Here is a 140853-nt window from a genome sequence, read left to right on the forward strand (position 1 = left end):
GACCCCAGATGCACTGAAGTCAACATGAATCTTTACATTGCTGGACCAGGCCCCAGGGGGAGGGAGGGAGAAGAAATAAGGAGTATGGGGCGGCCGGGATACCTTCTGAGCATGGGCCCGGCACCATGGGACCATTGGCTGCTTTGTAAACCCGGTACGAGGCACAAGGAAGAGTTAGGCCCCCTAGACCAACTCGCCTGCTTGGCCGGGGGCAGGATCACCAAAGGGAATCATCGACGGGACACAGTGGAGTTTAGGGTGACATGCGGGATCCTGTTTTCCAGATGGATTCCGATCGGGCAGCTAGGCGCCGACACCTGGCCAAGAGAGGGGGAAGAAAGGGTAGCAGTGAAGGAGGAGGTAGTGGGACAAGAGAGGGGCCTGCAGGGGCTTCTCATGGATGGGGAGCCAGAATGGTCCCCAAATGTGCAGAGGGCAGTAAATGGGGAGGAGAGAGCTGTACAGGGCCCCAGCGAGGTTAGAAAGCCGAGCCGGAAAGAACAATGTGGGATTTGCCTGGGAAAGCGCAGGGAAAGCCCTGCTCTTCGCTGGCAGGGAGAGAGCGGAGAGCTAGGCAGGGGCTGGTACTGATGTGTTCTCACCCCACCCATCTGGGCACCTTCCAGTGGCACAGTGCGTGGCGTGACTGACATCTGTCAGGGTGTGGTTCATCCAGTCCCCGCGGGGAGGGTCGGGCGTGCAAGGGACTGGTTTGTTCTGGCAGGATTTGGTTGTTTTCATGCTCATGTCGCGCTGCATTTCTGGCTGAGGAGGCCAGGGGGAGAATGGACCACCTGACATGTGGAGTGGGGCTGGAATGGTCCTTGGTTCCATGGGGAGCTCGTTCCGCAGTCTGGGACTGGCCCCCAAGGGCCCTCGATCTTCTGCCCAGATGGCAGAACGTCCCACGGGACGAGGCGCAAAGCTGTCGTCCATTGTCCCCATCTGGTGCCAGGTGCCCAGCCCCACAAGATATAATGCTCAACCTCTCCATCCTCCACATAGTGTGCACCCTGCCCCTTCCCCGGCTAGGAGCCCACCCCCTGTGCCCCGGTTCCCCAGCCCCCGGGGTGCCCAGCTCCCGAGTGCTCCATGGTGCTGGGAGAGTGGAGCTGTCAACAGTGGGCTGGGTTTGATCCTGGGAGTCCTGGCCACTGAGTGCTTGAAGATAAGGACCAAGACCTTGACCTTGTTCTGGCAGCAAAAAAGTCTACACTCCCTGGAGCAGAGATACAGCTCGGGCTCTGCACCACTCCGGCGGTTCCCAGGGTGAGCTCTGGCCAGGACTTGGACAAGCAGCTCACTTCACTTCACTTCACTTCAGCTCAGTGGGTTTGCAACCCAGGGCCCTCCGAAGATGGGGCTGCACCCCCATTCGAAATTTTTGAGGGACCCACAAATGAAAAAAGGTTGAAACCCCTGGTTCAGTTTAAACCTGGTCTGAAACTAAACTGAAGTCTGAGCGTCCACACAGCCTGGTGCACTGCACTGTATCCTTTTAAAATCACGCCCACATTAAATGGGCCCAACTCTGTGAGGGAGATCTGGGGCATCATCCTGGACTGGGCTGTCTCCCCGCTGGGTCCCCTCCACACCTGAGATGGGATCGGCTCATACCTGGAAATTCCCTGGGCTTTCCCAACAAGGAGCCTGCCCCCTCCCCATTCACCCCCTGCCCGTCCTCTACTCCAGTCCCTTTGCCTTTCTTCCTCGTGCTCTCGCTTTTCCCCACCTCCCTCTCTTTTCCCTCCTTTCCCGTTCTACCCCTCCCCCCAAAGCAGCTGGGGGGGGGGCTCCAGGGATATCCCACTGGGAGGGGGAGCAGGGACGCTGGGAGCCAGGAAAATCTCTTGTCAGTGTCTTGGAGGATGGGGGCACTTAGGGGGCAGATCATCTCTGAAGCACCCTGGGGGCTGGCCAGCAGCTCAGGACACAAGGGCGGGTTTGGCCCTGAAGCCTTCACCTGGCCATGTTATCAATGGTTTGGGCAGACTTGGCTCTGCTGGGCTGGGTCCCTGGGGCCTGGCACTGCTCTGCTGGGCTGGGTGCTCCTGGTGCCGGGCACCCTCTGCTGGGCTGGGTCCGGAGGTCCGGGCACCGCTCTGCCAGTCTGGGTCCATGGGCTGGGCACCCTCTGCCAGGCTGGGGTTGGGGGCCGGACACCCTCTGCCAGGCCGGGTCCCTGGAACTGGGCACCCCTCCCTGGGCTGGGTCCCTGGGGCTGGGCACCGCTCTGCTGGGCTGGGTCTCTGGGGCTGGGCACCACTCTGCCAGGCTGGGCATCACTCCCTGGGCTGGGTCCCTGGGGCTGGGCACCATTCTGCTGGGCTGGGTCCCTGGAGCTGGGCACCGCTCTGCTGGGCTGGGTCTCTGGGGCTGGGCACCACTCTGCCAGGCTGGGCATCACTCCCTGGGCTGGGTCCCTGGGGCTGGGCACCATTCTGCTGGGCTGGGTCCCTGGGGCCGGGCAGCACTCTGCCAGGCTGGGCGCTCCCAGTGTCAGGCACCACTCTGCTGGGCTGGGTCTGGGGGGCCAGGCATCACTCCCTGGGCTGGGTCCCTGGGGCTGGGCACCATTCTGCTGGGCTAGGTCCCTGGGGCTGGGAACCACTCTGCTGGGCTGGGTCCCTGGGGCTGGGCACCGCTCTGCCAGGTTGGGTGCTCCCAGTGCCGGGCACCACTCTGCTGGACTGGGGCTGGGGGGCCGGGCACCGCTCTGCCAGTCTGGGCATTCCCAGGGCTGGGCACTCTCTGCCGGGCTGGGTCCAGGGGGCTGGGTACCGCTCTGCCGGGCTGGATCCCAGGGCCGGGCACCCTCTGCCGGGCTGGGTCCATGAGGCCAGGCACCGCTCTGCCAGGCTGGGTCCAGGGGCTGGGCACTGCTCTGCTGGGCTGGGTCCCTGGGGCCAGGCACTGCTCTGCCGGGCTGGGTCTGGGGGCCCGGCACCACTCTGCTGGACTGGGTCCCTGGGGCCGGGCACCGCTCTGCTGGGCTGGGTGCTCTTTGTGCCGGGCACCCTCTGCCAGGCTGGGTCCATGAGGCCGGGCACTGCTCTGCTAGACTGGGCTCTCCTGGAGCTGGGCACCCTCTGCCGGGCTGGGTCCGGGGGGGCCAGCACCGCTCTGCCAGGCTGGGTGCTCCTGGGGCCGGGCACCCTCTGCCGGGCTGGGCGCTCCCGGGGCCGGGCACCCTCTGCCGGGCTGGGTGCTCCTGGGGCCGGGCACCCTCTGCCAGGCTGGGTGCTCCTGGGGCCGGGCACCCTCTGCCGGGCTGGGTGCTCCTGGGGCCGGGCACCCTCTGCCAGGCTGGGTGCTCCTGGAGCTGGGCACCCTCTGCCGGGCTGGGTCCGGGGGGGCCAGCACCGCTCTGCCAGGCTGGGCGCTCCTGGGGCCGGGCACCCTCTGCCGGGCTGGGCGCTCCCGGGGCCGGGCACCCTCTGCCGGGCTGGGCGCTCCCGGGGCCGGGCTGCGCCCTCCGCCCGGCGCGGCTCGGTGCCCCGGGGCTCTGGCTGTCGGCGGCCGATCCCAATCGCTGCGCACCCGGAATTGGCGCTCGCCATCCCGCCCCCCCCGCCCCGTCCCCTCGGGCTCCGGTTTCCTTGGCGGAGGCAGATGTTTTCGCAGCCCGGTCCCTCCCCCTCCGGAGCCGCCTGCGAGCCTGCCCCAGCCCCTGGCTCCGCGCCGCCCGCCCGCCCCAGCCCCGGACCAGGCAGCGGGGACCGCGGGTGGCACCTCGCTGCGCTCTACCTGCGCCCCGCCGGCCCAGGATGCTGCCCCCGTCCCGCACCCAGCTGGGGCTGTTCTTCATCCTGCTCTGCCCCGCCAACATCATCGGGCTCTGGTGGTGAGTAGCCGGGCTCCGGGGGGGCGGCAGCGCGGGCCCCCTCGCCCCAGCCCCGCGGCCAAGGAGCTCTCACCTCCGGGGCGCGGGGAGCGGAGACTCCCAGCCCAGGACCGCGCCGGGGTCATTCCGGAGTCAGACCCGCGCGGCAGGACCCGGGGAGCTAGGCGCGGCTCACCCCGCGACGGGTCGGCGGAGGTTACACACGGGGGCATCGGGTCAGGGACATTTTTCGGGAGGGGAGGGGGAAAGTGGTGTCAGCACATGCAGCTTTACAGCGGATTAAATCGTATCCTGCAAAATCGGAAGCGGAGGGGGGAGTGGAGCATATAAATCTGTGAAAAGACGGGGAGGGGGGATTGCCTCGCTTGCCCCATAGCCCCCGCAGGCACAGCTGCTGGGGAATTACTAGGGTGCTGGGGCGCTACAGGGATATGAGTGGAGTTTCTCAGGGTTTATCCAGCGGCTGGGAGAATTATTCATGGGTGTCGGGCAGGTACTCGGGTGTTGGGGGAGTTACTCGGGCATTGAGGGAGTTACTCTGGTGTTGGGGGAGTTGCTCAGGGTTCACACAGCTGGTAGGGGAGTTACTCGGGCATTAGGGGAGTTACTCTGGTGTTGAGGGAGTTGCTCAGGGTTCACACAGCTGGTAGGGGAGTTACTCGGGCATTAAGGGAGTTACTCTGGCATGGGGGGGTTGCTCAGGGTTCACTCAGCTGGTGGGGGAGTTACTAGGGCATTGAGGGAGTTACTTTGGTGTTGGGGCAGTTACTGGGGCATTGAGGGAGTTACTCTGGTGTTGGGACAGTTACTGGGGCATTGAGGAAGTTACTCTGGTGTTGGGGGAGTTACTTGGGGTTCACACAGCTGGTGGGGGAGTTACTCAGGCATTGAGGGAGTTGGTTGGGTGTTGTGGGAGTTGCTCAGGGTTCACACAGCTGGTAGGGGAGTTACTCGGGCATTAGGGGAGTTACTCAGATGTTAGGGGAGTTATTTGGGTGTTGGTGGTGTTACTCAGGGTTCACACAGCTGGTGGGGGAGTTACTCTGGTGTTGGAGTTGCTCAGGGTTCACACAGCTGGTAGGGGAGTTACTCAGGCATTAGGGGAGTTACTCAGATGTTAGGGGAGTTATTTGGGTGTTGGTGGTGTTACTCAGGGTTCACACAGCTGGTGGGGGAGTTACTCTGGTGTTGGAGTTGCTCAGGGTTCACACAGCTGGTGGGAGAGTTACTCGGGCATTGAGGGAATTACTCTGGTGTTGGGGAGGTTACTCAGGTATTGGAGTTATTCTAGTGTTGAAGGAGTTACTCGAGCATTAGGGGAGTTACTTGGGCATTGAGGGAGTTACTCGAGTGTTAGAGGAGTTACTCGGGTGTTGGGGGGTTGCTCAAGGTTCACACAGCTGGTGGGGGAGTTACTCTAGAGTTGAGGGAGTTACTCAGGCATTGAGGGAGTTACTCTGGTGTTGGGGCAGTTACTCGGGCATTGAGGGAGTTACTCTGGTGCTGGAGCAGTTACTCAGGCATTAGGGGAGTTACTCGGGCATGGGGGGGTGCTCAGGGTTCACTCAGCTGGTGGGGAAGTTACTCGGGCATTGAGGGAGTTACTCTGGTGTTGGGGCAGTTACTCAGGCATTGAGGGAGTTACTCTGGTGTTGGGGGAGTTACTCAGGCGTTGAGGGAGTTACTCTGGCGTTGGGGCATTTACTCAGTCATTGAGGGAGTTACTCTGGTGCTGGGGCAGTTACTCGGGCATTGAGGGAGTTACTCTGGTGTTGGGGCAGTTACCCGGGCCTTGAGGCAGTTACTTTGGTGCTGGGGCAGTTACTCAGGCATTGAGGGAGTTACGCTGGTGCTAGGGCGGTTACTTGGGCATTGAGGGAGTTACTCGAGTGTTAGAGGAGTTACTCGGGTGTTGGGGGGTTGCTCAAGGTTCACACAGTTGGTGGGGGAGTTACTCTAGTGTTGAGGGAGTTACTCAGGCATTGAGGGAGTTACTCTGGTGTTGGGGCAGTTACTCGGGCATTGAGGGAGTTACTCTGGTGCTGGAGCAGTTACTCAGCCATTAGGGGAGTTACTCGGGCATGGGGGGGTGCTCAGGGTTCACTCAGCTGGTGGGGAAGTTACTCGGGCATTGAGGGAGTTACTCTGGTGTTGGGGCAGTTACTCAGTCATTGAGGGAGTTACTCTGGTGCTGGGGCAGTTACTCGGGCATTGAGGGAGTTACTCTGGTGTTGGGGCAGTTACCCGGGCCTTGAGGCAGTTACTTTGGTGCTGGGGCAGTTACTCGGGCATTGAGGGAGTTACGCTGATGCTAGGGCGGTTACTTGGGCATTGAGGGAGTTACTCTGGTGCTTGGGCAGTTACTCGGGCAGTAGGGGAGTTACTCGGGCATTGGGGGGGTGTTCAGGGTTCACTCAGCTGGTGGGAGAGTTACTCAGGCATTGAGGGAGTTACTCTGGTTTTGGGGAGGTTACTCAGGTGTTGAGGGAGTTACTCTGGTGTTGGGGCAGTTACTCGGGCATTGAGGGAGTTACTCTGGTGCTGGGGCTGTTACTCAGGCATTGAGGGAGTTACTCTGGTGTTGGGGCAGTTACTCGGGTGTTGCTGGAGTTACTTGGGCATTGAGGGGGTTGCTCAGGGTTCACTCAGCTGGTGGGGGACCTCCTCAGGGTTCACTCAGCTGGTGGGGGACCTCCTCAGGGTTTATACCGGTGGAGCTGGGGTCAGTCCACGGGCAGTTGGAGGCAGTGGCCTGAGCAGGATGTGAGTAACAACTGTGCAAGGATTTCAGGGTTTGCCCCCCTGGATCGGTGCCTTTGCAAGCCTGGGGCCGTCACAAAGTCCCCTCCCCTCCCTGCTGCTCCTGTCTTCCCTCCAATAAGTCCACTTTAATTAAAAGGCGGGGACTAGCATGAGGCGACCGCCCCCCCCCCCCCGAGACTGCCCTGGGCCGAAGCAGCAGGGACACCCCTCCATTTGTAATGTTGCCTGCATCAAAGGCGCAGCCTGCGAGGCAGGATCCTGGCGGGGGTGGGGGATTCGTGACAGGAGCTGCAGCCGGGACCCAGCCTTGGAAAGCCCAGGGATCTGTCGAAACATGAACTAGTTCAATCCAGGAAGAATTTTGCCGAGCCCGTCTTTATCCACTTTCAAGTGCTTGGATTCCAGCCCCCACCGTGCAGCCCGGGCTATAATTCATGCTCGGAGGCGATTCATCTCCACATTGTCACACTCCCCTGACCCCAAACATAAAGTTTGCCTCCCTGTCTCCCTGCCCTTGCCCTCCTGGCCCACCGCTGGGTCCCCTTCGCCAGGAAAGGGCAGGGTGCAGCCCAGACAGTGGCAGGAAAGTTTGGGAGAAACAGATCCTGGTTTAAAGCAGCAGAGCAGCACTGAAGGATCTGGCCCTTTACTCTGTAGCATTTCAGTAGGACTTACTGTATTTGTCTACTGGGGAAGGAGGCGCTCAAGGGACACATTGGAATTTTGCTGCAGGAGATGGTGTATGGGGCATATAGGTATCGGTGACCATTTACAAGGGCAGGGTGCACGCAGATCCCAGGTATGTAATGGCAAACATTCATTTTCCTGGAGGCAGCCTCTCATGGTGACTGACAGATTTACCTTTTTTCCTCCTGGCTATTTCGCAGTCTGTTGCTTAACGCATTACTCTATCACTTGATCTCAGCTTACCCTTATCATTCTAAGCCTAGCAATGCTAGGCTTCAGCAGAGCCCCTTGAGCTAGCAATGGCAAATGCAAAGCACGCTGGTGCAGCCAGCTCTGGGGAGGAGCACAGCAGCGTGGAACAGTATTCCCAGGCAGAGTATTTCAGATGGCAAGTGATAAGAAATCCTTCATGCCATCGAAACGGCATGAGGGATAAAGTAGACAGAGGGTGAACCAGTGGCCCCATTTAAATCAATGGGCGTTTACCCAGAAGATGACTCCAGTTGGAATTTGGCCAGGAGATCAGACTTAGCACCCACTCTACAAGGGCTCGGATGGTAGCAGGCTGTGGATTTTGTGTCTCATCTAAAAGATGGCTCGTATCATTGCAAGGGGTCATGTTGTGTGTGTTGGCAGTGACGGCGCAGGGAGATTAGGGGAGATTGTAGATCAGGGCGAAGGGTCAGCCAATGTTGTTTTTTCACTGCTTTAAAAAAGAAAAAAGATTTTAATTTAAAAAAATAATCTAATGGCAAACAATGTGCCCAAACAAAACCCCTCAGCATAGAGCCACAAATCGAATTGAGACCGATACACAGCCCATCCTGGGTACTCACTCAGCACTGCAAGGGGAATTTAGTCTGCAGCGAACAGCAGCTGTATGTGAGACTGGATGCTAGAATATAACAATCCTCAGCGAGTGTACGTCAGTCTGGCCCTCCAGGGAAGAACCTGCCCCCCCATCGACACTCTGCCCATGCTTAGATGAAGCTCAGGCTGAGGGGAGCTTTTCCTGCGACTTGTCCCACCACGATCACCCTCTCAGCCCCCAGGGCCCAAGACCACTGCTGCGGCGTCCCAGCTAAAACGTCCTTACTCCCCCCGCCAACCGGGAGACGGTCGCGGTTCCTGCTGTGGATCTCAGCCTGGACGCTCAGAGGAACACCTGGGTTCTCCTCCTCAAATGGTTGTTGAGTTTCAAAGGGCCAGGTCTGTGCTGGGATGTTCCCCGCAGGAGTGATCCCCCCTGCCCCGGCAGTCAGGTGATTAGTGCCCCGAGGGGCAGGTTCAGGCTTTGACAGCACATGTGCCAGGTGCGTGGCCACGGTGGTGTTCCCGGGGCTGAGTTTTATCCTCTGGACGGATTGATAGCGCTTTGTGGGAAGGCAGCGTGGTCCAGTGGATGGAGCACTGAACTAGCCAGTGGCCTATTTCTGCTTCTGTCCCAGACCTGCGCAAGCCCCCACCCCACTCTGGGTCTCTGTTTCTCCTCCCATCATTTCTCTGCCTGGTGTATTTACACTAGAATCCCTTCAGGGCGGTGACTGTCTGTCCAGCCCCTAGCACAGGGGCACTGATCTTGGCTGGCTACTGTGACTGTGGACAATGGTTTAGCTAGGCCAGAAAATGAAGGCCCCAGGGCTTTTCTCCCACTGCCAGGTGGCCTGCCCCACTCCCCCCTGGCTGATTCCGTTGGCTGATGAAACACAGGGGGAAATGGGAGCATGTTTTTTTAAAAAGTGTCCCGCCCCCGCCCCCCCCAACATGCAGTTTGCTTTCAAGACAGTGGGAGAGGCCACCCAATGAAATCAACATGGGCTGAGCCAGTTGTCAGACAGGTGCTGTCTGTCTCGCTGCCTCCTACTGTCACAATCCCTCGGTGCAGCGCACCCCCTGGATTGAAGCGGTTTGTGGTTTGCTTCGGCAGCTCTCAGCACCCCCACTGTACAAAGTGAGCCAGCAGCCCTGATTTGCAGCGGGATTTTACCAGGGCCAGCGAGCAGGCATGGAATTGCATGCTGAGCGACAGCAGAGACTGGTCCCACCTTCTTTGAAAGAGGGTTTTTACCTCCAGTACCCATCCCGCTCCGGGGCTTGTTCGCGGGGAGGCTGTGGGGCCGTCCCAGGGCTGTGCAGGAGACGAGCGGTCGGGGCAGGTTTCTCCTGACAAAATGAAGCAAATCACTCTGAGTAACTCAGACTAACTAGAACAGGTCCCTCGGTGAGGGGGAAAAGTTCCCCTTGTTCTCCGGCTTACTTCCCCCTCCTTCCCTTCAATGGCGAGTTCTTCTGGTCCTGCTCTCCAGCTCCCTGAACTCTGCAGGTCACAGAGAGGTCAGTCATGATGGGGTTAATTATAGGTGCTCCCAGGTGTGGGACTCGGACTGCTCCGAATGATCTCATGTACTGGGTGTGCTGGGTGCTGGGTGTCCCCCTCTCATAGTGCTGGGTGTTGGGGGTCCCCCTCCCCTGGCTGAACCCTCTCCTGAAAACCAGCCCTTTCATCTCTCGTCCCCGCCCCCCTCGGTTCTCTTCAGTCTGCTCCTTTACTTGCTGCACCTCACACTGGACTGAATTCCCCCCCAGGTGTAAACCCAAAGGCGCAAGCGACTTCAATCAGCGCGGGAGCTGCAGATCAGTGACCCCCCCGGAACATCCCGACTCCATCGCTGGGTCACCTGGACCATCGCACACGTGTGCGGCTGTACTGGGGTCTGGAGATGACTAGGAAGGGCAGGGCGGGGGCCATGGGGAAAGTCACAAGACACGGACACGCAAACTTGGTTTTTCAGTAGCTCAGAAAAGGTTCAATTTGGGCTTAGGGCAAGATTCAGATCAGTTCTTATTTTATCCAAGCCCCTTTGCCTGGCCTGTAATGTACATGTCAAATACCTGTGTTCATGTACACGCCTTCTACACGCCAACAGTCACCTGTCTCAGATAAGCATCGATCCATTTGTTTCACCTGAACACGTTCCCCCAGCTCCCATCTTTCTTCTCTCTCACACACAGATTCTCCATTTCTGACCCTTGCAGACAGACAAACACAGGTGTACACATAAGAGCTGCAACCCTCAAGTTAAAGCTGCCCCAAGTGTGCTTGGTCCAAATTCGGCTCTCGTTTACCTGAGGACAAATCAGGAGCAGGTCCACTGGAGTGAATTCTGATCTGGATCTAGAGCAATGCAGCACCATCTGCACCCAGTTTAGAGTCATGCGTAACTTTACAGCACTTTCAACCTCAGGCTGAGATTTTCCAGGCCTGCTCTTACCCTGGGGGTGAAGTTTTGGGGAAATGTTGATTCTGTGAAAGAAACACACTTCCCATTGGATCTGAAAATCCTGGTGATCTGTTTTTAAACAGCTCAGCTCTTCGGAGTATTGTGTTTGGGCCTTCACTGTGCTGGGTGCTGCACCACCCCGGAATAACAGCCGGGGCTCACAGCAGGTTGGCTGGGGCTGAAATTAGTCCTGGGAAAAGCTTTGGAGTATTGTGGTTCACTTGGGTTGTGATGTACAAACGTGTGTTGAGAACTAGGCAAACAGTGCTTTTGCTGCTCCAAAAGAGGGCAGAGTTAAGGTTATACTCAGCAAGGTCAGCATTTCTTATCTTCCATGCTACTTGATGTTGTCCCAGCATAGCGTCGGTGCGTGCTGCCTACCTGTGGCCATGACATAGCTATGAGAACCAACAGGGCCATGTGACAGGGTTTACTACATCCTTTCCCAGGGTGTCATGCCCTGGGACTCACCAACACTTTGCCCCTCATCTGTCTCAGCTGGGTTTCAACACAACAGAGCTCCGTCCAGCGGAGGATCTCGCCCTCACTACTTGGTGATCCCGCTGGGCTTCAGACCACTGGGAGAAGGACGTTCCTGGCTTTGCAGTGGGATGCAGTGTGCTTGTTTCTAGCCCTGCAAGTCCCAAGCAAGAAGGCCCAGCAGTCTAGAAAAGTGACTACTGGCCCCTTCTAGAGGCACTGATGGCTCTGCGAAGCCCTGCACAGCTGGACTCAGGGCAGCTAAGGCATCATATTGATTATCTGCATTCCAGTAGAACCTGGAGCCCCCAACCCAGGCCACGCTGCCATTGTGCTGGGTGCTGCACGTACCTGGGCCCAGAGAGCGGCCAGGCGAGACAGGCAAAGGGCGTGAGGAGAAAGGAAGGACTTCTCCCCATTTCACAGGTTGGGAACCAAGGAGCAGGGTCCATGACATCTACAGGGCCACGGGCAGAATGAGGACTGGCGTGCCAGTCCACTGCCTAAGCTGTGAGCCGAGCCGTCCTCTCTCCTGCCTGTACAATGGAGGGGCACAGACAAAAGAGCCCCGCTAACCTTTGCAGATGTCGGCGCCATTGTACATGGGCCTCCCTGTGAGTGGCACAGCCAGGCACCTCTCACACGGCGTGGGAAGGGTCCGTGCGGAGCCGCTCGCCTGACCTCCTGCACAGACACCCCCCATCCCCACTGGAGGTGTGCTAGTGTCATGGGGGATGGGGGGCTGGTAGATACAGACTCTCACTTGCTCCAGCAGGTCCAGTTAAGAACGCCGCCATCATCAAACCCACAGACCCGATACCACGGTGAGGGGCAACTTAATACAACCCCTAGATGGAGACAGGCCACCTGGCTACACACCCTTTCCCGAGGCAGGGCACAGTGGAGGAGGCGATCCCAGGCTGGCAGTCCCAGTTGGTGAACTCCACCTTGGCCGCACTAGCTAAGGGTTGAGACGGTTGTCACCGGGTCCTGGTGTCCAGCCGTTCTCCACACACAGTCCTGCTGGCAGCACCTGGATCCTAGAGGCACCCAGCCCTGAGTATCCATCCTGCTGCGGGCTGCTGAGCTCGCAGGTTAGCATGCAGGGTGGCAGAGCTGGACAGGGCAGATCAGCGCCGGAAGGAGGAGGATTCTAACAGGGACAGACGCAGAGTGATGCCCAGGGGGCAGGAGGGCGTGTTGTCCCTTTTCTTGGGTCCAGCCCATGACAAACCCCGTGCCCTGTGCCCCCTGGACTAACACTGCTACCAGCTTGTGCCAAGCTTCTGCATACGGAGCATAACCATCACCTTCGCCCTCTCCTCTGGACACGGCCCATCGGAGGCACGAGATGTGTGTTGGCCAACCTGAGTCACCGGGTGACTCCTGGCCTCCGCTTCCTCACCCCCTGCTCCTTCTTAGTCTCTTACCCTCCGCCTGGCATTGTCTCTCCTGTTCCCACACACGCTCATCAGGGCGGGGCTGCTGGCCTGGCACCTGGGCTGTAGTGTGCCCAGCACACGGGGAGGTGCTGAATAAATACCCAGTGGAATTGCTCAGAAAGGGACCAGCCCCCTGGCCATCGTGCAGCCGAGCTCCCCGGACTCAGCTCCTTTCACATCTCCTCCGGAGGCAGCCTCTCCAAGCCCTAAGGAGCTCTGGGGTGACGGAGTGCCGAGTGGGGAGGATTGGGCACCAGCCAGAGACCCCGCAGAGCCCTGTACAGAGCGGCTCTGCACCCTCCTGTATCCACCTGAAAGGACGGGGCAGATGGGAACCTGGCCAATCTGGGGCCAGCTAAGGACCCCAACTCTTGAGGAAAGTGGAGCCCCACAACCCCATTCATCTAGGAGGAGAGGAAGATTATGATTATTGGCACATGGTTTGGGGAAGAGCCTTGGGAGGATGGACTGTCACCGTCACCATGGGCTTCAGTATCCCTGTTGGCCAGCTGGACAGGAGGCAGGCATCTCTATGTCCTGTTACTCACTTGCACGTGTCCTCCTGGTTTGCACGAGCAGCCAGGGTCCACGTGCACCATGCTTTCACGGTGGCGTTTTGTGAGCGTGACTCAGCACTCAGAACGCGGCGGAGAGAAGGAAAACAGACGGGATCAGAGAAGGGTCCATCCAGCTTAGTGCCCAGCCCCAGCCTCTTCAGAGCAACAGGCCCTCTACTGCCCCTTTCTGGGACAAACTGCCTGGGGGGGCAGGTTCCTCCTAAGCCCATAAAATGAGAGACTCACGACTGACGCTGGAGGGACTGTCCCACTGGTCATCGGTCTTATCTTATCCGCGTTTGGATCTGCTCTTGAATCCTGCTAAGCCCTTGGCTTCCATGATAACCTGTGGAACTCACTGCCACTAGGTAAGCACCAGTGTGAGAATATCAACCCTTTTATCCACTTTTAATTTGGTGCCTCTCGCATTCATTGCATGTTCCCTTGTTCTCTCAGGAGAGAGAATGAATAGCCACCCCGATCTACCTTTTCTAGCTTCTAGAAGATGCATGTTCTAGTGGGTTTGAGCGGGTGAGCCTGTGATCCAGGACTCTGAGTTGTACCCCTTGCTTAGGGTAAAGGTATTCTTCCCAGGGTGCTTAATCCATAGGATTAGGAGCCCCCGATTTGCTGCATGATTTTATTTAAATCACTAAAATTGCCCCATGCCTCAGTTTCCCCCTCCATAAAATGGGGGCAATAATACTCAAGCCACAGGGCTTAAGTGATGACTATTTGTGAAGAGCTTCAAGCATCTCAGACGGAAGGCGCTATTGGCAGGAGCTGCTGGATTTTAGTCCAAGTGATGATTTGCCAGTAGGATGAGTCACCAGCCACGTGACTTTTCAGCCAGTTGTGTAAGTGCACGCACGTGACCTGCAGTGAGACATATTCCAGTTAGCTCCTTCCTCACAACTGCCTTGCGTGTAAAGAAATGCAGCTGGCAGAGCGGTCCCTAGATTAAGGAGCACATGGGAGCGAGCCAGTCATTCCAGAGGGCTCCTTGCAGGCCGACGGGGCTTCTGAACCGCCGGACGCAGCCCAGGGGACGATCAAGCCAACCCAGCCTGCTGTGATGCCAGTTCGGGCAACAGTGTCGAGGGTGCATTGGGCTCCCCAGGCTCCTCCCACATCTCATGCAATTAGACACGTCGGCCACGTGTCCCTCTCCCGCCTCGTCCGGCGCTATGACCAGAGGGGGCTAGGAGACCCAGCAGGGGTCTGTGATGCCGGGCGCTGGCTGGAGTCTCGGTGCTGCCGGGATGGAGGGTTCTCCAGGGAGCTGGGGCGGCAGGAGCAGAGGAGCCACCTTCAAGGGAGGAGGGCACAGCGGAAGCCATCAGAACCCCCTATGTGATGGGAGGGGACCCGACTGTCCCGTGTGGGCCCAGCTCCACCAGCGTCCCCATCACTCTGGCCTGGAACTCCAGGGACCTGTCTTTGGCACATCCCGGCCTGACTAGGCCTCGCTGCTGCTTCTCCATAAGATGAGACTGTGCACTCCAGCCCCAGCCGTCTTTGGGTCCCACCTTGGCTCCCTAGGAACTGCACCTGGTAGGGGCACGGATCGTCTCCCTCCCCCAGCACTGCAGCCACATAGCCTTCCCCTTCAAACCCCTACCCCGGCTCCCCCATCTCACAGTCACGTATTCCCGCCCCCCCTGCCTCGCTCCGATATTCATCCGCTTCTCCACCACCACCCCAGGCCTTGTCCCCGGTGGCCTCTCTCGCCAGACGCCCTGCCTGAATATGGCACCTCTCGCCTCGCCTAGACTCACGTCTGCCACGTGTCCACCAGCCATTAGCCAGCTGCTCTTGCCATGGTCGATTGTCCGCAGACCTGGCAGCAGCACCGACAGCGCCAGTTGCCTGCCACTTGCATTTTCAGACCCTGCCATCAGTTGCTTATCACTCTGCCAGATTTTACCAAGTCTGGCTGGAAGTTCTCCATGCTGGGCCTCTGCTTCCGGCTGAAATTCTGGGGAATGTTTTAGCAAGAAATGACTCAGCCGGTGCCAAGCACAAGATCAGAGGGTTAGACTAAGATTGCCCCGTTTCACAGACAATTCTTGGAGCTGTTTGGTTGGAGATGCGCTAACACCTCCATGCTTTGGAGCAGGGGCTTGCAATTTGGTGTTGGGGGAGGAGAGAATGTGCCTTGGTGTCAGAGATCTGCCTTTTGCTATCGTAGTGAAAATCCACTAAAATTTGGTCCAGACTTTGGAAAGAAACCTGTTTGCATATGCTCAGTAGAGACTTGTTAGCATTTGACAGCTAAATTCTCCGAAGCGTCCGTCTGCACTGAGCATGCTCCAGCCCCACGGCTCCTACACCAGACCAGAGAGCCCAGGCAACCTCCCCACAGCGCGCCTGAGAACGCTCCAGCCCAGGCTGTAGGGCTGAGCAAGACTTTCCCTGCAATTGCTCCTCTCGGTGCTGGGTCTCAGAGGCGGTGCCAGCTGTGCAGAGCGGCGAGGGGCAGAGACAGGCTGCAGTGTGGTGCTGGGTGGGGCCCAGGGGTATGGGGGAGGGATAGCTCAGAGGGTCGAGCATTGGCCTGCTAAACCTAGGGTTATAAATTCAATCCCTGAGGGGGCCATTTAGGGATCTGGAGCAAAAATCTGTCTGGGGATTGATCCTGCTTTGAGCAGGGGGGTTGGACTAGATACCTCCTGAGGTCCCCTTCCAACCCTGCTAGTCTATGAGTCTATGCTGGAGAAGGAGGCAGCCCCACTCAAACGCAGCAGGGACTGGGATTGGGGTAAAGGGTTGATTGGGCCAGGTAGCCTGGACTGGGGAGAAACTGGGCGTGATGGGGCTGAGCTGGCTGGGGCAGGTTCCTGGGGCCGGTCACCTAGAATTCCCAGCTCATGGCCTGTCTCCTCCCTCAGACGCACCAGCAGCCTTTGCTCTGCCCTGCCCTAGCTTTGGGCTTTGCAGCCTCGACACCGTTCTTCTCCTGTCGGTTGTGTCGTGCAGTACGGTGAACCTGGCTAAGCAGATTGCAGGCCCCTCTCCTACTCTCTCTGCTGGTTCGTGAGCTGGCTGGGGCAGGGACCATGTCTTCCCAGGCCGCCTACGGCGCTGCTGGGCAATGAATAAATATTTCTGTGTGTGCTTGTCAGGAGTCTGCCCCCCCCCCCCCAGAGATCTGGCTGGATTGGGGGAATTTAGCATTCACGAGAGACGTACCACTCCCCACACAGCTCTGCCAATGCCCCTCAATCCCGACCTGCAGCCCCTGCTAGCCCAGCCCCCTCCCCCCCACGCCTGATAATGTACCAACTTCCTGACCTGTAGCAGCAATAGCATCCAACACTCGGGAGTCCCTGAGCAGATATGGGGAAATAGTGCCCAGCTGGTGGGCAATTTCTGCTGGGGATGAGGCTGGGACTCTCTGGCGCCAATTGTGACCAAAGTCACGGTGGGAAGCCTGCATCCGAGCCGCAGGGCTAGTTCCTGAGTCACAGGGCTAGCCCCCAAGCCGCAGGGCTAGCCCCCTAACCTCCGGCAGCCCCTCAGCCCTTGATGGCCGAGATCCCCAGGTGCTGAGCACAGCAGGGGCCTAGGAGCAGGAAGGATTAGTCTGTGTTTTGCAGGTCAGCCTGGAGAGGCGACCCCATCAGAACTCCCCAAGTGCCCGAAAGCTTCCCATTGGCTTCAGCGGGCCCCTCGCTGGGCTGCCTCAGCAGCAGGATAAGAACCAGGAGGCTGCTTGGGTTAGCAGACAGATGTGCCTCAGTTTCCCCCTCTGTTCCAGGGATGACAATGCTTTCAGTGCCTTGGGTCATTGGCACAAGTTACCAGGAGGTCTGGGGGATTCTCTGGCCCTTTATAACCCCAACGGGATGTGTGTCCAAGGGATCTGCTCCAGGAATGACTTTGGGGCAGTTCTGTGGCTGGTGTCGTACAGCAGGTCAGTCTAGATGATCACCAGGGTCCCTCTGGCCTGGGAATCTAGGGCTCTGTGCTGAACCAGTGACGGGGCCCAGGAATGGCAGGGAGTGGGGTCAGTCCTTAAAAGGGAAAAACGGGCCAATGACCACGTGTGGTGCAACACCAACATCCCCTGCTGCTTCCTGACAGAGCCAAAACCCCAGGCAAAAAGCAGCCGAGTTGCCGGATTTTGTTCCCCTCAATGCCCCCTGCAGGGCACGAGATCCACTTTCACGTCCCAGCCTGTGTTTGCGTTGCTGTGAGCTGTGACGCAGCTGCTGCCTTCTGCCCCAGAGGTAGCTGCATCTCCACAGTGAGCGGAGGGGCTCCAGTGGTGATCAGTGCTCGGTAAACGCCCAGGACTGAGAGATCGCTCGGCAGCCTGTGTACAGCGATACGAGCTAATGCTGGCAGTTCTGGTGAGTGAAGCAGCCGGGCAGGGCCCAAGCCAAGAACAGAAGCTGCAGCGGCGGGGCTCGGCAGGGCCTGGCGGGGCTCGGCAGGGCCTGGTGGGGCTGTTTCCCTGCTCCCGGGGCATCATCCCAACCCTGCTCATTCCTGAGCGGGTTCCCTCACCGGGGCAGGGGGAGGAGTGGCCGAGAGGCGGGGGCAGGACGCAGTAATTACAGATCCCCCCGGGTTCGGAGGGGAGCAAGCTCAGGCAGACCAGGCTGCAGCGGAGGAGCCCTCGCCAAAGCAGTAGCAGTTTGGCAGCATTTTTCTCGCCCTCCCGCACGCCCCCCCCCCTTAAAAGGAAAACAACTCGCTGGAGCCCAGCGAGGTCCCCTTGCGAGAGGCAGGAGCCCAGCGGAAATGAATACTGCAGCACGGCTTATGCCGGGGCCGTCTGGGCAGCGGGAGGGAGGGCACGGCCTGAGGAGGGGGGAGAAGGCAGGCAGTGGGGCAGCTGAGCAGAAGGGGGGCAGTCCTGGGCTCTGCACCAAGGGCCGGGGGGTAGGCACGCCAGGGGCCCGAAGCCCCCAGTGCTTGCTGGGCTGTGCATTTCCCGCCCCTCCGGCCCAGCAGGCCGGGGTGAGCTGCAGTTCGGCATTTGATCCAACGGCCCTCAGGCTTGTTCATCATTTTTCGCTGAGTACAAAGAGTCCTCACTTAATGAAAGTCCGGGCCCCACCGGCTCCGCCAGCCACGCCTCAGAGAGACCCTGCCAATCGCCAGAGTACCTCGTCCCCTGGCACTCTCTGGAGCGGTGCAGCTCTGGGGATGTGAAGCCCAGAGAGACCACGGCCCAGAGAGGAACGGGAAGGAGCAGCTTGTGGGTCTAGTGCAGAGTCAGGGGACGGGGTCCTAGTCCGGGCTCAGAAGCCACAGACTGAGGGTGGTACGCGATAGGGCAGGCTTGAGGGCCTCACTCCCCCTCTGTGTGCCTCAGTTTCCCCATCTGGAAGCCCTGGGCTGTGATACCCTTGCCCCGTGTTGGGGAGGTGGGTCACTGTGAGAGAGGCTGGGAGAGGGCAGGGTACCGCAAGTGGGTCTGTCCGCACACTGCTGCCCTCTGCTGGATGGAATCAGAATGGCGCCGCCGCGGATCATGGGCCCTGCACACGGGGAGTCGCTAATGCAGGAGAGATGCTTATACAAGACACTAGCCCTCTTCCTGCCCGGGCATCCCGTGGAGGAGTCGGGGTCAACCACGTTGCCCTCCCACAGGCCTGTACAGCACTGGTGAGAGGCAGCGGCCACACTCCACCTCAGAGGTGGCTGCATTTTACTGAGCACAGGAGTGATGGTTAGTTTGTGAAGCATGTTGGGGGTCTTTGGATCCCTAGCGAGGGAAGAGCAGCCCTGCTTTTGGGAGTTAAAGGAGCTAGAGATGTATATACATTGGCCAGACCCCCCGGGGGACTCAGCAGGTTCTTATGTCTCCGGTGCTGGGTGGGGCAATGTCTCAGTTTCCCTGCTGGGCCCCTGGTCTGCAGTCTCATAGTTGGGCAAGTTTGTGCCTGAGTCCTCCAGCCAGAGGGCCACTGCTCCCCTTCCAGGGCAAGGAGAGACCCAGCCACAAGCCCTCTTTGACTGTCCCCACCCACAGCATTCACCTCACTGAGGCAGGCATCCAGCAAACATCCCCTCCCGGCCCCATCCCCAGCACTTGTACAGGAGCCTGGGGCCTCCCTCTGCACCAGCCCTCGCCCACCATGTCATGGCCACAGCTGCCCCACAGCCAGTGCTACCCACCAGTGCAGGTCTAAACCTGCCCCCTGCCTCAGGGGTGCCCCAGGGCTCCCTGACCCACCCAAGCTGGCCCTGGGCCAGGCCATACTCCCAGTCTCAGCTTGGGCCTGCTCTTGCCTGGGCAGACCAAGGAAGTTGCATTAGGCAGCTCTGCAGTCACCTGCTCCCCTGGACCCTGCCGCCCATCAGTCCCTGCAGACTACATCCCCCAGATGCCCTTGTTCTAGGCCCTGCTGGGACCTGGCCTCTGGGCTCCCTTAAAGGGGCCCTGTAGACCGGGGCGGCTCCAGGCACCAGCACGCCAAGCGCGTGCCAGGGGCGGCAAGCCACGAGGGGTGCTCTGCTGGTCGCCGCGAGGGCGGCAGGCAGGTTGCCTTCGGCGGCATGCCTGTGGAGGATCTGCTAGTCCTGTGGCTTTGGTGGACCTCCCGCAGGCATGCCGCCGAATCCGCGGGACCGGGGACCTCCCGCAGGCAAGCCGCTGAAGGCTGCCTTCCTGCCATGCTTGGGGCCGCAAAATACCTAGAGCCGCCTCTACCTATAGACCTGGCTGGAGGGGTCGAACTGACAGTAGAGGGGTGGCGGGAGGGCTAACGAGCAGGAGCAGATGCAAGGACAAATGCAGCCTGAGAATGCAAGAGCCCGAACCTGTGCCATTGTCTTCCCCAGGTATGGGGCAGGAGCCGTCAGCCTAGGACTGGCCATAGCCCTGGGGAGGGCCAGCCCAGCCCTGGCTCTGGGGACCCCCACTGGCCTTTTCTCTCTGCCAGGCCGAGGGATCATTCCGTGCACTGGTCCCTGCCGGGGGGGTGGGGGCTGAGATGGCTCAGGACTCCAAGCCCAGCCTGCTGAGGTAAGAGAAGGGGGCAACTGTGGGGGCTGTGAAGCCAGAGCCCACCAGACCACAGTGTGATGCTTATGGGACATTGGCTTGGCCACAGGCGGGCACAGTGTCCTGGAGGAGGCAGAGAGATGGGAGGTGGAATCCTGGGTCGTCTATAGCTGGGCGTCCTAGTCTTCTCCACCCTGCGGCCTCTCGCCTGGCTGGGTCATGAGTGAGGATTGAACCTGGGACTTCTCCAGCTAAGAGCAGGAGTTTCTAGTGCCTGCACTGAAAGGATAGCGAGAGTAGGAACACAGACCAGCCATGGGGTGGGGGTATGAATGAGGGTTACCCCTCCCCTCCCCACTGACCCCCGGCCCTCCTGGGATAGATACAGGCTGGGCAGAGCTTGGTTTTTATTTCTGCAATTTCAATGGGTGATATCGATATTTGTTTTGAATTGATTCAAACTGGCACAGCTGCAGGATGTTACGGAGGGTCAGACACCGCCAGGGGGGCGGGGGGGGGGAATACCAGAATTAGTTAATGGCAGTAGATGTTGAAGCCTTGTTCTGGTGAATTTCAAGTGCTACCGACAGGTTGTGTGAAATTGATGTTAATCGACATTCACCCCTAAAAATCGAATCCTTCCCAACCCGGTTATACTGTTGGCAGAGTCTCCCGCTCTGCTCTCTGGACACAGAGCAGGGAGGCCTGGACTGATTTGCGGGGCCGCGCTCAGGGCCTGGGAAGAAGCGGAGAGCAGAGGGCTGGGGCAGGCAGTCGGGGGTCCCCCCATGCCCGTTTCCATGTTGGACCCCAGGCTGCTGCTTGGTGTGGAACAGGCACCATGATTCCAAGCTGCCACACCTGGCTTATTCCACCCATCCCCATCCTGAAGAGCCTCCTGTCCTGACCCTCAGAGGAGGCGAATCAATAATAAATGGTCCCTGAGCCCTCCCCCTTGGGCAGCCGTGGTACCAGGAGCCGGAAGGCCGGGCTGATCCCTCCCGCTCACACACACTCGGGCTGCAGCATCCCTTGACCTTGTCGCTGGAGGCGATGCTGGGGCATCGGAAGGCTAACCTGGGAGTGGGGAGGAACTTGGAGAGCAGCCAGAGGGCTTCCCGGGGGGGGGCTTTATCGTCGGGCAAGGTCGTTCAGCTCTTCTCCCACAAGGTAAACAGAGAACAGCCCCTGCTGCAAAAGCGCCTCCCTCCCCCAGGGAGGAGACATTCCAAGAATGTGCGGCACGCTGCAGCCCGCCCCGGGCACTGCCACCCTGGGCCGGGGCTGAGACGCCGTGGAATCAAGGGCTGGGCCTGCTCTGCTGGGAGGTAGAAGTGCCCGCCCCTGGCACATTGTATTAGCACCTTGGTGCCCGTGCACACCCAGTGAGACACAGCCCCTGCCCTGAAGAGCTCATGAGCTAAAAAAAACCAGACAGGCAGAGAGTGGGAGGGGAAACTGAGGCACAGAGTGGGGCTAGGACTTGCCACAGGCAGAATGGGGACTTTTGCTGATACTCAGCCTGGTACAGTAGCCATTGAGCCAGGCTGCCATGTAGCATGCCCTGCTTGCTGCTTTGCTCTGGCAAAGGGCCTGGCAGGCAGCGTGTCTGAGCACGTGGCCTGGCACAGCTCTGCCAAGAGAGGCGGGGCCAGATGTGGATCTCAGCAATGCTGGGGTAAATCCAGGGCACTGCTATGAACGAGTCTTGATCCGTGATCCAGTCACAGACCAGCGTGCCAGGTGCTGTTTGGACCCAGAACAAGGAGAACTGCACTGCAGTGACTCTGGAGTGTCACAGTGAGAACAGAATCAGCCCCTCGCAGGCTGCTTTCCTCTTTGGATCATGGGGGAAGCCGAGGCAGAGTCATTCCTGGTGTAAAGTGGTGTGACCTGGGAGGTTTGAATCATAGACTCATAGACTTTAAGGTCAGAAGGGACCATTATGATCATCTCAGTCTGACCTGCTGCACAACGCAGGCCGCAGAATCTCACCCACCCACTCCTGGAACAAACCCCTAACCTGTGTCTGAGCCACTGAAGTCCTCAAATCGTGGTTTAAAGACCTCAAGGTGCAGAGAATCCTCCAGCAAGTAACCCATGCCCCACGCTGCAGGGGAAGGTGAAAAACCTCCAGGGCCTCTGCCAATCTGCCCTGGAGGAAAATTATTTCCCGACCCCAAATGTGGCGATCAGCTAAACCCTGAGCATGTGGGCAAGACTCACCAGCCAACATCCAGGAAAGAATTCTCTGTAGTAGCTCAGATCCCATCCCATCTAACATCCCATTACAGATCATTGAGCATATTTACCTGCTGATAATCAAAGATGAATTAATTGCCAAAATTAGGCTGTCCCATCATACCATCCCCTCCATAAACTTATCAAGCTTAGTCTTGAAGCCAGATATGTCTTTTGCCCTCACTACTCCCCTTGGAAGGCTGTTCCAGAACTTCACTCCTCTGATGGTTAGAAACCTTCGTCTAATTTCAAGTCTAAACTTCCTGATGGCCAGTTTATATCCATTTGTTTTTGTGTCCACATTGGTACTGAGCTTAAATAATTCCTCTCCCTCCCTGGTATTAATCCCTCTGATATATTTATAAAGAGCAAGCATATCCCCCCTCAACCTCCTTTTGGTTAGGCTAAACAAGCCAAGCTCTTTGAGTCTCCTTTCATAAGGCAGGTTTTCCATTCCTCAGATCATCCTAGTAGCCCGTCTCTGAACCTGTTCCAGTTTGAATTCATCCTTCTTAAACATGGGAGACCAGAACTGCACACAGTATTCCCGATGAGGTCTCACCAGTGCCTTGTATAACGGTACTAACACCTCCTTATCTCTACTGGAAATACCTCACCTGATGCATCCCAAGACCACATTAGCTTTTTTCACAGCCATATCACATTGGCGGCTTAAAGTCATCCTATGATCAACCAATACTCCGAGGTCCTTCTCCTCCTCTGTTACTTCCAACTGATGCGTCCCCAATTTATAATCAAAATTCTTGTTATTAAAATGCATGACCTTGCCCTTTTCACGATTAAATTTCATCCTATTACTATTACTCCAGTTTACAAGGTCACCCCGATCTTCCTGTAGGATAGCCCAGTCCTTCTCTGTGTTAGCAATACCTCCCAACTTTGTGTCATCTGCAAACTTTATTAGCACATTCCCGCTTTTTGTGCCAAGGTCAGTAATAAAAAGATTAAATAAGATTGGTCCCAAAACCGATCCCTGAGGAACTCCACAGCCTGATAGTTCACATTTCAGTACGACCCGTTGTCATCTTCCCTTTAACCAGTTCCTTGTCCACCTTTCAATTTTCATATTGATCCCCATCTTTTCCAATTTAACTAATAATTCCCCATGTGGGACCGTGTCAAATGCCTTACTGAAATCGAGGTAAATTAGATCCACTGCATTTCCTTTGTCTAAATAATCTGTCACCTTCTCAAAGAAGGAGATCAGGTTGGTTTGGCACGATCTACCTTTTGTAAAACCATGTTGTATTTTGTCCCAATTACCATTGACTTCAATGTCCTTGACTACTTTCTCCTTCAAAATTTTTCCCAAGACCTTACATACTACAGATGTCAAACTAACAGGCCTATAGTTACTCGGATCACCTTCTTCCCGTTTCTTAAAGATAGGAACTATGTTAGCAATTCTCCAGTCGTACGGTACAACCCCGGAGTTTACGGATTCATTAAAAATTCTTGCTAATGGGCTTGTAATTTCATGTGCCAGTTCCTTTAATATTCTCGGATGAAGATTATCTGGGCCCTCCAGTTTAGTCCCATTAAGCTGTTTGAGTTTAGCTTCTGCCTCAGATGTGGTAATATCTACCTTCTTATCCTCATTCCCGTTTGTCATCCTACCATTATCCCTAAGCTCCTCATTAAAGACTGAGGCAAAATATCTGTTTAGATATTGGGCCATGCCTAGGTTATCCTTAACCTCCACTCCATCCTCAGTGTTTAGTGGTCCCACTTCTTCTTTCTTTGTTTTCTTCTTATTTATATGGCTATAGAACCTTTTACTATTGGTTTTAATTTCTTTGCAAGGTCCAACTCTACATGGCTTTTGGCCTTTCTCATTTTATCCCTACATGTTCTGACCTCACTAAGGTAGCTTTCCTTCCTAATCCCTCCCATCTTCCACTCCTTGTAGGCTCTCTACTTTTTCTTAATCACCTCTCTGAGATGCTTGCTCATCCAGCTTGGTCTACAACTCCTGCCTATGATTTTTTCCCCCTTTCTTGGGATGCAGGCTTCTGATAGTTTCTGCAGCTTTGACTTGAAGTAATTCCAGGCCTCCTCCAACTTTAGATCCACAAGTTCTTCAGTCCAATCCACTTCCCTAACTAATTTCCTTAATTCTTTAAAGTTAGCCCTTGAGAAGTCAAAAACCCTAGTCCCAGATCTGTTTTTGTTTATCCTTCCATCTAGTTTGAACTGAATTAGCTCATGATCGCCTGAACCAAGGTTGTCCCCTACAACCCTTTCTTCTATGAGGTCCTCACTACTCACCAAAACCAAATCTAAAATGGCATCCCCTCTTGTTGGTTCAGCAACTACTTGGTGAAGGAATCCATCAGCTATCGCATCTAGGAACATCTGAGCCCAGGTCTGGCTAGGCCAGGAGAGCCCAAAACCACAAGGGTGTCCTGATAAGGCAGAGCTGGGAAGTATTTTCACAAGTACAAAATACATCAGCCACACAACAGTCCCTCTCCCCTCCTCAGCCCTCCCATCACTCTTCCCCCGCAAACTGAGCAGTATCAGAGGGGGGAGCCCTATCTCCTGGGGTTACAATGGCCATGCAATAGTCGCTGATATTTCTAGTGTATCTGTCGCTCCTTCCCGCATCTACTCGACCTGCTAATGGAGAAACACCGCAGCATCTGCCTCCACTCACCTCACCCACCAAAGAAAGGCAACCACCTCTGGGGTGGAGTCCGGCAGCTGGTCAGCGTGCAGAGACACTACACAGGAGCATAGGGCAGGAGTGGCAGAGGAATTCAGCGGCCAGCTGACCCTGCAGGACAGGGGCAGATTAGAAATCAGCGAGTGATTTTTATCTCGCTTACCCCAGGGCTCTGCCCTCAGCCCAGTGCCCCCTAGCGCTATGCTGGGGCCCTGGCGTCAGCATGAGCCAGAGAGGAAAGCGCCTCCTACTGCCTCATGCCCAGCACTCTCTGGAGCTGCCTCCTGCCCCTAGTTCTGGCACTGGAGTGAGCTGCACAGAGGCAGGGCCCTCCTTTGCCCCCTGTGTCTCTTGGGGCCCGTTCCGGAGCTGAGCTGGGCTCAGGGGCCAGGGGCTGGGCGCTTGGCCAGTCCTGCCTTTGGCACAGCAGGCTGGGAGGGGCCGCCAAGTGACCTGGCAGGGCCGGGCTCCCATCCCCTGTCTGGCAGCTCCCCCAGTGCATCGAGAGTTGCCCTGGCAGGGCCCTGGAGGCTCCATCCCATCTTGGGCACCTGGGTGCCAGGCTCTCTGGAGAGACCGGGCGGACCCTCAGCTCCGCCTCCCCTTGTCTCCAGTGAGCCCGGCGCCTGGAGGGGAGCAGCGGCTGCGACCAGCCCAGGCTGCCCCAAGGGAGAGATGGGAGCTGGCTGATGTGCCCTCCCTTGCCATCACCACCCCCTCCCCGCCTCAGTCTAGGGGGCTCAGGGTCCCTCTGGGCTCTTGGCTGCCCGCGGGTACCCAAATGGCACCAGTAGCGCCCGTCATCGCTGGGGGAGGAGGTGGCTCTCCTCGCTGTCCCATGAGGCCCTGGCCGTGTGCTGTGGGAGAAGAGGGCTCAGGGGGTGGCTCAGGGAGGGGGCACCCAGCACAGACAGCCCCATGGCAAGAGGCACAGAGACGACGCAGAGGGGCGGCGGGGCCGGCGGGTGACATGGTACAAGCCACGAGCGGGCACCCTGGGCAGGGCCTCGGAGGGGAGGGCAGGCTGGGGCGGAGGGCGTGCCCCACACAAGGGCATCAGGCACAGGGCACAGGGCCTGCACCAGCCGGCTGGGAGCCAGTCCCTGGTGCTCCACCTGCGGTCGGGGTTCCCAGCGGGCCCCAGTGCCCCAGCGCTGGCTTCCTCCACTCTCTTCTTCCTCCAGGGCAGTGGGCAGCCCCCTGGTCATGGATCCCAACAGCATCTGCCGGAAGACCAAGCGCCTGGCGGGGAAGCAGGCGGAACTGTGCCAAACGGAGCCCGACATCGTCCAGGAGGTGGCCAAGGGGGCTAAGCTGGGTGTGCGGGAGTGCCAGTACCAGTTCCGCTTCCGCCGCTGGAACTGCACCAGCCACAGCAAGTCCTTCGGCAAGATCCTGCAGCAGGGTAAGGCCGGCGGGGCCAAGCGATCCCTGGGGCCAGGCTCCACCCCGGAACCTGAGCACAGCTGGAAACTCCCTCTGCCCCGTGCTGTTGGGGGAGGGGCTGCCCGGCTCCTCGAGATGGGGGGCTGGGGAATCGGGGGAGGGGGGAGAGCTGAGCCCCACGGCGGAGAGGGAAGTGGGGCCCCACCTGTTCGGAGGCTATCAGAGGGGGTTGTGTGCGTGGGGCATGGATCAGCCTGCACAGCGGTGTCAGGGAAGCCCACCAGGGTCCTGCCCTCAGGCCGGGGCCGATCCCGGGTCCTCACCTGAGGAGGGCTCCCCGAAGCGGGGGAGGCTGGCTGGTTTGGAGCAATACGGACCCTAGCCTGGCCTCCTAGGCTGCTCCCGTCCACCTCCTCTCCCGGGGTCAGGGCAGTCCCTGCTCAGCCAGGCAGAGTGTCTCTGCACAGCTGATCAGCTGCCGGAATCCACCCCAGAGGTGGTTGCCTTTCCTTGGTGGGTGAGATGAGTGCAAGCAGTTGCTGCTGTGTTTCTACCCCCTCCAGTGGGCGGGTGCTAAGGCTGCTGCCCCCCAGGAGGACAGCGAGGCCCCTGCCTTCTGCTCAAAGCCCTGCCAGAGCCGGGAAGAAGCTGCCGAAGCCCATTCCCGCAGCACTGCCCCTCTCGGCCGGCCGAGGGAGATTAACCGACCTCCCTGCGCCCGCTCCCCTGGGTGAGAGCCAGGCCGCGGCACAGGCCCCCGGGGGCGCAGCAGGGCCGAAGGTTTACTGCCGGGACATGTCTTCCCGTGTTGTAATGAACCAATTACCCATGCTCCCAGCCACCGTGGGCTTAATAAAGCTCAAGAATGCCTCCGCGTCTGGCAGTGATTTACTGCGCCCCGAGGAGACGTGTCCCCCCCGACGCCACTCCCTGCATGCGCCTGCGCCAAGGGCACCGTGGGCGGGGAGGCTTGCAAATACCTGGCACAGAGCCTACGGGAGAGGGGCACGGGGGTAGAGGGGGCTGGCAGGGGGCCGGGGGATCTGCCCTGGGGAGGGGAGACTGGGATGGGCAGTGGGGGTTAGGGACGTAGTTTCACTTCTGCCATTGGCTGGTGCCTGGCCCAGCTGTAGCCAAGTCTGTCCCACCAGCCCTTCGCCCCCATAGTCCTGGTGTCATGTAGGTCGCAACATGGGCCGTGATCCCCAGAAGGCACCAGATGGCAGGACCTGGGGGTCGCTCGCCCCCTGCCGTGCTGTGCTGACCTGGCCCAGTAGGGCCTGGTTGTCCTTCTGGTGTGCGCCAGGCTTGTCCTCCCCCCTATGCCATCCTAAGTGACACCAGAACCCCCAACCTGTGCCCAGCTGGGGGGGGCCACAAGGGGATTTAGTGCCCCCTGGCTGCAGCTCAGCAGTCACCCACACTGGCCATACTGCCAGGAACTAGCGAATGTGCAGGTTCATGTCCAGCCACCGCCCTCTACTGGTGGGACTCAGTGCTTCCATTGTGTGTCATAAGCCCTGTAGTGCTACAAGCTAATGGGGATGCTCCTTTAGCTGCAGTAGTTTGGGTCACCTGGGTTTTAGGGACAGACTCTTGTTAACTCGACTGGTTGCTGGCCCAGGCAGGGCGGTGTTCCCTGCTGTCTCTGAGAATGCCCCGAGGGTCTTAGGGGCACCACAGTGACACCCTGGGCCGTAATGGAGACGCCATGTCCCAGAACACAGTGCAGCTGGTCTGCCTGGATCAACATGGAGCATTGCATGCTGGGAGCTGTCACCTTCATAAGCCGCAGCAGCACGTCTGGACTACCCCACCTAGCAAACAACCAGCCTGTCCCTACAGCCTGGTGTGCCCAGTGAGACGCCCGCCTTCCTTTTGGGGTTTGGCTGCTGCAAAGGGGCTGGGGCATCCTGCATGTGTTTGGAGCAGCTCCCTGCCCTGGAGACGCTTATCCGAGCGAGGTCAGTGCCCAGGGTTCTCAGGTGATGCCCATTCCCACCCGCCCTGCGGCCAGTACGTTCTCCAAGGGAGGCGTGCGCTGTCCCAGGGTACAGAAAAGACCCGGCCCACAGGCGTCAGGGCGCTAAACGTGCCAATGACCCCACTTTGTAAGGCCAGGCCAGCTCTGGTTCTGACTTGATGTGATGAATGCTTGGCTTGGACAGCCACTGTCTGCACCACACGGCCTCACCTGGCCACAGCCCCAAGCCAGCAGCCCTCCCCTCCCATGGGCTCTTTTAGGAAGCAGTGAGGGGCAGCAGCTTGTGCTGTGACCCCCACACCAGCCCTGCGGGGGCCGTGGATCTGCCTTAGGACAGGGAACAGAAGGAGGAACCTGCCCTGCTCTCCTGCCCTGCCATGGTCTCCCAAGGGGAGAGGTGGGAGCCGAGTCCCACACACCAGCTTTCCCACCTGGAATGGGGTTCTCCTGTTGGTAGGACCATGGATCTGCAGCTCTGGGGGCTGTGGTGATGCCAGGGCTCTACCCTGGAGGACGGGGAATGTCCCAGCTCAGAAGGATGAGAAATGCCAGCTCAGGGCTCCTGGATGGGGCCCTGTGGGACCAGCTTGGCTGAGCTCCCCACAACTCCTTCATCCAGCCCCGGGCGGCTGGTGGAGCTAGTGCCTAGCATTAGAGACACAGCCAGTGTTGATGGAGAACCCAGCCCAGGCCGGGGCCAGGAGGTCCAATGGGTAACTCCTGTCCCCGTTAAACATTTGTACCTTACGTCTACTCTGAGTCACTCTAGCATCAGCTACTGGGTCTCCTTAGCCCGTCATCTCCTAGATCAAAGCACCATCAGCTGTCAGAGATGGGGCAAGTCCTTCTGAACGCTGATCAGTCACCGCTCAGCCTTCTCCTGGATACCTCGCCAGGTGGAGCCGGACGTGGGGCCTCAAGGTGGGTCCTGGGTGCCCTTTTCCGAGCCCTTTCCCATGCGGCGCCGTCCTGGACGTGGGGCCTCAAGGTGGGTCCTGGGCTGGCTGAGGTCGCACATGGAGGTGACGCTGGCTCTGAGATGCCTTCCCTACGTGCATGGCCGAAGCTCACGCTTGCCCTTCTGGATGCAGAGCGCGCCGAGGGGAGCTCACCAGGACGCCTGGTCCTGTGCAGAGTCGCTGCACTGTGGGGTCCGCCCCACGCCGGAGCTAGGTTCTGCGTGAGCAGGCGCAGGCCCGGGGCTTTGACCGTATGAGACGGCGCAGCAGAGACAAAGCAGCAAGCATAGGCAGCTTGGTGTCTGGAAACCAGTGAGGGGGAATCCCCTGCTTTGAGAACAGCAGAGTCTGGGGGGTCTGATCTTCTTGGGCCACTGCTGCTGTGTGCTCTGTGCCCAGATGCCACGGTGACAGGCCCACTGCAAATGCATCCGCTAGGCAGGTCAACTCCATCACCACATCCTCTCCCCTGGCTCCCACCACCCCATGCCGCCAGCCTGCGCCCGCCAGAGCAGTGACCCTCCTTGCCCGCTCTCTTGTCTCTGAGCACATCACCTTTAGCCCAGGGCTGGTCTCTCCCTGGGCATCTGGGCAGCACCCAGCCTGCCGGGGGCAGCTATCCTGAGCGAGGACCCAGACTCCCCTGCAGTGCCCCCTTCTGCCAGGCCCCACAGCCCCGCTGGGGCCAGGCGTTGGGTTCCAGCATGGACTGCAAGGGAGCCCTGGGGCAGGGGGAGGGCTGGGGGCCCTGCTGAGCACTGGATGGGCCACAGACTCTGTGGTAAGTGCTGCAGCGCTGGAGCCGCGGCCGATGGGCTGACGCTGCTCGAATCGCTCGCTGGGGCTGCCGCAGCAGGTCCGGGCAGGGGAAGGATGCTTGGAATTTGTGTCCCGGAGCAGAGACGGGGAGAACACACTCATAATAAAGAATCTCGCAGGGCAGAGGCTGGTGCCGGGAGTGTGGTGGGGGGTGTGAGCGCCCCAGCGTCACCCCACAGGGATGCACTGGGCAGGGCAGCCTAGCACGTGCCTCAGGATGGGGAGATGGGCCCCAGTGGGGCCTCCCCAGCTCCGTCACCTCCCAGCCAGCCCCCACTTGGACTCTCAGACTTAGCAGCTCTGGGGCAGGGGGGGATCTCCTGGCGCCCCCTGAGGGCTCAGAGGCGCCGCTGACATGGCGCTGACAGGGAGACAGGTTACCACGGTGAGCTACTTGCCTCTGCCCTCTACTGGCTGCAGTCAGAGCAGCTCAGCTGTGGGTCAAAGGCCCTTTACTGCTCGTCACTCATGGGGAGTCGCCTTTAGCTCCAGGTGGGGGCCCATGCTTTCGGGGGCTCAGGGAGTTGGGGCAGGACAGCAAGAGATGCGTCGATTCCTGTGGTTGAGGTGCTGCGCAAGGGGACGGCCTCTGGTGACTCTGATCTCTGCCCCCCCTCGTTGGTTCCAGAAGGTGCCCCTGGGGTGGGGGATGTGGTGAACCCTCCTCAGAGGGACTTGGGGGGGGCGGTGCTGGGAGAGTGAAGGGAACCTGGCCAGGCTGGATAAGCTGCAGTGTCCTCCCTGCTGCCAGCCTGTCTTAGTGCAACCCGCCTTGCAGCCCCAGCCCCAAGTCCCTCTCCCCGCCTGCCCCATGGACCCCGCCCCCTGAGGTCTGAGTGTAACCAGTGAGCCCCCGTGCAGAACATGGCGGGAGTGTTAAATTCTCCAAGCCCCTTTCTCCCAGCACAGCCTTCTGCATCCCAGGCACAGGGACCCGCCCCCAGTGACAGGAGACAAACAGCCACCTCTGGGGTGGGACAGGGTACCCGATGAACAGCCCGCGGAGCCTGGGGCAGGAAGGGGAGATGCCAGGGCAGGGGTGGGAGGGTTACAGTGGCATTGCCCAAGCCGGGAGGTGTGGTCACGCCCCAGCCCCTGGGAAAATCCCCCCACAGTGGTCCTCCCCCAGCCAGTGCCCCCTGCAGCACAGCAATCCCTAGTGTTGCTGGCCGGCAGGTTGCCCCCACGGCCCTGGGGGCCACTGGATGATGCTGCTTCCCCCCCTGCAGATATCCGGGAGACGGCTTTCGTCTACGCCATCACCGCAGCTGGCGTGAGCCACGCCGTCACCCAGGCCTGCAGCATGGGCGAGCTGCTGCAGTGCAGCTGTGAGGTGACGCGGAGCCGGGCGCCCCCGCTGCCCACGGCCGGCCCAGGCGCCGAGGGCTCCTCCTGGGAGTGGGGCGGCTGCGGGGATGATGTGGACTTCGGCTACGAGAAGTCCCAGCAGTTCATGGACGCCAAGCGGAAGAAGGGCAAGAGTGACATCCGCACCCTCATCGACCTGCACAACAACGAGGCCGGGCGCCTGGTAATGCCCATCCCAGCCCCCCACCCCCGTCCTCCCCACTCGATGGGCAGGGCACCTGCCAACCACCTTCCCCCCCCCGCCCTGCCACCTCTGGGCCATCCCAGCCCCCACCCCCCATCCTCCCCACCCCCACCCGATGGTAGGGCACCTGCCAACCACACTCCCCCTCCCACCCTGCCACCTCTGGGCCATCCCAGCCCCCCTCCCCCGTCGTCCCCACCCCCACCCGACAGGCAGGGCACCTGCCAACCACACTCCCCCCCACCCTGCCACCTCTGGGCCATCCCAGCCCCCACCCCCCATCATCCCCACCTCCCTCCCCGACGGGCAGGACACCTGCCAACCACACTCCCCCCCGCCCTGCCACCTCTGGGCCATCCCAGCCCCCAGCCCCCATCCTCCCCACCCCCACCCGACAGGCAGGGCACCTACCAACCACACTCCCCCTCGCCCTGCTACCACTGGGCCGGCCCAGCCCCCCCCCCCCCCGTCCTCCCCACCCTGTCCTCCAATGCTGCCCCCCAGGCACAGCCACATGCTGCCCGCCAAGCCTGCACCATGTATCATGTCATGGAGTCCCCGGGTGAAGCTCTGGAACTGCTCCCCACCAAGCCAGGCAGGACTTTGGGGAGCCTCCTCTCCCTTGGAGCAGACTGTCTGCAGGGCAAGAAGCTCACACAGCTTCACCTCCTGGGTCTCTCCTTGGAGCATTCAGCATCCTCTGCCCCTCCGTGTGCTTCCCACAGCGAGTCCACCCAGGTGGGGTCCTGGGGCAGCCAGAGGATCCTGCACCCCCACTTTGCAGTCAGACGTGACTCTCAGCCAGCCAGTAACACAGAGGTTTATTCGATGGCAGGAACAGGGTCTAAAACAGAGCTTGTAGATACAGCGAACCGGACCCCTCGGCTGGGTCCATTCTGGGGGGCAGTGAACCAGACCCCCACGTCTGCACTTCACTCCTCGTCCCCAGCCAGCTCCAGACTAACCACCCCTCCAGCCCCTCCTCTCTGCTCAGCCCCTTTCCCGGGCCAGGAGGTCACCTGATCCCTTTGTCTCCAACACCTTCAGCTGGCACCTTTGCAGGGGAGGGGCCCAGGCCATCAGTTGCTAGGAGACAGAGTGCCAGGCATTTAGGGGCACTGGCCCTTTGCTCTGCCAGATACTTAAGAACTGCCATGGGGACACTGAGGCACCAACACAGTATTCAGAGCAAACATTAAGAACATTCCTCATTCGTCACATACCACACCTAGGTGCTCCTTTGCTTGACACCCACCAGCACACACCCACCTTCACCCCCTTCCCCGACAATTCCCTCCCCCATCACCTTGCCCCCCAGCAGGGTGCCTGCTCCGGCCTGGAAAACGTGCCACCCGCCCCAGTTCTGACCTCCCCAGATCTGCTCTGGCCCTTGCTGCAGAGCCCAGCTCACCAAGCCCCATGCTCCTGCCCGGGCACTGCCCACTCCTGAGCTCTCCCTGGCCTGCTTCCTATTCCCAGCCATGCCCCAGGCCAGCTTTGGTGGGCACTGGTCCAGTCTCTGCTGGGCGGAGGCTGCTGAGGTCAAGTCCCCTTACGGGGGGCTGCCCCCGCAGACACTCCTGAACCCCCCCACTAACAGCATCCGGTGTACCCCTGTCTCCTTCCGGGGGGCTGGGATCCAGTAGGGTTGGAGAAGAGGCTCTGGGCAGAGGACCCCAATGTGGGGCGGGTGGCTGCGGGCAGGCCCCGCTGAGCAGCCCTGTCTCCCCCAGGCGGTGCGAGGCTACATGCGGACGGAGTGCAAGTGCCACGGCCTGTCGGGCTCCTGCACCCTGCACACCTGCTGGAAGAAGATGCCCCACTTCCGCGAAGTGGGCGACCGCCTGCTGGAGCGGTTCAACGGGGCCTTCAAGGTGATGGGGGCCAATGACGGGAAGACGCTGCTCCCCGTGGGCCACAGCATCAAGCCGCCCGACCGTCAGGATCTCGTCTACTCGGCTGACTCGCCCGACTTCTGCATGGCCAACCGCAAGACGGGCTCGCCAGGCACACGGGGCCGGGTGTGCAACAGCACCGCCCCGGACGTGAGCGGCTGCGACCTGCTGTGCTGTGGGCGTGGGCACCGGGCCGAGACAGTGGTGCTGGAGGAGAACTGCCTGTGCCGCTTCCACTGGTGCTGCGTGGTGCAGTGTCGGAAGTGCCGCGTGCACCAGGAGCTCAGCCTCTGCCTCTGAGCCGGCGGGGAGCCACCCCTGGCCCCGGCCCCGGCCCCGGCCCCGGGCTGCCCGGCAGCTCCCTCTCTCCTGGACGCGGGCGCTGGGGGAGGGTCTCCGTCCAGCCCCTGGGGAGAAGCTCTGCTGTGCCCTGCCCTGCCGGCCAGGGGCACCGAGGCCTGGGGGCCAGGCTGGGCCATGGGGTGATGCTCACAGACTCAGTGGGGAGGAGGCCGGACTCCCTCACTAGTGAACCTGAATCAGGCCAGGATGGCACCCCGGCTGCCCCCGCCCCGCTGCCTCCTCAGGCCCCCGCGGCCACTGGGCCAGGGGTCTGTGGGCATGGGGGTGACATTAATAAAGCTATTTAAACACAGTCCTGCCCCCTTTCCTGGAGCAGGGCTTTTGGCACACCCCAGAAGGGGATGCTGACGGGGGAGCAGCCAGCCACGGCCGTGCCCACGCGGGGACCTTTTCTGGGGGCGCCCAGACATCACTACACCCCACAGGGGAGATTTGTTCAGGGCCTCGCCGGTTCATGAACTCCACATACACTCGGTCCAGCCCACTTCTGCCCAGGCTCCTGGGCATGGCTGCCCCCCTGCATCTCACTCGAGCTGATTAGTCCCGGGGGCTCTGTCCCCGTCCCCCCCGCGGCCGTGCTGAGCCCCAAGCCACAGGGGGGCATGCGGGGGTACCATGCTGCAGGAAGTAGCACTGAACAGTCAGTAGGGGGCGCTCTCTGCTCTGATGCGGCATGGACCCGGCACGCCGCTCAAGGTGCATCTGTCGCTCGCAGCAAACAATTCAGGCCCTTTCTCTTTAACGAGCCCACGCCACAGCTCCCAGGTGCGAAGCTGCTCACTCCGGGGCCTAGCTAATTTCCGATGGGGGGTGATCGCCGGTACCCCTCCAGCCAAGGAGCTCCCTGAGGTGGGAATCCAGGCAAAGCAACTTGCTCGAAGGCAGCCCGGAGAGTTTGCGGCAGAGCCAGGAGAGGAGCCAGGCCTGGACCCGGGTGAGATTTTTCAGACCCATCGATCGTTCGAGCAGAAAATGCTCTTTCTGGTCATCCGAGACTGTCTAAAAACAGCCAGCGGAAGTGGCACACCCCTCCCCCTGCCCCCTTGATAACTGCCAGCCCCGCCGCTAGGGCACTCCGGGTACATCCACGTTACAATGAGATGCCCATGACTGGACGGTGCCAGCTGACTCGGGCTGGCAGGGCTCGGCCTTAGGGCAGTAAAGCTGCAGCACAGATGACCAGGCTCCGGGACCCTCCCCCCTCGTGGGGGATTTTCTGACCCTTCCCCAAATTCTGGCCAATTTCAGATTTGGTTTGATGTGAACCAATACTGGTTTGTCACGATTTTTGCTGGCCCTGCCCCCGCCTGCCCCACTCAGCCATTCGCCTGGCTCTGCCTGGGCATCAGGACCCAGCTGGCAGTGGCTGGTACTGTCCCATGTGCTCCGGGATCGCGCGTGGAGGGTCACGCTCCTGCCCCACCTGACGGGGAGTGATCTGGGCTCAGGGGGCAGCAGGGACTGGGCAGTGGAGCAGAGATGGGCCAGCTGGCTGAGGCACTGGGTTCCGCAGGCTAATTAAACCCCTGCAGAAAGGGGCTTCCTTCCAGCAGGGGCGGCTAGTCAGGGTGTAGTCTCTTGGGAGGCTCTGCAGGGGCACTGGAGCTGCCTCCCGCCAGCAACGCACGGCTCTGCTAGGCTCTTCGTGTCACACCCGCCCCCTGCCCGGGAGGGGAGCACCCAGGTGAATGCTTAACACTGCCTGGAGAGGGCTGGCGTGGGAGCCACAAGCTGGGCCAGCTCTGGCCCTACAGCTTGTCAGGGAAGAACGGACAGCGCCTGCCTCTGTGTCTGCCCAGAGCCGCTGCTTGGAACGAGGTGGGAAAGGAAGAGCCATGGACGACTGGAGTGAACACCTGGTATTGTGTGTGTGTGCACATGTGTGTGTTCCTGCATGTGTGTGAGTGCCTCTGTATGTGTGTGCACACGTGTGTATTCCTGCGTGTGTACATGTGTGTGCCTCTGCATGTGTGCGCACACACGTGTATTCCTGCATGTGCTTGCACATGTGTGTGAGTGCCTCTGTATGTGTGCACATGTGTGTATTCCTACGTGTGTGCATGTGCGAGTGCCTCTCTATGTGTGTGCACACATGTGTATGTGCCTCTGTATGTGTGTGCACACATTTGTATTCCTGCTTGTGTGTGCACGTGTGTGCGTGCCTCTGTATGTGTGCACACACATGTATTCCTGCATGCAGGTGCACATGTGCATCTCTGTATGCATGTGCACACACGTGTGAATTCCTGCATGTGTGTGCACATGTGTAAGTGCCTCTGAATGCGTGTTCACACATGTGTATTCCTGCATTTGTACACAGTTGTGTGTCTCTGTATGTGTGTGTGTGCACGCCTGTATATTCCTGCATGTGTGTGTGTGTGTGTGTGTGTATTACTGTGAGTTCCTGTGTGTGCTGCCCTGTCCCCTCGGGGAAAGGGAGCAAGCTGACTGCAGAGCACGGGTGGAATGGGTTTGACGGGTCTCCGGCTCCTGTTGCTAGTGGCTGTTTGACTGACTCACTAACCCACGAGTCCTTCAGCCAACGGGCCCATCTGTGTTCAAGAGGAGCCCAGAGCTGGGTTAGCAAAAGGGCCTGTGGGTCAGGATTGAGGGGCACCAGCACGGGCTGATGGAGGGAGTGAGGGGGCTGGGCCCTGCCCTATATTTGGCTTGTGCCATGGCCCTGCTAAAATGCAGCCACCTCTGGGGGTGCGGCAGCTACACCTGGGGGTTCAGTCTCCATGGCCCATCCGCTCTCTGGCCAGCTAGCACCAGATAGTGACTGCTTTGGGGAGCCCGACAGAGCCCAGCTTCGGGGTGGGGCGGGGGGAGCTGCAGCCCAGCGTGGCACCAGAGCAGAGCCGGGGTGCCCTCGACCTGCCAGAGAGTCCCCAGGGTGGCTGCACGATCTTTTGTCCTCACTGCAGCATACTGGGGGTCTCCATAGTAACCCCCCCCCCCGATTCCAGCTGCTCTGGGGGGGTGGGGGATGCTCAGCCAGCTGCCCATGCACGTCCCTTTCTGGCCAGCAGAGAGAGCCCTGGGCCGATGAAATAAGCCAGCAGGCAGGGGAGGGGGGCACCCTAGGGACTTTCCCTCCTTCTCCCCCCCAAGTGGGGTGAATTCACCCCAGCGTGGTGTGTCCACTGGCTGCAGCCCCTGCCCGAGCTCCCTGTCCAGGGCTGGCCCCTCGACACGCAGCCCCTCCGCGAACCCGCCTCTGAGCGGGTTGCACCCAAGTGCCGTTCCACTGCCTGCATGGTGCCGTGGTGCTGCCTGGCAGAGGGACGGGTGCCCAGAACAAACACCCAGGGCTGGGGGCTCGCTCGTGCCACCAGCTGAGTCGCCTCCGGGCAGGAGCTTCCCTAGAGCTGCTGGCTATTAGAGTTCCTCCGTTCACTCGTGGGGGAAAGGCCAGTGCTTTGGCCCAGAGGGTCGGGCATGCGGCCCCTGCTGACGATCTCTGGTGGGCCAGGTTGTGATCTCACGCTAGCCCCAAAATGGCCTTACTTCAGGTTTACACCAGCGTAACTGAGATCAGAGTCTGGCCCCACGAATCTGACACAGCGGATGCTACGTGGGCAGGTGAGCAATGCTTCGAAATCCTTACTTCCGAATGAAGCTCATTTCCTGCAGCTAAGTTGTACGTGCCCTCCTGCAGGCAGTGAAATAGCTCCCCCCAGTCACTGTGTGTGTGTGAGTGTGTGTTTGCATGCATGCGTCCGTGTGTGTGTGCGTCTGAGTGTGTGTGTGTGTGAGTGTGCGCGCGCATCCGCATCTGTGTGTGTGTGAATGTGCGTCCATGTATGTGTGTGTGTGTGCATGCATCTGTGTGTGCACGTCTGTGTGAGTATGTGTGTGTGCGCGCGCATCCGCATCTGTGTGTGTGTGAATGTGCGTCCATGTATGTGTGTGTGCACGCATGCATCTGTGTGTGTGCACGTCTGTGTGTGTATGTGTGTGCGCGCGCGCATCCGCATCTGTGTGTGTGTGAATGTGCGTCCATGTATGTGTGTGTGTGTGCGCACGTGCCATGTGTGTGCGTGTGTGTGTGTGTCTGCATCTGTGTGTGTCTGTGAGCGTGTGTGTGTGTGTGCTTGCGTCGTTGTTGCTCTTTAGCGGAATGCTCCGTGGCTCAGATCACATTGTGAAACCTCCAGCATCAGCCCCGGGGACAACAGAGAAGCTACTCGCATTATGATTTTTTTTTTAAATCTATAACGTGAGGATCTTCACTCGCCTTTCAATTGCCCAGCCTCCAAAACCACTGGACAGATAATTTAAACAAATTTCAGGGAAAAAACTCCCCTTTGGCCTGAGACCAGAGATGGGACATTTGAGAAGAAGACAAAGGAGACGTTTTAAGGAAGTTTGGAGTAAATGAAAACGGGCGCCGATGCCGGGAAAGGCGTCTGAAAAATAGAGATCCGAATCTGTCCTCCGAGGAGACAGGAACTGAAGCTGCTGGCAGAGCCCCTTCAGAAAGGGTACAATAGATGATTCGCTTAAAGGGGAATCGCTGCCTTTCCGGCTCAAACAAAGAAATGAACAAAGTGGAGAGGGGGTCAGAGAAGAGCCTCGGAAACGATCAGGGGGCTGGAGATGGCATTAGGAGGGCAGGTTTAACCCTGACTCAGCAAAGGATTAGGCACGTGCTCAAGTACCTTGCTGAATTGGGCCCTAAAAGAGCAAAATCTGCCTGAGTCGGCTGAGCACTGGCGCTGAGGGGAGCGGGCCCAGAGAGCAGATGTTTGGGGGGCGTTACCAGCAGGCTGGATGCTGTGCAGAGGCCTAGCTAGGAGCAACACGTGGCAGGAGATTGGCAAAGGGAACCTGGAGGCCGAGCCTCAGGGCAAGGGCTGGAGAGTGAAATGCACGAGGCTGCGCCCTGTGTCCCATCCCCTGGGACCTGATACTAGACTGGGCGAGGTGCTAGAAATGGGGGCTGATCTTACCCTGGGGGGGCAGGTTTTCAATGTGCTGAGTTCTTCTGACGGTCTGGTCTGGGAAGAGATGGAGGTGGTTTCCATCTCCAACCCCTGGGATTCTCTGCTTGGAACCCATGTCCGGTCCCTCTGCGGCCTGAGGGGTGAAAGGTCCCTGGGATAAACCTCAGCTGCTGCTGGCTCTGGTGAGGTGGCTGGTTCCTATGGCAAGGCAGCCAGCAGCGCTGTGTCTGGCTCACTCTGCATGGCTTCGATTAACAGCAAAGCTATTTCCCTAGCACAAGGAGACGTCTCCTGGCAGCCCAGCCCCCAGCAGCGCTGCAGCTGGACACCAGGACCGCAACTAAGCTCCCAGAAGCCAAGCCTGGCTCAGATCCTCGTTGTCTTCCAGCTCGGCCACAGGGGAGAGCTCCTGCTAGCTGGGAAAGTGTCTCCTTGGAATGCATCAGACTGTGGGACCGGCCTGGCCCCAGTCCCCACTTAGTCACTATGGCCAGGGTCAGAGCAGAGAGGTTGAGTCATTGCAATAGCCCTCCCAATCCCCCCAGTAAAATCTGGCTGCTCCCTCAGGATTGGGAGTTTGCCGGAGAAGCCCCCAGGCGAAGCTTTCAGGCCCTGTATGGGAATAATCATGTGCTGGGTCTATGGCGTCTTTCCTAAGGAACTCAGAGGGTGTTTGAGCCGGATGGCCGACATGCCCACAGTGCTGAGATGCAGCCGTCTCTGGGGGAGAGCAGCAGCTGTTTGACAGCCACACGGCAACGCTTCTAACCGTTTGGGGCAGGAACAGAAACCTCAAGGGCAAGGTTCAGCCGAGATTTGGCCAGGACCTCAGGGTTAAAACCCCCTGGGCAAATGGCCCAGCCAGGGCCACGGGGCAGCCCCTCAGGGCAGTTCACGGCTGCCTAGGAGACCACCTGATGCAGCATCCAGGGTTTTCTGAGTACTCCCCAGTGACCAGGCCTGACCCCGTTGAGCGTACAAATGCTGTGTCGCTCCCAGCTCAGCCCCACAAGCCTGTCGGACGGAACGAGAAGAGCCCTGGTGTGTAGTAACCGGGCCATGCACTAACTGTGTGACTGTCAATCAGCTGCCGTGTCCCGCCCCAGAGGGGGCTGCATTTCCATGCTAGGTGGCACGAGCTGCAGTTTGTAGCGCTTGGGGTGCAAGGCGCTATGGAAACGGAGGTTCGTGCCAGCCAATCAGGACTCCTGGCCTGGCCTCCTGACATCCTCAGCCTGAGGAAGGCCAGAGAACCAGGCACGGTGATTGGCTGGTGGCAAGGTCACATGACTGATTATCAGTACAAAAGCCGGGCGGCTGGGTTACTTCTGCTGCAGACCTGCAGAAAGAGGCTCTGTCCCTGCCCTGTGCAGCCCACATACAGCTGGATGTTGGAGTCTAGGGCCTGGGAGGGGGGCAGGGTAAGCCTGGTGAGACACCCCCAGCCCTTCACTGAATTAACACAGCAATGCGCCCTGCTTGGCACCCGCGTGCCATCTGCAGCCCAGGGCCTGCCTGCCGTCTGTCTCGTCCCCTGGGCTGCCTTTCTCGTTCTCTCCTGGTTCCCCATCCTTCGACCGGGCCAGCTGGGCCCTGTGCCCCCACGCTGGCCCTCGGGCTGGGCTGAGTAACGGCCTGGGAGGAGCCACCGTAGTCCTTCTTTAAAAGGCCAGGTTATTTTTCCTTCTTGGAGAAGCATGTGCTAGAGGGGGTGGGGTTCCCCGGGGGAAGCTCCAGACACTTCCTCAGCCAGCCAGCAGGGCTCGCTCCAGACACGGTTCTGCTCCCCGCCGGGCCAGATCTGGAACTGGGAACTGATGCCAGGTGCCTGGCCTGGCCTGGCCGCGCCAGGGCTGCTGAGCCTTTCCCCTTGCGAATGACTTAGGGAGGCTGTGTGGGCTGCTGGCCAGCGCAGAGGGCCAGGGAGCCAGGCTAAAGCCCCCGGGGGTCTGATCACCACAGCCCAAAGCAGGAGCGCCCCAAAACACAGATGCTGGGGCTTAGCTGAGCGTCCCTGGGGAAAGAGGCGATGTAAGGTGGCAGATGCTGATTTTGGCTCCCTAGGCATCAATTCAGAGCAGCTGCCTTGAAGTCTCTGGGATTGCTCCGGATTTACCTGGGGTACCTGAGATCAGACCCTGAGATCAGCGGGGGCCTGAACAGGGGTGGAGGGGCAGGGGTGGTTGGGTACCTTGCACCAATCTGGCACTGAACAGGGGGTGCAAAGTGAATGTAACTCACACAGCTGGAGAAGGGGGTACAGCAGGAAAACTGGGGGTAAGGGGAATCAGCCCCCCATTCTATCCCAGACCCTCTGTTAGTTCCTGCTCTGTGACCCCTTTATCCCCTTGGCATCTCTGTTACACTCTGTTGGAACATCAGCTGTTCGCACTACTTTGTCCATCACACCAGCTTTCCAACCCCAGGTGTGGGTCTTACCCCACTGTTCAGGTTGCCAGTGAGTGCGACCCAGAGATTTCCCTGGGAACTGGCCCTTCTGCCCCAGGTTCTGAATACGACCCACATCAGAACATGAGTCAGGTCTCCTGGGCTTTACTCCCAGCTCTGGGAGGGGAGTGGGGTCTAGTGGTTAAAGCAGTGGGGGGCTGGGAGCCCGGCCTCCTGGTTCTATCCCCAGCTCTAGGAAGGAGTGGGGTCTAGCGGTTAGAGCAGGGGGATTGGGCACCAGGATTCCTAGGTTCTCTCCCCTGGTTCTGGGAGGGCAGTGTGGTCCAGTGGTTAGAGCAGGGTGCGCTGGGAGCCACCACCCTGGGCTCTATCCAGGAGTTATGGCCATGCTTTCTAAACCCATTAAAGTACAAATCAGTCTCCTGCAAAAGACCCCTACTTCCGCATTACTGAAATGGTCAGACCCAAAGAGTAACTTGTTGAGATCTGATTCCTTGTGCAGGCAGGGATGTGTTATTGATATGGCAAATCACTTGGTGTGGTTTACTGCAGGGCAGGAAATAGATTCCCCGCTGCTGATCATGCCTGACTGCGGGATGGTCTCCGTCCCGGAAGGGCCAGAACCAGATTAACATAACCTGGACACATTGCTAGCAGAACATACACATTGTTCAGAGTTACAAGTCCCAAGCCACAAACATGCTGGTGCCTTTGCCAAACAGAAAGCTGACTGTGGGTGTATTGTGGTGACTGTTGTTGTGGAAGAAGGAGATGTGCCAGCCCAGAAACAGTGCTCTTATCCTGATCAGCCTCACCCCACATAGCCAAGACTATTAAGCCTTTCCTGGCACAGGGAGTCCTACATTAATGTGCTTCCCCAGCCAATTCCCTCTCTGGCTTGTTAAGAAGCCAGATGGCTCTTGCTGTCTCACAATTGATTACAGACGCCTAAATCAGGTCACACCTCCTTGTGCCCCTACGGTGGCCAGGACACCAGACCTCATGAAGTCTGCATGGTTCACAGTTCTAGACATCAGTAACAGCTTTTGGACCCTGCCCATGGCCTGGGATTCACAATACGGATTTGCATTTCGTTTCCAGGGGGCCCAACACTCCTGGATTCGATTGCCCCAGAGCTACAAAACCAGTCCCACATTGGTCCACGCCCAGATGCGGTGGGTACTGGCACAATTTTCTGAACCCTCTGTTTTGTTCCAGGACGTAGGTGACCTTTGTCTAGCAACTTGCCCCAAGGAAGAACATTTGGAGAAGCTGGACGAGCTCCTGCAAATTCTGAAAGCAGCAGGTTTAAAGTGTAATCCTGTCACGGCGCAGTTCGTGCACCCCCGGGTCTCTTTCTCGGGTCTCACCTTGACAAAATTGGGTCGAACTCCATCACAGCAAAGGTGGAGGCAGTCCCAAAGTTGCCATTACCGGAGGATCCAGCTGCATGAAGATTCTTTTTGGGTTTGACTGGGTTCCACCAGGATTTCATTCCCCATTTTGCTTCCACAGCAGGTCCTTTGTATCGACTGCTCAAGAAGAGTGTTCAATGGGAATGGACTGAGCAGCACGCTAACCCAGTGGCCCAGCTGAAACAGGCCACCGTCAATGCTCCAGTGTTGATCGGTCCAAATCATGAGATCACCTGGAGGTGGCGGTGAGTGTCAACGTGTTAGCGGCTGTCGCCTCCCAAGAGAGGCGTGGGAAGATCAGACCCGTGGCCTATGCCTCCCACTGAATGTCTCCAAGGGAGCTCAAATACCACAACCATGAGTTCTTATTGGCCACTAGTTGGGCCGTACAACATTTTGCTTTTGCTTTGTTTCCACAAGGGAAGGATATTGCAGTGACATCTGTCAGGACACCGTCTCTGCTACCAACTGCCCTATTGTAACAAGGGGACCCCAATGTTTGTCCAGACACGGACGAACAGAGTCCAAAGGGGGTGGTAGAGAGAACGTTTTTCCTACCTTTGTTCCAGGAGAAAGATTCCTTCAAAGGATACCACTTCCGTGTGGATGAGTCGAGTTATTATGATCAAGGGAAACCACACACAGGATTCAGAATCGATGTCATTCCTCCCAAAGGAAGGAGGAAACCCTTGCGTGATAGACCCAGGCCAGTTGGGAACAGCAGAGTAGTACAAGGGAGATATACTGGCCACTGGATTAACAGTTTTCTGTTCCCTGAGTGACCAGAGCAGGGGCTGTTCCAGGGAGAACACCTGACTCCAATTAACCTGCTATGAGTCAGGTGAGGCTGTTAAGCACCTGACTCTAATTAAGGCCCCTCTGATGCTATAAAAGGGCTCACTCCAGTTAGGCCAAAGGGAGCCAGAGGAGAGGAAGTGTGTGCGAGGAACTGGGAGCAAGAGGCGTGCAAGAAGCTGAGAGTGAGTAGGCACACTGCTGAAGGACTGAGAAGTACAAGCGTTATCAGACACCAGGAGGAAGGGCCTGTGGTGAGGACAAAGAAGGTGTTTGGAGGAGGCCTTGGGGAAGTAGCCCAGGGAGTTGTTGCTGTCATGCTGCTGTTATAGGAGGCACTATAGACAGCTGCAATCCACAGGGCCCTGGGCTGGAACCTGGAGTAGAGGGCGGGACCGGGTTCCCCCCAAACCTCCCAACTCCTGATCAGACACAGGAGGAATTGACCTGGACTGTGCCTTCTACCAGAGGGGAAGGTCTCTGGGCTGTTTCCCGACCCACAGGGTGAATCTCTGAGGTGAGCAAAGCCACCAATAAGCGTAAGACCCACTAACAGGGCCGGCTTTAGGCCAATTCGCCCGATTCCCAGGAATCGGGCCCCGCGCATAAGAGGGCCTTGCACCTTAGACATTTTTTTTTTAAACTTACCCCAGGTCCCTGGCTGCGATCTGCTCAGGGGTCTTCCGTGGTCCCGCTCCCTTGAGCGAAGCGCAGGCGGGAGCGCAGCAAGCCCCGCTCTCCCGGCTGGAGCCCCGGCTGGAGCGTGGCAAGCCCCGAGGCCCCGCTGTCCCGGCTGGAGCCCCGGCAAGCCCCGAGGCCCCGGCTGGAGCCCCGGCCGGAGTGCGGCAAGCCCCACTCTCTCGGCTGGAGCCCCAGCCAGAGCGCAGCAAGCCCCACTCTCTCGGTTGGAGCCCCAGCCGGAGTGCGGCAAGCCCCGGTCTGCTGGCTGGAGCTCCGGCCGGAGCATGGCAAGCCCCGAAGCCCCGCTCTCCTGGCTGGAGCCCCGGCTGAAGCACAGCAAGCCCCGAGGCCCTGGTCTCCTGGCTGGAGCTCCAGGCCTTTAAATAGCCTCCAGAGCCCTGGGGCAGTGAGGGCCTCTGGGTACTATTTAAAGGGTCAGGGCTCTGGCTGCCTGCCTCTGCCACCCCGGTCCTTTAAACAGCCGCCAAAGCTCTGCCACCCCCATGCATTCCCCAGGGCTCCCGCGGCTATTTAAAAGGTCTAGGGCAGGGCAGAAGCTGGGGAGCCCCGGGCCCTTTAAATAGCCCCCAAAGCCCTGGGATAGCAGGGAGCTTGGGGGCTATTTAAAGGACTGGGGCTCCAGCTGCCTCTGCTGCACCACCTGTCCTGCCCACACCAGCTCCACTCCCCCTGCCTGCAGCCAGCTCTGCACCCCGTGCCCACAGCCAGTCCCTGTCAAACCCCCTGCCGTGTCTCCAGTCAACTCCTGCCACACACCTCTGTGGCCCTGCCCAAAGCCAGCCAGCCTCCCACACACTGCTGCCCGCACCAGCCCTGCACACTCTGCCCTGTCTCCAGCCAACCCCTGCTGCACCCCCCTGCCTGAAGCCAGCCAGTCTCTGCCTCTGTCTCCAGCCCTGCCAACCCCTGCTGCATCCCCCCGCGGCCCTGCCTGAAGCCAGCCCGCCCCCCACACCCCCTATCTCCAACCAACCCCGCACCCCTTGCCCTGCCTCCAGCCAGTCCCATGTCCACTGCTGCCCTGCAGTTCCAGGACAGTAACCCTGCACACCTGCTTCAGTGAGGTGGGCAGGGAGCAGCTGGGACCCACACATGTGAAATGGCGGTCATTAATAACCAATCAATCGCATATATGATGCAATGTACATAATTTATAATTTTATTATTTATATAGTTATGGAAAGTAAATAATACATGAAAGAAATGAAAGGCTTTTTTTACACTTTCTTTTTTTTTAGTCATCCCTGCCAGGGCCCCGCCGAAAATGTTTGAATTGGGCCCCGCACTTCCTAAAGCCGGCCCTGCCCACCAAGGTAGAGGAGGAACTTTGTCACACGTGGGAGAAGGCATATTCATGCACCCCACATTCAGCCCAATATACTGAATTAACAGCAGTGGCTTGTGTATTGGAGCAGTGTCCAGGCCTCCATCAAGACCTCGTACCAAACCACTGGTCTGTTTTCAGACTCAGCATGGGTGTGCACAGAGTTCCTACCCTGTTGGGAAACCATTGGGTTTATGTCCTCTGATGGGTCACTGATCACCTGTGCGTCACTGTTGAGATACATCCATGACCTGGTGTTAAAAATCACTCTCCCAGGATGGCCAGTTTCAATGAAAAAGGTCAAGGCCCACTCAAAATCAGCCCTCAGTGCTGTTGAGAATGGAAAGGCTGATAGATTAGCCCGAGAGGGAGCCCGATCGGGGCAGTTCTGGAGGGAGAAGGTCCTAGAGCATGTCATCCTAACCCTTGGTCCTAAGTGCCCTGTTTCTGCTACCAGAGTGGTAAGAACTGACATTCCTGACCAGGGCCGGCTCTAGCCATTTCGCCGCCCCACGCACGGTGGCTTGCCGGTCCCGCGGCTCCAGTGGATCTCCCGCAGACATGGCTGCAGAGGGTCCACTGGTCCCGCGGCTCCGGTGGAGCATCCGCAGGCACGCCTACGAGAGGTCGACCAGAGCCACCTGCCGCCCTCCCGACAACCAGCAGAGCGCCCCTCGCAGCATGCCACCCCAAGCACACACTTGGCGTGCTGGGGCCTGGAGCCGGCCCTGTTCCTGACGTAGAGGAGATGCAAACATGAGACAAAGACAGAGTGGAAATAACCCAAGAACTTTCTAAAGCAGAAGGAGAATGGCCACCCGTTGTTAAACCATTTATAGGGGAGATATAGGCCGTCTCTACAGGTGGTGGGTGGAATCCTCATGTACACAGGAGAGTCCTTCTCCTGAGTGTGGGGTCCCAGCTCTCTGGAGAAGGGAAATGATAACCATGGTCCATGATACTCCAACAGGGGGACATTATGGGGTGGACAAAATGTTCCAACATCTCTTAACTGTGGGATGGTGGCTGCTCCTTAGACTGGATGTACAGCAGAACTGTCACGATTGTGTGGCTTGTGCCCAAGCCAACCCCATGTAAGGATCAGGCCTTCATCTGCAGCCAGCTTAAAAAAGCAGCTGAGCAGCAACCATGAGCTGAGAAGCAGGAAGTCACAGCCTCACATTCCATCTACATGACATTCAAACAATGTCACATCAGGCTGTTAAGTAGGACACCCCGTCCTAATGGCCCCCACTAGATCACCTGATAAAGACACAGATCTTAAGCTAGTTAAAGAAAACTCTGGCAAGAAACCACTTATCAGCAGCTGTGGGTATGAAATCCTCATTTCTTTCTTGTTTTGTCATTATGGTCCCCACTTCCCTATTGTTTCTTCTGTCTGGTTCTTTGATTGTTTCTGTCTGTTACATAATTAATTGTGCTGGGTGTCAATTAACTAAGGGGGTGGTGTAGGATTGGTTAGGGAATTGTTAGGATTGGTTAGTAAAATTTTCCTAAAATGATTGGTTACGGTTGAGCTAAGAAGGACTCAAATTTCACTATATAAATGAGGGCCCAAGAAGGAGACCAGCAGCGAAGGAACAGAAGAGGAAGAACTCATCCCCAAGACTCAGCCTAAGATCAGAGCCACTAAGAATCCTCTGCAGCAACCAGAATCCAGCCGAGACGGACCTTGCCTGGCCACCAGGATTGCTGAGCACGGCTTGTATGCTTAGCGTGTGTGTTCTGCTTGGTGATTGTTAATAAAGAGAGCATCAGGATATTACTGTGTAAGGCTCTTTCACTGGTAAAGGTCCTGCAAACCTGCCGAAAATTACACCCTGAGCCCTAGGAATGGGGCATGGGGGGGTATTTAAATTGACAGGGTGTGACAAAGTGAGGGATTTTCTTGTTTTTCCAATGGTTTGCATGCAGAGGGAGTGGGACTCAGTGTCCCTGGGGGTTATTGGTTGAACGAGGTGGGGGGAAGAGGGAGTTTGTTGGTACAGGGGATTGGAGAGGGAACTTGGGACCCCACCCAATGGCCTGGAGAGTGGAGACCCCAGCGACTGGTGACCTGGCCACCCGGAGGCCCAGCTCAGGAGTCGCAGCCGGTTCTGGTCAGTGGGAGGACAATGGGCTGCAAAGAGAGGACCCCGGTGATCTGACCAGCTGGTTCCAGCCAGGACAGGAGAAGGGAGAGGAGGCCCAGGTGACCTGGTTTACGACCCTGTGTCCCTGGAGAGAAGACAATGGACAGAGGAGGCTTGGGGCCAGGGATCTCAGATGCCCAGCTGGGAAGCAGGGGGGCTCGGGGTTGGAGAGGGGGAGCAGGCAGAGCTGTGCTGAGGAAGGCTAGGCCTAAGGCCCTGAGAGTTTCTTGTGCTGGGTCAAAGCTCAATAAACCCTTCTGTTTTACGCTGGCTGAGAGTCACTCAGGGGTAGAGAACAGGGGGCATCATCCCCTTTGGGGGGTGGAGGCCCCAGAGCGAGGGGACCCCCTGAGGGGGCCCACAGCACAGACAGATGTGCTAAGGCTCAGAGAGGTGCAGCTCCAGGAGGTGGAGGGACCTGACCCTGGGAGTGGACCCCCGAGATGGGCTCTCGCACTGAAAGGGGCACCCCCACCATGGACCGCACGGGGCCATGAGTGGGCATGATCTGTGAGTCCACGACAATGAGTTACATCTGAGCCCTAGGAACAGGGTAAAGGTGGGTGCCCCTAGAGTGTGTGAATGATAGAGAATTTTGTGCGGGTAACACCAACTCCGTGCAAAAGGAAGGCACCATTGCAATCTCAGGTGTATGAAGGACCATGGATGGCTTTGCAGATTGATTTCATAGGCCTTCTACCAAGAATCCAAAGAGACAACCAATACCTCTTGGTGGTTATTGTGGAGGCCTTTCCCCGGAAGGCCAGTACTTCAAAAGCCACAGCCAAGGTCCTAGTAGAACAAGTCTTCTCTCATTGGGGGATCCCTGAGAAAGTGGAATCAGACCAGGGATCACATTTTACAGGACAGTTCCTCAAAGACTGTCTTAAATTGATGGGAGTCCAGCAGAGACTACAGATCCCATATAGACCAATCATCTGGGATGGTGGAACGATCCAATAGGACCATAAAGGTGATGTGGAGGAAACTGGCTGATGCTGATGGATGCAATTGGGATTCCCTCAGGCCTCTGATCTTTATGGCATTAAGGGCAACTCCTGCTGAGGTTACGACAGGCAGAAACACTTGACCTGGCACGCCAGTGGCACGCAATTGGAGGGAATCAAAATGGACACCTACCTGCAAAATCTGCAAGAACATTTAAATCAGGTCCAGCTGCAGGTAGCCGCTAAATTGGGGGAATTCTGGCATAAGGCTACGGCGTACTTTGACAAAACCCAAAGAGAGAATACTTGGAAGGCTGGCGATCAAGAGATGTTGTCTTACAAAGCGCCAGAGCAGGGGTTATGTAATCGAGGGATCGGACCCTTCCGAATCATCGATAAACTCAGTTTGGCAGTGTACAAGATTAGAGACACAGGAGGCAAGTGTAACAGAGAGAAAATCTACCCTGCTAATCAGTTAAAGCTGCATCAATCATCTAGGGCCCAGAAGCAGCTTGCTTCCCAGACGCTAGGTGAACTGCCCTCTGGGGAATCGCTACCGGTGGAGTCCGGCAAATCACAACTGTGAAATGGCCATTGAGATTGCTGATCTAGTCCCTCTTTTTTGCCCTGAGGGTAGGACTGAGCCAAAAATCAAGAGTTTGGAACTTGAACTTTGCAAAGGGTACACCAATCTGCACAGGACCATGATGCTCAGCTGCACTTACACACACAGGTGTTTGAACTTTTAAAACGCAATGGGCCTCCAAAGGGAGCAGAGCGAATCACCACCACCAATCTAGGCAGTGAACATACTTTAGAACTATATGCCAACTCATTGGCAAATGGTTCTGTGGACTCATTTTCGTATCTTGCAAATACCATAAGTGTTTGGTGAATATTGTTGGGGGTGGAAAGGAGAATCAAAAGCCAACCCCTCTCCCGCACTTGATCCAAGGTCAGAAGGGTTGAGATAACTATGAGTTGGTGATATACACCGAGACAGGGAAAATTGGTAACGTTAAAACATCGGATCAAACTACCCGCCTGGACTAATGAAACAACATTGAGAGTACGTGATGTACCCCCTGGCAGGTATAGCGCAGGGGTTTGTACAGCCTCCCTTCAATTCCCTGATAATTGTATCTGGTGGAAACATATTAGGTTAATTGTTCAACCACAGAACACAGACAATCTCTTAGAAATTGTGAATTTAGGTCCTAATCTTGAGCTCATCCACCATCCAATCCAAACTGTTAAGGGAATTAGAGGGGAAGAGGTCACCTTTCAATACCAGTTGGCAGGGGTGATATCACCCCTGTCATCAAGTGGCTGGAAAAGGATTAAGCTCTCAGATGAAGATTCAAAGCGGGGAGGATGTAAGACCTCTATCTCCTCGTCAACCAATTCCACGCCCCTCACACACCGAATCCTGTACAGGGTTGGAGAAATAAGGCCAATTTTGCATAGTGACTAACCAGGAAAGACTCCTATATGGTTCCTTGGAGTGTCCGGTCACTGATCTGAATTTCTGTTTTACTCCAAAGCAGTTTCCTTCAATTGGAAGCCAAGTGATTTCCCCTAGTCCTGTCTGTGAAAACACCACCTGATTTTATCTGATCCCTTTTATTAGGATTTGACTATTCAAAACACTCTACGGTTTTCAGTCCATATTCCCACTCTGGGATTACAACTAAAACAATTGTTACTTTGAAAGGAAACCCACCTCATTCAAATGACAAGTGACATGGTTAAGGAGAAACAAGCTATTGTCCAATGATTAGATGGGGGAGATCAGGCAATAGACGCTCCCTGGGAAGAAATTGGGTTAAATGGATCGATTAATGTCCACAGCATTGCAGCAGGGATTATTTTCACCACTCTAGGATACATGCAGTGGAAGATCAACTTGTTAAAGGAAAAAGAGCAATTGCCCATACAGCTGACAGATACCGATGGTGACTATGTCTCCATGATGCCTATGGTAGAGCTCCATCAGGAGGTAGATCAGGATATCCTGCCTCCACCCCGAGAGGTGGAAAGTAAAATGGAACTTGTTACCACACATCCACTATCCACCCCCTCTTCTAGATGAGGGGGGTTTTATGCAAGCACCCCTCAAAGGGGGGATTTGTAGCCCATAAGGGGAGTTTGCTAGCTTGCTATATTGCATAATAGGTTTTCTTTTGGTTTGATTCATATTATTTTATCATATTATTAATGAATCATTGTATTTTCTGAGGGTTTGTTTATGTGAAATTCCAGTTTATGGTATTCGTAAGAGTTATTCATTGTTATTCGGAATAGTTGGCTGTAATGCAAGTAACCCACAGGCTGTATCCTGTATGATTAGCTAGAGCAAGTTAGTATAAGGGTTTGTAATCTTTGGCATAGATAAATGGCCTACTGGTCGACCCCCTTAACCTTGGGGAACTGAATGGGGAACCGAACAAAGAACTGAATCTCTTTACCGTGAGTCTGGAGCAGACCAGTAACCAAAGGGCACCCTGCAGAACATGGAAGTCGTGACTTAAGTGAAGGGTAATGTTTTGGGAATGAGATACTCAAGATTAGTACGTATGAGTCTATGTCATAATATGTTAACCTATTGAATAAGTTGTCACGGAGTGTGGGGGAGATCAGGCCCTGCACCCCCGGCTTCCTGCAATTCACTAGGACTCAGCCAGCCAGTAAAACACAAGGTTTATTTAGACGACAGGAACACAGTCCCAAGCAGGGCTTGCCAGTACAGACAACAGGACCCCCTTTAGTTAGGTCCATCTGGTGGCCCCAGGGAGGCCACAGCCCCCTTGGGAAGCCCAAGCCCCGTCGGGGCTCCTCTCCATTTCCCTGCCAGCTCCAAACTGAAACTCCGTCTCTCTCAGCCTCCACCCGGCTCTCCCCCAGCCTTTGAGTCCTTTGTCCAGTGTCCGGGGCAGAGGTGTTACCTGGCTCCAACTCCCCTTCTGGGTTCTCAGGTATCCTCCCTTCCCCAATGCCGGCCGTCCCAACTCCCCTGCAACCTTCCCAGGTCAATTCTCCCCACTCAGCATTCACATAACACAGCCAGAACATCCCCACTTCGTCACAGAACTGCACCCAAAGATTTATGTGGGTGAGGAAACAAGAACTGAGCATTGTCTGAGACTCACAGGTTGTGCCCACTCTTGGCCCATATAGACCCTGGGGGGGAACCCCCTTCAGTGTGACAGCCCTTCTCGGGGGTCCACTCTCTCTCAGAGATTAAGCCCCTCCAGCACATGGAGCCGCACCTCTCTGAGCCTCAGCATGTCTGTCTCTGCCGTGGGCCCACTCAGGGAGTCCATGCGCTCTGGAGACCCAGGGCCTCCACTCCCAGAGAGAATAATGCCCCCTCGCCGCCCGTTCTCTAGATTGGAGTGACTCTCAGCCAGCGTAAACTAGGAGGGTTTAAAGTCCCATCTCTGTGCATTGTCTTCTATCTAGGTAAATAGGGAAGCCTGGGCCACCTCTCCTCTCAGCCGTCCTCGATACCCCTCTGGCTGGAACCGGCTGGTCCTCTCTCTGCAGCCCATTGTCCTCCCGCTGGCCAGAACCGGCTGTAACTCCCAAGCTGGGCCTCCTGGTCACCAGGTCACCAATTGCTGGGGTCTCCATCCTCCAGGCCATTGGCTGGGGGTCGCAGGCCCTCTGTAACAACAAACTCCTTCTCCCATCACCATTTAACCATTACTGGTTAAACCAGTAACACCGAGGGAAACTGAGTCCCACCCCCTCTGCATGCAAACAATTGGGAAAAAAAACAAGGAACCCCCCCCCAAAAGCCAAGAACCCCCCTCCCCACTTCGTCACAGGCATGGTAGGTTGGTCCTAGATTCCATCAGTGAGTAGTACTGGGACCCTATAAGAGAGCAAAAAAGACATGCAAGATGGTTGCGTTTTCCTATCTTCCCCATACAGCTGAGCTCCTCAACAACCAGCCCTAATGCCTACCAACTTGGGAAGCCTGGACTGTCAGTTCCTCAGTCATGCCAGAGATGAGGCTGGTCCTTGGTCTCTTATTACCAGGTCTTCAGGGAAGGGTGTGAGTGTTCTAGCTTAATAGAGATGTTACTACCAGTGGTCATAGAATTGAATTACTTCGTTGTGACTCTGTTTTGTAGCATTTATGCTTCTTTCATTTATTTTAATAAAGATCTTAACAAGCTGATATTGTCTTCAGTATAAGAGTTCATGCCATCCACCCTGAGAGTCCTCTCGTGATACTGAACTCTGTGTTCTCCATCCCTGTAGCCTGAATTGGGACAAGAACCTAAAATATCTTCTGATCAGATCCATGGTGAGTCATAATAAACGAGTGTCATGGAGTGTGAGGGAGACCAGGCCCTGCACCCCCGGCTTCCTGCAATGCACCATGCCTCTCAGCCAGCCAGTAAAACAGAAGGTTTATTTAGCCAACAGGAACACAGCCCAAGACAGGTCTTGCAGGTACAGACAACAGGACCCCCTCGGTTAGATCCATCTTGAGGGGCCCCAGGGAGGCCAGAGGCCTGTCAGGGCTCCCCTCCATGTCCCCAGCCAGCTCAAAACTGAAACTCTCCAGCCCCTCCTCTGCCTTTGTCCCTTTCCCAGGCCAGGAGGTCACCTGATCTCTTTGTTCTCCAACACCTTCAGTTGGCACCTCTGTCGAGGAGGGGCCCAGGCCATTAGTTGCCAGGAAACAGAGTGTCAGCCATTTAACATAAGAACATAAGAACAGCCGTACCGTACCGGGTCAGACCAAAGGTCCATCTAGCCCAGTATCTGTCTACCGACAATGGCCAATGCCAGGTGCCCAGAGGGAGTGCACCTAACTGGCAATGATCAAGTGATCTTTCTCCAGCCATCCATCTCCATCCTCTGACACACGGAGGCTAGGGACACCATTCCTTACCCATCCTGGCTAATAGCCATTTATGGATTATTTAGGGATTTAACCTCCATGAATTTATCCAGTTATCTTTTAAACACTGTTATTTTCTGTCCAAACAGCATCACATCTGCTCTCTAGGGCTCTGCAACAATCATGCCCACTTCTCCCACCACCTAGATACTTAAGAACTGCCATAGGGACACTGAGGCACCCACACAGTATTCAGAGAAAACATTAAGAACAGTCCCACTTTGTCACAATGAGCCCATACGTTCAGGTCAACACCTTTGTGAAGGGAGTGAGGTCTAGTGTTTAAAGCAAGGGAGTTGGGGAGTCAGGGTGCTGGAGGTCTATTTTTGACTCTGCTACTGATTCCCTGTGTGACCTTACTCAAGTCCCTTCCTGTCCTGGTGCCTAATTCCCCGCCCACCTCTGTTTAATGAGGATAACAATGCCCCACTCCCATTAGCTCTGCATTATGCCCAGCAGCAGGAGGGGCTACACGTCCAGGTAGCGCCATGACAGTGGAGCTGCTGCTGCCAAGAAGGCTGTGCCCCATCTCCCGGAGCTTGCCCACATGGGGGACGCATTCAGCCTTACCTATCACCATCCCCACAGAGAGAGCGGGTCCTTGACGGGGCCCAGGCTGGGCTCAGCTGGGGACAAGGGTCTCGGATTCAATCCCGTCGGGGTGAGGGAGAGGTGCCTCAGGGCCACGTGGCCTGGCTTGGCCCGCATTGCTTAATGGGTGCCCTGCAGCTGCCCACCGCCGGGCTGGCTCCTGGGCAAAAGTGACATCAGTCACTGAACCTGGAGGCAACGAATGCAAGCGTTGCTAGGGCCAGCCCTATGGCTGAGGCGGGGCTGCACCCACCCCCAGCCAGCAAGTCCACGACCCCCCAGAGCTGCCTATGGGCTTGATGCCCTGAGGATAAATGTCCCCCGCTGGGATTAGCCAGTGCTTGGAAGCATCACAGGGCTTAGCTGGGCCCAGGTGGGGCTGGAAGGGACCTGGAGAGGTCATCACAGCCCCTGAACTGAGACAAGGCCACGGGAGCCTAGACCAGCCCTGGCTGGGGTTTGTCCAGCCTGGGCTGAAAAACCTCCAGTGACGGGGATCCCACAACCTCCCTGGGAAGCCAGGTCCCAGAGCTGAATGGCCCTGAGAATTAGAAAGTTTTACCTAATATCTAATTTAAGTCTCCCTTGGCGTAGGTCAGGCCTGCACAACATGCGGCCCACGGGGGATGAGTAGGGAAGCAGCAGGTGAGGGAGGGGGACGGAGGAGGCGAGCAGTGGGGGGAGGCAGGTGAGCCGGCGAGCGAGGAGTCAGTGGCTGACCTGTTCTACTGATCTGGTCTGGCTCCCAGCCCCTCGCCAAGGGGTGCAGCTGTCTGGAGGTGCTGCCTTCCACGCCTTCCTCAGTCCCACCTCCTTCATTCAACAGGGCAACCGATTACCAAGTGGGGGGACGATCTTATTCTACTTCTAGCAAAAAGACATTTTTCTTTTACCTTAATTTTACTACCTTAGGGGCCCACTATAACATATTACCAAGATTCAATACCGCTGTTTCGGTGGGGCAGCACTGGGGAAGGAGCGGGCGGCGCTGGGGGGGGGGCGTTGTTTCCACGGGCCGGGCGGCACTGGGGGGGATGTGTTGCAGGGGGGCTAGGTGGCTTTGGGGGTGGTTCGGTGGGGTTCGGCCCTCAGCTGTTTTCTTTGAAGTAATATGGCCCTCGCTGCTTTACGAGTTGTGCAGGCCTGGTGCAGGTTAAGCCCATTACTGCTTTTTTAGCCTTTCCTCACAGCTCAGGTTTTCTAAACCTTTGATCAGGTTTGTTGCTCTCCTCCAGACTCTCTCCAATTTGTCCACATCATCCCTGAAGTGCAGCGCCCAGAACTGGACACAGGCCTCACCAGTGCCAAGCAGAGCGGGCCAGTGACCTCCTGGGTCTTACATACAACACTCCTGTTAATCCACCCAGAACGAGATTAGCCTTTTTGCAGCTGCCTCACGTTGACAACTCGTATTCAACCCATGATCCACTAGTCCCCCCAGATCCCTTTCAGCAGTGCCGCCACCAGCCAGCTGTTCCCATTGGTAGCTGGGCATTCGAGTTTTCCTCCCTGTGGGCTGTACTGCACACTTACCTTGAATTTCACCTTGTCGATTTCAGGCCAGTCCTCCAATTACTCAAAGTGGTTTTGGATTCTAATCCTGCCTCCAAAGTGCTTGTGACCTCTCCCAGTTTGGGGTCGCCAGCACATTTCATAAGCAGCATCTCCGCTCCATTATCCACATCATGACTGAAAATATTGACCAGTGGCAGACCCAGGACTGACCCGTGGCAGACCCAGGACTGACCCCTGCAGGAGCTCACCAGATACACACTCCCAGTTTGACGATGAACCATGGATAACTACTATGGGGCGGGGTGACGATTCACTGGCACAGCGCCCCCTGCTGGTTGTCCTGGGAATTAGCTCTTCCAGCCTGGACCACCCTCTGCTGGCCAGAGTCTCGCCTGCCACAGGTCCATGTCCCTCCCAGACCCCGGTGCCCTTCTACAGCAGGGTTCTGCCCCCAGCAGTACCCCCTCTGTCTGGGTCTCCCCTCCCAGGGGTCCCCCAACCCTCTAGCCCCACCTTGCCTCAGTGGCTACTGACAGTCACCATCTCTCCCCCGCTCCCTGGGACCGACTGCAGCCTGTGAACTACTCATCGCTGCCAAGGGGGTTAGGACCTGCTGCTTCTGCCTATATCTGGGCTGCCCTAGGACCCTTTTGTGGGCCTTTAACTCGGCCTGCAGCCTGGGGCTTTGCTAGGCTGAAGCTCCCCCTGCCCTTCCCCAGCCCTGTCCCACCCCACATCCCCTGCTCAGCTCCCAGGCAACCCGGGCCTTTCCCTCTCAGAAGTTAGAGATAGACTGTGTCTGCCCTAACTCCTGGCTCATTGCCCTCTTATAAGGGCCAGCTGCCCCCCCCCCCCCACCCGATTGAGCTGGCCACAGCTGTGGCTGCTTCCCCGTCAGCCCAGATTTCCCCTGCAGCCCTCCCCAGGGCTGCTTTAACCCTATCAGGGCTGGAGCGGGCTGACCACCCCGCTGCATATTACCTGAGTATGGTCTTTCGGCCAGTTGTGCACCCACCATCTAGTGAGTTTATCTTGATCAGTGGCTCTCAACCTGGGGGCTGCGAGCAGGTTTCAGGGGGGCCAGGGCCAGCATTAGACTTGCTGGGGCCCAGGGCAGAAAGCCAAAGCCCCCCTGCCTGGGGCTGAAGCCCAGGGCCCTGAGCCCCACCACCTGGGGTTGAAGCCAAAGCCTGAGCAATGTAACTCTGTGGGGACCCCTGTGGCATGGAGTCCCAGGCAAATGCCCTGCTTGCTACCCCCTAATGCCGGCCCTGGTTTTGTTGTGGCACTGATGGGCCACGGAGTTTTTATTGTATGTGGGGGAGAGAGAGGGAAAGATTGAGAACCCCCATCTACACCCCATTTCCCCAGCTTGTTTTTGAAACTGTCACATGGAACTGAGCCAAAGGCCTTACTGGCAACAAGACACATCCCATCCATGCTCCCCTCTGCCACTAGGCCTGTAGTCCTGTCAGAGAGACGTAGGGTTGCGTCACTGGGTGGCCCGGGGGACCGAGGCATCTCACGATGTGTCCTAGTGATGAAGGAGCAGGATGAGGAAGAGGCCTCAAAAAGGCCAACTTCTCTCCTGGTCAGCCCCATGATCCCCAGCCAGCCCAGGCCGCCCCACAGCCTGTGACCCAGCCATGGGTCCCGGAGCATGGAGGCTTCTAGCAGAGAGCATCTCCCCCCAGCTGTTAGCCCCCGTGTCTGGTGTCACTCCCAAGGAAGACTGGTCCAGTTGCTGGCTAATATCTGTAATGACCCTGCAAAGGAGGGGGCTGGGAAGCGTGCCTTGGCTTCTCTAGCCACTTCTGAAACTCTGGGCCAGCGCTGGTCCTGCTAGGAGAAGGTCCCAGTGGGTGAGGAGGAGGTGAGCCAGTGCCGGGGAATGAGAACCCACCGGAGTCCTCCTGGAGGTTCGGGGCGGCGTCCTCTTCTTCCTGCTCTCTCTGCAGGGCCAAGCTGCTCCGCGGTGATGCTCCTCCTGACAGATACTGTTCGGCTCTGAGCCCTTTGCTCTGGCCCAGCCAGCTCCAGGAGCTTGCCCAAACCCAGCCAAAGCATTTGAGGTGCCGGCCGAAGGCCGTCATTAGCAGCCAGTCCCCCATGCAGGAAAACCGAGGAGGGAGTGCCGCCGAGAAGCGGTGAGAAACCTCCCAAGGAATGTGGGTGCGATGGAGAGCGGCGGGGCGGGAGAACTGGAGGAGACGCTCGCTCGCTATGTGGCCACCGGAGCTCTCAAGCCAGGCTGGGTGAGCAGCCTTCAGGGAGAATCCCGGCTGCTGACAAGTCCGGCGTAGGTGAGTCAGCAGGGGATCGGCAGCACAGAAGCTAGAGAAGACACAGACCTGTTAGGTCCTGCAGTCCATCCCCAGGGACCAGGGCAGGGTTACGCTCCACCGCACATCGTCTAGGGCTCTGTGCAGTCTAGTTTTAAATGTTCTGAGTGACGTGGCTTCCGGCCTTTCCCTGCAGGATGAGTTGCCAGCTGAATCCATCCCGCTGTCAGAGAACAGTGGGCCCCCAGCCTCTCCCTGGGTATGATTCCCTGGTCACACATCTTCCTGCCTGGAAGTTTCCCAGATACAATTCTGCTTTCCTGATTAACCCAGCATGTGCCCCCTAACTAAATTCCTCTCCCTTCTGGATCGGATATTCATGTCACCTACATTGGGGAGCATAGGTCTCTGTCCCCCTTTAATGGTTGGTCACCTTATGAGAACAGGAGTCTACTACTGCTGCCAGCTAAAGGAGTTACTCCTTTAGCTCAAGCTGTAGATCCTGAGTTCAGTTCCCCCCTCTTCTTGTTGTTTGTGGATGCCAGAGGAGAATGGCAGAGCACAGAAAAGAACCCAGGAGTCCTGTGCTCATCTGCCTCTAACAGTAACACCTGAACTCAAACTGGCCAGTTTCCCTTTAAATTACCAATGAAATGTTGCGTGGGGTGATCATCCGAGCCAATTAGAGCTTCCTGGGGGGACCCTGTGTCATTATGGACTGTATCTGCCAGACAGCTGATCAATAGCCATTGCCTATGGCAGGAGTTGCAGGGCTGGGAGGGGTGTGTGTGAGCGCTGTGGTCTATGCTCGTGGTTAAAGGTGCCTTTGGGGGGTTCTGAAAGCGCCGGAGCCTCAGGATGCCATGAGCACGGGCTGGTGACGTCCTGGAGGGAGCCAGGCTGAGGGTGAAGGGAGCGGGTTGCCCCTGGATCCAGCCGATCAGGAAGGGATAGGGAGCAAAAGTGGGCCGAGTCATAGGAGGTGATGAGTTTGCCTGAGTCACCGGGGGGCTGTGACGCAGTGAGATGACCAAGCACTGCTGGGCTAGGACATCCCTTTGCGGTGACTAATGTCCCAGTTAAAGGCCAGGCCACCCCATGCCCTCCCTGAGGGAGCAGCCCCACCCAGTAGGGATGAGTCGGACAGCTCTTTCCCTTGGAGCCATGGGAGCAGGGGTCTGTGGGGCGCGGGAGCCATTGGCCTCCCCAGAGGGGACGGAGCAGGCTGAGAATCTGAAAAACTCCTCCCTAGGGGACCATGGGGGTTAGGAAGGGGCCCATTCATGTGGGAGCTTCTTTTCATCACCCTGTGGCTCCCACAGCACCCAACTAGACTCTCCATGCTATGCTTGGCCTTGTCCAGTTGCACATGTCCCAAGCGATGGAGTGTCCACCCATTGCCTTCCTTGCAACCCATCCTTTGGAGTCTTTCAATCACGACTGGAACCCCTCAGAAAGATCTGCTCTAGCTCAACCACAAGATATGGGCTGGGTGCAGGCATCTCGCATGAGCGCCTCTGACAGGAGGTCAGACTAGAGGATCCCAATGGTCCCTTCTGGCCTTGGCATCTATGACGAAGTGGGAAAGTTCTTGAGGGTCTCTCTCAATACTGTGTGGGTGCCTCGGTTTCCCCTATGCATTTGTTAAGTATCTAGGTGAGGGGGTCAGAGTATATGATTGTTGCAGAGCCCAAGAAGGCCCCTGTGATACTCTCTGCACAGAGAAGGGCTGGCACTCTGTCTCCTGGCAACTAATGGCCTGGGCCCCTCTGCAAAGATGCCAACTGAAGGTGTTGGAGAACAAAGAGATCAGGTGCCCTCCTGGCCGAGGAAGGAGACAAAGGCCAGAGAGGAGGGGCTGGAGTGAGTCTGTTTGGGAGCTGGCTGGGGACATGGAGTGAGTGCAGACGTAGATGTCTGGCTCACTTCCCCCCAAAATGGACCTGGCTGAGGAGTCCTGTTCTCTGTACCTACAAGCTCTGTTTGAGACCATGTTCCTGTCATCCAATAAACCTCTGTGTTACTGGCTGGCTGAGAGTCACATCTGACTGCAAAGTGGGTGTGCAGGACCCTGTGGCTTCCCCAGGACCCCGATGGGGCAGACTCGCTGTGGGAAGCGCATGGAGGGGCAGAGGATGCTGAATGCTCCAAGGAGAGACCCAGGAGGTGAAGCCGTGTGAGCTTCTTGCCCTGAACAAGTCTGCTCCAAGGGAGAGGAGGCTCCACAAAGTCCTGCCTGGCTTTGTGGGGAGCACTTCCAGAGCATCCCCCAGGGACTCCATGACAGCATCTATGAATGACCAACCTTGCATGTGTCTGGCGCACCTGTCCCTGCAGTCGGCCATTGCTGAGGATCTAAGATGCGAATGGTTTGCCCCTTGTGGCAGAGGCTGTTCTGCAGCATGGGAGATCCCTCCCTGCCGGGAATCATTGCCTGCTCTCCAGCCTCATTCACCAACCATCCGACGGCTCTTAATAAACAACCCGGCGTGAGCCGCGGCCTCGGGTGGCTTAATTTGGTCGGGGCGGGAGAGTGACGGGGTTGAAGGAAAGAAAAGTAGTTCTCAGTTAACTGTTGGCACATGTTAATTGCCAGCTGTCCCCCAACAATGATCAGCCATGGGTTACTGGGTACTGGTTATCACCCTGGCGCTCCGGGTGTTCAGTGTCCCTCCCTGGTTTGTAGTGTCTTAGTTATGCTGTTGTAATCACAGAATCACAGGACTGGAAGGGACCTCGCGAGGTCCCTAGTCCAGTCCCCTGCACTCAGGGCAGGACTGTTATCTAGACCAGCCCTGACAGGTGTGTGTCCAACCTGCTCTTAACAATCCCCAGAGATGGAGATTCCACAGCCTCCCTGGGCAATTTATTCCACTGCTTACCCACCCTGACAGGACGTGTTTCCTAACGTCCAACCTAAACTGTTCTTGCTGCAATTTACACCCCTGGCTTTCGGAATGGCTTTCGTGGCAGGGAACAGCTTGGGAGCAGGGGGCTGTGGCGCGGAGCCTTTGGAGTGGCCTGGCATCACTTGCACTCACATGACGTCAGCACGTTGCCCACAGGGCAGGGGTCTGTGTCCTTTCCCATGCATCCCCCATGCTGGGAATTGCTCCCTTCCTGGACCTGGCAGCCCAGGCGACACAGTGCGCTCTGAAAGGGGTCCGAGCAGGATCCAGCTTGATTCACCATTGCACATTCACACCCCAGATCTAATTTGCACATGCACCATTCAGTGAGGGAGCCAGAGGTAAATGCAACCCCCCCAGAACTCACCACACACATGAGCAATGCGCCAGGATGCAAATCCAGCAGTGGGGATTGAACAGCCAGATGAGACTCCTCCCCAGCCTGGGTTGCCTGCGCCTTCAGTGCTGCAGAGCAGACCTCTCCCACTTGAGCTGAAGGAGTAACTCCCGTAGCCAGCAGCAGTAGTAAGCTATCATCCCCTAGTGGAGCAGCCGCCAGAAGGGGGTGCAACTTGCACTCTTGCCCATGTACGACACATGCATTTGCTCAATGAATCTGTTTGTAAACAGGACCCCGTGTCTGTTACATAAATCTTACCTGAACCAGAACATCTTTGGCCGCTTGGGAGAACTTGGAGTGCAAAGAGTTGGAAAATCATATTTGCAGAAAAGCGCGGTTGCTCTTTATTTCCTGCTGGCAGTTTTTGGGATGCCCCTTGCATGGGGCAAAAGTCCCCCTGGGGAAAAATGGCAGCAGGAGATCCAGGCCTCACATCAACTCCCTTCGGCCTTTGCATCTGCACCAAATGCAGCAAACTGTCTGGGCCAATTCCCATGCCAGGAGCAACAGCCCCAGCCCTGGCCAGCTCTTTGTAGGGGCGCTGGGGTGAGAGCGGAGCCCCACACTTTGAAAGCCATCGAACTAGCACATTGGGTAATGCTCAAGGGCCCCGGTCCTGGATCAGGAGAGAATTTTCTCAAGGGCTGGTCAGAGGTTTCCCGGGGAACAAGGCTCATCTCTGAAAGCCCCACTCCCAGGGCCAGGGTGTGGCGGGGTTCAGCCTTCAGCAGGCAGCAAACCTGGGCCAGGAAAGGAGGTGCAGAGGGGCCCACGAGGCAGGCTAAAGCCAGCCTGGGTGTAAGCGGAGGCGGCTCGGCTGAGGGCTTACCCCAGGCCTGTGCTGGGCTCTGTAGGAACATGTGCGAGGGCAGGTGTGCAAGCTGCGGGGTGGCTGCTGGGCGGCTGCTGGGCTCCCCTGCTTTCCGGGGCAATGGGGCTGGTCCCACAGGGACCCCTGTCTGGACTCCGGTGCCTGCAGTTCCCCAGGTGCTGCAGGGCTTGGCTGGAGTGGGTCCCAGCCAGCCACGGGAGGCCATGCAGTGTGTCCAGGAACCAGGATGCCCCACTCGCCCAGCGCTGGACTAAAGCTGCCCCCCAGCTCGGTTCCAACACTTGGAGGTGATTGTGCCATTCAGGGCCGGAGGAGGGTGAAAGCGGGCACAACCCCCCCAAACACATCCAAGTTCCCAAAGCCCAGCAGGGGCCCCAACTGCAGGGGGAGCAATTATTCCACCCCGGAGTGAGGCAGGAGCCTGGGGGGGGATCAATTGCATCTGGAGCCCCCCTTCCTCCGTGTCTTGCACCCCACTGAAGAGGGGCCCAAGGCTGCATAGGGAGAAGCCATGGGACGTGCTCTGCGCTGGCTGAAAAGCCTGCAGGGAGCTAAGGCCCCTCTAGGCTGCACCGACTCCTCTGTGGCCCCTCCAGGCTAGGGAATCCTGCTGATCCCCCTCAGCGGGTGGGCCTGGGGGCAGCCTGGCTCCGGGAGACCTGGGCAGAGCTGCAGGTTCCCAGAACGGACACGGGCCTGCATCGGCAGCAGCTGGGGGCAGAAGAGCTGCCCAGGTCCTACTGTGACAGGTGAATTCCACCCCGGCCCCTCCTGCAGCGTCTCTGGGGCCCCCTTTCCCGCTGACATGGGAACCGAGCCCTAGGTGGAGCCGGTTGCTGGCAGCTCCCGTTTACACAGCAAACCCTGACTGGGTGGGGCCAGAAGCCAAGGCGGGGTTGAGTTCCTTGGGCCCCTCCTCACCGACCCATCCCCAGGGGGTGGATGGGCCCATGGCGCTGGGGAAAGGAGCCAGGGAAAAGTCCTGCCAGGCCCAGACGACATGGCCTGAATGCCGCGTCTCTGGCGTTTGTGGCCAGCCAGCTCGCTCGGGCAGGAACAGAGCCATGTGGTCCCAGCCAGCTCCCCACTGCAATGACGTGCAGCTCCCCACGGGGCCCCACGTGCAAACCGCTGGCCTCACACTTGTGGCTGCGCTGGGTGTGCAAAGCCCAGCGTTACCGGGACGCAGGGAATAAGGGACCAGGAGCCGCGCTGCTCCCCCCACTCTGACCCATCACAGCCCCCCCACGTGCCAGAGACCCCTCCATCTCCCCCTCAGCATTGCAGTGAGCATGAAAGCCCCCGGCTGCACCTTTCCACCACAGCCGGAGGGCTCCAGGGCGCAGACTTTAGGGGTGTGAGTAAGGTACAAGGCCAACAAATGGACACCCCCCCACACCCCCCACACGCTAGGGGCCTACGTGATTTACACGCACCTCCCACATGCCATCTCCATCAGCACAGTCATAGGCCTAGCGCAGGAGTCGGCAGCCTTTCAGAAGTGCTGTGCCGAGTTTTCATTGATTCACTCTAATTTAAGGTTTCACGTGCCGGTCATACATGTTAATGTTTTAGAAGGTCTCTCTCTATAAGTCTATAATATATAATTAAACTATTGCTGCATGTAAAGTAAATAAGTCTTTTAAAATGTTTAAGATGCTTCATTTAAAATTAAATGAAAATGCAGAGCTCCCCCCTCCGCCCCTGGACTGGTGGCCAGGACCCGGGCAGTGTGAGTGCCACTAAAAATCAGCTTGCGTGCCGCCTTCGGCACGCGAGCCATAGGTTGCTTACCGCTGGCCTAGGGGATTTACACACACCTCCCACACGCCATCTCCATCAGCACAGCCATAGGCCTAGGGGATTTACACCCACACACGTCCCACACACCATCTCCATCAGCACCACCATTGGCCAAGGGGATTTACACCCACACCTCCCACACGCCTTCTCCATCAGCACAGCCATAGGCGTAGGAGATTTACACTCCTACACATCCCACACACCATCTCCATCAGCACAGCCATACGCCTAAGGGATTTACACCCACTTGCTATCTCCATCAGCACAGCCATAGCCCTAGGACATTTACACCCACACACCATCTCTATCAGCACAGCCATAGGCCTAGGGGATTTACACTCCTACACATTCTACATGCCATCTCCAGCAGCACAGCCATAAGCCTAGGGGATTCACACACACACACACACACACACACACACACACACACACACACACACACACACACACACACACACACCTCTCCCACACGCCATCTCCATTTGCACAGCCATAGGCGTAGGGGATTCACACACACACACACACACACACACCTCTCCCACACGCCATCTCCATTAGCACAGCGATAGGCCTAGGGGATTCACACACAGACACCTCCAACATGCCATCTCCATCAGCACCGCCATAGGCCTAGGAGATTTACACCCACATGCTATCTCCATCAGCACAGCCATAGGCCTAGGGGGTTTACACACACACCCCTTCCCCTCCATGCACATACTCTCACCTCCGTGCACTCACACATCTGCACACCTACAAGGGCAGGCCCCACCCTCTCAAATCCAGGCACAGCCCAGACCACATCCATTCACGCACCTTCGCAACCATGCTTTCAAGCCCACACCCCTTATCCAGCTACACTCATGCACACTCCCACAGCCACACACACTCACACATCCACCGCAATATCCCCATGCACATCCATGCACACACTCTATATACCAATGCACACCCAGCAACCTCCAACCACATACCACATCCATGCACTCAGCCAGGCAGCCACACATGCACATCCACATATACCTATGCACACACATGCATGCACACACCCATATACACACATCCATACCCCTATATCCATGCACGCTGTCACATCCACACACATGCATACACAGTGATGCACACCCCTATATATCCATGCACACACACCTCCGTCCACACCCCTATGTATCCACGTGCACACACATGCACACACACACCCCTATATATCCATGCACACGCACCTCCATCCACACCCCTATGTATCCACGTGCACACACATGCACACACACACACCCCTATATATCCATGCACACGCACCTCCGTCCACACCCCTATGTATCCACGTGCACACACATGCACACACACCCCTATATATCCATGCACGCGCACCTCCGTCCACACCCCTATGTATCCACGTGCACACACATGCACACACACACTCCCTATATATCCATGCACACACACCTCCATCTACACCCCTATGTATCCACGTGCACACACATGCACACACACACCCCCTATATATCCATGCACAAATCCATGCACACCCCAGAGCCCCATGCACACACACCTCCATGCACACCCCTATGTATCTATGCGTGTACACACACACATACCCATGCAAAGCCCTATATATCCATGCATACACACCTCCATGTATCCATTTGCGCGCGCACACACACCTCTCCGTGCACACGCACCCATCCGCCTCACCCATGTACCAACACCTCCACTCCCGCCCCGCCCGCACGCCTCCTCCCCGGCAGGCCCTGTGTGGCACGCTCCCTCCGCGCCCCGCTGCCGCTGCCACCCTCTGCCCCCGTCCTTCCCCTGCGGGCTCCTGCCCAGACGTGTCGGGACTCGGGCTCCGGGCGCTGAGGAACGCAGCGCGATCCGAGGCAGAGCAGCCGCCGCAGCCCCTGTGCGAGCCCGGCCGGGACCCTGCCGGATGCGCTCTTCGCCAGGGTACGGTTCCAGGCGGCTGCGGGGCGCAGGGAGGCGCTGAGCCGGAGGCAGCTGGAGAAAGCACTGGGGAGGGGGAGCAGCTGGGGCTCCACGTGCGCCTACGAGATCCAGGGGAGCTTGCCCCCCCCCACCAAGGAGAGACACAACCCCCCGCACGCGCCCCGCCCGGGGCGCACAGGACTGGCAGCTCTGAGCACAGCGAGGCCGAGTGGCAAAGAGAGAAGCCAAGGGGGGGCTGGGTAGGGGGGCAGCCTGCCCCCTCATTCTGCCTCTGCCAGCGTCCTGCAGCTAGGCCCCCTCCCCCGGCTGGAGACTTGGCTGGGGGCGGAGGGGCAGGACCCTGTCCACATGGAGCCTGAGCTGAGAGCAGCTCTCCCCCCTGCAAGCAGCCAACGGCTCCTCGGAACTTTGATGTTCTCCTAGAGTGGGGGGAGGCCCTGCCTCGTCCATGTAGTTGGGGTTGTGGTGGGGGGTGGGGGGCTAGGGGCTGCCTGCGGCGAGGATGGCCCCGTCCTGCTGGGACTGTCAACCCACCAATCCAGGCGGGGGATCCCTGAGGTCCTGAAGCGCGGAGGGAAGTGCAAGAAGCAGCGAGAAGAGACAAGAACCAGCAGCAGCCGGGAAAACCACCCCGGGAAACCCAAACCCGAGCCCGGCGCGGCTGCCAAGCCTCGCACCGAGCCAGCGGGACACAGGATGGGTCTGGCCCTGCTGCCCGGCTTCTGCCCCCTGCTGCTCCTCTGCCTCTGGCTGCAAAGGTAAGAGAACCCCGGCCACGCTCGGGCCAGGCTTGCCTGGTTTTAGCCGTGGTGGGACCCAGGCTCGTGTCTCGGCCCATGGTCCCTCGCCAGCGGCCCCCACCCGGGAGCTGAGCCGCGCCCGCGCACTCGGGTCCTCGGAGAGGCGATGGCACCTCGGAGCCTCTGGGGAATCGCGGCGCGCTCTGCAGCCCCGGAACGCGGCGCTTCCCCCGCTGGTCTCTGCTCTGCCCCTGAGCCGGAGGATTATCTCCCCCGTGCGCTAACCGCCCCCTCCCAATAATCCCTTTCCCTGCCAGAGACCTGCTCCGCCGGGCGGCAGTTCTCCCCGGGGGGATTTCTTCTACCTGCAAGTGCCATGAAAGCCGCCTCTGCTCGGCCTGGCTGCTGGGCCAGGCGCTGATTGGCGGAGCAGCCGGCGAGGGCCTGACTCCCGGCTCGCCTCCACCGCGGCGCAAACCCGGACCAGCTTCCCTGGGGCTGCCCCGTGGGGCGCGCCGGCTAAGCGGGTCGGAGCTCAGCCCGGGCCGCAGCGAACCCGGCCAAGGGCGGATTGTCCGTCTGCTCGGGCTGGGCGCGCCGGGCTCGCGGATGGAGCCCAGCGACTCCTGTCCCGCTCCGAATCGGGTCCTCTCTTGCCGTAGCATACAGGGAAAATAAGTTCAGACCAGCTGTCCCGCCACCTGCTCGCGTCTAAAGGACCCACCCCCACCCCACCAGGCCAGGCTGGCTAAGGGACTCCGCTCGCCCACCTGCCAACGGCTCACAATCGAGGGCTAAGGAGGGAGTTTTGTCGAAGCAGAGGCCCAGGACTCCTGGGTTCTTTCCCCGGCTCTCCCATTGCCTTGCTGGCGGAGGTGGGCCAAGTTGTGTCCCGGGGTCGGTTCTAGGGTCCCATGATGTGGGGTGGTATTTGGGCGGCTTCGCAGGAGCCCAGTGGCTAGTTCGAGCCCTGGACGGGCTGCGATTCACACGTAGAAGCCGGTGCATGTGGCTGCCAGGGCGGTGTGTTCCTGGGGTTTATTAACACGAAGATTCGCAGGTCAGGACAGTCCCCTGGGAGATTGTTTGCCTCCCCCGGGCTGCACAAAGGGAGGTTTTTCCACCTGTGCGGGGGGGAGTGGGGGTTCGGGAAATGCCCCGGGAGCCTGGCGCTGGGCCCCCCAGGTGGAAGCGCAGCCGGGGGTGTCCTATCTCCAGGCAGCTCGGGGTCTGCCCGTGCAGGGAGCGCTGCACCCTCCTCCCTGGAGAGGAACGGGGCGCCCCTGTGGCCACAGGAGCTGGGATGCTGGGGTGGGGTGGGGGGCGCTCCCGAAGGGCGGGGCCAGGAGATCCGAGCGCTTTTGGTCGGTAGGTCCCTTTCATCCCAAATCCTAGGGAAGCAGGGGTTGGGGGTGGGGAGCGGGCTTGTGCCCCACGTCCTGTACCCGGGGGACCCCGACTTTCCCCCCTTCGCTGGCCATGACCGCCTCGCCCCCCCCCCCCCGGCCCTTTCCCGCATCACAGGCCACTCCAGGCGTCTTCCTTTGATCTCCCCGGCTGCCCGGCCAGCTGCCAAATTTCCGGGCAGCGGGCAGGAAAGGGTTAACCCCCCCCGCCCCCTTTCCCTCCTCTGGCTGCTCCAGCTCCTGGGGCTGGGCTGGGTTTTTCTTTCTCCCCCTTCGCACACAATGTGTTGACGCTGGAACGTGTGTTAATTAAAGCAGCAGCAGCCGCAGCCTGTGACCCGCGGGGCTTTCACCGTGAAATCGTGTTTAAACCCACTTAGTCCGGGGGGGCGATGCGGCAGCGCCGGGGATCAGAGGAGAGGATGGCAGCGGCGGTACATGATTTCCAGCCTCCCGCCCCCACTTTGGATTGGGGTGGGGGCTGGCGCTGGCGGGGAGAGCATGGGGCAGGAAGAAGAGGGGCAGGAGAGCCAGGCAAATCCCCTGGAAGTCAGAGACGGGTGGGGCTGGATGGTTCTTGGCTTGGGACATGTAGGGCTGGACTAATTCTGATGTGACAAGCGGGGGCAAACCAGGAGTGACACCAAATCAGGGTCAGGACTTGGGGAGCTCCCTGCTCCGGGTGTTAAGGTTGTGCCCGCTCCCCTAGCGACTTCGGTGGGGTCACTCCGGATTGGCCCTGGAGGGAGTTGAGCTCTGAGCCAGGCCTCACGGCACTGAAGGGGAGAATGGGTTTAGTCCCCAGGGGAACAAGCCTGGCCTGAGGGACAGACCTGATGGGAGACCCCCCTCAGGCCCCCGATGAGTTACAGCCAGGGCAGATCGTGCCCAGCGCCTCTCCAAGCAAGTCCCTTCTCCCTGCAGTGCTCCAGTCACCTGTATGGCGTCCATGCCTGGCTGTGGGGGGCTGGGCGGAGGGCTCGGCCTTTGAGGACACCAGTGCTGTGGGGCTCCTCTCTGGCTTTGGTGAATCCAGAGAAAGGCCCAAGTCAAGCAGCCGAGCGGGTGCAGAGGGACCCTCCAAAGAAGAAGCAAAGAACCCGGTCCAGGCCTGACTCAGCCAGACCCAGGGCGCTGGGCCCAAATGAGGTGCTCAGGATCTGGTCCTGGCTATGAGGGGGTGAGGCTGTGCTGTCCCAACCAGACTTTCTGATGATGCCCCTCTGGAACCAGGATCCTGCAGTTGGCTGACCCTCAGCCCCCTCCGAATGTGCCAGGCCAGGACAGGGAAGGCGGCCTGGCCCCTAGTGCCAGCGACAGGCCTGGGCCCACTGGGGTGTGGCCCTAGAACTGCTGACCTGGGAGCCCCACGCCAAGGAGTGGCTGAAATGGGAATTGGACACAGCCTGGGAGCACGGCACAGAATGTGACCTAGGAGGGACAAACCAGCCCAGGCCAGGCCCGAGACTTTCCAGCAGGTGCCAGAGAGAGAAGCGGAGAGTCGCCTGGCAGAGTCCAGCTTGACTTTCAGATCCCTGGCAAGAGGGGCTCGGGCACAGAAGCCGCTGTGGAGTGGAACATGAGGTTCTGCCAGTGAGAAGAGAGATAGGAAATGAAGGGTTGGGCTCCGTGGTCACCTTTCGTGCAGCTAGCACAGAACAGCATTACCTGGCTGGGCTGTGACATGGACACCTGTCCCCCTGCCCCGCACCGGCGCTCCACAGATCAAAGCTATGTCCCTGTCTTCTAGGTGCTCCATGGGTCCAGGCTGGAGACCCGGCAGAACTCCGCTCCTCCAGCCCCACGGGGTGTTCTGCTATCGAGGGGGAACTCGTCCAGACAGGGGACAGAGCATCCTTAGGGCTGGACCCTGACTGAGGGAGGAAGGACCATCCCAAACCTCCCAGCGCCTGCTCCCCGTGCCGGGGCATTTCTCTGTCCGACCTCTGCTGACAGAGACACAGAGCACAGGAGATGTTAGAAAACCCAGTCCTACCACAACACGCACAGCTCCCCATCTGGGAGAAGGGGAGCAAGAGAAAGCGAACCCCCAGCACAGATGGCAGTCCTGTTGTTTAATGCACACTGGCAGGTGCCCAGATACCAGGGTGAAGGGGGTGGGACACAAACCTGGATAGCCAGCAATAGAATTTCAACAGGACAGCAGGGCTGACGCGTGAGCCCTGCATGCTTGGTCCATGCCCATCCCACAGGAGGCACAGGGCCTCAGGGAGTCTGATCTCAGGTACAGCCTGCAAATCCGGGGTGACTGCATTGGAGCGGGTGAGCCCCATCACTGATTGGCCGTCTGCTTGGTTAATGAGCCAAAAGCTTAGGTGGCCACCCAAACCAGGCCTTGGTCTCTGGGGCTGGCTGTGCATGTGTCCCCACATGTCCTCCCATCATCCATCGTTCCACCCATCCTCATACACCTCCTCTACCTATCCAATCTCTTATATCCTCCGATCTGTCTCTACAGACTCCCTCTATCTAGCCATCCACCCATTCATCCCCATACACCCTCTCTGTCCGTCTGTCTGCATATACACCCCTAGAATCATAGAATATCAGGGTTGGAAGAGACCTCAAGAGATCATCTAATCCAACCCCCTGCTCAAAGCAGGACCAGTCCCCAATGAAATCATCCCAGCCAGGGCTTTATCAAGCCTGACCTTAAAAACCTCTAAGGAAGGAGATTCCATCACCTCCCTAGGGAACCCATTCCAGTGCTTCACCACCCTCCTAGTGAAATAGTGTTTCCTAATATCCAATCTAGACATCCCCCATTGCAACTTGAGACCATTACTCCTTGTTCTGTCATCTACCAACACTGAGAACAGTCTAGATCCATCCTCTTTGGAAGCCTCCTTCAGATAGTTGAAGGCTGCTATCAAATCCCCCCTCATTCTTCTCTTCTGCAGACTAAATAATCCCAGTTCCCTCAACCTCGCCTCATAAGTCATGCGCCCTGTCCTCCAAAGCAGTTGCAATCCCTCCCAGTTTGGTATCATCTGCAAACTTAATAAGCATACTTTCTATGCCAACATCTAAATCGTTGATGAAGATATTGAACAGAACCGGTCCCAAAACAGACCCCTGCGGAACCCCACTGGTTATACCTTTCCAGCAGGATTGGGAGCCATTAACAACTACTCTCTGAGTATGGTTATCCAGCCAGTTATGCACCCACCTTATAGTAGCCCCATCTAAATTGTACTTTCCTAGTTTATCTATAAGAATATCATGTGAGACCGTATCAAATGCCTTACTAAAGTCTAGGTATATCACATCCACCGCTTCTCCATTATCCACAAGGCTCGTTATCCTATCAAAGAATGCTATCAGATTAGTTTGACATGATTTGTTCTTTACAAATCCATGCTGGCTATTCCCTATCACCTTACCACCTTCCAAGTGTTTGCAGATGATTTCTTTGATTACCTGCCCCATTATCTTCCCTGGCACAGAAGTTAAACTAACTGGTCTGTAGTTTCCTGGGTTGTTTTTATTTCCCTTTTTATAGATGGGCACTATATTTGCCCCCTTCCAGTCTTCTGGAATCTCCCCTGTCTCCCATGATTTCCCAAAGATAATAGCTAGAGGCTCAGATACCTCTTCTATTAACTCCTTGAGTATTCTAGGATGCATTTCATCAGGCCCTGGTGACTTGCAGGCATCTAACTTTTCTAAGTGATTTTTTACTTGCTCTTTTTTTATTTTCTCTTCTAAACCTACCCTCTTCCCGTAAGCATTCACTATACTAGACATTCCTTCAGACTTCTCAGTGAAGACCGAAACAAAGAAGTCATTAAGCATCTCTGCCATTTCCAAGTCTCCCGTTACTGTTTCCCCCTCCTCATTGAGCAGTGGGCCTACCCTGTCCTTAGTCTTCCTCTTGCTTCTAATGTATTGATAAAAAGTCTTCTTGTTTCCCTTTATTCCCATAGCTAGTTTGAGTTCATTTTGTGCCTTTGCTTTTCTAATCTTGTCTCTGCATTCCTGTATTATTTGCCTATATTCATCCTTCGTGATCTGACCTAGTTTCCATTTTTTATATGATGCCTTTTTATTTTGTAGGTCACGCAAGATCTCAAGGGTAAGCCAAGGTGGTCTTTTGCCACATTTTCTATCTTTCCTAACCATCGGAATTACTTGCTTTTGGGCCCTTAATAGTGTCCCTTTGAAAAACTGCCAACTTTCCTCAGTTGTTTTTCTCCTCAGTCTTAATTCCCATGGGACCTTACCTATCAGCTCTCTGAGCTTACCAAAATCCGCCTTCCTGAAATCCATTGTCTCTATTCTGCTGTACTCCCTTCTACCCTTCCTTAGAATTGCAAATTCTATGATTTCATGATCACTTTCACCCAAGCTTCCTTCTACTTTCAAATTCTCAACAAGTTCCTCCCTATTTGTTAAAATCAAGTCTAGAACAGCTTCCCCCCTAGTAGCTTTTTCAACTTTCTGAAATAAAAAGTTGTCTGCTATGCAGTCCAGGAACTTATTGGATAGTCTGTGCCCCACGGTGTTATTTTCCCAACATATATCTGGATAGTTGAAGTCCCCCATCACCACCAAATCTTGGGCTTTGGATGATTTTGTTAGTTTTTTGAAAAAAGCCTCATCCACCTCTTCTGCCTGATTAGGTGACCTGTAGTAGACTCCCAGCACGACATCACCTGTGTTTTTTACCCCTTTTAGCCTAACCCAGAGACTCTCCACACTTCCGTCTCCTATGTCCATCTCCACCTCAGTCCAAGTGTGTACATTTTTAATATATAAGGCAACACCTCCTCCCTTTTTCCCCTGTCTATCCTTCCTGAGCAAACTATACCCATCCACACCAACATTCCAGTTGTGTGTATTATCCCACCAAGTTTCAGTAATGCCAATAATGTCATAGTTGTATTTATTTATTAGCACTTCCAGTTCCTCCTGCTTATTACCCATACTTCTTGCATTTGTATATAGGCATCTAAGATACTGGTTTGATCTTGCCTCCCAGCTTTGCCCTGACCCTCCTTCCTCTCTGCCATTATAGCCCGTGCTCCCTCTTGTTTCCAACCCATCTCCCAGGTCTTGTTCCCCACTTACCTGTGGGCTTTGCTCACCTGTCCCCGTCGAACCTAGTTTAAAGCCCTCCTTACTAGGTTAGCCAGTCTGTGCGCAAATAAGCCAGTCTGTGCGCAAATAATAAACCTCTAATAAACCTCTGTGTTACTGGCTGGCTGAGAGTCACATCTGACTGCAAAGTGGGGGGGCAGGACCCTGTGGCTTCCCCAGGACCCCGCCTGGGTGGACTCGCTGTGGGAAGCGCACGGAGGGGCAGAGGATGCTGAATGCTCCAAGGAGAGACCCAGGAGGTGAAGCCGGGTGAGCTTCTTGCCCTGAAGACATTCTGCTCCAAGGGAGAGGAGGCTCCCCAAAGTCCTGCTTGGCTTTGTGGGGAGCAGTTCCAGAGCATCGCCCGGGGACTCCGTGACATGCTCCTATTAATACAGCCCAATATGGTGTTGACTTTCTTGGCAACAAGGGCACACTGATGACTCATATCCAGCTTCTTGTCCAGTGTAACCCCTAGGTCCTTTTATGCAAAACTGCTGCTTAGCCACTCGGTCCCCAGTCTGTAGCAGTGAATGGGATTCTTCCATCCTAAGTGCAGGACTCTGCACTTGTCCTTGTTGAACCTCATCAGGTTTCTTTTGGCTCAATCCTCCAATTTGTCTAGGTCACTCTGGACCCAATCCCTACCCTCCAGCAAATCTACCTCTCCCCCCAGCTTAGTGTCCTCTGCGAACGTGCTGAGGGTGCAATTCATCCCATCATCCAGCTCGTTAATGAAGAAGTTGAACAAAACCAGCTCCTGCCCCTTGGGGCAATCTGCTTGATACCGGCTGCCAACTAGACATGGAGCCGTTGATCACTACCCGCTGAGCCCGACGATCTAGCCAGCTTTCTATCCACCTTATAGTCCATTCATCCAGCCCATACTACTTTAATTTGCTGGCAATACTGTGGGAGACCATATCCAAAGGTTTGCTAAAGTCAAGGGATAACACATCCACTGCTTTCCCCGCATCCACAGACCCAGTTATCTCCTCATAGAAGGCAATCAGGTTGGTCAGGCATGATGTGCCCTTGGTGAATCCATGCTGATTGTTCCTGATCATCTTCCTCTCCTCCAAGTGCATCAAAATTGATTCCTTGAGGACCTGCTCCATGATTTTTCCGGAGACTGAAGTGAGGCTGACTGGCCTGTAGTTCCCTGGATCCTCCTCCTTCCCTTTTATAGAAGATGGGGGCACTACATTAGCTTTTTTCCAATCATCCGGGACCGCCCCCAATCACCATGAGTTTTCAAAGATAATGGCCGATGGCTCTGCAATCACCTTGGTCAACTCCCTCAGCACCCTCGGATGCAGCACATCCAGCCCCATGGACTTGTGCTCGTCCAGCTTTTCTAAATAGTCCTGACCCACTTCTTTCTCCACAGAGGGCTGGTCACCTTCTCCCCATGCTGTGCTGCCCAGTGCAGCAGTCTGGGAGCTGACCTTGTTCGTGAAGACAGAGGCAAAAAAAGCATTGAGTACATTAACTTTTTCCACATCCTCTGTCACTAGCTTGCCTCTCCCATTCAGTGAGGGGCCCACACTTTCCCTCTCTGTCTATCTAGGTTCTGCTATTGGTTCTCTTTGCAGCCCTGTTCCACGCATAACAGGTGTCAGTCAGGTGATTTGGTGCATGACTCGAAGGTGCCCAGATACCGCGGGGATGGGCTGGGATAAGGTCTGGTAGGGAAGAGGCTTGTCGAAGCCTCTCCAAGGGAGGCAGAGCTGGAGAGCCCGTGGGAAAGAAGATGCCACTGAGGATTTCTGGCTGCCTACCCATCCCCCCGTCCCCTGCCCCGACTCCCCACCCCGCTCCAAATCCAGCGCAGAATCGCTGGGCTGGCGGGCGGCTCTCTCTGGGGCCTGGCTCCACCCGACGCCCCGGCTGCCTCCTCCCTGTGGGGACTTGCACTGGGGGGGAGGGAGGGTCCCTGTGACTGGGTCCCTGCCGGCTTTCCCCTCCCCCCAGCAGAGCCCTGGCACCCTGGGCGGGCGAGGCGGCAGGGCAGGACGCTGAGCCTGGCTGTCCCTTCCCTTCCAGCTCCTGCGCCAATGAAATCCTGGGTCTGAAGCTGCCGTCGGAGCCGGTGCTGAACGCCAACACCGTGTGCCTGACGCTGCCCGGCCTGACGCGGCGCCAGCTGGAGGTGTGCGTCCGGCACCCCGACGTGACGGCCTCCGCCATCCAGGGCATGCAGATCGCCATCCACGAGTGCCAGCACCAGTTCCGGGACGAGCGCTGGAACTGCTCCAGCCTGGAGACCAAGAACAAGATCCCGTACGAAAGCCTCATCTTCAGCCGAGGTAAGGGCGGGGGCGCCGGCCCCCTGGCACCGTGCGCCCTCCCCGGCCCTGTGCGCTCCCCGGCCGGGAGCTACAGAGCCAGTGGGAACCCCAGGGGGTGGCTGGGTCCTGCAGTCCCAGCTCGGAATCTCTTTTCTATTCCCACAGCCGCGGCCTGGTTCTTCTCCGCTCCCCTCTCCAGAGCCCCGCGCAGGTCCCGCGCCTGCCCCCAAGCGTTTCTCAGAGCCCCAGCCCCGTTTGTGCGCTCCGCACTCCGGCAGAGCTCTCCCGGGACCCGAGGGCAGCGGGCTTTGTCTCAAGGCGCCTCGGAAATGCAGCCAGCTCTGGGGTGGGCCAGCAACAGCGCCGCAGGACAGGGTGTGAACGGGAATCTTGGTAGCCACTAGGAAGTGCAGGGGGAAGGAGGGGATTGGGGGGACCGGATGTGATCCTCCACAGGAATGTTTGGCCCCGGCAGTGGGGTGACCACCCCAACTCCTTACCTCCAGGCTCGGTTCCTGCAAGTCTGTACCCAGGGACGAAGCCGTCTGCCCGGAGAAAACTCCAGCAGGTCCCGCTGCCGAGCAACACAGGGATCCCCCTGGCATCCTACTCCCTGCTCTGGGATCTCCCCCCATGGATCGGTCCCAGCTCCAGGAGAGACCCGCCCCCCACCCAGCCAGCCGTCCCGCGGGACCAGTCATTTGTCCGGTGTGGGGAGCCAGACCCGTCCTGGGGGGCTGGGCCCGGGCTGTAGAAGTCAGGGCCCAGACCCTCTCCGGGAGAGCTGCCCTTGCTCCCTGAACCCCTGTGGCTCTCGGCCCGCTCCGCTCTCACCGGGGTGCTGGGCACCCTGCAGGATCGGGCCCTTGGCAGTTTGCTCACGGGCGGTGCCCCCGCCTTGCCGGGCTCCACACAGCTCTCTCCAGGGCCTGGGTCCGGGGTCCCTGCATCGCCCGAGCCGGCACAGCCCGGAGTCTGCTTCCAGCCCTGTAGCCCCAGAGGTCCGAGGTCCCTCCCCAGCGGTGCACGGCCCCCAGGGAGCGAGTTTCAGGATACAAGTAACGGCAGAGCTCGACTCTTCCTGCTCCCAGCCGGCGCTAGACACATCCGGGGCTGGGGCCCGCTGGGCTGCAGCGGAGCCGGATTCCCACACACAGGAGACGAGCTGATGTGCAAAGCTCCCAGAAACCTCCCCGCGGACACGGTTGCATTAGTGGGAAAAACCCAAGCCCGGGGACCGCGGCAGGCCGGGCGAGGCGGAAAGACTCGGCTAAAGCCGGAGCTTTCAAAGCCTCCCCTCACCCGCTGAACCCATGGGGAGACTGACCCCGGGTGGGAGGAATCCGGATTAGATCCGGTTTAGTCACAACGCAACGCTGAGGAAGCCCAGTGGCATCCCAGGTCTGTAGCTAACCTGGTGGCCCAATCTCTCTCCTCCCCCCATTGCTGGCGGCTCGCTCCCTACAGCGCAGCAAGGGCTCTGGCCTCCGAGCACCGAACAGCTCCTGTGGCACCCCGGGATGCGGGCTGCAGCGCCCTGGCAGGACGGGGATGGTCCAGCCGAGCCGAATCAATGTATTTCCTACTTGGTGCTTCGTTTGCAGCCTCCTCGGCCATCAGCCGACGAGCCCGTGACACCCGCCGGCCCGTTTGCTGCTCTCCCGGGCAGAGTTTCAGCGCGACAGGAGCGCAAGGGGCCCGGGGCGAGCCGGCAAGTTGTGTCGGGGGAGCGGGGCTAGAACTGGGCCGAAGGCTCCCAGCCCGGGCCGCGGGGTTCTGCCTTGGGACCGGGCGTTGACGCCATTCCTCCCCGGCGTGGAAGGGGCTGAGCCGGGTGCTCCAGGCCAGCCAGAGCGGGGCCCCAGCCGAGCCAGGGGACCGGGAGGACAGAACCGCCCATCCCCGCGTGTCTCCCCCGCCGGGGCGCAGGGCCTGCGCTTGATGGGCCGCGGCTGCTCTGACCCAGGAGGGCTGCGGATTTGTAATGACTCTGATCCCTGCCCATGTGCAGCCTTGACGCCGGGAAATTTCGTTGTCGGGTTTGGGGCGGGGGCCGAAACGGGCGGTTCTCCGCGTCCCGGCGAACATCAGCTCCTGCCCGCGGCGCGGAGCGGGCTGAGGCTTTGGCAAGAGACTGATAATCGGTTGCGCCCAGTGTCTCCCACGGGAGTCGTTGGATCCGGAGGGAACCTGGCCAAGCGCCTCAGAAGTGATCAGTTCTTTGGGGGGCCCCGGGCCTGCCCGCTGCTAATCGGGGCAGTGGAAGCCCAGTCACTGGAACAATTGAAACCGGACTGAGGAGTGTCCTGGAGAACGACGCTAGGAAACAATCCTGCCCCTAGTCCTGGCTCTCAGCGCACTGGCTTGGCCAGGCGCCCCACCTGGCCAGGGGCTGTGCGCGGGGCTGGGCGGGCCAGGCCCGCGCTTCGGCCTCTCTGATTTCATCCTTCTCCCAACCAGGCGGACCCACCCGAGCGGGCAGGGATGGAGGTGGACAGCGCAGGAGCATCCTCTGCAGAGCAGGCCGGGGAAGGGGCTCCAGTCGCAGGGGGTGCGCGCTGGGGCCAGGCAGAGGGCGGGCATGCTAGGGGATCTCAAACTACCGCCGCGGCGCAGGGGCTCGCCGGCGACTTTGCAGGCGGCTCCGACCAACCGGCCAGGAGAGCAGGGGGCGTTAATAGCCTCCCCAAGGCCCAGCAGAGCGGCCCGCGGGCGCTAATGCGCGCGGCTCCCCTGGGCCCCGGCTCTGGCTCCACGCGCTGCCCCCCCCCCCACCCCCCCGGACTCCAGGCGCCCGCAGGCTCCTTGGTCCTAACCCGACGTGGCCGCGGCCGCGCCATCAGCTCCGCGGAGCTTGCGCCTCCCTTCCTCCCGCTGAATTATTTGCGGGATCCGCTCCGGCGCCTAGCCCGCTCCGAGTCCGACAGCCCCCGCGCCGCCCGGGGAGGAACCCAGCCGGGGGAGGAATGGAAGTGGATCGGCAGAGGAGGCTCCACAGAGAACAGCTGCGAACGACCCCCGGGCCCTAACCCTCTCCCTCGCTCGGCTCAGACACGGCCCCGTCTTCCTAGCGACAGGCGCCGCCTGGGGGCTTTCTATGGCCCCCGGCAGCCAAAGCCTCTGCCCGTGGGAATGCAGCCCGCTCCCAAGAGCGGTTTAGGACAGGAAGTGAAGCTCCGTGCTGGGTTCAGCAGGGGAATAAACCACTTGAGCCGAAAAAACAAGGAGTCCGGGCACCTTCAAGACTAACCCATTAATTTGGGCATAAGCTTTCCTGGGTAAAAACCCACCGCTCCGTGCATCTGAAGAAGTGGGTTTTTACCCAGGAAAGCTTATGCCCAAATAAATCGGTTAGTCTTGAAGGTGCCCCCGGACTCCTCCAAACACGGCTACCCCCGATACTTGGCACCTGAGCCGGGCACTGGCCCCGAGGTGCAGCTGCACCTGGATTCTTGCCAAGGGAATCCTGGGATCTCGAGTGAACCCAAGTGGGCAGCACCTGGGGTTTTACGTGTCCCCAGGGAGATGGCACCTCGGCTGGCTCGGCATCCTTAGCACCTCTGGGGGCTGGCAGGGATGCACAAGGGGGTTTCCTGGGCAGATCTCCCATCCGAGGGCTGCCCAGACACAGCTCAGCAGAGCATGCGAGATCACAGTCTGAGGCGAGTGAGTGACTAGCAAATGCTTCTCCAAAACGTCCAGGGCCTCCTACTGGGCTCGCCAGCCTCCTGTCTTTCTCCTCTTAACCTCAGCCAGCCTCTGGCACCAGGCACTCTCCTCCCCAGCTCCCCTCTCGGCCTCTGCCCCTTGCTGATTCTCCCCACTGCCGGGTCTTAGCAGCTCTGGCTCTGTGTCCGCTCGGCCTTGGCCTGCTTTCCGAGCTGGGAGAGATGCCCTCTCCGTGGCACCAGGCAGCACCGAGCAGGCGGCCGGTCCCACTGAGACCTGGCACTAGCATGAGAGAGCTGCTGGGAAGAACGTTGTTTGAGACACAGGGTGAGGAGCCAGTGGGGCCTGATGGCTTCTTGGGACAGGTTCCTCCTAGTCAACCCCCAGCCCAACTGTTCCCAGCCAGCCATCCCAGTGGCATTTCTAGGGTACAGCCAGCAGGTCTGGGAGTGGTCTCCTTCCTAGCTGAGGGAGGCAGGGAAGGCACGTCTCACCAGGCCTAATACAGACTGGGGGGCTTGGGGGTGCCAGAGCCAGGTGGGCGGGGCCAATATCAGGTATAGCTTCTCCGTAGGCACAGGGTGCTCTGCCTGCAGACCGCGGCCTTCCTCATGGGCCTATGCGGGACAGGCCTGGTCCGTCGGTCTCGTGCCAGGTGACGCTCGCCCTGTCGACAGGCGCATCTCCACTGGTTGTTGCAGGTGTCTAGGTATAGCAGCCACCCTCCATTTCGTTACGGGTAGAGGGGATGGGGGAGGGGGAGGCGGGTCCCAGAACATGTCTCTTGTAGCGTGGAGCCATGGGCTGGAGTAGGGTGCACACAGCCATTCTCTGCCCCATGCTGGAGACAGCGCAGGCAAACCAGGCAGGGAGGGGCACATGAGCTGAGATCGGAGCCCCATGGTGCTGTGTGCTGCACAGCCACATAAGACCTGATCCCAGAGGATTTAGGCACCTAAAGATGCTGACTGGCACCTGGGAGGATGTTCAGAGGGGCCAAGGCAAGTTTGGTGCCTAATTCCCATAGATTTCAAAAATGCCTGTAGGCACTTTTCAAAATCCCACTTATCTGCTACTCTGGGCACCTAAATCCCTTGTCCCTTAATGCTCACCCTAAAGAGCTTAAAATCCAAATAGGCAAGACATAGGGGAAAGAGCAGCACAGATAGGGTGCACTCGGTGGTCTCCTGATCCCCACTGCAACCCCCTAGACACTTGGGCCTGGCTCCACAGAGGTATTTAGGTGCCTCCTTTCCACTGAAAGGTGCTAGGGGTCTTTGCGGATCCGGGCCTGACCCCCCTGAAGACAAGCAAACCACCCTGGGCCCTCACTCCCGTCACTGCGACTGGACTGGCAGTGGAGAGCGGCTGCATTCTCAGAGCAGCGCGTTCAGAAGGTGCATTGAGGCAAGTTCCGATCTGCATGGAGGAATTTAGTGTCTGGCATGTTGCCACAGCCTGGTAGGTTCACCTGCAGTTTAATTAGGAAAAGAGGGAGGGGGAGGGAAGAGGAGAGAGAACAGGAAACATGTTGCAACTGGCTGCATCCCCAGTCCTCGGAAGAGCCGGGCACCCTCTTTGCCCCTTTGTGTGGGCAGAACTCCCGGAGCGGGGCAGCTCTTGGAAGGCCATTGGCGTGGCCCTGCTGACACCATGCGATGGGCAGGGTCTGGAGGCTTGGCTGAGTGCCCCAATTCCTGGGAACTTCTAGGAGCCTCCTGAACCAGTCAAACCAGACCAGAAATCCCAGGCGATTTGGGAGAGGTCCAGTGTTTGGTGCCATTCCCAGCCTGACACAGCAATCAGCCATTCCCAGCCAGGTCCCAGGAGCACGGTGAGCCGGTACCAGGAAAGGTGATGGGAAAACCTCTGGAAATTGCTCCAATCTCAAAAAACTGGCCAGGGTTCGGTGGCAGGTTCTGGTTGGTTCTGATGGTGGCCCAGAAAGAACCACAGCCTGTTAATGGGGAGAGGTGACTGCATGATTTCAGCTCTCCATCCAGCTCCACTTGGTCCACACTATGATGGTGTCGACACCAGCAGGAGGTCTAGGTCTCATCATGAAACACTCTAGTTTGACCCAAACAGGCCACATTGCATGCTGGGATTGTAGTCTCCACAGAATCTGCATCCATATTAAGGAGGAAGGCAGTGGTAATTGGCTCAGTTTAATGCAAATTAATTAGTGTGACCTTTTTATAAGTACATCAGATGCAGGAAGCTGGCCAAACAATCAGTGTAGCCACTGGACGATCGAGGGGCTAATGGAGCCCTCAAGGAAGACAAGGCCATTGTGAAGAAGTTAAAAGCATTATTTGCATCAGTCTTCACTGCAACTTTGTGAGGGAGATTCCCACATCTGAGCCATTCTTGTTAGGGACAAATCTGAGGAACTGCCCCAGACTGGGGTGTCAGTGGAGAAGGTTTTTGAATAAATCAATCAATCAATAAAACAGCACTAAGTGACCAGGACCAGATGGTATCTCCCAAGAGTTCTGAAGAAACTCAGATATGAAATTGCAGAACTACTAACTGTGGTGCGTAACCTATTGCTTAAATCAGCCTCTGGACCTGATGAATGGAGGATAGCTAATGTGACGCCAATTTTTTAAAAGGCTCCAGAGGCGATCCCGGCAATTACAGACCAGTAAGCCTGACTTCAGTATCAGGCAAACTGGCTGAAATTATAGTAAAGAACAGAATGATCAGACATGTAGATGAACGCAATATGTTGGGGGAAGAGTCAGCACAGCTTTTGCAAAGGGAAATCACGCCTCCCAATCTATCAGAATTCTTTGAGGGTGTCAAGAAGCATGTGGACAAGAGTGAGCCAGTTGATACTATATACTTGGACTTTCAGAAAGCCTTTGAGGTGGTGCCTCACCAAAGGCTCTGAAGCAAAGTAAACTCTCATGGGATAAGAGGGAAGGACCTGTCATGGGGCAGTAACTGGTTAAAAACAGGAAACAAAGAGTAGGACTAAATGGTTAGTTTTCACAATTGAAAGTGGTAAATAGCAAGGTCTCCCAAGCTCTGTATGGTGACCTGTGCTATTCAACATATTCCTAAATGGTCTGGAAAAGGGGGTAAACAGTGAGGAGGCAGATGATACAGAAGTACTCAGGATAGTTAAGTTCAAAACTGACTGCAAAGAGTTATGAAGGGATCTGACAAAATTGGGTGATTGAGCAACAAAATGGCAGATGAAATTCAGCGTTGCTAAATGCAAAGTAATGCACATTGGAAAACATAATCCCAACTGTACATATGCAATGATAGGGTGTAAATTAGCTGTTACCATTGTGACAAAGTTCCTCCTCTACCTTGGTGGGTCCTGTGCTTATTGGCAGATTTGCTCACCTCAGTGATCTCCCCCACAGTCTGGATCAACTTCTCCTGTGTCTGATCAGGAGTTGGGAGGCTTGGGGGGAACCTGGGCCCACCCTCTACTCCAGGTTCCAGCCCAGGGCCCTGTGGATTGCAGCTGTCTATAGTGCCTCCTGTAACAGCTGTGTGATAGCTACACCTCCCTGGGCTACTTCCCCAAGGCCTCCTCCAAACACCTTCTTTATCCTCACCACAGGCCCTTCCTCCTGGTGTCTGATAACGCTTGTATTCCTTAGTCCTCCAGCAGCACAGCCTCTCACTCTCAGCTCCTTGTGCCTCTTGCTCCCAGCTCCTCACACGCACTTCCTCTCCTCTGGCTCCCCCATCCCTGACTGGGGTGAGCTCCTTTTTAAACCAAGGTGCCCTGATCAGCCTGCCTTGATTGGCTGCAGGTGATCTAATCAGCCTGTGTCACGGAGTCCTCGGGCGATGCTCTGGAACTGCTCCCCACCAAGCCAGGCAGGACTTTGGGGAGCCTCCTCTCCCTTGGAGCAGACTTGTTCAGGGCCAGAAGCTCACACAGCTTCACCTCCTGGGTCTCTCCTTGGAGCATTCAGCATCCTCTGCCCCTCCGTGCGCTTCCCACAGCGAGTCCGCCCAGGCGAGGTCCTGGGGAAGCCAGAGGGTCCTGCACCCCCACTTCGCAGTCAGATGTGACTCTCAGCCAGCCAGTAAAACAGAGGTTTATTCGATGACAGGAACAGGGTCTAAAACAGAGCTTGTAGATACAGCGAACTGGACCCCTCGGCCGGGTCCATTATGGGGGTCAGTGAGCCAGACCCCCACGTCTGCCCTCAGCCAGCTCCAGATTAACAACCCCCTCCAGCCCCTCCTCTCGGCTCAGTTCCTTTCCCGGGCCAGGAGGTCACCTGATCTCTTTGTCTCCAACACCTTCAGCTGGCACCTTTGCAGAGGAGGGGCCAAGGCCATCAGTTGCTAGGAGACAGAGTGCCAGGCATTTAGGTGCACTGGCCCTTTGCTCTGCCAGATACTTAAGAACTGCCATGGGGACACTGAGGCACCAACACAATATTCAGAGAAAAAGTTAAGAACATTCCCAGTTCGTCACATCCTGTCTGCCTTAATTGGTTCTAGCAGGTTCCTGATTACTCTAGTGCAGCCCCTGCTCTGGTCACTCAGGGAACAGAAAACCATTCACCCAGTGACCAGTATATTTGCCCTCTACCAGACTCTTGTACCCCACTGGTTTGAGTCTGTCACATATCCCTCCCCCCTGCTCAACACCAAGGGGCTGGGCAGCTTGGGAAGCCAAACAGTGCACATGTGACAAGCCATCGGTATTGCCGTGACAGCTCCCTGCTCTATGTTGCACACAGAACTGGAAAGGTTGGAGGGATAAGAACCACCTGGTCACCCTTGTGTTCTTTTCCTTGTTCCGCTGCATCCATTGAAGAGGGGCATGGTCGGTCACGAGGACAAATCTGCGCCCGAGCAAGTAGTAGAGCAATGCTTCCATGGCCCATTTTACGGCGAGGCACTCTCTCTCCACCACTGCATATTTTTGTTCCCTTGGAAGGAGTTTCCTACTGAGGTAGAGAATTGGGTGTTCCTCCTCCCCGACCATCTGTGATAGAATGGCCTCCAACCCTACTTCTGATGCATCTGTCTGCAGGATAAATTCCTTGGTGAAATCAGGGGCTATCAGTACGGGGTTACTGCAAAGGGCAGTCCGTAGGTCTGTGAATGCTTCCTCTGCTGCGTCAAACCATCTCACCAGATCAGATTCACAGGCTTTCACTAGGTCTGTCAGGGGGCTTGCCCTTGTGGCAAAGTGGGGGATAAATCGTCAGTAATACCCCACTGCACCTAGGAATGCCCGGACTTGTTTCTTGCAACGTGGTCGGGGCCAATTTTGGATGGCCTCCAACTTGTTCACTTGAGGTTTTACCAGACCTTTCCCCACAGCTACAACTCCCTAGGCTACTTCCCCAAGGCCTCCTCCAAACATCTTCTTTATCCTCATCACAGGACCTTCCTCCTGGTGTCTGATAACACTTGTACTCCTTAGTCCTCCAGCAGCACAGCCTCTCACTCTCAGCTCCTTGTGCCTCTTGCTCCCAGCTCCTCACACGCACTTCCTCTCCTCTGGCTCCCCCCTCCCTGACTGGAGTGAGCTCCTTTTTAAACCAAGGTGCCCTGATCAGCCTGCCTTGATTGGCTGCAGGTGATCTAATCAGCCTGTCTGCCTTAATTGGTTCTAGCAGGTTCCTGGTTACTCTAGTGCAGCCCCTGCTCTGGTTACACAGGGAACAGAAAACTACTCACCCAGTGACCAGTATATTTGCCCTCTACCAGACTCCTGTATCCCACTGGTCTGGGTCTGTCACACCATTCAAGAAAGATCTTGGGAGTCATTGTGAATATTTCTCTGAACACATCCACTCCATGTGCAGCGGCCGTCAAAAAAGCGAACAGAATGTTAGGAACCATTAGGAAAAGGATAGATAATAAGAGAAAATATCATACTGCCACTCTAGAAATCCGTGGTACACCCACACCTTGACTTCCGGTTGCATCATCTAAAAAAGAAATTAGAATTGGAAAAGGTACAGAGAGAGACAGCAAACATGATTAAGGGTTTGGAACAGCTTCTGTAGGAGGAGAGATTAATAAGACTGGGACCGTTCATCTTAGAAAAGAGACGAATAAGGGGGGATCTGATAGAGGCCTATAAAATCATGACTGATGTGGAGAAAGTGAATAGGAAGTTTGATTTACCCCTTCCCGTAACACTAGAGCCATGGGTCAGCCAAAGAAATTAACAGGCAGCAGGTTTAAAACAAACAGAAGGAATATTTCTTCACACAATGCACAGTCAGTCTGTGGAACTCCTTGCCAGGAGATATTGTGGAGGCCAAAAGTATAACTGGATTCAAAAGAATTAGATAAGTTCATAGAAGTCCATCAATGTTATTAGCCGGCTGGTCAGGGATGCAACCCCCTGCTCTGGGTGTCCCTAAACCTCTGACTGCCAGAAGCTGGGACTGGACAATAGGGGATGGATTGCTCGATAATTGCCCTGTTCTCATTGTTCCCTCTGGGGCACCTGGCATTGGCCACTGTCGGCAGACAGGACATTGGGCTGGATGGAGTATTGGTCTGACCCAGTCTGGCTGCTCTTACGTTCTCCTGGTAAACTGTCAACATTCCCATGGTTGGGTCCAGTTTGGGCAGCCCATAGCGTACATGGAGCCTGCAGAGATGAATCCTCCCAAGCATGAAAAGCCACACTGGAATCTGAGCTGCAGCTGGGGCTAGTGTTTTCAGAATTGCTATCAGATCGCGCTTGCTTCAGCCAGGTCTTTATGCCTGTGCACCTGGGGGTTTCTGTGGACATCGATGAGCCTGGCTGAGTCAGAGCTGTGGTGTTCTGCTGCAGTATCCTGGGGAAGCTGATTTTCCCATGGCCTCTCTAATAGCCCCAGAGTCTGCGTAGGCTAGAGTTGTACCATCCTCTGTCGTCCCAGGAGGGCTCTGGTGACCCAGGCTGTGCCGTTGAGGCCAGAAACACGCAGCGTTGCAGCGTGGCCCTGGAGCAGGTTTATTCGTGCTCTCCTGTGCCATCCACAGATGGGCTTCTGGGAAGTGCCTCTGCCAAGAGACAGGAAGTGACAGTGGCCATTGCCTGCAGCCGTACTGCTCCGTTTCTGACCCCTGGTGGGTTCAAAGGTCAGACAACATTTAAACAGCCCCATGCTCTCTTCAGAACTGCGGTGCTTAGTGATGGCCAGGTGCCTGGGGTGCCCGAGTTCCCATGCTCACACCCCCTTTTTTCAGTTGATCAAAACTTTCCCCTTTTGGCCTGTAATTTTTTCAGCTTTGGGCTCCATCCAAGTGTGAAGCTTTTGGGAAAGTTTGAGCAAAACTAGGCCTGTTGTTACTGAGAACAGGTCAGGAGGGAGAGACGTGGGTCTGCTTGTAAATGACCGATATCACCGCCGTTTTGAACTGCTCTTCCTCTGAAGCCAGTGGAGCTCAAAAAGGAGGGTTTGGAAGAGAACTAGACCTGAGGGAGGAGAAGTACATGATGTGCTGGTGAATACTGCCCTTGATTAGGCTGGCTTGTAAGGGTTAAAAAGAAATCTTTGTTTGCAGATGCACTGGAGTTCATCTGCTAATAACAGTGATGGTGCTTTGCTTTGTAACAGCTAGTCCCAGCGTTCTCTGCAAGGAAAACTTCACAGCCGTGGTGGCGCAGTGAAAAACATCCCACCGTTAAGCTTGGGCACCAAAAGAAGCAGGGCCCCGGGGCATGAGTTTGTCAGACCTTATCGAAGAGGCAGGGAGCGGATTCTGATTGCTTTTAAGCAGTGCCTTGTTAATTTGACACCAGCGCATATTAAAAATGAACGCAAAAATTGGCAGCGTGGCGCTCCGCGAAGGTTTCACAGATGCACTTTGTTTCCATCTCATAAGATCATAGTGGCTTGCTAAGCAGACGGCAATGAATCATTGAAAAGCCACCAGGCTTTGTGAAGCTTGCTAAGTACACGAGAAATACACCAGGGGACATTTCCACTCACGCGCCAGCAATCTAACCGCAGGCAGCAATTAGAGCAGCTTCACCTCCAATGGCACAACCATGACTGGCAAGTCAGATGGGCCGAGCTGCAGCTTCGCAGATCGGTGCCCACCATGTATTTTGCAGCCACAGACATGTCCAGGGCCAAAACAGGGGCCTGTCATGCCTGCAAACAGAGAGAGCAAGTCTCAGAGCAAGTGGAAACACGCTCGTGCAATTATGTGGCTAGCTACCCTGGTCCCAGTCTCAGACCAGAGCTGCTGCAACAGTTTTCACCGAAACACATTTTCCAACAAAAAGCCTGGACATTCTGGACCTCCCCATCCCAACCTTGTTTGGATCAAAAATGGCCAGTGTGGTTGTTGAAAAACCCAAGGCCCAAAAAGCAAAAAAAGCAGCAACAAAAAGGGTTTTAGGTTTTTCAGCAAGAACCCGAAATATTGCAGCAAAAATGAGAAAGGGGCTGGAAGGCAGCATCCACATCGGGCGGCTATCCCGGGCCCCCGATCGCATCCCGTCCTGCGCGCTCCAAGCGGGAGCCTGCCCAGCAGAGCAGTTGCCCCTTCCCGGGCTGCCCCGCTGCCCTCACACCTTCCTCATCCAGACATCAGCCTGGGAGAGGCTCTTTGACCCCTTCCAGCTCTCGCTTCCGCGAGGTATCTGAGCAGCTGGGACCGGGGGCCAAGGGCTGGGGCAGGACTCCTGGGCTCTGTGGCCTACTCTTCCGCTCACTGACCTTGTGTGACCTGGGCAAAGGCACCTCCCTGCTCCAGGCTCCAGTTTTCTCATCTGTCCAAGGAGACTCGCGATCCTGACCCGCCTTCACAGGACGCCGCAGGCTTCTTCTTAGGGCTCGCGCAAGGTGGCTCAGGCAGTGCGTGATGCGAACACTGATCCATGCCCCCAGCAAGCAGCTTTCCAAAGGAAGGGGCCAGAGCCCTGGCCCTGGAGAGAAACACCAGCGGATAAGCCGAATTCCTCACCCCACCTTAGCCCTGGTGGGCACAGTGGGCAGGACTCAGGAGTTGCAGTTTCTAGGGCCCGGGCAGCCCAGCCCAGCCCGGTGTGAGGGTCACAGGGGAGCTCTGTTTGGCCCCGGCCCCTCCCTCTCCTTCAGCTGGCGTTTACACATTTCAATTGGTTAATTGAATTGGAATGAATAATTAAACAATCTAAACATTTTCTCGGCTGCCCACGGCCTTTCAACCCGCACCATCGTTTCGGCGGGAAGCTTTCGGCCTGATGGAAAATCTTCAGCTCACCAAAGCTGACAGATTTTTGGCTTTCCATTGGAAATCACCAAAAAATATCAATGGGGAATTTTGAAGTTAAAAAAAAAGATTTTCCCCCTCCAAATTTCCCATGCAAAATAATCAGCGTTTTCCAAGCAGCCTGGTGTGGAGGTCGGCAGAGCCTCCTCTGCCAGCTCCATAGGCGAGTCCCCTGCCGGTGTCTCCAGCAGCTTGACCCCCGCTGCACCCCACAGAGCAGAGACTCCAGCCCTGGGTTGGATCAAATCGATCACTCTGCTCCCAGGCTCCCAGGCAGGGTGATGCACAAAGCAGGGAGAGCGAGGGGAAGGCGACCCAGTGGTCAGAGCTGTAGCCTGGGGCTTGGAGATTCTGGGTCAGGTCCCCATTCTGCCACATATATCTTGTGTGACCTCTTGGGCAAGTCACATAATCTGGCCTCAGTTTCCCATCTGTGCCATGGGGGGTTGTGATGCAGAAAGCAAATATCCGCAAAGCTGCGTCCTCCTTAACCCTCTCCTTTGCCACCGGACACTGCTGTGCTGAGACCAGGCCCACTGTGTGCTTTCCTTGTACTCCTGTCAGTCTGCACCTCTTGTCTCTTGTCTTATCCTTAACCTGGGACACAGACTGTCCTTTGATTCTGGGTTTGTACAGGACCTTGCACAGCAGGGCCCAGTGCCACGGCTGGGGCTCCTGCATCACACAGCCGCCACGCTGGAGCATCCGTGCCGTCACAGCTGGACCCCGGGCGCCAGCAGGAGGAATTGATATGTGTGAAGCCAGGACGTTTCTCTTGCCTCTCCAACATGCCAGGCCATCTCCCCTGCTGCCGGCGAGCTGGTCGGGGGCAGCATGCAAGGCCCTGTGCGGAATGGGAGAGCCACCTTGGCAGACATACTGGCTCCTACGAGGAGCTACTCCAGCCTGCAAAGGGGGTCCCTTCTGGAGCAGCTCATTCCTACCGTGGGAGTCTGCCCTCCCTGCCCCTCTGAAACGCGGCCCCCTGACCCAGTGGAGGAAGGGGCCCCTGAATCATGCCCGCAGTGTGGTGGGAGGGCGGTGCCAAGACTCTACCAGATCACCGCCCCCAGGGGCTTACAGTGGAAAGGCAACAGGAGACAAGACAAGAGCGAATACAGAGCAGGGAGTGACTCCCAGAGCTTGTGGGGGGAGACACGGGGCAGGAAGCAGGGGGGAGGGGAGAGAAGGGGTGGATGGAGGCAGGGCCGGAGATATGGAGAGCTTGGACGGGCAGGGGAGCTGGCTTGAGCTGTGGTGCAGAAGCAGCGTGGGAGCTAGGGCAGCAGGCGAGGGGCTGCAGGTGAGAGGCTGCAGGGAGGCCTGTAGAAGGGCCACCAGACCAGGAATTAGGAGGTCTCAGTTTTGCTCCCTTCTTTGCCACTGGTTCACTGTGAGAGCTGGGGGGAGTCTCAGCCTCAGTTTCCCCCCGCTGCGAATTGGCAGTGAGGATACTGACCCGGCTTTGCAGCAAGCTTTGCGCTCTGTGGAAGGAAGGGCTGTGCTGATGCTATGTATGATTTTGGGCGGGAGGGGGAGGGAGAGATGGAGGAGGGCAGCAGGGACCCTGGGCTGGGTGGGGCAGGCCAGAGAGCAGAAGGCTGCAGCAGGAGAGAGGCCAGGAACCGGGTGAGGCTTTGGGAGCTGGGCTGGGAGGGGCAGGAATGAAGGGAGTGAGAGAGGAGCCCCAGGCTGCGTGGGTGCTGGGCAGGGGGCTGGAGGGGTCCTTGGAGGCACAGCATAGAAAGAAGCAGAGACACCTTCAACCCCTGCGGATTGGCCCCTCCGCAGGTGTTTGTGGGCCTGTGCTGTCCTCAGCATCCCCTCACCCCACCCCAGCAGGCGAACCCCCCCCCCCCCCGGCAGGTGAACCCCTGCCATCCCCCGTGGGTGACGGGCACATTGTGGGGCGCCAGGAGTGCTTCCTAGTGGGGGGGCTGCCTGACTCCCGGGGGGAGGCTCTCTGAAGGTCACCCCCATCAGCACTTCCCTGGCGCCAGGGTGAGGGGCCTCAGGGCAGGCATCACCACAGTCCAGCAGCTCCCAGCCCCACTGGTGCTAACCAGCCTCCCTGCTGGAGACCTCAGCGGAGGCCCAGGGCTGGGGACGTTCTGGAGGCTGAACCAGGCCCTGTCACCGCCCGGGTTGGCCCGTCAGTCTGCAGGGAGACCCTGGCTCCCTCCGATACCCCATCCTGCCTGTCACCCAGCCGGACCCCCTCCTTTCCCAGCCTCTCACTGACCCTCAGCCCTTCGCTTCCTCACAGGCTTCCGGGAGAGTGCCTTCGCCTACGCCATCGCGGCCGCTGGGGTGGTGCACGCCGTCTCCAACGCCTGCGCCCTCGGCAAGCTGCAGGCCTGCGGCTGCGACCAGCAGCGCCGGGGGGACGAGGAAGCCTTCCGCGTGAAGCTGCACCGGCTCCAGTTGGAGGCCATGAACCGAGGCAAAGGGATGGTGCATGGGGTCCGGCTGGAGCACCTGCCAGCCGAGACCCCAGGGCTCCAGGACTCCTGGGAGTGGGGGGGCTGCAGCCCCGATGTGGACTATGGGGAGAAGTTTTCCAAGGATTTCCTAGACTCCCGGGAAACCTACAGGGACATCCACTCCCGCATGAGACTGCACAACAACCGTGTTGGCCGGCAGGTAAGTCCGTGCGCGCTGCAGCCAGCTCTCCCCCGGGGGGCGCCACGGTGCACAGGGAGCAGAGGCAGCACTGGGGGACGTTTCCCCCTCTCTACGCCTCCATGAGGGGCAGCCAGGGGAGTGGGGGGGGCAGGGTAGCTGCTCACACCCACAGCTGCTTGAAATGTTGAATGAAAATTTTGACTGGAACTGGCCTTTCCACCATGCTGGAGTTTCTGCCAGTAACCCCCCGCTCTCCTGGGGGTCTTTTGGAAGCATTTCCCCATGTTTTGTTTCGGTGGCGTTAATCCCCCCTTCTCCCTCCCTTTGGGTTTAAGTCCCCCACTCGCTTTCCCCACCTCAAATCGTTTGAAAAGTTTCCGAATGAAGCAGAGTCGGGATTTTCTGGGTTGGGTTCTGGGTTGTCTGACAGAGATGGGAACTGGGGGTTGGTTTGGAGCCCCTCAGCCGGACCAGGCTGGAAAAGAGACCCTGGGACTCCCCCCTCTTCCTCTTGCCTGAAGTCGTGGCACCTGTGCTAGAGAGACCCGCTCGGTAACGTGGGGCTTTCTCCTCGCACGGTCACACGTCTGCACAGGGTGAGCCCCCGGAGGGCGTCGCACTATCAGGAACTCTTTGCACTTCTCCAGAACACCTTCCGTTCCAAGCCCCGTAGGAACAAACTGTTGCTAGTACTTACACTGGGCTGGGCGTTGCGCAGATGGATCAGGACAGTCCCTGCCCCAGACAGCTGCCAGGCCACACATCAGACAGGCCACGATCGGTAGAGAAAACAGGCAGAGAGCAGGAACATTAAGCCGAGAGCAGCAGAGAAGCAGCAGCCCTAGCCCAGCACCTGCTGGGTGGGAGGGATTGGCTGGCGCTGCATTAGAGGTGGGTTTTAAGGAGGGAGCTGATGGTGGCCATTATACGAATACTGATGGGACATTTGTCCCATGTGTGGATGTTGGTGGGAAGGGATGTCCCAGCACCCAGCACTGAGCGGCAGCCCCCTCGGGGTGCAACGTGGCAGCTGGTTCACAGTGCTCAGCAGCATAGGATGGGAAGTGGAGAACGGGAGTTGCGGGGCGGGGAGAAGCAGGGGGAGGCTTTGGGGGCAGAATGGAATCACCCCATCTGGAATCTGGCCAGGTTTTGTTGGAATGGCTTCAAGGGAGCCACAGCCCTTGGGGGCCTGGGAGTTGTGTGCACAGGTGGGTGGGTGGGTGTGCATGTGTGGGTGTGTCCATGCACACCAGAGGGGTCAGCAAAGCAAGGACGGGCCTGGCGCACAAGGGAGGGTTGGACACATCAGAGCCCCTGAGAGGCAAAGGCCCATCTGGTGCAGGAGGGAGTGGGGGGAAGGAGGAGGTTGCAGTGGGGGAGGGAGGGGGTTGCAAGGCAGACCGGCTGCCTACTCACCTCCAGCTTGCCTTGCAAAAGGCGCTAATTAGCGGCTCTCGCAGCCTGGCACAAGCCGTTCAGAAGCAGCTTGAGAGTGGAGGCTTCAAAGAAGTTGGAGAGGGGAGAGAGCTGCCCTTCCCTGCCCCAGCGCAGCTCCCCACACGTGCCATGCAGCCCCCCTGTCCCCCCGCACAGCAGTTGTGCCAGTGCAGGCAGAGATCCTCACCTTGCAGCCACAGGCTCCTTCACGCAGGCCGGCCTTAGGGAAAGAAGCACCCTGGGCGAACTGCCTGCGGGAAGAGGGGACCAAGGGACCAGCCTGCTGGCTCTGCAGGGGCAAGCCCTGCTGCTCATGCCTCCATGCCAGGCTGGCAACTCCAGGCGGCATCAACCCCCCCCGACCTGGCTGGCCAGGGGCTTCAGCCCCAGGCTTCCCACACTCAGCCCTGCTCTGGCAGCCCACACCCGCCAGCCCGGGGTGGTCGCTCATGTCATCCACCTGTAAGGCCAGTCTTGTCTCCAGAGACACACCACAGGCTCATGCCCCCAACACACACGTGCTCCTTTCACACGCTCCCTCAATACCCCCCTCGCTCTTTCTCTCCTCCCTGCACAACCGGGTGATGCTTCTCATCTGAAGCATGCACTGTGCTGTCTGCCTGGCACCTCGTGTCCTCATTTCACTGGCGCCAAATGCTCCATCCTAGCCCTTTACTACACACACCCCCCACATACGTGCAAGCTATCACACACATGTGGGCTGCAGCTATCGGATACACTGCAGTTTTACAACCACACATCTGAGGGATGGATGATAAAACCCTCCTGTGTATCCCATGGACACGCCCCAGAGAGAGCAGTCTGAGATGGCCGGGACATACACGCTCCTACATCAGGCAGACAGAATCACAGACCCGCAGGGTTAGAAGGGACCACACGGGCCATCTCGTCTAACCCCTGCCAATGCAGGACTTGTTGGGTCTAACCCATCCCCGACAGACGGCTCCAGCCTCCTCTCGAAAACCTCGAGTGAAGAGGCTTCCACAGCCTCCCGAGGCGTCTGTGCCACTGTCCGACTGCTCTTACAGTGCGGGAGTTTTCCCTGAGATTTCATCTAGCTCCGCTCTGCTGGCGTTTGAACCTACTGCCTCTTGTCCTCCCTGTGAAGAGCCTTTTTCAGATCCCCAGCAGAGCTCCTACATGGCTCGGGCATAAAGATGGAGGCCCAGCTGCTCCCACTGGGCCAGCACCCACTTCCCTGTGTGCTGCTGGCCACTCAGCACATGGGGAAATCAGGCTGCTTATCTGGGTGCCTAACCAGGGACCGAGGAGCCGAACTTCCAGCTGCCTGGTTTGCAAATCCCAGTCTCTGCTTGTAGAACGGCCTCTTCCTAGAACATGCTCCTCCCCAGCGCCACGGCCGTGGCTTCAGGGGGGTCACAGCAGCATGCGGACTGGGCCCATGTTCTGTGTTTCTCCGCCTTGCTTACACCTGACAACCAGCTGAGAGTCTAAAGCCCCCAAGACTTGTGCCTCCAAAATCTACCCCCATATCCCTTTGCCCATCATGCTGTATCTGCGCCAGCAACCTCGCAGGATCGGGCCCCGTGAGATGGGAGAAAGGGGGACAAAAACCCACACAGACCTTTAAAGCCTTTTAACCAATAGGAATGCAATATGCAAATAAATTAAAGTGCCATCAGGCGGCTAAAATAAGAACCTAAGAACAGCCAGACGGGGTCAGGCCAAAGGTCCATCCAGCCCCATATCCTGTCTGCTGACTGTGGCCAGTGCCAGGTGCCCCAGAGGGAGTGAACAGAACAGGGAATCATCAAGTGATCCATCCCCCGTCGCCCATTCCTGGCTTCTGACACAGAGGCTAGAGACACCATCCCTGCCCAGCCTGGCTAATAGCCCTTGATGGATCTATCCACCATAAACTTATCTAGTTCTTTTTTGAACCCTGTTCTCGTCTTGGCCTTCACAACATCCTCTGGCAGAGAGTTCCACGGGTTAACTGTGTGTTATGTGAAGAAATACTTCTGTTTGTTTGTTTTAAACATACTTGGTGACCCCTAGTTCTTGTGTTATGAGAAGGAGTAAATAACATTTCCTTATTTACTTTCTCCACAACCGTCATGATTTTTTATAGGCCTCAATCACATCCCCCTTAGTCGTCTCTTTTCCAAGCTGAGAAGTCCTAGTCTTATTAATCTCTCCTCATACAGAAGCTGTTCCATATCCCTAATAATTTTTGTTGCCCTTTTCTGAACCTTTTCCCATACCAATCTCTCTTTTTTGAGATGGGGCAACCACATCTGCACGCAGTATTCAAGGTGTGGACGTACCATGGATCTATATAGAGGCAACATGATATTTTCTGTCTTATTATCTATCCCTTTCTTAACGATTCCCAACATTCTGTTCACTTTTTTGACTGTCACTGCACATTGAGTGGCTGTTTTCAGAGAACTATCCACAATGACTCCAAGATATTTTTCTTGAGTGGTAACAGATAATCTAGACCCATCATTGTATATGTAGAGTTGGGATTATGTTTTCCAATGTGCGTTACTTTGCATTGATCAACATTGAATTTCATCTGCCATTTTGTTGCCCAGTCACCCAGTTTTGTGAGATATTTTTGTAGCTCTTCACAGTCTGCCTGGGACTTAATTAGCTTGACTAGTTTGGTATCATCCGCAAATTTTGCCACCTCACTGTTTACCCCTTTTTCCAGATCATTTATGAATATGTGGAATAGGACTGGGCCCAGTACAGACCCCTGGGGGACACCACTATTTACCTCTCTCCATTCTGAAAACTGGCCATTTATTCCTACCCTTTGTTTCCTGTCTTTTAACCAGTTACCAGTCTACGAGAGGACCTTCCCTCCTATCACATGACTGCTTAATTTGGTGAGGGACTTTATCAAAGGCTTTCTGAAAATCTAAGTACACTATATCCACTGGATCCCCCTTGTCCACATGCTTGTTGACCCGCAAAGAATTCCAGTAGATTGGTGAGGCATGATTTCCCTTTACAAAAACCATGTTGACTCTTCCCCAACAAATTATGTTCATCTCTGTCTCTGACAATTTTGTTCTTTACTATAGTTTCAACCAGTTTGCCCGGTACTGAAGTCAGGCTTACCGGCCTGTAAGGGGTCACCTCTGGAGCCGTTTTTAAAAATTGGCACATTAGCTATCCTCCAGTCATCTGGTCCGGAACTGATTTAAATGATAGGTTATAGATGTCAGTTAGTAGTTCTGCAATTTCAAATTTGAGTTCCTTCAGAACTCTCGGGTGATACCCGCTGGTCCTGGTGACTTATTGCTGTTTAGTTTATCAGTTTGTTCCAAAACATCCTCTAATGACGTGATTGGCTTAGTTATTGGTGTTGTCACAGCTGCCCCTCCTCTAGCTCTCAGCTGTTCAGATCTGACTTCAAATCTCCCAAAAACCTTTAATATGAGGGTTTCTTTTCTTCGAGCAGAACCATACAAGCCGTATCCCTGCAGGTGATGCACGGTGGATGGGAACCTTGAATAGGATTTTAAAACAAGCAGGTTATTTATTTTCTTATTCTTTCTTTTACAGTTGCATCTGGGACCCCCTGTTCCGGAGCAGGGCCCCATTCTGCTAGTGGCTGGGCAGTGCAGACCAGTAAAACCTTCCCCCTGCGCTCACACTCTGGGTGCTCTTTGGGAAGTGCTTGTGCAATCGCTGCTTTGCTGATCCACTAGGTCCATCAGTCTCAGCCGCAGATAATTGAAATATGGACCAGTGGGATGACCCCATCGCTCTGCGAGGATTTCCCAGCTGAGACCACGCTGGTGCCAGCTCTTGCTTTGCTCAGACTTTGGTACTTTTGCAAAAGGTATTTGTTTGGTTTGTCCCTGTAACAAATTAGTAGCCACCTAGGAACTTTGCTGAGGCAGCCGGGATCAAACTCAGGGTGTGTCTACACAGCAAAGAAAACCACCTGACTGGCCAGTGCCAGCTGATGCAGGCTCACAGGGCTCAGGCTGCAGGGCTGTTTCTTTGCTGTGTAGACGCTTGGGCTGGAGCCTGACCTCTGAGACCCTCCCACCCTGCAGGGTCCTAGAGCTTAAGTCGGCTGGCACAAGCTGCGGGTGTCTAGCTGCTGTGTAGACATATCCGCAGAGTCGTTTGCTTCAAGTCCACAAGCCCCTAAGCTAAAGGAGAATCCCAATTCATTCTTAACAATATAGATCCTGTTCAGAGATTCATAGACTCTAGGACTGGAAGGGACCTCGCAAGGTCATCGAGTCCAGTCCCCTGCACTCATGGCAGGACCAAATACTGTCTAGACCATCCCGGATAGACATTTATCTAGCCTACTCTTAAATATCTCCAGAGATGGAGATTCCACAACTTCCCTAGGCAATTTATTCCAATGTTTAACCACCCTGACAGTTAGGAACTTTTTCCTAATATCCAGCCTAAACCTCTCTTGGTGCAGTTTAAGCCTATTGCTTCTTGTTCTATCCTTAGAGGCAAAGGTGAACAAGTTTTCTCCCTCCTCCTGATGACACCCTTTTAGATACCTGAAAACTGCTATCATGTCCCCTCTCAGTCTTCTCTTTTCCAAACTAAACAAACCCAATTCCTTCAGCCTTCCTTCATAGGTCATGTTCTCAAGACCTTTAATCATTCTTGTTGCTCTTCTCTGGACCCTCTCCAATTTCTCCACATCTTTCTTGAAATGCGGTGCCCAGAATCCCAGTTGAGGCCTGATCAGCACAGAGTAGAGCAGAAGAACGACTTCTCGTGTCTTGCCCACAACACACCTGTTAATGTGGCACACAGCTGAGGAGTTCTGAGTCCATCTGATACAGGGCAGTGTAGAGTGGCAAGTAAAGGCGTGATTCTCCCATGTGCTTCATTATGACCTGGCAGTAAGTGTGTAAACCACACACGTGCGCACACAGAGCCCATTTATAATGAAGGACATGGGAGAATCAGGTCCTTCCTTGTTGCTTCGCACGGGCTGTCCTAGCTTGCTGGTAGTCCTGCCCAAAGTTAAGATTCTCTAACACTTCCCATTATAAGGCCCTATTTTCAGTCACTTATAACTTTGCCAAACTTCAACCATCCGAGCTGACATTTCCAAAGCTGGACATCTGCCTCAGGCTGAATTTTCCTGGAAAGGTTAATCAGAAATGGCGGCAGATGGCACACATGCTGGGGGATATCTGGAGTGCACAGTGTGGATTCATGCAACGCCCCTTTCTGTACAGAACAGTTGCTGTGGGTTTCATAGATATTAAGGGCAGAAGGGACAACCGTGGTTAGCTAGTGTGGCCTCCTGTCTAACACAGGTGTTGGGGCATTGCACCACGAGGTTACTCCAGTAAAACGGGGCGAGTGGCACACAGAGTTCTCTGAGCCAGACATGGACACTGCTTGTGGCTTCTCTGGGGCTGGCAGGCGTAGAAGCCTAGTGCGGTGGTGGGGCTGGTCTCAGTGCCAAGAACAGAACATGATATTGTGACACACTGGCGGCCACCTAGGACGTGCCAGCTGCCATTACAGAACACAGGCGGCATGGTCCGTTGCATGCGGAGGCCACTTGAAATGCCATGGCCAGAGCTAGGATAGAATTCGGGGGCCCCTGGTCCAAGAGCCCTGATCACACGCTGATGGGAGATCGCCACTTGCTAGCTGTGGTACACAGCCAAGGGCACACAGCTGAACATTTCTGTCCAGCAGGGCGCTGTAAGGAATCACACACGCAATTACAATTTTGTTCAAGTCAGCCACCGAAAGTGCGTAAGACGCAGATTCCCGTCTGTGTTATCTCACGTCTTCTCTCATTCCTGACCCCTGCCCATGGGAATTTTCCTGACTGAGCCCAGAGTTGAGGCTGAAGGCGAAAAACAGGCCACAGTCCCTGCTGCCAACATAGAAACTGCAAATCTGCCTGCCTGGGTGAAAAGCCCCTGAAATCTGCCAGTGGCTGGTTGTCCCAGCCACAAAGACTGGATTGAGGCTCTGTCTACACTGGGGATTGGCTGCAATTGTACCAAGTGGTGAAGCTGCCCCAGTGCAAACCCACAGCATAGACACATTCAGATCCCTGATCCGTGCTGGTGCGACATCATCCTGCTTGCAAGCAGCTCTGCAAAGGCACTAGAGGTTTGTACTGGGAGAGCCTGGTAGGCTGGACTCAGGGCAAAGGCTGGGCTGCAGCCCTGTGGCTTTCTCCGGTGTCCTCAGCTGCTGTCCAGTTAGAAATGACTCGGACACTGGTGCTTTCATCACTAGCTCCTGGAGACCACTGTGGATCTCTTCATTAGCGGCTGTTTAGGTGTAGCTAAGCTGGAGGGAAGCATGACCTGGCCAGGGGAGTGTGGCGGTGGGTGTGATACAGGTTTAGAAGTAGCTGAGGGTGACCCATTACTGCTAAGCAGGCTCTGTGCAGCCATGTATTGTTTTCTATCCAGTAGTCCCTTGATTCTTCATCCCCTCCCAATGTCTGACCTCTTCGGTACGTGTCCTCTCTGCTCAGACACTGCTTCCCAGCGGCTTCAGATTTCATCATCCCCGCATAGCTGCCACTCCCGGGCATGGTTCTCGTGAAAGCCGCTGGGGCCATGAGAGCTAGCACTGGCCTCGGATGATGCTGGAGGGAGTCGCTGGCTGGCTATTGCGCTGTGCAGCTTCAAGGATGAATGCCCAGCCCTGTGCAGCACTCACGCTGCTGCCTGGCCAGGCGATTTCCCGGCCTCCTGAGTCTGCGACCACTCAGCACGGGGACGGTGCCACATGTCCCGGAGTGAAACCGGAGTTCTGCTGAGTAAATCCCTATGCACCGAGCAAACAATGAACCTACAAAACCACAGTCGGCGTGGAGAGCAGAGACAGTCCATAATTACCCAGCTCCTTAAACTCTCATAAGAACGGCCACACTGGGGCAGACCAAGGGTCCGTCTAGCCCAGTGTCCTGTCTCTGATAGCGGCTGGTGATGGATGCTTCAGAGGCAAGGAGCAGAACAGGGCAATTATTGCGTGATCCATCCTCTGTCATCCAGGCCCAGCTTCTCTCATGGCATTTCCCCCAAGAATGGGGCTATTTACCAAGGGGACTCCTGGCCAGATTAACTCAGGGTCTTTATCATCCACCTCTCTCAGTTCTCCCTGCAGGGTAAGTGAGATGCCAAGAAGGCTAACGGCATTTTGGGCTGTATAAGTAGGGGCATTGCCAGCAGATCCAGGGACATGATCATTCCCCTCTATTCGACATTGATGAGGCCTCAGCTGGAGTCCTGTGTCCAGTTTTGGGCCCCACACTACAAGAGGGATGTGGAAAAATTGGAAAGAGTCCAGCGGAGGGCAACAAAAATTATTAGGGGGCTGGAGCACATGACTTATGAGCAGGGCCAGTGCAAGGATGTTTCATGCCCTAGGCAAAACTTCAACCTTGCGCCCTCCCCCATCCCTGAGCCCCCGCCCTGAGGCGCCCCCCCACGGCAGCTCCCCCCTCTGCCCTCAGGCACCCCCCCTCCACGGCAGCTCCCCACCCTCCGCCCTGAGGCTCCCCTCCCCAACCCAGCTCACTCCTGCTCTGTCTCCACCTCGAGCACGCCGTGGCTGCGTCACTTCTCCCACCTCCCAGGCTTGCAACACCTACGTTGATTGGCGCCGCAAGCCTAGGAGGTGGGAGAAGTGAAGCAGCCACAGTGTGTTCGGGGAGGAGGAGAAGGGGCAGGGGTGAGCTGGGGTGGGGAGTTCCCCTGTGAGCCGTCCCCCCCTTACTTGCTGCAGGCGGCCCTCCCCGCGCGCCCCCCCCCCCCCGGCCCCAGCTCCCTCTGCCTTAATGCCGGCGGCAACTGGGGCTGCCGAAGATCTGGCAACCGCGGTCGTCTCCCAAATGCTAGCACCCTAGGCGACCACCTAGGTCACCTAATAGGTTGCAGTGGCCCTGCTTATGAGGAGAGGCTGAGGGAACTGGGATTGTTTAGTCTGCAGAAGAGAAGAATGAGGGGGGATTTGATAACAGCCTTCAACTACCTGAAGTGGGTCCCAAAGAGGATGGATCTAGACTGTTCTCAGTGGTACCAGGTGACAGAACAAGGAGTAATGGTCTCAAGTTGCAGTGGGGGAGGTTTAGGTTGGATATTAGGAAACACTATTTCACTAGGAGGGTGGTGAAGCACTGGAATGGGTTCCCTAGGGAGGTGGTGGAATCTCCATCCTTAGAGGTTTCTAAGGTCAGGCTTGACAAAGCCCTGGCTGGGATGATTTAGTTGGGGTTGGTCTTGCTTTGAGCAGGGGGTGGGACTAGATCCCTCCTGAGGTCTCTTCCAACCCTGAGATTCTGTGATTCTATGTGATTAGTACTTGCAGTGTAGCAGGCCCACAAGACCCGCAGCAGGGCTGTCATCCCCTTGTGCTAGCAGGTGCACAAACCCAGAGGGCCCTGCCACACACAGAGTTAATATTCTAATTCCAGATGAGAGCTGACAAATGGGTATAAAACCACCGGGGAAGGGGAAGACACTGTCAGAGCTAGGAACCCCTGTGACACTATGGGCATAACTATCTGGTTTCAAGGCTGAGTTTTTATTTTATTTTTTAGTTAGATTTTGTCACACACGCACGCACACACGCACGCGAAGAGACTCCCATAGCAAACTGCTATGGAGTTTTGCTATGAACAGTTAATCAGCTGCCATGTCCTAGCCCAGAGGTGGCTGCATTTGAGTGGCAGTGTAGCTATTCCTGTCTTTGCCTAGGGCCCCATTGCGCTGGGTGCTGAGGGGTTTCAATAATTCTGCAGGGTCCACCCACCCTGCAAAGCGCTTGGTGACTGCTTGAGATGGAAGGGGGGAGAGAGGGCGTGAGGTGCAGTTACTCCCTGCTAATCCATGTTTGCTCTGTTGGGCTACAGGCTGGGTTGGGGCACAGAGTTTATCGGCATGGCTTTGGGATGGATGCAGTGTGGAAGCCACCCCAAATGGGTGCCTATAAACCTCTGCCCATCCCCACATGGCTGGGGTGTCGCAGTGCTCTTAGCAATATTTTAGAGAACAGTTTGACACGTTTTTCTTGGTACTACTTTCCATATCCCTCCACCTACATGCCTGGGCAGGCTTTGCTCCCAGCTGGCCTGGGACGGTCACAGCTGATAAATGGGACGCCTGGGACCGTGACCCAAAATGGAGTTTCTTCTTGGCCTCAGAATGCTGCAATCGCTGGCACCCAGCCTCGGCTAGACGACAGTGGTCCATCCCCTTGGAGAGGGGTTTTCCAGAGCCATAACACAGGAACAGAACAGCTGAGAATGGGGCCCGAGGGAGGGCTAGGGACGGGACCCCAGAGCCCAGCTCCCTTGTAGGGTTGTATTTTATGGAGCGCTCAGGATCAGAGGGCTGAGATGAAAGGGGAGCAGGAGCCTATTAATCTCACAACAAAGGCTTCCCGGAGTTAAGAATGGCAATAAAATGCTTTGGGTGTGTGTGGGAAGGAGGGGGGGAGCCTGAGCATGCACGTGGAATGACATGTGTGTCAGTGAACAAGGGCAGAGGTGTGTCCAGGCACAGAAGAATGGATGAGCTTGTGGTTAATGGGACTTGGGAGGACCCTGCCCCAGCTGCCCTGTGGGGCTTAACTCGGAAGTGGGGTTGAGTTTAGCTCACACGTTGCTAACACATACTAGCATGGCCTCAGCTGTCTCTGAGCGCAGCCCAGCAGAGCTCAACATCGCTGGATTGGCTGCGATGCAGCCTAGTGGCTGGGCCTCAGTTTCCCCATATGTGCATTGGGGATAACAGTCCTTCCTGTGTCTGTCTGGGCTTCTTGGACTGTGAGCGCTTGCCTGGCACACGGCGTCTGGGCGGCACTTTTGGAGCTGAGAGCTTGGGAGGGGGCGGAGGGCACAGACACCCCCCTTTCCTCAGCCCTTTCAGTTACTTCACTCTCACATTCTAGGACTGTGTGTGGCTGAGGAGCCCAGATCCTCCTTCCAGGCCGGTGGCTGCCCAGGTCAGGGCTGGTGCAAGTGCCAGCAAACCTCCATGACCTTGCAGCCACAGGGACCCTTTCAGTGGGGCAGCGCAGTCGGGGCAGGCATGGGTGTGTGAGGCGGGTGCTCTCTGAGACGGGAGTCCCCCCGGCCAGGTGCAGCTCAGATACACAGATGGGCTGTTTCCCTGGGCCGTGATAACACACCCAGGGCCCCCCTGGGGATTTCCAGGCCATGGGCTGGGGACAAAGCCAGAGATCACAGCAGCTACCTCCACTCCAATCTCCAAAACTTCCGGGCACAGTTCTGTGTCCCACCTAACATTAGCCCTGCAGTTACATCAGTGCCACTGAAAGCAGAGTTGGACCCTAGAGACAGGTGCATGCTAGACCCTCAGTTACAACAATGTCACATTCCTTCTAGCCACTAGGAACACAGCACGGGAGCAGCTGAGCCTTTCCGTGTCCAGGGAAGTAATCGATGCTGATGGAGCAAAGGGTAACACGGCCCAGCATGCACGCGCCTGGGGAGGGCTAGAACAGGGAGAGGTGGTGCTCGCCCTTCCCGCAGGATTTCTAGCCCACATGGAAATATCATAGACTCATATAATATCGGGATTGGAAGGGACCTCAGGAGGGATGTAGCCCAGCCACCTGCTCAAAGCAGGACCAATTCCCAAGTAAATCATCCCAGCCAGGGCTTTGTCAAGCCGGGCCCTAAAAACCTCTAAGGAAGGAGATTCCACCACCTCCCTAGGTAACCCATTCCAGTGCTTCACCACCCTTCTAGTGAAATAGTGTTTCCTAATATCCAACCTAAACCTCCCCCACTGCAACTTGAGACCATTGCTCCTTGTTCTGTCACCTGGTACCACTGAGAACAGTCTAGATCCGTCCCCTTTGGAACTCCCTTTCAGCTGCTTTCAACCACCTATCAAATCCCCCCTCATTCTTCTCTTCTGCAGACTAAATAAGCCCAGTTCCCTCAGCCTCTCCTCATAAATCATGTGCTCCAATCCCCTAATCATTTTTGTTGCTCTCTGCTGGACTCTTTCCAATTTTTCCACATCCTTCTTGTAGTGTGGGGCCCAAAAGTGGACAAAGGACTCCAGATGAGGCCTCACCAATGTCGAATAGAGGGGAATGATCACGTCCCTTGATCTGCTGGCAATGCCCCTCCTTATACAGCCCACAATGCCGTTAGCCTCCTTGGCAACAAGGGCACACTGCTGACTTGTATCCAGCTTCTCGTCCACTGTAACCCCGAGGTCCTTTTCTGCCTAGCCAGTCGGTCGCTAGTCTGTAGCAGTGCGTGGGATTCTTCCATCCATGGGAGAAGATGGAGGCTCTGAGCCCTCCAGCTCATTCTACATGCTGGCCCAGCTCCTGTCCGTGCTGCAGCTGAGCAGCATGCCATCCCCATGGGCTCCAGCTCCCATGAGGCTGCAGTTCTTGCCCTCTGCCCCAGGGATGAGGGCATCCGTCCCCTCCCCTCCTCTTGCTCCAGGGACAGCTAAGGCAAAGGGTGTTCAATCCCAAAGGCCCAGCAGCAGGTCGCCCAGGTGAGCCCCTGTGCTCCGATGGCCTTGCCTCGCTCTAGTGGTTGACTGTTCCACAGCCCCACCAGGCAGGGACTGCAGGGTGAGCGGGCATCTCAGGTAGCTTGGGCCAGGCCCATGGAGAGCATAGACCAGTGTAGGAAGCCAAGCCCCCAGTGCCAAGCAGGCAGGGCGCGGCGTTCTGGAGTCATTGCGTGACTGGAGTTCTCATTCCACAGTGCAATGATCACAGGGGGTGGCTGCAGAAGGACGAGCTGCCGCGGACACATGTGAGACAGATGGGCAGCTGTGTCTGGGAGAGGGGCTTTCGTGACCACAGCTTTTTGGGCATCCGGTGGCGCCAGAGGGGGCCAGGGTGCGGTGCCACAGAGCGCACCAGGATGCCCGGAGCATTGGATTTGGAGAAGCGTCCAGGCGTTTGGCTGACCCAAGGCCTCAGGGCTGTTTGGGGCTCGGCCAGCCCGGTGCAGCGCCTGTGGGACCTTCTGCAGCGGGAAGGGGCTCTGCCACCAGTGCTCATGCCAGGCTGCACTGGCTCGAGGCAGGCGCCCTGAACAGTGCACAGAAAATTGCCTTCCCACCACGAAACGCAGTGCAAAGAGCTTCAAAGTGGTGAATGCCTCCCAGCTCCTTGTGCTCTGTAATTTGGTGCTAATTTTCCTTATTACACGGTTCCCACATGGTGGGGGCTGCTCAATCTGTGCTCCATAGCAAGGGCTGTGCTGGGCCACAGCAGGATGGGTGCCCCCAACAGGCCAACCCTGTGCAGGGCACCAGAGCAGTGCCTGGGGTCTCCAAGGAACAACCTCACCCGATCCAGCTCTCTGGACAGGCAGACCTAGACTGGGCTGGTTGCTCTCTGGTGCACTGGGATGCTGCCAGGGATACATTAGTGGTACTAGGGGGCACATCTGTTCCACAGGCGGGGGGCAGAGCCTGGAGATCTTGGGATTGGTACCGATGCTGCGCTTGGCCCCATTGGCTCTGGGCCTGGCCAGCCGGAGTTACCTGTTCAGCCCAGCAGAGCCCCTTCCCACCCCTCCCAGAGCCAGGATTTCCCGGGCTGGAGGTGCTGAGCTTTCCCCCACTGGGACATGCTAGCGAGGCAGTTCGGGGGGGGTCCGACGCAGCAGCAATGTGGGCTGGGGACCCTGCTGGGTGTTGGGGGGTTGGTACAATAGGCTGCCTTGCAGGATACTGACATTGTGTTCCAAGCTGGCACACCTGGGGGCATCTAGTGGGATCACCCTGCCCTGACCCTGGGAGTGTGTGTGTGGCCTGGGGAGGCCAGCGATCAGGAGCAGGCCCCCGCCTGTCTCAGGTCCAGCCTCTGTTCCTGCTCACGCCCAGCACCTCACGTTCCTTGCACCCCGGCTGTCAGCAGCAGACTCCGTTCCAGGGGAACGCTCTGGCTTCTAGCCAGCCTTTGGCCAATGTTCTTCCACCCACACAGGCCATGCCCACCCACATCAAACAAATCAACCCCCCTCCCCGAGTCCCCACAAACCACCGACTCTTGGCTCCTGGCCAGAACCACAAACACCTGCCCTGTCCACCCACACCCTGCAGCAACCACACGCAGCATTGCCCCCACCCTAAGCATAGGCCTGCTGCGTCCCCACGCGGAGCCCAGGGGCCTGCGTGCTGACCTGGGCTAACCACTTCCAAAGCTGCCCACACCAGCACGCCACCTGCACGTAGCACACTGCCAGCCAAACCCATCATGCCCACGCCCTGTGCCACGGCTGCTGGGAGGAGCTGGGCACCACGGCGCTACCAGCCCCTAGCACTCAGACAGGCCCGCCAATCCCACACTATTTAGGAATAATAAACACTGGGGTCTGCTTAGGAATTGGACCATTGGACGGGGAGGGACATCCCAGGCTGCCCCCACAGATCATCCCCTTAGTAAACTGGTCAAGTTCCATCTTCAGAGCAGACAGACCCCGTTCCTCCCTCCTCCGCTGCCTAGAAACCTGCTTCTCCTGCTCAGCCTGTGTCTATTTGTGGCCAGTTTATCCCCTTTGGCTCCCATAACTCTCCTCCCTTCCTGGGGTTTTCCTGCCCCCTGAAATTAGAGACAGCAATTGGATCTGGTAAGAACAGTCCTCCAACACCCTGGTCAGCCTCAGCAGCCGCTCTTCTGAATTCATCTTCCTTGAACGTGGGCAACCCACTGTGTGCACAGCCCTGTCCGTTGGAAGATGCGTCCCTAGCTCTATGGGGAATGCCTCCCACCGTGTTCCCCCTTTTCACGGCTGCAGCATATGGGCGGAGCTGTTATCCGGGGCTAGCTGGCTGGTTCCTGAGCCTTTAGGTCATGCTCATGCCAGGTTTTCCTCTGCAACCAGGAGGGCTAGAAACCCCAGTCCAGATCCTCAAAGGTGTTTCAGAACTTAACTCTCATTGGGCCTTTTTCCTTTTTAAATGAAACCCGAGTCTCCTCATAATCACAGGACTCCAGGAGCTGGGGCATTAAGAAATAAACCAAATATCACACGAGTTGGCAACACTATCATTATACAGTCTTTTACAGGGCAGATGTGACCTCCAAACACACACCATATGTACATGCTCCCCCAACACATATCACAGGAACCCCTCCATTGCCCCCCACGTCACAGAGAATAATACTACAGTCCCTGTGCTGAGAGCCACAGGCAAGGCAGACACTGGTATTTTTGACCCGAAGTCTGGTTAGATGAAGGGTGGAGGGGACCCAGCAGAGTCAGGGTGTAAAGAGGCAGGGACACACTGCAACACGGCTCTATAAAATCTCAAGGATTTCTGGATTTTAAACAGAACCGAGAGGGGCTCTGGTGTCAGACACTGGCTCCAGGGGCAGACTTTTGGTTCGACATAAGAAAGGACAAGAAAAATCAGTCAAATCCCCCCAGGTCTGCCAGAGCCCAGGTAAAAGAGGTAGACCTGGGGGAGATTTGATTTTTTGCTCTATTTTGCCTAAAAAACTCGCGGTTCTGTTTCAAACATCTGTCAAAGTACAACTGTGTGTGTGTGTGCAAAGTACAACCCTGCGTCTCTCTGTGTGTGGTATTGTAATGTAGTGGTTGGCTGGATCTCTCTTGCTCCGTCCCTGTTTGTGTCAGAGAGACTGCTGCCCTCCACTGACTAGAATCAGAACTGCTCAATAGTGTGTCCTAGGACCTATACTGCTAACAGCTCATGGAGATTTTGCTTTAGCTCAGCGTAATAGGGGCCACCTATTAAATGATCTGGAGAAACGGGTAAACAGTGAGATGGCAAAGTTTGATACAATTTGATACTAAATTGCTCAAGATAGTTAAGACCAAAGCAGACTGTGAAGAACTTCAAAAGGATCTCACAAAACTAAGTGATTGGGCAACAAAATGGCAAATGAAATTTAATGTGGATAAATGTAAAGTAATGCACATTGGAAAAATAACCCCAAACTATACATACAATAGAATGGGGGCTAATTTAGCTACAACTAATCAGGAAAGAGATCTTGGAGTCATCATCAATAGTTCTCTGAAGACATCCACTCAGTGTGCAGAGGTGGTTGTCACGGAGTCACCGGGCGATGCTCTGGAACTGCTCCCCACAAAGCCAGGCAGGACTTTGGGGAGCCTCCTCTCCCTTGGAGCAGACTTGTTCAGGGCAAGAAGCTCACACATCTTCACCTTCTGGGTCTCTCCTTGGAGCATTCAGCATCCTCTGCCCCTCCATGTGCTTCCCACAGCGAGCCCGCCTCAGCGGGGTCCTGGAGAAGCCACTGGGTCCTGCACCCCCACTTTGCAGTCAGACATGACTCAACCAGCCAGTAAAACAGAGGTTTATTCAATGGCAGGAACAGGGTCTAAAACAGAGCTTGTAGGTACAGCGAACTGGACCCCTCGGCCGGGTCCATTCTGGGGGGCAGTGAACCAGACCCCCTACGTCTGCACTTCACTCCTCGACCCCAGCCAGCTCCAGACTAACAAGCCCTCCCAGCCCCTCCTCTTTCCTCAGCTCCTTTCCTGGGCCAGGAGGTCACCTGATCCCTTTGTCTCCAACACCTTCAGCTGGCACCTTTGCAGAGGAGGGGCCCAGGCCATCAGTTGCTAGGAGACAGAGTGCCAGGCATTTAGGGGCACTGGCCCTTTGCTCTGCCAGATACTTAAGAACTGCCATGGGGACACTGAGGCACCAACACAGTATTCAGAGAAAACATTAAGAACTTTTCCAGTTCATCACAGTGGTCAAAAAAGCAAACTGGATGTTAGGAATCATTAAAAAGGGGATAGAGAATAAGACGGAGAATATCTTATTGCCCTTATATAAATCCATAGTACGCCCACATCTTGAATACTGTGTACAGATGTGGTCTCCTCATCTCAAAAAAGATATACTGGAATTAGAAAAAGTTCAGAAAAGGGCAACTAAAATGATTAGAGATTTTGAACGGGTCCCATATGAGAAGAGATTAAAGAGGCTGGGACTTTTCAGCTTGGAAAAGAGGAGACTAAGGGGGGATATGATAGAGGTCTATAAAATCATGAGCGATGTGGAGAAAGTGAATAAGGAAAAGTTATTAACTTGTTCCCATAATATAAGAACTAGGGGCCACCAAATGAAATTAATGGGAAGGAGGTTTAAAACAAATAAAAGGAAGTTCTTCTTCACACAGCACACAGTCAACTTGTGGAACTCCTTGCCTGAGGAGGTTGTGAAGGCTGGACTATAACAGGGTTTACAAGAGAACTGGATAAATTCATGGTGGTGAAGTCCGTTAATGGCTATTAGCCAGGACGAGTAAGGAATGGTGTCTCTGTTTGTCAGAGGATGGAGATGGATGGCAGGAGAGAGAGCACTTGATCATTACCTGTTAGGTTCACTCCCTCAGGGGCACCTGGCATTGGCCACTGTTGGCAGACAGGATACTGGGCTGGATGGACCCAGTCTGGCCAGTCTGATGTTATTCTGTTCACCTCTGCTTTCGGAGTAGGATGCTCCAAGTTACTCAAGAGTTTCTGGCTCCTAACTGGGGGCATCCAGTGTGAATTCCCTTGGAATGGCAAACGCCTTCACTCAGAGTAACAGATTTAGGCAACAATCAAGAGACTGTGGGGAGTGGCCTTCGTGAGAAGCATCATGGACCGAGAAAGAGATTGTGGTGCCCAGAAACCGGCAGGCTCAGCTGGATGGCTTTAGTAGTGTGTGCTGGCTGCGTTAATGGCAGGAGGTGGATAGACCCTGGAAGGGGGCGGGGAAGGGAGAAGGCCCTGCTGATGAGGGTCGCAGAGTTTAGTGCTCACGAGCAGCTGCTTTCCTTGCCAGGAGGGTGGCGATGTGGCAGCAGCTGTCTGTTCTGGTCGGCTCTGTCACGGAGTCCCCGGGCGATGCTCTGGAACTGCTCCCCACCAAGCCAGGCAGGACTCTGGGGAACCTCCTCTCCCTTGGAGCAGACTTGTTCAGGGCAAGAAGCTCACACAGGTTCACCTTCTGGGTCTCTCCTTGGAGCATTCAGCATCCTCTGCCCCTCCGTGCGCTTCCCACAGCGAGCCCGCCTCAGTGGGGTCCTGGGGAAGCCACAGGGTCCTGCACCCCCACTTCGCAGTCAGATGTGACTCTCAGCCAGCCAGTAACATAGAGGTTTATTCGATGACAGGAACAGGGTCTAAAACAGAGCTTGTAGGTACAGAGAACCGGACCCCTCGGCCGGGTCCATTCTGGGGGTCAGTGAGCCAGACTCCCACGTCAGCCCTCAGCCAGCTGCAGACTAACAACCCCTTACAGCCCCTCCTCTCTGCTCAGCCCCTTTCCCCGGGCCAGGAGGTCACCTGATCCCTTTGTCTCCAACACCTTCAGCTGGCACCTTTGCAGAGGGGGGGCCCAGGCCATCAGTTGCTAGGAGACAGAGTGCCAGGCATTTAGGGGCACTGGCCATTGCTCTGCCAGATACTTAAGAACTGCCATGGGGACACTGAGGCACCAACACAGTATTCAGAGAAAACATTAAGAACATTCCCAGTTCGTCACAGGCTCTATTTCCAAGCTGTCCAGCAAAAGCAGCGAGCGGCTTTGCCTCGCTGGCATTTTCAGAGATGTTTTAACACGAGGGGACGTTTAGTGCAAGCAGGACATGCAGGTTTGGTCCAGCCCCCTTTAGCCGCAAGCTGCCCTGCAACAACCGTTCGCATTGTGTCCATGTCACGGAGTCACCGGGCGATGCTCTGTAACTGCTCCCCACCAAGCCAGTCAGGACTTTGGGGAACCTCCTCTCCCTTGGAGCAGACTTGTTCAGGGCAAGAAGCTCACACCGCTTCACCTCCTGGGTCTCTCCTTGGAGCATTCAGCATCCTCTGCCCCTCCGTGTGCTTCCCACAGCGAATCCACCCCAGCGGGGTCCTGGGGAAGCCACCGGGTCCTGCACCCCCACTTTGCAGTCAGATGTGACTCTCAGCCAGCCAGTAAAACAGAGGTTTATTCGATGACAGGAACAGGGTCTAAAACAGAGCTTGTAGATACAGCGAACCGGACCCCTCGGCTGGGTCCATTCTGGGGCCAGTGAGCCAGACCCCCAGGTCTGCCCTCCACCCTCGACCCCAGCCAGCTTCAGACTAACAGCCCCTCCCAGCCCCTCCTCTCTGCTCAGCCCCTTTCCCGGGCCAGGAGGTCACCTGATCCCTTTGTCTCCAACACCTTCAGCTGGCACCTTTGCAGGGGAGGGGCCCAGGCCATCAGTTGCTAGGAGACAGAGTGTCAGGCATTTAGGTGCACTGGCCATTGCTCTGCCAGATACTTAAGAACTGCCATGGGGACACTGAGGCACCAACACAGTATTCAGAGAAAACATTAAGAACTTTCCCAGTTCGTCACATCTCTCCCCCCTTTGAGACCGAACTGAGCGAGGTCACTTTAGCCAGTGACCTGGGGAAGTTCGAACCCACCAACGTTCCCATGGATGCCCCAGCATCTCTCCCATCCCTTGGTGTGAGTTACACCAGGACAGTCCAGTCTTACGCCCTCCCTTAGGTCGGGTGTGCTTGATGGCACTTGCAGGCCGCATGTGGGAAGGTTTATGCAGCCCACACCCTTTGCCACCCCAGTACCCCTGGGCTTCAAGCTGGGATTGGGTCTTTTCCCAGCACTCTGGTCTGTGATTCGGGCTCCCTTGGTTAAGAGCCCCCATCTTGGCCTTTGCCAGCTCTGGGCTTGGGCAGCCGCTTCCCACTTTGTGGCCCAGACACAACACCTCTGCCGTCCCCCCTTGCACTTTTCAGCTTTTACCATCAGTCCCACCTCCTTGAGGCAGCCCAGCCCCCTCTTCACCTGGGACACCTGTTCCTCCCAGGTCTGGCTAAAGATGCACATGTTATCAGTGTCTGCCAGGGCCAAGTTCTCCATCCCTCTCAGCTTGCCTAGAATCTCCCCAGGCCTAGGCATGGGGTCGGCATCGGACACTGTGATGGCTTTAAGCTTCTGATAGCCCCCATAAAACCAGATCATCCTGTCTCGCTTGGGGATCAGCCCCACGGGTGAGGCCCATGGGCTGTAAAACGGCTGGATCCCATCTAAAGCCAGCCGGTGCTTGACCTCTCTCTCCAGGTTCTGGGCTGCTTTCCCAGTGACTCTGAATGGGGAACACCTGATGGGGAGATTGGCTCCTATCTCAGGGAAGAGATCCCCCTGGGGGTCTTCCCCCCTCTCCATCCAATCCTCCCTCTTCAGGTCCAGGGGTCCCCTCACTCTCCTCCCATCCAGCAGCTCAAATGGGAAGAACCTTGTGGATTCCTGGGGTACCACCAGCTGCCTCCTGATTTCCCCCAGTTCTACTTCCCCTTGGGGAGCCCATTTTCGGTACAGGAATCCCTTCTCCTGCAGGACTCTGTCCCTGCGGCCTTCCCCAAGGGGGTTTGCAGCGCTGTGGCCAGCAAGTTCCCTCAGCTTCTCCAAGGAGGGATCCTTCTGCAGCTCGGTCTGGGATCCAGCTGCTGGGGCAGGGAGTGGGACCTGCTCCCTCTCGCTGGCTGGGCCTGGGGTCACAGCCCCCCTGAGCCCTGTCCCTGGTAGCTCCCTCCCTGCTGTGTAATCACTTCCCAGCAGCACGTCTGGACCAGGCAAACCTGGTTGGCAGCTGACCTGCCCTGCCTGGGTGTCCCCGCACTCAGCTGGGGTCTCAGCTCCCCCCGTGCTCAGCGCTGCCCTTGCTGTCCCAGTGGGGGCAGGCAGCGAGCTCTCTGCTCTGGTCACAGCATCAGAGCCAGTGTGAGCCCCCTCTCCGGTGTGCAGGGGGGTGGGGAGCATCGCTCCCTCCCACTCAGCCCCAGGGGGCTGGTTACAGGTAGGCAGGTATCCTGAGCCCAGCAGCCCCTCCCCCCTGCCAGCCAGGTCATTTGCATTTTCACTGACCATTTCCATCCTAGCCAATTGGTTCCCTGGATTTGAATTTAAACCCTCGGCCGTTACAGGAGCGGGGCCTGGATCCTGTCCCATGGGAAGACAGTCACCCCCCAACAGGGCCTCCCAGCCGATATCCTGGAGAACCCCAACCACCAGCCAGCCCGACGCCTCCTGGGTCTGCACAGGGATCTGGGCCATAGGCAGGGCGAGGGGCTTCACCCCAGGGAACTTCACCCAGGTCCCACAGTCCCTCAGCATCTGGGGCTGCACCACCACAGTTCTCTCTGTCCCAGGGTCTCGCCCTCGCAGGCGTGTTTCCCCACTGACCCCTGGGCAGCCCCCTATGTCTCTCTGCTCCACCATCACCAGTCCATGCTGCTGCTGCTTCTCCTGCAGCTTTTCCTCGGGCTCTTGCTTTCTCTCACGGTCCTCTCGCTCTCTCGGGCTCTGCTCCCATCCCATCCGTCTCCAATCTCCTGATGGGGAACCCAATCGTGAAGACCTTCGTCTGATTGGGGACCAGACTCCCGGGGATGCCTGGCTGATGCTCCAGCTGCTCTCAGATCCTCTTGTAGCCCCATCTGGGCCAGGAATCTGCTCCTCAGAGCGGTGCTTCTCCTCCAACTGCACGATTAACTGTGCCTTGGTGAATTTCCCCATGCGTAACCCTCTCTTTGTGCACAGGATCACAATGTCCTTCTCAAGGAGATGGTGATAGGCCATCACTTCACCGTTCCCAAGTGGCTCTGGACTCACAGGCCTGTGTGCTCTTGGCTCCCTCATGGTTTCCAGGAAGAACCCCGGGTGTGCCAGCCCTTCTCGTGATCACCACCTCTTTGCCAGGGTCGAGCTGCAGACTCCTCCGCCCCTGGGACTGCTCCTGCAATCCCCAGGGGAACCCTGCTACTGCAAAAATCCTTCTCTCTCCCAGGGTCAAGCGGCAAGCTCCTCCGCCCCTGAGACTGCTCGCTGCAGTCCTCAGGGGGACCCCGTTACTCCAACAGTCCTTCTCGCTGGTCACACACTCCCAGAGGTTAACTGCCCCCTGAAACCGTCCCTCTCTGAGCCTTCAGCACGCCTGGTCCTCATTATCCCTCCTCTGTTTTACTGCTCCCCAGTCACTTACTGCAAGCAGCGCCATTCACGGGGTGCAGTACATCCCACCGCTGCCACCAGTTGTCACGGAGTCACCGGGCGATGCTCTGTAACTGCTCCCCACCAAGCCAGTCAGGACTTTGGGGAACCTCCTCTCCCTTGGAGCAGACTTGTTCAGGGCAAGAAGCTCACACCGCTTCACCTCCTGGGTCTCTCCTTGGAGCATTCAGCATCCTCTGCCCCTCCGTGTGCTTCCCACAGCGAATCCACCCCAGCGGGGTCCTGGGGAAGCCACCGGGTCCTGCACCCCCACTTTGCAGTCAGACGTGACTCTCAGCCAGCCAGTAAAACAGAGGTTTATTCGATGACAGGAACAGGGTCTAAAACAGAGCTTGTAGATACAGCGAACCGGACCCCTCGGCTGGGTCCATTCTGGGGCCAGTGAGCCAGACCCCCAGGTCTGCCCTCCACCCTCGACCCCAGCCAGCTTCAGACTAACAGCCCCTCCCAGCCCCTCCTCTCTGCTCAGCCCCTTTCCCGGGCCAGGAGGTCACCTGATCCCTTTGTCTCCAACACCTTCAGCTGGCACCTTTGCAGAGGAGGGGCCCAGGCCATCAGTTGCTAGGAGACAGAGTGTCAGGCATTTAGGTGCACTGGCCCTTTGCTCTGCCAGAGACTTAAGAACTGCCATGGGGACACTGAGGCACCAACACAGTACTCAGAGAAAACATTAAGAACTTTCCCAGTTCGTCACAGTCCACACTGGGGTTTACAAGCTGTGTGCAGCCCTTCTGCAATCAGGTAGCAAACGGCCTTTAGGCTCCAGCATCTGTCTGTGGCGGGTGCTTCTTTCTCCAGCTACTCACCTGCCCTTTATCACCGGAGCATCCGAGCACCTCGCACTGGGATGCAGGGAGGGAGTTTCGCCATTTCACTGCTGGGAAAATGGAGGGTCTGCAGGCGGGAGGTGTGATGGCACCAGCGATCCAGCTAGATCAGAGCCAGCCTGAGTCACAGTCAGTACCTGCACTTCGTAGCCGGGTGTGACGAACTGGGAATGTTCGTAATGTTTTCTCTGAATACTGTGTTGGTGCCTCAGTGTCCCCATGGCAGTTCTTAAGTATCTGGCAGAGCAAAGGGCCAGTGCACCTAAATGCCTGGCACTCTGTCTCCTAGCAACTGATGGCCTGGGCCCCTCCTCTGCAAAGGTGCCAGCTGAAGGTGTTGGAGACAAAGGGATCAGGTGACCTCCTGGCCCGGGAAAGGGGCTGAGCAGAGAGGAGGGGCTGGGGGGGTGGTTAGTCTGGAGCTGGCTGAGGGCAGACGTGGGGGTCTGGCTCACTGCTCCCCAGAATGGACCCAGCCGAGGGGTCCCGTTCTCTGTACCTACAAGCTCTGTTTTAGACCCTGTTCCTGTCATTGAATAAACCTCTGTGTTACTGGCTGGCTGAGAGTCACGTCTGACTGCAAAGTGGGGGGGCAGGACCTGGTGGCTTCCCCAGGACCCCGCAGGGGCGGGCTCGCTGTGGGAAGCGCACGGAGGGGCAGAGGATGCTGAATGCTCCAAGGAGAGACCCAGGAGGTGAAGCCGTGTGAGCTTCTTGCCCTGAACAAGTCTGCTCCAAAGGAGAGGAGGCTCCCCGAAGTCCTGCCTGGCTTTGTGGGGAGCAGTTCCAGAGCATCGCCCAGGGACTCTGTGACAACAGGTTCTGGGCGGGTGGCGCTAACCCATGTTGCCCCTTGTGCTTCATCAAGGCTAGCCTGGCATGTCTACATGTGAGCAATCACAGCGCACATCCCCCAAGGGCCACGGTCACTGCGCCACGAATCCAGCCTGGGTCTCTAGGCCCGGGCCTGTGCTCTCTTGCTTACCGGTGCCTTCAGGTACCATCAACCCTCTTCCCTAAAGACCAGGGCTTACGTGGCTGCTGTTACCGATCCCCCATGTTCAAAGTCCCCTTCGTCCTCAGCGATGAACACGGCTTGTTAATGAGCCGGAGCAAAGGCGGGTGCTGCTCCGGTGCAGCGAGCTCCCGGCTCCCACCCGGGGGCTGGTTTGCTCTCTGCAGCGCGTTTGCAGCCGGGGGTGCTGTGCTGGGGTCAGGCTGGGCTTCACAAACCTCCTTGTGCCCCTGCAGGTGGTGCTGGATAACATGCGGAGGAAATGCAAGTGCCACGGCACCTCCGGGAGCTGCCAGCTGAAGACGTGCTGGCAGGTGACCCCCGAGTTCCGCCTGGTGGGCTCCGTGCTCAAGGAGCGCTTCTCCGGGGCCACGCTGATCCGGCCCCACAACAGGAACACGGGGCAGCTGGAGCCAGGCCACGTGCGGCACCGGCGCCGAGCCAGCATCGGCAACCTCATCTACTTCGAGAAATCGCCCGACTTCTGCGAGCGGGAGCCGGCCCTGGACTCCATGGGCACCCAGGGCCGGCTGTGCAACAAGAGCAGCCCGGGCATGGACAACTGCGAGAGCCTGTGCTGCGGGCGGGGCCACAACATCCTGCGCCAGACGCGCAGCGAACGCTGCAACTGCAAGTTCCACTGGTGCTGCTTCGTGGCCTGCGAGGAGTGCTGCCACACCGAGTGGGTCAGCGTCTGCAAGTGAGGGGGGCAGGACGGCGGGCCGGAGCACGGCAACCACGGGACACACGCTCCAGACGCGTCCCGGGCGCAGCTTCCCTTTGCCCCAGTCAGGACCTCAGGGTGGAGCAGGAGGAGCAGCTCCTGGGGGGCTGCCCAGCACTGGTTAATTCACCACACACCTTCCACCCTTTGTCGGCACCCTGGCGTCTGGGTCTCACCAGCTCCTGCTGTGGGGAGCGTTCAGACAGCTGCCCGGGCAAACCCCACCACCCCATGCTGGGACACGGCAGGGCAACTGGGTAGCAGGGCGGGGGTGGGAGGGGAAGGATGGGGGAGCGTTTCCAAGCTAGGTACCGTTCCTTCTGTTCAGGGACAGCATCAGCTGCAGCCCACCGGCGGCAAAGCATGGACAGGATTCGGGCCGCGAGCAGCTCCAGCAAAAGCCCCGTCCCTGCCCAGCATGGACACGTGCAGAGACCTCCAGGGAGCAGGGGACTAAATATCCCGGCAGTCTCCCCTCGATGGAAGGGGACAGCTCAGGACTCACCGGACCGCACTGAAAAGGGATTTTCATATGAAAAAAAACATGTAAACAAGATTTTTGAGGGCTCTACCCCAGCGTTTCTAAGAGGAGGAGGGGTCCCCAGTGCCCCGGGGCGGTGCCACGCACGCCCGCGGCTGTGGTGTCTGGTAAGTTATTTTATTATTGTTGAATAAAAGTGGATTGGAGACGGCGCCATGAAACGGTTCTGAGCATGGGCTGGGGAAGGAATCGGGAGAGGGTGTTAATGGAGGGGCAGCCCCTCTGCAGAGTCCCTGTGGGTTTAAAGGGTGCTTATGCAGCTAACAGCTGCTGTGGAAAGCAAGAGAGATCCCTAGAAACTTGGGGTGCTCCTACGACCACTTTAACCTCCTTCTCCCATTGCCTGTGCAGTCCCCCTCAGCCTCCTGGCCCCAGACACGTTCCTCCCCTGGGAGCAGAGGGGTCAGGAGCTCCCAGGATCAGGCCCCCACACATCAGTGGGAGCAGGTGGGAAGCTAGGCCCCAGGCTGTTGTGAAACAGACGCAGGACCCAACACAGCCCCGGAGGCAGCCTCCTCCCCTGCCGCCAGCCGCACCGTATGTGTTCTGGGGATACAGGACCTCCATCCCCCGAGTCCAGCTGGGCACTGAATCCAGCCCAGGAGAGGCCCTGGAGCTGTGGGGGGCTGGGATCTTCCACCAGCACAAACGTCACTTGGGAAAGACAGGCAACCCACGGGGGCAGTTCTGCATCCCCTGGGACCAGGCAGGAGGGAGTCAGGGGAGCCCTGGAATATCCTAACCCCCTTCAAATGCACCTGCAGAGCATAAGAGTGACCTGGCACATCCTGCGCCTCCCCATACAGCACCAGCAGTGACTCCAGACCCCGTGGGCAGGATCCCACAGAGCTCAGGGGACCGAGCCGCTGCGGTTTCCATGGTCTCAGCCGTTGGCAGAGCCCAAGGAGAATGCCGGTCTCACTGGGGTGCAGCCGCACGCTAGCCCCCAGCACACTCATTCCTGCTGGTGGCATCTCCCCGGCTGTCCTCGGGCTTACTGAGAATTATAACGCTAAACAGCTACCGAAAAAACCCCGTCTCTAACTGCTGGTGGCTCCAGACGGAGAGGCTGCCTGGCTCCCGCAGGTCCTAGCGCTTCCTCTGGGCGTCATGGGAGACACGAGCCCAGGCTGGAAGGAGCGTGCCGGGATTAACATGTGCTGAGCACACAAAGGCCTCACTCCAGACCAGGGCTCTGCCACGCTGGGTGCAGCTGTGGTCCCTGCTCTGGGGCATTTAGAGCTAGCAACAGCAAACAGGACAGAAGAAACAGGAAGGCGATCGGACGCATACAGAGACGAGCTTACAATCGCGGGTTATTGTACATAAACATCGGCTGTAACGCCCCCAGGTTCCCAAAGCACCGTACCAGCTTGCACGCTGGTGATCCCTCCCCCACCACTGAAATGCAGCCACCTCTGGGCATAACACAGCAGCTGGCTAGGAGCGTGCAGCCGCTCTTCCGCTGTGGTTCAGTTCAGAATAACGGTGGTCATGGGTCCCACAGGAAAGAAGGAAGCAGAGAGGCAGGATTAGGAGGACCTGGCTTGGACTTTGGCCAGGACTATGGGGTTCACGCCCTGACACATACAGGGAGAGGTTTTCACACAGGCCAAGTTTGTTTCACTGCAAAGAGATTTTCTCCCCCTGGGATCTGTAATTTCTATATCTCAAAGAACCAACAGGCCCACCTCCACCAGGAGCGCGGTCCTGGAGTGCTCCCCGGGGCACGAAGGGATGTGTGCTGCTCCCCCCATCAGATACCAGCCCCCGCCCTCCACTGCTGACTCAGTGTCCCACCTGCGCTGGTTCTATCATCCCCTCGTGCCCCCAGTCATCTGGGCCCTCCAGCTCCACTTCCTCCCCTGGGGGCTCTCCTGACCCTCCGGGGGTCTCGCCTCAGAGCTCGAACAGGGACCCCCAACACTAGGAACCCCTCTTCCCCATGTAGCACTGCATGGAAACCCAGCCCCCCATCCCATACCTCGACCCTTGGACCACCCTTCAGTAGCAGGGCGGCTCCCTTGTCCAGCTCCCCAAATGTTCACCTCCTCACTCCCCGGCCCTTGTTTCCCCGGGGGGGGAGGTCGGGCTCAGCACATCAATCACACCTCGGCACTTTGTACTCGGCGTCTGTTTCCAAACTCCAAGGGGCTGCTTGGCCGGGAGCGTGTGATCTCGCTGGGCTGCCTCAGACAGTAATTTACTCTCCCCTCCACCAGCTCATTAACGCCCCAGCTACTAATCCAGCCGCATTTACACGCTACAACAGCTGGGTCGCCTGCTGCCTGCGGCTCACCTGGCCTCTGCTTGATGTGGTCTCAGGGGAGGTGCAGCGAGGACATGGCTGCATCCCCGAAGTCCCACACAACTCCCCCCAGAAATTACAGAGAGTCTGGTGCATTTCCGATACACACTCACACACCATGCCTAGGTGACACTCAGGAGCAGGCACCTCGCTGCGGCCCGAGGCCCTGGTCCCGTTCGACATAGTAGCCCCAGGAAGCTCCAAGCACAGGGACATTGCCAAGCTGCCCCCAGCTTTGAAAAGTTCAGCCGTCATACTGCTCCGTTAGCGACACCCTCGGGCAGTCGGAGGCTCACGCTGCTTTCCCCAGCCCCAAGCGTTTCAGTCGACCAGCGACCCTAAAAAATCAGAGCCCTCCCACCCAGACTATAAAGTGCCACAGCCACTTTATGGCTTTCTTTGCAGCTGTGCACAGGCTGCGTCAAACAGGTCGGCAAATCCATGGTTAAAATGCACCCTGAAAGCAGCCGTTCAATCCCCACTCGCCAGTAAAAGCCCTGTCCTGTGACAGGTCCATGGTGTTCTGCCTGGTCTTCAGCCACCACCGGACAGCCTGGACTAGAGCCAGCCAGCTGCAGCAACGGTCCTGTTATGGCTTGTTTATATACACTCTACACACCAGTCCTGGAGCAGAGGGGGTCACAAACAGCACACAGGCAATCCCCTCTCTTGGGGTTCTTGGCCAAATGCCTACACCTGGTTTCCAGGGAGCAGTAACGCTGCTGCAAGAATTGACTCGAGTTCGAATAAATTCCCCTGCCATTTGCCACAGCTCCCACAGAATGAGTGTGCATCACAAAAGGAGCAACAGCTCGGCGTTCATTAAAGACAGGACACTGTCCCCCCACCTAAGAATCCAACAATCCAATGTAACAGCGCCTCCTGGTGATACCTGTCGAAACAACGTTTCAGGCTAGATTAAATGAATCTAGGGCACCAGGTTAACAGAGAGGAGCAATGAGCCACCAAGAAGGAGAGTCTGAGGTAGAAACTGCTACCCAGGCCCCAGTGAGATTTGAACCCACAACCCCTGCTGCCTACGCTAAGGCCCTGAGCTCCTCTGATCTGTGTATCCCAGCACTTTCACTGCCTGGATCTCTGGCCCCACTGTTACTGCTCCATTTCTACAAGGGAGCAGCAGCTCTGACCATCTGCAGAGCTACCCCGAGCAGATGGAGGGGAAATGGGACAGGAGAGGGGCCAGAGGAAGTGTGGGGCATTTAGTGCATACTGCCCAGCCAACCCTGTGGAGGTGCAACTTACTGGGAATGATGAGTCATAGGACCCCTGAGTGCCCAACATTTCGCTACCAGGCCACCTGCCAGTGTCACGTCACACACACACAGCACCACCCAGTAGGCATGTACCCATCTTTCTCCTTGGGCCAGGGCTGGCGCTTCCATTTAGGCAACCTAGGCGGTCGCCTAGGGTGCTAGGATTTGGGGGGGCGACATTTTGCCACCCTCGGCGGCAGGGGGTACTTCCGCGCTCCGGGTCTTAGGAGGCAATTCTGCGGCAGGTCCTTCACTCGCTCCGGGACCCGCCGCCGAAGTGCCCTGAAGACTGGGAGCCGCAGAAGGACACCCCCCGCTGCAGAATTGCCGCCAAAGACCAGGCGCACGGAAGGACCCCTGCCTAGGGCGCCAAAAACCCTGGCGCTGCTCCTGCCTTGGGCTGAAAGATTTTGCATAGGGCAGGAGATTAAAAGATCCCAGGCTCTTCCCCAGAGATGAGCGAAAAGTTTGAGCCCTGGAGTGACGCCAGTTGCTGAAGTTGGTTTTGCTCGGAGATGGTTGATCCCCTTCTCACCAGCACAGCACAAAGCGTTTGTGCGCTAGAAGCAAGCGGGAGGTTCCCCAGCGAATCCAGAGAAGTGAACCAGCGACAGGAAAATGGCAGAAGGAAAACTGTCCAGAACAGGAGCTAGTTCTTAACTGATCGAATGAGATGATGTTTTAGCTCCATTTAAGTGCACCAATTTCAATGGGGGCCCTAGAAACCCCTCTACTTTATTGGGGTGTAACGTTTCCCCTGGAAGAGGGGGGTGCCTCCCAATTCTCATGCTTTTATCATGAGTTTGCTGCTATTTAGTGCATTCCATAAAGCGCCAGCTCCCAGCATCATGGGATGCCACGAGACTCTCAGCTAGCATGTTTTAAAGAAGAGACGTCTACCCTCCCCGGGTAGCAGAGAAAAGCTTGAAAGTCAGGAGCCTCGTGCTGCCTGAAGGCTCAGTTACCAGAAGGGAAACACAGATAACCCAGCATTTTATTATTATTATTTTTAAATCTCATGATTTTTAAGCCAATCCATAATTTTCAGGGCCTGACAATCACACCTCCCCCCAACTCCTAACCATGGGGAGATCACAAGGGAAGAACGGCTCCTGGGAGCGAAGGGGGAGCTGGCGAGCACTGAGTAACTCCTCTGGTATTTATTCCTTCCTCCAAACACTCGGCTGAGGCCGATTGCGCCTGGGGGTTCACAGCACACAGGGAACACCCAGCTCCCTCCCAATTCCATTCTCTCGCCGCATGAAGCAAAGCGAGAGGTCCCCACAAGGGAACGGCTCCCAGCTGCTGGGATCTGGAGAGGGATTTACATGGCGGCACAAACCTGGTCCCTAATGAGACAACACATGGCATTTGGTGCTTTCCAGCCACTGATCACACGGGGGCTGAGGAAGTTTCTCCTGCAAATGACTTGCCTGACATTACACAGCCAGTCAGCAGCAGGGCTGGGAGAAGAACCCAGGAGTCCTGTGCCACACTGTCCCTGCCCCATTGGCTGCCCACTCTCTGTCATGGTGACACCCCAGGACACAAGCCCAGCAGCAGCCCCACCAGTGAGAAGGCTGGGGCCTGGCCAATGACTCCATGCCCTGCTTTTACTGGCCTAGGCCGGGTGTGCAAGGATGAGGCTGGGACGTGTTTTTCAAACCAGCATCTCACCCAGATTCCAACCCGCTCAGCCAGCCAACCGCCCTCCCGGCTGAACGGGCCACGTTCCCAGTGGGACGGATGGGGCAGGCCATCCTAGTTCACTCGGTCCGTGCACCTACTGGGCTGCCACAGGGCCGGAGCCGCTGGTTTCCTGGCCGGACTGAGGACCGGGGGGGAGACCCAGCTACTGAGTTGCTGGGCCCAGGCCTCAGAGGCAGAAGTGGGGCTGAGCCGAGTTTCATGGATGTGGGGTTGGGGCTAAGAGATGGGGGAGGCAGGAGACCCTCTCTGAGGCAGAGGAGATGGGAGGGACTGTGGGAGGCCATGGAAGGGGGGCAAGGAGCAGGCAGCAGGAGGGGGCACTGAGCCCGCAAGCAAAGGAGGCAGTGTGGGGAAGGGTACAACCTCTCTAGAGAGTCGGAGAAGTGGGGCACGCGTCCTCAGCCCCTGGTGCCCAGCTCCTGGCCCCCACCCCATCCCGGGACCCTGGCTGGAAAAGTGTCCAGTGATCCAAGGGCTCTCACCACTAGGCCTTTTTTCCACTGGCCTCACCACTTGCCCACGCCTGGAGCTACCCATGCTGCCAGGGCCCTGGGATCACCTCACACACCCCCAAAACACGAGATCCACTGAGCTACTCCCAAGACTGGGCCCTCCTGAAATGCCAGAGCCCCCTCCCACTGGTGACCAAGCCAGGGCCAGCGGAGGCAGGGATGGAGAGAGGCTGCTGGGGGGCAGAGGGGAAGGCTCAGGAAGCAGCAGGCACCATTAGAGATCACCCCATTCTATAGTCCATAGGATCTGGCATCCCACAGCAAGCCCTGAGCTGCGGGAGGGGGGCCTTGGAGGCTACTCTGTGGATAGACAGGGAGGCAGGAGCTGGCAGAACTTCCCCCCCCATACCCTTCCCTGAGCCCCCGCTTCCCACAGCCTTACGGCTCAGGTCCCCTGACCCGCCCCAGGTGCTGGGCTGAGATTGCCCGGGAGCTGGCCCAGCAGCACAGAGACAGCTGCCCAGAGAAGCCCAGGTCGGGCAGGGACAGCGAGGAAGCCGAACCCCCCACCACCAAGCAAGCGGGAAGGCAGGAGAGGAGAGGGGGCCAGGGCCAGGGAGAGGCAGCCATGGAAGGGGGAGCCAGGCAGGAGTCAGATGAAAGGGGCTGGAAGCGAGCTCTCCTGGAGCGGATCAGTGGGCTAGGGCGGAGCCCGGAGCCCTGTAATCTCTGGGGAGCTGCCTGCTCTCATGTGGTTGCCTGCAGCTGCATGCGGTGGGCCTCAGCCCCACGGCTCCACGTGCAGGGACTTTCCAGCGGGGAGAAGGAATGACATAATGACAGTGCGAGGCTGCCATCAGGGCGTGCGGAGGGGCTGCCCGGGGACGGTGCGGCCCTGCCGTGGCAAGAGGCTGTGAACGGAAGCTGGGCCAGGGTGAGGGCTCATCACCCACACGGCCCCCTGATGGGCGAGCAGGCAGGGTGGGGCCTGGCCCATGCAGAAAGTCTGGGCCTTCAAGCCAGCGAGAGCCTGGGCTGAGGGCGGCCAGGGCTAACTACCCTGCGAGCCCACAAGCAAGAGCAGGATCAGGTGGCTCAGAGCCTGCGGGAGCTTTGATCAAGAACAGCCACGCGCTTTGGCACAATCAACCGGCACGGCTCAGGAGGGAGCCAAGATGGTAACAGGAGAAACGGTTGCGGGTTGGGAGTGAGGGGCACCGGCAGAACTGGGAGGGTGGAGCCCAGGGCTGGGCTAGCAGGGGCTGCGGGTCAGGAGTGAGGGGCACTGGCAGAGACGGTGGCAGCGGGCTGCGGGTTGGGAGTGAGGGGCACCAGCAGGGCTGGAGCGGGGGCAGTGGAGCCCAGGGCTGGGCTAGCAGGGGGCTGTGGGTCAGGACTGAGGGGGACCGGCAGAGTGGGGGGGGGAGCCCAGGGCTGGGCTAGCAGGGGCTGCGGGTCAGGATTGAGGGGCACCAGCAGAGCTGAGGGAGGAGCCCAGGGCTGGGCTAGCAGGGGGCTGTGGGTCAGGAGTGAGGGGCACCGGCAGAGCAGGGGGGGGAGCCCAGGGCTGGGCTAGCAGGGGCTGTGGGTCAGGACTGAGGGGCACCGGCAGAGCTGAGGGAGGAGCCCAGGGCTGAGCTAGCAGGGGGCTGTGGGTCAGGAGTGAGGGGCATTGGCAGAGATGGTGGCAGGGAGCCCAGGGCTAAGCTAGCAGGGGCTGCAGGATTGAGCATGGGACCTGCGTCTGGCTTACATTTGCTGTCAGACTGCCCTGCTGTCCACACAGTCTGTCTCCTGTCAGCTTCTAATTCACCATATAAATAAAAATGTCCCATCCCCGCCCCTTAACATGGAACGTTTGGTGCCCGGGAGGGTCCAGATTCACCGCCCTCTCACCTGACGACAAATGCTTCCAGCACAGACACCGAACATGTCCCCAGTCACCGTGACTAGGCTGACCAGCATGTCAAGACCCAGGTTGACTTGTGCATGTCTTAAAATCTGCCCCAGGCACCACCAAGACACCTGTATGCACCATCCTGGTGCTCACTGGTGGGTCATCACTTCAGAGCCTGGCAGGCGTTCAGCGTGCATGAGCACAACAGTGCTCAGAGGAGACACGCGCTTGGATTTTGAAAGGCATAGCCGGCCTGAACCCCATTGCGGGAAATTAAAGAGTGTCCGGAGGCCAGGAAACCAGCTCTGCAACTTCCTTTCTAAGCTGGGCCCCTTGGTCACGGAACCCACAAGGAACAAAGCTCAGAGTCACATAGAGCGAATCAGACCGTTACGCCGGCTGGAGTGTCTCATGCCCATGAATACTGAGCTCAGGGCAGGCTGTCAGAACCGGGGCAGACACCCCAAGCCGGTGGTGTGTTCTATAATTAGATCGCACCAAGCCAGTAACAAAAATTGAACTCCTGGATCACTGTATCTGTCTTACCCTGCAGTCACAGACAGCCCCCTTAGACTCACCAGCCCATCCTGCCACCCAGACAAACTGACTTTGTGATAATGGTCACTGACACCAAAAAAATCACACCACTTACTCCCAGTCCCAAGAGACTGGTCACTTTACCACTTGATCTGGGGTCTCTGGGTCTTACGTCGAAGACTCCACAGACAGCCAGTTCTAGAGTCACTGACGGACAGTTTAGTAGCTACGGAGAGGAACTGACAGTTACTGAGAGGTTAAAGCAGGTAAAATATCTGCGAGGGGAGTCACAGTTTGTAACTCTAAATGGTGGCAGTGATTTAATAAACTGCCAGTTTCCCACAAGTTTTCAGGGTACCCAGACTGTCTCTGGTACCCGTCCCTATCAGAGTCCCAACAGTCTAGTGACAAGGGAGGGGAAGGGATAGCTCACTGGGTCAAGCATTGGCCTGCTAAACCCAGGGTTGTGAGTTCAATCCTTGGGGGGGGGCCATTTAGGGATTTAATTGGGGATTGGTCCTGCTTTGAGCAGGGAGTTGGACTAGATACCTCCTAAGGTCTCTTCCAACCCTGATATTCTACAATCTTTCTTTGAATCCAGACTGAGAGCTTCTTCAAACAGAAAATAAGAACAGCTAGATTGGGTCAGACCAAAGGTCCATCTAGCCCAGTGTCCTGTCTTCTGACAGTGGCCAGTGCCAGGTGCCCCAGAGGGAATGAACAGAACAGGGAATTATCCAGTGATCCATTCCAAGCTTCTGGAAAACAACATCTCTACCCCTGTGGGCTTTTCCTCTGATGATGGTGAGCAAGGAACGTACTTCAAGTCTCTGACCTCCAGTCACTGCATACAATGGGCATTTGCTTTGAAATTAGCACTGTTCTGATAAAGTCCTTCATTAGCATTCCACAAGTCTTCTTTGATGCCTGATGAGTTATGTAGTCATAGGGGTATTTGCAATGTAAATGTTTGCTAACAGGACACAGCTCAAAAGAAAACAATGTGCGTAAGGTCCCATCAGTTTTCTGAAGTCTGAACCACAAATGCACTGGTCCACCATCAACAATCACTTGGAGCTCGACTTGTACACAAGTGAATTGGCCTGAACCTGGTCTGCCAGCATCACCCAGGAAACCAGGGTGAGGCAGATAGTTGGGTCAAGATTTTCAAGACAGTAGCGACTCAGGGAGCTTTGACAATCAGCACCCAGCATGGGACACCAGAAAGGGCCCTGAGTTCTGTATGCGTGTGTGAGCTGTGCACTCAGCCCTTTTTAAAAGTTGGGTTCCTTGAAGGCCCCTTGGGTTGGGCCTCCCCCCGAGTCCCCATTCACTGACAATCAGCCACTGGATGCAGCCCAGTTTGGTCAGCATGAACTCAGGGCCAGCTGTATGGTCCCTAGTGTGGCGCTGGCCCTGGTGGAAGCCAAGTCTCTCTCCTGGAAAGCGCCACCAGGCCCGGGGATGACATGGAACCAGCTGATGTGTCCATAGCTGTGTCCTGAGCAACTTCTGAAAGGTGACCCGTGTGTCTCACTTTCCAGCCCCACCTTTCTAGGAGGGGCCCAGCTTGGCCAGCCGGACAATGCCAAATTCTCAGCACTTTGCTGTGACCCGTCCCGCTGAGCTGGGAGCAAGCCCCTAGGGCCCAGGCTTACTTTAAGATTCGCTTCTAGCAGACTGGGCAGAGGGAAATTCATGCCACCTGGCCAAACATTTCCTGGAGCCCAGAGAGTACAACTGGGGCCCCAGAGCGGCCAGCTGGGCCACAGGCCAGGCACTGCTCCCACAGTCCGCACGGGGAAGAGAGAGAACCTGCCTTTTCCTGCCTTTTCACTCTTCTCCTCTCTCCCCCCCACATAAGCTTTTGGGAGGAAACAGGATCAAACTTTCACAGCACACCCCGAGAGCGGCAGGACCCCGCCACAGGGCTCTGCCCACCCACGATGCTGATACCACTGAAGAAGCTTTCACACGACTCTCCAAAGCCTGAAGACGCCACATGGATTTCAGAGCAGGCCCAGGGAAGGACTCCATTTTGCGAGGGTTCGGACCAGCTCCGGGGCTCCCGGCTTTCCTGGATGTAACGAGCAGGAAGGGGTGTGGGTTACGACTGTGCAAGAGGCGAAGGTGAGATCCTGGCCACAGACCCTCCAACCCCAGGTCTGGTCACTGCTGCGGCAGGAAGAAAAGGAACTGCTAGGATGGGACACTTCCAAAGTCAGGCTATCGCCTGCCCCCAGCCCCCGTGATCCTCACAACATGCACACACCTCATTGCACTGTGACAATTGGGGGGGTAAGGTGTGCACCCCAAATCCCATCCATGCAGCGGCCCCTGCTGTGCACACGTAACCCCCACACCTCCTGTGGGTGGGGTTCTGGCCCATCTAGTGGCACCGAGAGAGAGCGATAAAATGCGTCTGCTCTACAGCCCGAGCTAGCAGCCAGGTGGCTTTTAGCGCATGCTGCAAAGGTTCATGCACTCAGGTCCCCGGTTCAATCCCGCCTGCCGACAACCGGAGTCTGTCAGCGTTACACACACACACTACACGTCCGACTGAAAAGGGAAGGGGGCCTAGTGCACAGACTGGGGCTTTGCACCCCACAGGAGCCGCAGGATCAGTCCCAGAGAGCGATGGGGGCCACAGGGCTACCCAGTGGAAGTAGCTCAGCAGTGTCCCGTCTGGCTGATCACGCGCAGGGGGAGTCCCATCCAGGCCTGCAGAAGGGGGAAAACCCCAGGAGGAGATTCAGAGCCCCGCAGTCCCCCTCCTCCGCAGCCTGCTGCAGCCTTCTCTCATCTCAGCCAGCTGCCAAGAGCTTCCCACCCCGTGTGCTGTTCTCCACCTGGATTGCAGCTGTGGGGAGGGAGCCACGCGCAGGGGCACAAGGCGTGATGGAGCTTGCTCTCCACACGTCCCGAGTGCTCAGAGGCACCTGAGGCATGTACAAATGGCCCGGCAGCACACGCCCCATCACGCTCGAGCGCCACTCACTCCATCAGGGAGAGGAGACGCCTGGGATTCTTCTCCCGACCTGCCCCTCCCTCGCTGATGTCTCCCAGCACTCGGGAGCTTTCCCTCCCCATGGGTCCCCTGTACACAGCTCACGTGCGTGTGCACATTCCCCTCCCCCACCCTCAGTGATTAAGCACTGGGCAACCCCAGGAAATGGCTGCACCAAACTCAATGGTGGCATAATGCACCTAACCCTCATCTTACTGCTGCACCAAATGTTGGACTGGTGCAAGCTACACACCTTAGACACTTATACCTGCCGCGGCACATATGCGACACAACCGCACGGGGCTCCCTTTGACCATCGCTCCCTGTTGCCCCTTTGCCAAGGGGCTGCAGGCCTCAGGGCTGCACAGGTTGGCTCCTTGCTGGAGAAGTATTTTCTTACTTTAGTCTGTTTGTTTACAGCCCCTGCCCCAGTCCTGGAGCAGAGATGGCGTGCCGGCAAACTCCTCTTTGTCTGGTTCCCAGGGAGCAAGCACCCCAAGAACTGACTCTAGTAAGTCAGAGAACAAACTCTCTTCCTGTTTGCAAAAGTCAAACCAAAGATTGTGGCAGATCTGAAATCAGCAAGATCTGACTCTATTATTCTGGACTGCACCCCTGACATCAGCCATATGGAACAAATGATTTTAATGGAGCATTTTGTTAACAACAACAGAACCTAGGGAAAATGTCCCTGTAATGGTGATGCATCTTCTAGAATTTATTGACAGGAGCTGGTATGACAAATGTGCTTCTTAAAAAGCTGGAAGATACGGGAATTGCGGTAGCTGACAGGAGAGGTCAGGGCTACGATACTGGTGCCAACATGAGAGGACAGAACAGAGGAGTGCAGACACGGATCCGAGAGTTAAACCCTCGAGTTTTTTTGTGCCATGCAGTTCTCATTCATTCAACTTGGTGGTCAGTGATGTAGCATCAGCTTCTAGTGAGGCTGCTGAATTTTTTAATGTAATTCAAAGCAGCTATGTATTTTTCTCTGCATCAACTCATCGATGGCAAATTTTGAAGCAACATCTGGGAACATCCTCTCTGACACCGAAATCACTGAGTGGGAAAGTCGAGTGGAGGCGATAAAGCCCATCAAACTGGGAAGATCGATGATGCCATAGTTGCCATTGTGGAGGATAATGCTGTGACATGGGAGAACAGTGACAGAGGGAAATGGAATCACCAGAAATGTACATAACTTCACATTTCTGTCTGGCTTAGTGTTGTGGCATGACACACTGTTTGAAAGAAATGTTGTAAGCAAGAGACTCCAAGGTGTTGATCTTGATATGTCTGGAGCAATGAAACAACTGGACAAAGCAAAGTCATTCCTACAGTCTCACCGGTCAGTTGAGGGATTTCAAAACGTTCTGAAGAGTGCACAGAAGTTGGCAGAGGAACTTCACACTGAAGCTATTTTCCCACCCATTCAGAAATACAAGAGTCACCAAAGAAGAAGACACTTTGATTACAAGGCACGAGATAATCCCATAAGAGACCCCAAACAACAATTCAAAGTTGAATTCTTTAACCAGGTGCTAGATTGTGCAATAGTCAGTTGAAGAACATTTCATGCAGCTCAAGGAACACAGCAGTGTATTTGGGATGTTGTGAGGAGTTTTGGAATATCCTACAATACCTGAAGAAGACCTACACCAGCAATGCAGGGCACTAGAGACAGTGTCGACACACAATGATGTGTGATATTGATGCGAGTGATTTAGGTGATGAACCAAAAGCCCTTTCAAGATACATTTCAGCAGGATCAACTCCAAAGGCTGTTCTGGAATATATGTGCACAAATAAGCTGACCACCCTCTTTCCAAATGCTTTTGTTGCTCTGCGCATACTTCTAACACTTCCTGTAACCTGTTGCCAGTGGAGAACGCAGCTTCTCCAAGCTGAAGTTAATAAAAACACATCTACACTCCACAGTGACACAGGAGAGGCTGGTCGGATTTGCAACGATCTCAATAGAGCATGAGCTGGCCCAGACTATGGACCTTCAGGAAGCAGATCAAATTTTTGCAGCCAAGAAGGCACAGAAAGCACCACTTTGATTATTCAAACAGATAAAAATGCCAGTGTTTGCTAGGCAGCAGGGGCGGCTCTAGACATTTCGCCACCCCAAGCACAGCGTCATGCCGCGGGGGGGCGCTCTGCAGCTTGCCAGTCCCGTGGCTCCGGTGGACCTCCCGCAGGCATGCTGCCGAAGGCACCCTGCCTGCCGCCCTCCCCGACGACCGGCAGAGCGCCCCCCCATGGCATGCCGCACCAGGCACGCGCTTGGCGTGCTGGGGCCTGGAGCCGCCCCTGCTAGGTAGACAAGAAAAGTGACATTTGCTGTTCAGGCATTTGAAAGCTAAGGGTTACTTAACATTTTTGAACAAGGCATTTTAAGTTGTTAGTTCTCCTTTCTTGGGGTAGGCAGCAGAGCCGTACCATGAGAGCAGTAGAACAGGAAGAAGGCAGAATTGAGACCTTTCAAAGTTTTGGCCCAAGCGAGGGGGCATGGGGGCGTCATTTGAGCTCCACGCCTCAGGTACCAAAATGTTATGGGCTGGCCCTGCCAGCAGCTGTGAATAAGGAACAAGGCAGCTGGCTCCTCCTGGGAGCTGTCTTCCTGGTCCCTCAGCTTTCACATCTACCCTGGGCTAGCAGGCTGCACCCGCCTGGCGTCTAGTATTTCCCAGGCCCTGATTGGAGGCAACCAGCACTGCCTGGACACTAGGTCTCGTGCCCGGCCTCCTTCCGCTCCCAGGCCAGTCACAACCTGCCTCAACAAGGCCACGAAACGCTGTTACACCTTCCCAGCCAGCACGGACAGTCTGAGCTGTTCCCAGCACCTCGCAGCACACGGGTCACCTCGGCCAGACTCGCCGGTCACACGCTTGCACATTCCCCTCTTACCCCTGCCCTGGCTACGGAGCCAGCTCTGCTCTGGAATGCTGGGCACAGCCTTGCTCAGGACTCCTAGTTCCCGTGGTGACAGTCCGTCAACATCCCGGAATTCTGGCTTCCTCGTTCCCTGGCCTGGGTGTTTTTGAATGAAGGATGAAGTCTGGCCTTTCCCAGCGGGCATTGAGGTTAGCCTGGCCATTGGTTTGTCATTGCACATACCCAAGTCATTCAGACACTGGCTGACCCCAGAGGACTTCCCAAAAGGAATCAACAGTTCCTGGACCTAGGCAGCCCTCGCAGCTGGCAGGATCCTGGGTCATCCTAGGTGCGAGGGAGGGGTGAGCTGGCTGCTGCTGCTGGGTGAGGCCAGGGGACAGTGCCATCTCCAGCAGCCTGCAAACAACCAACCCATAACATCCTGACAGCTGTAATGACTGACGGGCACACGGGGGAGAGGTGTTGGAAACCTGGTGTGTAAACACAACCCTGCTTTCTCCTGGGCATCTCCAGCCAGGGACGTTGTCCTGCAGGCAGCTGTAATTTCAGGGCTTAAGAGAGGGGGTGGTGGCTGCTGGAAAGGCTGCGGCCAGGGCCTATCATCTGAGCTCACAGGAATTCAGCAGGGGGCCGCCATGGATCGGACACCCTGCCCCGGTGGTGTGCCAGGCCCAGGGAGGTTCGATGGAACCTCCTCATGACAGCTGTGACCCAGCAAGAGCAGGAGCCCTGCCAGCCCATGTCACAGAGTCACCGGGCAATGCTCTGGAACTGCTCCCCACCAAGCCAGTCAGGACTTTGGGGAGCCTCCTCTCCCTTGGAGCAGACTGTCTGCAGGGCAAGAAGTTCACACAGCTTCACCTCCTGGGTCTGACCTCGGAGCATTCAGCATCCTCTGCCCCTCCGTGCGCTTCCCACAGCGAGTCCGCCCCAGCAGGGTCCTTTGGGAGCCACAGGGTCCTGCACCCCCACTTCGCAGTCAGACGTGACTCTCAGCCAGCCAGTAACACAGAGGTTTATTCGATGACAGGAACAGGGTCTAAAACAGAGCTTGTAGGTACAGCGAACCGGACCCCTCGGCTGGGTCCATTCTGGGGGGCAGTGAGCCAGACCCCCAGGTCTGCCCTCCACCCTTGACCCCAGCCAGCTCCAGACTCACAACCCCTCCAGCCCCTCCTCTCTCCTCAGCCCCTTTCCCGGGCCAGGAGGTCACCTGATCCCTTTGTCTCCAACACCTTCAGCTGGCACCTTTGCAGAGGAGGGGCCCAGGCCATCAGTTGCTAGGAGTCAGAGTGTCAGGCATTTAGGTGCACTGGCCATTGCTCTGCCAGATATTTAAGAACTGCCATGGGGACACTGAGGCACCAACACAGTATTCAGAGAAAACATTAAGAACATTCCCAGTTCGTCACAGCCCGCTACAGCCCACACGGGGCATCAGGATTGTGGGGCATCCATCGTCCGGATTGGCCATCCCCGCTGAGGTCCTCTCTGGCCCCAGCTCTCCCAGCTGTTCCCAGCCCAAAGGTGGACAGTGAACTCAGACAGTTCGGGTCGGAGAGGCTGTGACCTGGCTGGCCCCTGCTCGGCCTTTCCAAGTTGTTTAATGTTCGCATTCTGGCAGCTCCCGAAGACCCAGGCCAGGATCGAGGCCCTGCTGTGCCAGGCGCTGTACGAGCATATACACGGCCTTGAAGAGCATACAGCCTAGGAGGTAGAGACTGATCCCCCTTACTCTGGGTAAGTAAATAGCCGCTCGCTACATTAGCTCTGCTCCAGGGGCAGGAGGGTCGCAGGTCAAACATGCTCTCAGCCACTCAGTACAGGCCAGGCCCTCGGCGTGTTTCCGCAGCCATTAAACAGCCTGCAGCTCAGACGCCACGGTGATGGGCACCCTTATACAAACCCTAGTGAAAAATACACTGATCATGAGGGAGCTCAGCGCCCAAGGGGAAAGGTCACACCTCAGTGCTAGAGTTCTCCCCTAGGACCAGAGTCTCGATCCCACCATGGTACGACTTGGCCTAGATGGTGACAGCCCACGTTCCCCTGTGGCTACATCAGCTCTCCATCCCCAGGCCTCCAGGGCCAGAGTCTGCTCTCAGCTCTGCTGGTGTAAATCTGGAGTAGCTCCAGATAAGTAGAAGGAGATGCTCTGGATTTACACCACTTCAACCAAGAGCAGAAGTGTCCCTTTGTCCCTCGCACAAAGGCGAATCATTTGTTGCTCACGCTCATGATGCTCTGGGCTAAGGAAGAGGAAATCCATCCAGGCACAGTGTAAATGCCGCAGTGGAGTCACTCCTGATTTACACTGGAGGAAGGCGGGGAAGGGTCAGACCTGACTGTGCTGCCGCTCCACTCAGAGTGAACTTGGTGGTGTCGCACCCGGGGTCACGCTCTTTTCCTAACCCAAAGGGATCGCCTGACAATTGAGCTGTGGTGAGAGCAGCTCGCCTGGTGCCCCAAATCACAGCGCCATTTGCCAGCTGGCCCTGGCTGCCCAGTTAGAGACGGGTTGCCGTTCCTCCATAGATTGCCGGGGATCCAGTCAAGTTTCTTGGGTTATCAACAGCAGGTGTCCTGTGCTAATCCACAGCCCCAGCTTAGCAGCCCCCACGTGCTGGTGGGTACAGTCGTCAGCAAAGCCTGAGCCAAGCTCTGCCCTGGAGAAGCCACATCCCTCTGTTTGGCCAAGGGACAGCAGCAGCAGTTCCCTCTCGGCACCTGCTACATTCAAAAGAACTTCCCCACGGGAAAGCAGCCAGGACATTGCTAAGACATGGCTGGGTTCTCCGCCCGGCTTTGGTGTGGAGCTATCATCCTTCCTGGTTATGGTGGGAAAGCGTCAAGACAGAGGAGGGGTTTGCTGCCTGCCCGGAAGGCGATCGTGTTCTGGATTCACCTGTTCTCTGGAAGTTGGCTCCAGAGCTGAATCCCTTGGACGGAAACTGCTTTTATCTTCCACTGCCACGGTCCAGAGGGACACAGCTGTCTAGGTGTGTGCCAGGTTCAGCGCTTCCTAGATTCGAAGCCCAGAAGGGACCATCTAGTCTGAGCTCCTGTAGAACCACCCCCTCCAAATAATTCCTAGGGCCGATCTTTTTAAATCAAGATTGGACCTTTTCTAAAACTGCCTGTGATGGAGACTCCACCACACCCCTCGGTGATTCCAATGGTTAATTACTCTGTCATTAACACTTTGCATCTTATTTCCACTCTGGCTTGGTCTAGCTTGGCCTTCCAGCCATCGGAGGGAACTGCAGCCTCTGGCGTAGCTGCGTCCTGATCAGTTTACAGCTTGGCAGATGGAGCAAGGCCTTGGAAGGATAAGGTGCCAGGAAAAGGGCTGGGAGAGGGGTTGGGGGGGCAGGGGTGACGTGCTGGGGGCTGCAAAAGTATCCCACAATCCCCAAGGACATCCTTTGTTCTCCAGACCATCAAGTTTGGTGGACAGTCAAGTTTTCCCACCCCGCACCATGAACAAAGGGCTAGAGTGGCTCCCTTTCAGGAGGGCACTGAGGACATCTGGGCTGTGGGTGGTTGGACTTGGGCCCGTGTGATGCAGTGTGGATGCAGGAGCCCCAGGTTGGGACCCAGGGTTCAGCAATTCCCAGCCTGGGGTTACAAAGGAGTGTAGATGCTCAAGCCCTAGGTTAAGAAACCCAGAGTCTGCTAACTTGAGTTCTGCTAACCTTGGGCTTACACTGCCGTGTAGACAGACCCAGAGCTACAACCCTACAGGCCTCCGAGTAGAGAGGGAATCTCTGGCCCACAGCTGGTGTACCTTAGAAACGTCACAGAATTAATTAGACTGGCTCTCCAACTCGGCCAGTGTCACAATGGCAGGTCCCCATGGCGTGCGGTTCAGCACGGGCAGGCCCTTTGTGGCATTCGGACCATTTTGAATTGAGAGTTGGTGTGACGAAGTGGGACTGGTTTTAATGTTCCCTCTGAATACTGTGGAGGGGGGGTCAGTTCTGGCCGACCCTCTGTTGCCTGGCAACTAATGACCGCGCCCTGTCCCCCCTGCAAGGGGTTGCTAAAGGTGTTGGAGACAGAGATCAGGTGATCTCCTGGCCCGGGAAAGAGACACAGCCCAGAAAGAAGGGGCTGGAGGGGGTTTGGTAGTTTTTGGAAGCTGGCTGGAAAATGGAGGCGAGCCCCGAGGAGTCTCAGGCCTCCCAGCAGGGCTGTGGCCTCCCTGGGGCCCTAGATGGACCTAACTAAGGGGGGTCTTGTTGTCTGTACTAGCAAGACCTGTTTTGGACTGTGTTCCTGTCGTCTAAATAAACCTCTGTCTTACTGGCTGGCTGAGAGTCATGTCTGACTGCAGGGTGGCGGTGCAGGACCCTCTGGCTTCCCCAGGACCCCGACTGGGTGGACTTGCTGTGGGAAGTGCACGGAGGGGCAGAGGATGCTGAATGCTCCAAGGTCAGACCCAGGAGGTGAAGCCGTGTGAGCTTCTTGCCCTGAACAAGTCTGCTCCAAGGGAGAGGAGGCTCCCCAGAGTCCTGCCTGGCTTTGTGGGGAGCAGTTCCAGAGCATCGCCCGCGGATTCCGTGACAGCTGGGACTTTAATGCCATCACCCTGGACAAATTCCAGCGTGGATCACATGACGGGATGTGCATCCTGCCAGGGCCGGTGCTTGCATTTAGGCGACCTAGGCGGTCGCTTAGGGCGCTAGGATTTGGGGGGGGGCATTTTGCCACCCTCGGCGGCAATTCGGCCGCAGGGGGTCCTTCCGCGCTCCGGGTCTTCGGTGGCAAATCTGCGGCGGGTCCTTCACTCGCTCCGGGGAACCGCTGCCAAAGTGCCCTGAAGACCGGGAGCCGCCGAAGGACCCCCTCCCCCCGCCGCAGAATTGCCACCAACAACTGGGAGCGCGGAAGGACCCCCGCCCAGGGTGCCAAAAACCCTGGCACCGCTTCTGCATCCCGCACCACCCTGACAGGCTTAACGAGGGCCTGAGGAGTCATCTGGCCTCCCCTGAGAGCCCTCCTGGAGTGAGGGGTCTGGCCAGAGGCAGGGAGGGGGATGAAGTAGCAGAGTAGCTGCCATGGCAAACCTAGGACCAGGCCAGGGAAGACAGAGGGGTTGGGTACAAAGGAGCCCGGGGAAACACCGACAGGGACAGGGACTGGAGACCTGGATCTCTGGTTACAGGATCCCTGCTGGAGCCCGGTGTAGCAGGCAGGCCCGGGTTCCCCTGCTAGCCATGGGGATAGCGGCACCGAGCCCGAGGAGGGGCCGACACCATCTGGAGATGGCATTTGGGCGGGGTCCGGTTGGACTTTGAAATCCTAGAAGGGGAGGATTACATGGTGACCCGGCTGGAAGGCCAAGTTACCAGAGGAAAGATCATCACAGAGCGAGCAAAGAGGGCACCCGACGCGGCGAGAGCTCCATTCCCAGAGCCAGACACAAGGAAGCGCACTCATGGTGAGCAGCAACCCCATTACAGCTAGCTACATTCTGCCTCCTCAGGTTCCCCTGCAGTCTGAGCTCAATATGGGATTCATCTTCACTTCCTGTCTTAATACGGGGTGGTGTTGCTTTGCGCCAATACTCAAATGTCACACTGCACCCCAGAGGTGGCTGCATTCTAGACCTGGATGAAATGAACTGGGCGCTTGGATACTGTAGCATGGGGCTGTCAGGTGAATAGGTAAAGATGTAGCTGGATATAGGTTAAACTCTCTGCTGATGCAAATGCATTGAAGTCAGTAGGGTTCTGCCAGCAGGGAGTTTGGCCAATAGCAGGTAAAATATTTTGGGATCCTTCTGGAGAGAAGATAATTATTAAACGTGCAACAAGATAGGCTCGGCAGGGATGGACGCAGGCCAGGAGGGAGGGAAACAAGGACCTGGGTCTGGCTTTGCTGACACAAGTCAGGCTTTGTTCATTCTCTCTCCGGGGCTTTAATGTCAGGGAATTAACACCCCAGTGCTGCTCCGATCCCAGGGAGCCAGCCAGGCCGCTTTGCATAACTTTGCACGTTTGCCAGCACCGCTAGGGTTTTTTTCCTGTCCTGCTGAGCCAAACACCCCAGGCAGCCTGGTGCGTCAAGTGGGTCCCAACCGCAGCCACCAGCAAGAAGAGGCAAGCCCGTCAGAACAACTCCCATGTGGGAAACAACGCTGCCACACCCCGCATGGGCAAGATCCCATGGCAACGTGGGCAGCGGGGGACATGCCTACCCAGCACCAGGGATACGGCACAGGACGCCGGGGTGTCATGGCATCCGGAGGAACGTGTGGAGGATGGGATAGGGTGGCAAGGAAGGTGGCCCCAGAACTGAAAGGTCTTCTGCCCTCACCAGACAGCCCCATTCCCCAGAGAAAGGCGGTTTCAGCCGGTGCTTCAGCCAAATCAGCCGCTCTCTGACACGGCTTCTCAGCTCAGACTGGGGGCGTGCTGGCCAACGGGGATCAGTTATGGGAGTGTAACCCACGCGGCTCAGAAGGCCTGAGCACCAGACGCCACCCTATCTGAGCTATTGCATCAGTTACCGGCCAGATGTGCTTCACTTCGCTTCAGCCAGACACACTGAGAGAACCATAAGTGCTCAGGTGGTCATGCCTGGGCCAAGGGAGGAAGCAGCCCCAGAGACACGGCGGAGAAGCAGTTGATCATTGGTGACCAGTTGGTTTAGAGAGCCCTTCTCCTCACTCCCCTGCTGTCGATGAGCCAGTGGCAGGGCCGGCAGAGATGCCAAATCTGACAGCAGGCACCGGGACTTGGAGAAATCCAGGATAAGGTTCTTCCCAACGTGCCCCTTCAGCCAAGGCTGAATTGGAGCCTCCAGAAGGACCAGTGATGGGACTTTCAGGTGCTGCATAGCCACTGCGGGTGCTCAGCACCTTTGAAAAACAAACCTACGTTTCTGGCGCGTGGCCTACACATCTGAAGGAGTGGAGCACCCGCGGGGCTGAAACGGTGGGAAAGGACAGAATTCTCAGACACAAGGATGAACCCGATTTGTTCGAGCAGAGTCAATGTGGCTTTTGGCAAGGGAAATCAGGCTGCACCAAGCTATTGCAGTTCTCTGAGGGGGTCAACAAGCAGGTGGACAAGGTGGGGGCCAGTGGATATAGTGAACTTGGCCTTTCAGAAAGTCTTTGACAAGGTCCCTCACCAAAGGGTCTTAAGCAAAGTGAGCAGTCATGGGATAAGAGGGAAGGTCCTGTCATGGGTCAGTAACTGGCTAAAAGAAAGAAACAAAGGGTAGGAATAAATGGTCACTTTTCACAGAAAGAGGTAAACAGCGAGGTCCCCCAGGGATCTGTACTGGGGCCAGCGCTGTTCAACGTATTCATAAATGATCTGGGAAAAGGGGGTGGACAGTGAGGTGGCAAAATTTGCAGACAGTACGAAATTACTCATGATAGTTAAGCCCAAAGCCAACTGCAAAGAGTTACAGGCATCTTGCTAAACTGGGTGACTGGGCAACAAAATGGCAGATGAAATTCAGTGTTAATAAACGCAAAGCAACGGACATTGGAAAACATAATCCCAACCTATACATATAAAATGATGGGGTCTAGGAAAGGGGTAGATAAGAAGACAAGATATCATCCTGCCATTACATAAATCCACGACACACGCACACGTTGAACACTTGTGCAGTTCTGGTCACCTCATCTCAGAAAGACAGATTAGTATTTGAGAAGGTGCGCAGGAAGGCAACAAAAGTGATCGGGGTACAGAACAGCTTCCATACAAGGAGAAATTAAAAAGACTGGGACCATTCAGCTAAGAAGAGAGATGGCTGGGGGTGGATATGACAGAGGTCTATAAAATCATGTCTGGTGTGAAGAAAGAAAATCGGGAATTGTTATTTACCCCTTCCCATAACACATGACCCAGGGGTCACCCAATGTAATTAACAGGCAGCAGGTTTAAAACAAACATAAGGAAGTATTTCTTCAGTCAGCCTGTGGAACTCACTGCCAGGGGATATTGTGAAGGCCAAAACTATAACGGGGTTCAAAAATGAACTAGAGAAGTTGTGATGCAGTAGGGACTGTCTGTGTGGGGAGTGGGAGAGCAGGGGAGGACTTTAGGGGATGGACGATGCCAGGGCCTGTAACCTGAGCTAGGTAAGGGAGAGGAAAGGTCAACACCTTTGCCCGGGAAGGGGACAAAGGAAGGGAGTGGCAGGAGGGAAGCAGTTTGAGTTTGGGCTTGGGGCTGTGTGGGTGGAATTCAGGGTATCCTAGCTAGGATCCAAGCACCCTGAAAGCCCAGAAGGACTCGGTGGAGGGGTCCTGACTGTGCCTGCAAGCCCTGCTGTAACCTGTGTTCCTGTTGTCCAATAAACCTTCTGTTTTACTGGCTGGCTAAGAGTCACTGTGGGTCCCCGGAAGAGGGGTGCAGGGCCGGACTCCCCCACACTCCGTGACAGAAGTTCACAGAGAATAGGTCCATCAATGGCAATTAGCCAGGATAGCCAGGGATGCCACCACCGGCTCTGGGTGTCCCTAAACCTCTGACTGCCAGAAGCTGGGACTGGACGACAGGGGATGGATCACTTGATAGTCGTCCTGTTTTGTTTGTTCCCTCTGCAGCATCTGGGACAGGACGCTGGGCTGGATTGACCATTGGCCTGGCCTAGCGTGGCCAATCTGATGTTCTGACTATCAGTTCTCCATTTAACCCTAGTTTTATTGCCAGAGCCCATGGCAGAGGAGCCCAGCCGAGCTAGGAGAAGGGCCTGCACTGCAGCCTTTGCGCAGCAGAGCCCAGAGCAGGGAGGAGGTCCTAAGACAGGGCTTTTGATTGGGGTTCCCGACACCTGGATTCAATTCCTGTCTCGGCCACAGATTCCTTGTGACACTTTTGGTAAGTCACTTACTCTCCCCTGTACCGCATTCCCCATCTGTGGGGAGAGTCGGTCCCTGCCTCCAATCCGTTAGCGACTGTGGGGCGCTCTGGGTGCTCTGGCCTACAACCAGACATGCACGCTGGAAGGAACTGTCTGAGCTGCTGGGTGGCGCTAGACGAGCCAGAACGACTCCGGGAAGAGCTGGGGCGTCAGCACAGCAGCTTGACAAAGCCCTCGGCGGCAACAGTCACAAAGGTCCGGACCAGCAGGGTGCACCAGGAACAGGCTAGACAACAGCTCCCTGCTGACTCCCAGGCACGACCATGATGAACATGATTCACAATAAACACACGGAAAATATTCAAATGTCAGCGGCAAAATCAAGAGACGCCCACCCTGGGCTGCTGTGTCTGGATCTGTCCCCCCAGCTCACAGCAGAATGAAAAGGGTGCAGAGACGAGCCACAGAATGAGGAGGAGAAGCGCCTGCCTGGTGGGAGAGTGAAAAGATTTGGACTTCTTCAGGGGAGAGAGGAAGAGAACAACAGCGGGAAGATGGAGGGCTGAAAACAATGACTGAGCTAGAGAAGGTCCATCAAAGCACTATGGTTCCCCCTCTCCTAGGGCACAGGAACAGTGGGACGGTGACACTTTGCAACAAACTTAACCCTGATGCACAGAAAGCACTTTTTAGAATCTGTACACACAAGACACCTAATATTAAACCTGTGGAACTCTCTGCCACAGGCTGTCACCAAGGCCAAATAATTCGCACGGCACAAGCCATGGTCAGGCTCTTACATGGATAATGAGAACATCACTGTTAAAGAGGATAATTTTTAAAGATGGGTCCTAAACCCTCCCTCGTTAGGGCACAAGCCACCCACAGAGTGACTGGAGGAAGCCCCCCCTTGGGCAAGGAGCTCTCTGGCTCCCCCCAAGGGGTTTCTCACAGCAGGCACTGCCAGAGACAGTGTAACAGACCAGATGAGCAGCTGGCTTGCTCCCCAGCATGGCACGGCCGGGAGCCCGCTGCGTGCTAGAGACCCAGACCCGAGCTCCATTCTTCCCCAGGGCCCTTAACCATGCACCAGCTCTGGAAAACCTTTCCTAGGACGACCACGCGGGGCAGGTCTGGGACTCACCTCGGCCTCCTGAGCAGAGAAGGAACCGTCTTCCTTTGCCTCTGGCTTCCCGCGAGGACCCAGAGCGGAGAGTGCAGGGCCCTGGCAGGATGGCGCATTCAGATTTCCCTCCAGCTAGTTCCCCTGAGGAAGGGGCAGCTCAGCTCAGCCCAGCACAGCTCAGCTCAGCTCGGCGAGGGATTGAGCTAGCAGCCCCCTCCAGGCCGTGGGCTGGGCTGAGCCCAGCTGGGGCGGATTGGAAGGGGCTCAGGTGGATAATCAGCAGCAGTGAGGGAGCCGCACTCAGCAGGCACAGCTGGGGCTAGGCAGCCAGGCCAGGGCAGCCAGAGCTCCTTCCTGTTGGGGGGCCCTGGGGAGCCGCCCAGCCCAGGAGAGGGGACCTTGGTGAGAAC

At 57.0% G+C, this 140853-nt stretch overlaps 2 protein-coding genes across 2 annotated transcripts; both read left to right on the top strand.

The window, feature by feature from the left end:
• The first annotated feature begins 3767 nt into the window (after positions 1-3767).
• WNT6 (Wnt family member 6) lies at positions 3768-33837 on the top strand. The gene is made up of 4 exons (XM_030579363.1): positions 3768-3844; positions 26127-26347; positions 31320-31621; positions 33376-33837. Exons 1-4 carry the CDS (start codon positions 3768-3770, stop codon positions 33835-33837), a joined length of 1062 nt encoding a protein of 353 aa, XP_030435223.1.
• Positions 33838-66487: 32650 nt separating this feature from the next.
• Positions 66488-115838, top strand: WNT10A (Wnt family member 10A). The gene is made up of 4 exons (XM_030579361.1): positions 66488-66549; positions 75084-75346; positions 90465-90841; positions 115371-115838. The coding sequence occupies exons 1-4, from the start codon at positions 66488-66490 to the stop codon at positions 115836-115838; spliced, it is 1170 nt and encodes a 389-aa protein (XP_030435221.1).
• The last annotated feature ends 25015 nt before the right edge of the window (positions 115839-140853 follow it).

This window comes from Gopherus evgoodei, chromosome 11 (assembly GCF_007399415.2).
Source record: "Gopherus evgoodei ecotype Sinaloan lineage chromosome 11, rGopEvg1_v1.p, whole genome shotgun sequence".
In the NCBI taxonomy this organism is placed as follows: domain Eukaryota; kingdom Metazoa; phylum Chordata; order Testudines; family Testudinidae; genus Gopherus; species Gopherus evgoodei.

Bases quoted from the DNA above. Each gene is read 5' to 3' on its own strand.
- WNT6 (XM_030579363.1), top strand. From the start codon at position 3,768: ATGCTGCCCCCGTCCCGCACCCAGCTGGGGCTGTTCTTCATCCTGCTC. The intron at 3,845-26,126 runs GTGAGTAGCCGG...TTCTTCCTCCAG, and splicing joins AACATCATCGGGCTCTGGTG to GGCAGTGGGCAGCCCCCTGG. The intron at 26,348-31,319 runs GTAAGGCCGGCG...CCCCCCCTGCAG, and splicing joins CGGCAAGATCCTGCAGCAGG to ATATCCGGGAGACGGCTTTC.
- WNT10A (XM_030579361.1), top strand. From the start codon at position 66,488: ATGGGTCTGGCCCTGCTGCCCGGCTTCTGCCCCCTGCTGCTCCTCTGC. The intron at 66,550-75,083 runs GTAAGAGAACCC...CTTCCCTTCCAG, and splicing joins CTCTGCCTCTGGCTGCAAAG to CTCCTGCGCCAATGAAATCC. The intron at 75,347-90,464 runs GTAAGGGCGGGG...GCTTCCTCACAG, and splicing joins AAGCCTCATCTTCAGCCGAG to GCTTCCGGGAGAGTGCCTTC.